At 34.8% G+C, this 144,179-nt stretch overlaps 2 protein-coding genes across 8 annotated transcripts; one reads left to right on the top strand and one right to left on the bottom strand.

Moving 5' to 3' along the window:
* The first annotated feature begins 33,398 nt into the window (after nucleotides 1-33,398).
* Nucleotides 33,399-128,183, top strand: LOC306670286 (multidrug resistance-associated protein 1-like). 7 transcript variants are annotated; one of them, XR_013766374.1, is made up of 28 exons: nucleotides 33,400-36,739; nucleotides 42,070-42,131; nucleotides 48,788-48,935; nucleotides 49,622-49,764; nucleotides 56,252-56,429; nucleotides 64,691-64,945; nucleotides 71,814-71,879; nucleotides 75,275-75,412; nucleotides 76,489-76,635; nucleotides 79,193-79,277; nucleotides 79,377-79,443; nucleotides 79,713-79,839; nucleotides 84,171-84,347; nucleotides 87,192-87,359; nucleotides 89,101-89,263; nucleotides 94,079-94,154; nucleotides 101,937-101,997; nucleotides 102,556-102,775; nucleotides 109,429-109,583; nucleotides 111,847-112,002; nucleotides 114,862-115,061; nucleotides 115,865-115,991; nucleotides 117,365-117,466; nucleotides 119,689-119,832; nucleotides 121,735-121,893; nucleotides 123,682-123,848; nucleotides 124,682-124,956; nucleotides 125,788-125,923. XR_013766374.1 is itself a non-coding variant. In XM_079154950.1 (28 exons), the coding sequence occupies exons 1-28, from the start codon at nucleotides 36,668-36,670 to the stop codon at nucleotides 126,150-126,152; spliced, it is 3,897 nt and encodes a 1,298-aa protein (XP_079011076.1). In that variant the 5' UTR covers nucleotides 33,400-36,667; the 3' UTR covers nucleotides 126,153-128,183. The 7 variants fall into 7 exon arrangements, 6 of the variants coding, with proteins under 6 accessions (XP_079011077.1, XP_079011079.1, XP_079011076.1 ...); XM_079154950.1 differs by lacking the exon at nucleotides 125,788-125,923 and adding an exon at nucleotides 126,014-128,183 and having other exon boundaries at nucleotides 124,682-124,876; XM_079154951.1 differs by lacking the exons at nucleotides 119,689-119,832; nucleotides 125,788-125,923 and adding an exon at nucleotides 126,014-128,183 and having other exon boundaries at nucleotides 33,399-36,739; nucleotides 124,682-124,876.
* A 4,658-nt stretch (nucleotides 128,184-132,841) lies between these two features.
* Nucleotides 132,842-143,953, bottom strand: HSPA13 (heat shock protein family A (Hsp70) member 13). Its single transcript, XM_079101371.1, has 5 exons — nucleotides 143,879-143,953; nucleotides 141,767-142,107; nucleotides 138,859-139,072; nucleotides 136,736-136,903; nucleotides 132,842-135,920 (listed from the first exon to the last, which is right to left on the bottom strand). The coding sequence occupies exons 1-5, from the start codon at nucleotides 143,901-143,903 to the stop codon at nucleotides 135,259-135,261; spliced, it is 1,410 nt and encodes a 469-aa protein (XP_078957497.1). The 5' UTR covers nucleotides 143,904-143,953; the 3' UTR covers nucleotides 132,842-135,258.
* Between the last annotated feature and the right edge of the window lie 226 nt (nucleotides 143,954-144,179).

The raw sequence follows: 144,179 nt of genomic DNA, 5'->3' as shown, positions 1-144,179 counted from the left end.
AACAATATGAGAAAACAAGGAAAGAAAATGCTGCAAACAAATCTAGATGTTACATCAATAAAACCCAATGACAGCATGGCAGAAGAAATGACAGAAAAGGAGTTCAGAATGTACATAATTAAAATGATCAGAGAAGCAAACAATGAGATGAAAGAGCAAATGCAAGCATTGAATGATCGCACCAATCGACAGTTAAAAGAGCAAATACAGGAAGCAAAAGATCATTTCAATAAAGAGTTAGAGATATTGAAAAAAAACCAAACAGAAATCCTTGACATGAAGGAAACAATAAACCAAATTAAGAACTCCATAGAAAGCATATCCAATAGGATAGAACACCTGGAAGACAGAACCTCAGACATTGAAGACAAAATATTTAACCTTGAAAACAAAGTTGAACAAACAGAGAAGATGGTAAGAAATCATGAACAGAATCTACAAGAACTATGGGATATCATGAAAAGGCCAAATTTAAGAATTATTGGGATTGAGGAAGGCCTAGAGAAACAAGCCAAAGGAATGAACAACCTATTCAATGAAATAATATCAGAAAATTTCCCAAATCTGAAGAATGAAATGGAAAATCAAGTTCAAGAGGCTTACAGGACTCCAAATACACAAAACTACAACAGACCCACACCAAGGCACATTATAATGAAAATACCTAACATACAAAATAAAGACAGAATTTTAAAGACTGTGAGAGAAAAGAACCAAATTACATTCAGGGGGAAACCAATACGCATATCAGCAGATTTTTCAATCCAGACCCTAAAAGCTAGAAGGTCCTGGAACAACATTTTTCAAGCCCTGAAAGAAAATGGATGCCAACCAAGAATCTTATACCCAGCAAAACTTACCTTCAAATTTGACGATGAAATAAAATCCTTCCATGACAAACAAAAGCTAAAAGAATTTACAAAAAGAAAGCCAGCATTACAGAACATTCTCAACAAAATATTCCATGAGGAAGAGATGAAAATCAAAGAAGCAAATCAGCAAAGGGAGGAATTATCCTAAAGGAATTGTCAAATAAAGGAGGAAACAAGTTGTGTCAAACAAATAAATAAACAAAATTTTAAAAATGAACCAAATGACCGGGAAACCAAATCATTTCTCTATAATAACCCTGAATGTTAATGGCCTGAATTCATCAATCAAAAGACATAGACTGGCAGATTGGATTAAAAAGAAAGATCCAACAATATGTTGCCTGCAAGAGACTCACCTCATAGAAAAAGATACCCATAGATTAAAGGTGAAAGGATGGGGAAAAACATACCATGCACATGGACTCAGCAAAAAAGCTGGAGTATCCATCCTCATTTCCGATAATGTGGACTTCAAGCCAAAGTTAGTCAGAAGGGATAAAGAAGGTCATTTCATACTGCTTAAGGGAAGCATAAATCAGCAAGATATAACAATCATAAACATCTATGCCCCAAACAGTGGCTCATCTATGTATGTCAAACAAATCCTTCTCAATTTCAGAAACCAAATAGACCACAACACAATAATACTAGGTGATTTTAACACGCCGCTCTCACCACTGGACAGATCTTCCAGACAAAAATTGAACAAAGAAACCATAGATCTCAACAACACAATCAATAATTTAGACTTAACGGACATTTATAGAATATTCCATCCAACCAAGATTGAATACACTTTCTTCTCAGCAGCACATGGATCCTTCTCTAAAATAGACCATATATTATGCCACAAAGCTAATGTTAGCAAATACATGAAGATAGAGACACTAGCATGTATTCTATCAGATCATAATGGATTGAAGTTAGAAATAAATGAAAGAGTAAAACACAGAAACTATTCCAACATCTGGAGATTAAACAATATGCTATTATATGATGAATGGATAACAGAAGATATTAGGAAGGAAATTAAAAAATTCTTAGAGGTAAATGAGAACAAAGAAACATCATATCAAAATCTCTGGGACACTATGAAAGCAGTACTTAGAGGGAAATTTATTTCATGGAGCGCATTTAATAAAAGAAGTAAAACTCAACAAATAAACAACCTAACACTACAGGTCAAAGCCTTAGAAAAAGAAGAACAGAACAGCACCAAAAGTAGTAGAAGACAGGAAATAGTTAAACTCAGAGCTGAAATCAATGAAATTGAAACAAAAGAAACAATACAAAAAATTGACAAAATAAATAGTTGGTTCTTCGAAAAAATAAACAAAATTGATAAACCTTTAGCCACACTAACAAAGAGAAGACGAGAGAAAACCCAAATCACTAAAATTCGGAATGAACAAGGAAATATCACAACAGACAGGATGGAAGTACAAAACATAATTAGAAGCTATTTTGAAAATCTATACTCCAACAAAATAGAAAATTTCGAAGACATCAACAGGTTTCCAGAGACATATGAATTGCCTAAACTGAATGAGGAGGACATAAACAATTTAAATAGACCAATTTCAAGTACTGAAATAGAAGAAGTCATCAAAAGCCTACCAACAAAGAAAAGTCCGGGACCAGATGGGTTCTCAGCCGAGTTCTACAAAACCTTTAAGGAAGAGCTCATTCCAATACTTCTCAAAGTATTCCATGAAATAGAAGAGGAGGGAACCCTCCCAAACTCATTCTATGAAGCCAATATCACACTGATACCTAAACCAGACAGAGACTCATCAAGGAAAGAAAATTTCAGACCAATATCCTTAATGAACATCGACGCAAAAATTCTCAACAAAATTTTAGCAAATCGCATACAAAAACATATTAAAAAGATAGTGCACCATGATCAAGTGGGTTTCATCCCAGGGATGCAAGGTTGGTTCAACATCAGGAAATCAATAAATGTAATTCACCATATTAATAGACTTAAAGTCAAGAATCACATGATTATTTCAATAGATGCAGAAAAAGCATTTGATAAAATACAGCACCCCTTCATGCTCAAAACACTAGAAAAAATAGGGATAGTGGGAACATTCCTTAACATTGTAAAGGCCATTTATGCTAAGCCCATGGCTAATATCATTCTAAATGGTGAGAAACTGAAAGCATTCCCACTAAAAACTGGAACAAGGCAGGGATGCCCTCTTTCACCACTTCTATTCAACATCGTTCTTGAGACTCTGGCCAGAGCAATTAGACAAACCAAAGAAATTAAAGGGATACGAATTGGAAAAGAAGAACTCAAACTATCCCTGTTCGCTGATGACATGATTATATATTTAGAGGAACCTGGAAATTCCACCAGAAAACTCTTAGAACTCATAAGTGATTTCAGTAAAGTAGCAGGTTACAAGATCAATGCCCATAAATCCAACGCATTTTTATACATAAGTGATGAATCTTCAGAAAGAGAAATTAGGAAAACTACCCCATTCACAATAGCCTCGAAAAAAATAAAATACTTGGGAATCAATCTCACAAAAGAGGTGAAAGACCTCTACAATGAGAACTATACAACACTAAAGAAAGAAATTAAAGAACACCTTAGAAGATGGAAAGATCTTCCATGTTCTTGGATAGGAAGAATTAATATTGTCAAAATGGCCATACTACCTAAAGTGCTATACAAATTCAATGCAATTCCAATTAAAATCCCAATTGTGTACCTTACAGAAATAGAGCAAGCAATTATGAAATTCATCTGGAAGAATAAGAAACCCAGAATAGCTAAAGCAATCCTTAGCAGGAAGAGTGAAACAGGGGGTATTGCAATACCAGATCTTCAACTCTACTACAAAGCAATAGTAACAAAAACGGCATGGTATTGGTACCAAAATAGAAAGGTAGATCAATGGTACAGAATAGAGGACACGGACACAAACCCAAATAAATACAATTTTCTCATACTAGACAAAGGTGCCAAAAATATGCAATGGAGAAAAGATAGCCTCTTCAACAAATGGTGCTGGGAGAATTGGAAATCCATATGCAACAGAATGAAACTAAACCCATATCTCTCACCATGCACGAAACTAAACTCAAAATGGATTAAGGACCTCGGAATCAGACCAGAGACCCTGCAGATTATAGAAGAAAAAGTAGGTCCAGATCTTCAACATGTCGGCTTAGGACCAGATTTCCTTAACAGGACTCCCATAGCCCAAGAAATAAAAGCAAGAATCAATAACTGGGATAGATTCAAACTAAAAAGCTTTCTCTCAGCAAAGGAAACTATCAGCAATGGGAAGAAAGAGCCTACAGAGTGGGAGAATATCTTTGCCACTCATACTTCAGATAGAGCACTAATCTCCAGAATCTATAAAGAACTCAAAAAGCTCTACTCCAAGAATTCAAATAATCCAGTCGACAAATGGGCTAAGGAAATGAATAGACACTTCAAGAAGAAAATGTACAAGCAATCAACAAACATATGGAAAAAATAAGAGAAATGCAAATCAAAACCACCCTAAGATTCCATCTCACCCCAATTAGAATGGCGATTATCAAGAATACGAGCAACAACAGGTGTTGGCGAGGATGTGGGGAGAAAGGTACACTCATACATTGCTGGTGGGGCTGCAAATTAGTGCAGCCACTATGGAAAGCAGTGTGGAGATTCCTTAGAAAACTTGGAATGGAACCACCATTTGACCCAGCTATCCCACTCCTTGGCCTATACCCAAAGGACTTAAAATCTGCATACTACAGAAATACAGCCACATCAATGTTCATAGCTGCTCAATTCACAATAGCCAGACTGTGGAACCAACCTAGATGCCCTTCAATTGATGAGTGGATAAAGAAACTGTGGTATATATATACTATGGAATATTACTCAGCCATAAAGAATGATAAAATTATGACATTTGCAGGCAAATGGATGAAATTGGAGAATATCATGCTAAGTGAGATAAGCCAATCTCAAAAAGCCAAAGGATAAATGATATCGCTAATAAGTGGAGGATGACACATAATGGGGGGGAGGGAAGGGTTAGAGTTAGGGTTAGGGAGGGGGGCAAGTATGGAGGAAGGAACTACTGTATAGAGGGTAAAGAGGGGTGGGAGGGGTGGGGGGAAGGGAAAAAATAACAGAATGAATCAAACAACATTGCTCTATGTAAATTTATGATTACACAAATGGTATGCCTTTACGCCATGTACAAACAGAGAAACAACATGTATCCCATTTGTTTACAATAAAAAAAAAAAAAAGAATTGAAAAAAAAAAAAAAAAGACATACACAATAATGCTTCAGAACATTGCTGTCAGGAATTTAAACAGTTTTTTTTTTTTTTTTTTTTTTTTTACTTTTGTAGATAATGCTGTGCTAGATACCTTTGTGCAAATTGCTGATTGCTAATGAATTATATCATGACATGCATTTGGAGAAGTTAATGGATTTAGAAGGAAGAGTTCTTTTGGTGCTCCTATTTGAAACTGGTTATTTTTGTTCAAATGAGTTATGATGAGATTGGAGGATATAAAAAACTGTTATTTTTCTCCTGCACTTTGATATTTTTGCAATTTAAAAAAAAATTAAAAGTTTTGAAAAGAACCAGCATTGATGTATTACTTATGTAACTGAAAACTTTTAGTTTTAAAGTTAATTAACAGTAACCAGTGAAAAACAAATTGCCAGTGGATATATTTGGGAAAATTTTTGCAAAGATGATTTCTGAAACCAGTGAGAGCATTATTTTATTCTGTACAAGCAAACCTCTGCTTTACATTTTTAGAAATTTTCCCTTCATAATTTCAATTTTTAAAAATCTGAAAATATATGTAAACATATATATATGTAATATATGTTTTCTCATTTGTAGAATCTTTAAGTCATGAATTTCTTCTTATTGACTTTACCTGAAATGTGCTCCACTCTTCTTCCAAGTTACTTTTTTTAAACTTATAAAATATATAAAATCACTCTTTTTCTTATCCATCTTCATTTTTAATCACACTTTACACATGTTCATCCCAACTTGTTCCTTCCTTGTGGTCTACTGCTCATATTTAATTAATGTTGAAACATCCTATGTTCTGAAAAGAATAGTAAACATGCTCAGAAATGTTTATTAAATTATAAAATTTCTGCAGTCTATACTTCTCTGATATTCATGATGATTTTTTATTTATAATATATTTTAATATTTTCTCTATTAAGGGTACACTCATTCCTAAATGAGGAGAATTCTACCCAGATTCAGTACTTAGCAAATCACTTAAGGATTTTAATAAGGAATAAGTATATCCATATGTACCACTCTGAGTGCAGGTTCTATTCTTTTCTTGAATGTGAGTACTATGTCAGGAGTGTGCTGATTTCATGTGCTCCTTCATTAACTAGGACTTTCTCAAGTTGGTCCTTTCTACATTTACCCCCTGTATCACCAGAGTTGTAAACATTCTGAGTGAATAGTTCACGTTAATCTGTAAAACTCCCAGTGTGGCCCCATGACTGCTGGTCTGACCCTATCCCTGTTTCTAATGCTCAATTTGTAGGCATTACCTCTTATTTAAAAAAAAAAAAAAAAAAAAAGCAAGGTACCAGTTTTATTCCAGTGGCCTCTGACTCTCTCCCAGTTGTTTGATAGGTATCTGGATGATACCCCCAAATTCTCATCATGCAAATTCCCCAGAGGCCCATGTATGAAAATCTTGATCCTTAGTTGGCACTACTTGGAGGTGATAGAAACTTAACTTTAAGCAGTATGGCTTAGTGAGAGGTGTTTAGGACACCAGAGACTTGCCCTTGAAGGGGAAGTGAGACCCCCCAACCCAGCCCCTGCTCTTTCTCTCTTTTGCTTCTCAGCCATGAGGAAGCAACTTTGCTTTGCCACAATCTTCCGTCATAATGTACAGTTTCACCATAGTCTTAAAAGCAAAGGAAACTGATCATGGACTGCAGCTCTAAAATTGATAGCCAAAATAAACAATTTGTGTTTGTAAGTTGACTATCCCAGCTATTTGTTATAGTATTGGAAAGCTGACAAACACATATTTTTCTAACTAGATACAGAAGATGTTGAGTTGACATGCAGATGCTGATATGATGAAGTTGAATCTAGGAAGTGTAAGAATGACTGTCAAGTTTACTTTTGACTAAGATTTTTAAATCCTGAAACAGGAAGATAATAACAAAGGATCAAGAGGGGATGGTTTACTGCTTTCTACAGCTGAACTGATGGGTTTCTCACTTCCATCATCCTGCAGTTTATGGCGCATTTCCTCAGATTCAAACAAGTTTATTACCATGACTATTGCAAATTCTGTTTTCTTGTTCCTACCATTGATTATCTCAGAAGCTGAGTGAGGCAAATTAATTATAGTCATTTTCTTAAAAGGATGGGAGGCCATTAACTAAACACTTTTTATTCACGAGATATAAAAAAGGAAATCAAAGCAAGCAGGTGGGGAAAGACACCATACAAAATAATTGATTTTGTTTCTAAATGAACCCCCAAAACATTTAGACTACTGATTTTTTCTGTCATTTGTGTTATTCTTTTTTTTTAACCAGTAAAAGCATTTAAATACATGCTAAGGCACAATTAATTTAAATAGAAAGAATAAACTTATTTGAAAAATCACATTTATGCCAATAATTTCTCCGTATGGCAACCTTATATCCTAAAAGGAAGCTCATCTGCTCTGTCACTGTAGCTTCTGAGAGAGATCTAGTACTTTCCAATCAAGTAGACAGTATGAATTCTTCTTACCACTCACCTGAAACAATGTTGTTTGTTAATACTGAATACTTAAATGTGCAATAAGAAATAATTTGATTGCAATAAGATGAATTTAAGTTGAATGTTGTTTTTACTTAGAGAAATTTCAGAAATTACCATATGCTAGATGTTTTGAATTCCATCTGTAACAGAGCCTTTAAGATTTCCTTAAAAAGCAAATGTCTGAAATCTATGTCCAATCCATATTTAATACATAATCATGGACCAATGAAACTTATTCCATTTCATATGCAAAGTGGGAAATGATGACTATTTCACAAGTTGAGGTTAAAGTAACTAAGATTATTCTATATACCTGCAAATGTTTAGTAAATATTATTTTTCCTCTGGGCCATGAAACAATGTTAATATGCCACATTTGTTGCAAGAGTGCTATTTGCAATCATGAGAGGGTGCATGGAAATGGCCAGGCATTCTCTCAGTATAAGCACTTCACATTTCACAATGCAGCACCGTTTAAGAGTTTTCAATATTAACATGAGGATATGATATAAGTACACTCAGTTTTCCAAATCTCTGTGCCTGTGTGTATCCATTGAATCAGATAATTGATATAATTCTTGGATTCAAGTTACCTAGACAAGGGTGAATCTGAATATTTTTTGTCCTATAGAAAAATGTGATTTGGAGAAAAGAAAGATACGTAATTTCCTCAAATTGCTTACCATTGTCTAACTAGCTTATTCAGATTGTAAGGGATTTGTGCTACAATATGACACAGTAGGAATAGTGAGTTAAAATTCCTTTTACAAACCTGAGGCCACTGTCCTTATATACCAAAGCGCAGTGAGGAGCTATGGACAGGTCTGGTTCTTTCAAGTACTCAATAGATCACTTTATTCTACATTCTTCTCCATAAAGTCAAGGTTAATGTTCTGACTTGTCATGCCCTTTTCTACCTTGAATATAACAATGCCTAAAATACCTTACAAAATTTAGTTTGGCAATGAGAAATAGAAAAAAGAAAAACATATTTTTAATGTGTCTGAGAGTTTTAATATTGTAATCCTGAATCTTTTGAGAAGACAAATAGCATTAATGAATATAAAATCATACACAAAATCATCAAAATTTCTTAGCAGATGTCAAAGGAAATCTACAGAAATCATCCTAGTCCTCAGCACTATAAAGGTGTTTTAGTCAGTTTTTTCACCGCTGTGACTAAAAGACCTAAAAAGAACAATTTTAGAGGAAGAAAAGTTTATTTGTGGGTTCATGGTCTCAGAGGTCTTATTCTGTAGACAGTTGGCTCCATTCTTTGAGGCTCAAGGTGAGGTAGAACATCATGGCAGAAGAGTGTAGAGGAGGGAAGCAGCTCAATGATGATCAGGAAGCAGAGAGGGACTAAGCTCAGCTCACCAAATATATATTCCAAAGGCATGCCCCCATTGACCCACCTGTTCTAGTCATACCCTACCCACCTTCAGTTACCACTCAGGTTAATCCCTATCAGGGAATTAATTCACTGTTTGGGTTAAGGCTCTCATAACCCAACCATTTCACCACTTAATGTTCTTGCATTATTTCACACATAAGCTTTTGGGGGACACCTCACATCCAAACCATAGAAAAGGCAAACTAAACTTTACTTCTGGACAATAGGACTCTTGTTGGGTTCCAACTGTAGGTGCTTTTATTTTTGAGTTTGTAAATAACCTTAAAAAAAGGGGTTTGACTATTAATCCAGCTAATTATTGTGTGGAGGATTTTTGTCTGAATTTTCATATCCATAGAAAGCAATTATCAGTTAATTATATATTATATATTAGTTATATGCAAGTGGTTATATAAAGTAATACATAAGTTATGCATAAGCAAAATCAAACTTCTGTCTGATGACCTTAATTCCAGAAGCCATAGACATTTACCTTCTTGTAAAGTTGCAGAATCAAAGCTTTCAGTATTTAGGACTGATCAACAATTCTTCCTGACCATTTGCTCTTCTCTCCCTACTTTCTCTTCAACACTGGAACTCCTCCATTATTTCTGTGAATTACACCTGTGTCCAAATATTCCACTTGCCCTGCATGCCAGTCCCTATAGTGTCTTAGGTGAACATATTTGATACTGTTGATTATTTTGGAGGACAGAGGGGAAGAAGCCAAGTTCATACTGAGCTTCAAAAAATGAGCATTTCCTAGATAACAGGAATAGCATTTAACAGCTTTTTCTAGAGACATTTTTAATCACATAGTTGTGGGTGTATAAGTATTTAGCCGATATCTGATCATTGCGAATAAAAGAGATTATTTCGGCTCACAGAATTTTACAAATAGGTTACAAAAGTCAGCTCTCAATACCGTTAAATCAAATAAAACAAAATGAAACAACAAAAAACTCCATATGGCTCCTTTAAACTTTCTGATTTTAATTACTTCTTCTATTACATAAAAGCAGGGTAAACTGCTATGAAATTTGTTCAAGTTAATCAATCTATTGGAAGATACATTTATTTGATATTGTTCTTTGACCAATAATTTATCTTCAGAAAAGCGATAGTTTTGCAAAATATGTGAAAAAACAATTTAACATCCTCCTCAAGAATTTAGATTAGTCTCTAAATAAAGTTATTTTAAAATTTTACTGAAAACTACTTTGGTCTATTGCTAATAAAGTTTTAAAAAAGAAAGAATCTTAAAAACCTTAAAAGCTAATATCAGAGTTTTTGTTAGGTAGAGATGTTGGTTAAAGAGAATTCCTTGAGGACCACTAGAGGGCAATGATGAGCAAAAAATCAGAGTAAAAATGCATTAGAACTTCATAGAAATGAACCGGACTATGGGGAAAGAACAAATACAGAGAAAAAATGGAAAAGGGAGTAAGAGAGGAGGCAACTGATGGATACGGCTCAGGATTGGACTACTTGAGGCAGAAATCTTAACGGATGGCATTTAACATTCAATTTCAAATTATGTACTTTGCAGCAATATCAACCTAGGTCATTCACACAGAATAAAGGTAAAGTCAGCTATGCCACCGAAGGTCTTCTGAGGGTGCTGTGTTTGTATGTGTGAACTCAAAATCTTTGAGTTCAGCGTTTGAGCTAACAAGGTTTGAAACGGTGCCATATATTATTTGTACTACTTTTTTAGAAGCAGGAGTTTGAAAGTAAGACGACTCTGGCAATGACCATGTTAGGTATTCCTGAAAATCTTGGGGACGCCCCTGAGTTTTTCACAAGAGGTAGATTTAGGGTTTGAACCAAGCTTACAATCTTAAATGGCAGGAAAAGTTAATATATTAAATGTTATATATATGCATGTGTGTGTGTCTGTGTACACAAACACATATATGATATTATTTGCCAAAAATAAGACAATAAGAAACCATAAAGTATCCCAAAGTTAAGAAAAACATAACCCCAAACACATATAAACTACAAATATACTACTCCTAATAGTGGGGCAATAATAAAAGTGCTCTAGACTCGTAGTTTGCAGATACCTGGAGCAAAAGAATGTTGAGGGGCAGCTGCCAATTTGGCCTTTTGGGTAACCAGCAGAAATAAGCTGAGTGACACCCCAGCCTATCCACTGTGAGCTCCTGCTGTTGGCAACTGCCCCAGGCCTTCTGCCTCCAGGAGTATCTGGAAGAGGTCGGTCTTGCCTACCAGTGTCTGTTCAACTTTCTTTGTTTCCATTACCTTTACCTCTATATTTTTATGATAGAAACAAAATTATACAGACAGTACGTGACCTACAATGGTTTCTCTTATGTTTTTTTCAACTTTACAATGGTGTGAAGGTGATAGACGTTCAGTAGAAACTGTACCTGGAATTTTGAATTTTGATCTTTTCACAAGCTCGAAATATGTTGTTCTCTCATTGCTGGTCTGAGGCAGCAAGCCAGGATCTCTCACTCAGCCATTCAATTGTGAGAGAAAACCATCAACACTCTCTGGCATACTGTGCTATGCTATGATGCTGGTTAGGTGCATTAAATGCACTTTCAACTTCAGATGCTTTTCAATTCACAGTGGGTTTCTTGGGACATAACTCCATTGTAATTCAAGGGACATGTTTGCAACTAATGAATCAATGTTGGTCCGAATTCCAGAGCTTTGGATGTGCCAGATGAATTTAACCAAAATTATTTCACTTACAGAATTCCTAGCATACCTAAAGTATTATTTAAATAGTTGCAGGATAGGTAGGTCAGTATATCATTAAGCATTTGAGTGATACTTCGTGCTTCCTTAGAGAAATACCCAAATCCTCAGTTCTGGAACATAGTCCTCTGAGTTGGGGCACTACTCCTTCACCTTGAAATTTGCTTTTTGGTTTCTTTCTGTTATATTTCATGGCTTCCTGAGAGGAAAATATAAACTTCTTACTAATGTTCCTAGGAGGAAATTAAAAAAAAAATAGTGTTTGGGTTTGATTTTGATGGAGTTGGCTACTAAAGGTGCATGCTGTTAGCCCTGATAGAGTGCAGATCCCTTCTAAAGGAATTGTCCTGCCCTTGGTTGATCATTGGTCTAAAGATTAAAACCAATAGATTAAGAAGTCAAAAATCCTACAGATGTTAGAGTAGTGACATAGCTGTTCTCTCTCCTTGTGTTTCCATTACACTGATAGCCCAAAATAATTCTTCATATTCTCTTGTCCTCTTAGTCACTTACAGATGTGAGGTATTGAATTAATAAAACATGATGGTCCACATTTCCTGATTGTATGAAAATATATATAAAAAGCTGGAAGTCCCAGAGTTTCAACATTTGTATTTTTTTCCCAATCTATCTTGAACTTGTATGATGCCCCAGTCCTCAGAGAGTGTGTCTACTCTGCTCAATAGGACACAATACCAATTTTCCTCAATTCTTTTAAAGAGCCACCTTAGAACCTGAACATTATGGTTGGAATGTGAGGTATCTCCCTCAAAAGCTCATGTGTGAGACAATGCAAGAACATTCAGAGGAGAAATGATTGGGTTTTGAGAGCTTTAATCCAATCAGTGAATCTATTCCCTGATGGGAATAACTGAGTGGTAACTGAAAGCAGGTAGGGTGTGGCTAGAGGAGGTGGGTCATTGGGGGCATGTCTTTGAGGTATATATTTTGTATCTAGCAAGTAGAGTCTCTTTGTCTGCCTCCTGATCATCATGTGAGCTGCTTCCCTCCACTACACTCTTCCACCACAATGTTCAGCCTCACCTAGACCCAGAGGAATGGAGCTAGCTGTCTATGGACTAAGATCTCTGAGCCCCCAAACAAACATTTTCTTCTCTAAAATTGTTCTTGTCAGGTCTTTTGGTCACAGTAAAATAAATAAATAAATAAATAAAAGAAAAAAAAAACTGACTAAAACACTTGACTAATAGGGTTTTTTTTTATGCTTCATAATCACAGAGTTTTTGTCTTGTTTTTATTTTTTGTGCCTTTGAATTTGAAGCTCAATTTTTCATCTAGGATCAAGGAATTGGACTTAGAATTGAAAACTGGAATTGTAAGTTTCAGTTTAGCATTCATATTGTGTCTAAACATAATAACTGATATAGACAACAAGAGGTGATAGAATGAAGTCAAATCACATTGAACAGAATTTATAAATGTTTCAATGATAAAATGCCAGTATAAGATTCCTCAACTTTAAAGTAATTCCTTAGGACATTTGCAGTGAGAAAGCATACTAACAAGGATTAACCAACAGAGTTGATCCTTTTACAACTCAAAAGAAATTCAAGGAAATTAAAGCCTAAGGAATTAAAATAAAATAATCTTGTCCTGTGGATTAATCCCCAAACTCAAGTACAAAGAAATTCAAATATATCCTGATTTTTCATTCTGTTCAGTCACCATCCAAGCAGTTCCTCCACACCTGGAACAAGTTGTTGTCTCTGCTGGCTGCATCCTGGGTTCTGCCTCATAGTCTCTGTGAGTTTTCCAGACATAATAAAAGAGATTGAAGAGCACTCCTATTAAAGGGTTTATTACAACAACATGTTTCATCAAATCTGCAAGGCAAAGTTCATCTGTGCATTCCATTGCATTTCCCAGAGAAATATAGATATTGCTGCCAAGTTGCACAATTTAGGACTTCCCCATCCCCAGGTTTCAACAGTTTAGAACATTATCATTTCAGTGTCCCCTTTCACCCTGTTTGTTCATCCTGTAAACATAAAACTGGGCCTCCATCCCATGGGGATCCTCTGAGATCTGAAAATCAGGTTTATTATGGTTTGGATATGAGGTGTCCTCCAAAAGTTCCTATGATAATGTAGTAGATTATGAGAGGAGTAACCTCATCAGGGGATTAATCCATTTGATGGATTAATACTTTAAAAGGACTACAGTAGACAGGTGGGGTATGGCTGGAGAAGGAGGGTCAATGGGAGTATGTCCTTTGGGATTATACCTTGCCCACCTAGCTGACTACTCCTCTCCTCCTCTTCCTCCTCTTCCTCCTCTACCTCCTTCTCCTCCTCCTCCTCCTTCTTCTTTTTCTTCTTCATCTTCTCTCTCTCTCTCTATCTCTCTCCCCCCCTTTTCTGGTCACAATTATCTGAGTAGCTTTCTTCCACTATGCCCCTCTGCCATGATATCTGCCTACCTCAATCCCAGAGCAATGGGGTCAGTCAACCATAGACTGAGACCTCTGATACTATGAGCCAAAATAAATGTTTCCTCCTCTAAATTGTTCTTGTCAGTTATTCTCATCACAGTGATGAAAATATGATGAACCCAAGCCCACTGGAGGCTAAGGAGGCTGCCCATTTATTTTTGGAGTCCCATCAGTCAGGAGTTGCCCTGATGCATTAACTACCCCCTCCAGACTATCCAGGGTTCTAGAGAAGCTTCCAGACAAGAGACACAGATCAACTGGATGTAGACAACTACGTGCATGCAAAGTTTTCTTTAGGTGCTGGTGAATTCAGATGATCAAAAACATATATGGAAGATGTATTCACAGCATCTACCACATACTCTAGAGTACAATTTCCCTGTGCAACTCCTCTACTGCATCAGTAAGACTCAAGAATCTCTGGAAGATTTTAGCAGGTTAACTTTGTATTATGAGCTTTTCCTTCTCTAATGCTGGCTGAACCTCAGTGCACCATTCATTTGAACTTTCTTGCTTTTCAGACCAGACAAGTTTTCTTGTTTTGACAGGCCACCAATGGTGAGATAGATTTTAACAACACACATGATAAATTCTTAATCTTCAAAATCATCAATTGTGTGATTTTTTCCCACTTGCTCAACAATGAATTAGATTGTCTTATCCAGAAGTATTCTCTTATCAGAATATTTAACCCAGGCAAGGAATCTTGCACATCATCTGCTCAGATCCCCCTCAGCATATGTATCTCTTTATTTCCTTCCCTTAGGGAACCAAAGTCTTTGATTCTAAAGTATCTGTCCCAGACTTAGGATAATATTGTGTCACCTTAACTCTTACTTACCAATAATTCATATATATTTATATGTATTATGGTTAATTTTATGTGTCAGTTTGATTATGCTGCTGGGCAGCCAGGATAAACATTACTTCTGAGTGAATGTGTTTCCAGATTAAATTAGCATTCAAACCAGTGGACTCAATAACAATAGACAACCTTTCCCAATAAAAATGGACATTGTGTTAATCAGCTTTCTTTCATTATAAAATTCCTGAAATAATCAATTTATGAAAAAAAATAACTTATTTTGACGTGAAATTTTGAGGTTCCAGTCCATAATATATAAGCCCCATTACTTTGGACTTGGAGCAAGGAAGCATCTTGGTAGGAGCACTGGCTCCCCTTTTAGGCAGGAAACCAGAGAGAATAAGGATGGGGTTAGGGGTCCCACAATTCCCTTCAAGAACATGACGCCAGTGACCTAAGGACTTTCCACTAGGTCTCACCTCTCAAAAGTTCCACCGCCCATCCATAATGCCACACCAGGAATCAGTCCTTTAATGTGTGGACCTTTGGGAGACATTCAGGCAGACATCAGTTAATCTATTGTGAACCTTATGGACCTGAATGGAACAGGGGAAGGAGAAATTCAGTCCTCTTTTTCAGTATCACTGCTTCAGCCGAACATCTCATCTCATCTGTTCCTTCTCTTGGACTGGAATTCACATCATCTACTCTGACTCTTAGGTCTTCAGACTCAGTCTGAATTACACCACTGGATTCTCAGTCCTTACAAACATCATGCAGGTCAAGACCTCAAAATAAGTCTTCATTTACAAAGACACACACACACACACACACACACACACACACACACACACATACACACACACATTCATTCTCTTTTTGGTTCTATTTATCTATAGAGAAACTTGTCTAATACAAAACTGATCTTACCAGCATTTGCTGTCACATTTGCCCCTATTTTATGCAATCTATTGGTATTGCTCCCATAATCTTTAAGAGTTGTGTCAAAGGTTGGGTCCTCCATAAATTAGACTCTGTGATTGTGTAGGTCTGTACTTTGTCACTGTGACCAAAATATCTGACCGAAACAACAAAAAGGAGGAAAAGTTTATTTGGGGCTCACAGATTCAGAGGTTCAGTCTAAGTCAGCTTGGTACATCTCTGGGCCCAAAGGTGAGACTGAACATCATGGTTGATGAGTGTGGTGGAGGAAGGTCACTCAGCTCATGGTGGCCAGGAAGCAGCAGAGAGAGTGCAAGAGGAATCAGGGACAAGATATATAATCCCCAATGTATGCCCCCTGTGGCCCACTTCCTTGAGCTGTGACCCATCTTCCAACAGTTACCACCCAGTAATCCATTTGTTATGATTTAGATATGAGGTATCCCCTACAACCTCATGGAGACAATTCAAGAAAGTTTAAAGGTGAAATGATTGGGTCTCATGTCTGAACATAATCAGTGCTTCAATCTCCTGATGGAGATTGACTGGATGGTAACTAAAGGCAGGTAGGGTGTGTTTGAAGGAGTTGGGTCCTTTGGGGTGTGCTTTTGGGTATATATCTTGTCCATCTTGAGGAGAGCTCTTTATCTGCTTCTTGATAGTTATGTCCTGAGCTGTGTTTCTCCACCACACTCTTCCACCATGATGTTCTGCCACAACTTGAGCCTTGAGAAATGAAGTTGACCATCTATGGACTAAGACCTCTGAAACTATAAGCCCCCAAATAAACTTTTCCTTCTCTAATTTTTCTTTTCAAGTCTTTTGGTCAAAGCAGTGAAAAGGCTTACTAAAACACCAATCAAATTATTAATTCATTAAATGGATTAATTCACCGATTAGGTCATGGCTCTCATAAGCTGTTAATTCCACCTCCTATGCTAACACACAAGCTTTGGGGGAACATCTCACATCCAAACCATAATAGCAATGAACTTTACTGTGCAGGTGGTGCCCTTAGAATCGACATGCATAAACAGGAGATGTGAGCAGTAACAAGACATGAGGAAAAGTCCAGCATGAATGGAGGATGCTCCTCATCATAATCAGAGCCATTCTGTTTAGGACTGAAATGGTCTGTTCTTTATACCTCAGCCTATACCAGTCAATTAATGCAGGCTACCTCAAGAAGAGTATGGGCTTGGACCAGGATACTCTTTGCAGGTGAGGCAATCCTGGGTGGATCTTGACAACTAAAAGTTGGCACTCATCCCACCTACTGGAGTGATAAGTCCTTCCTTGATAACATCCTTCTGGGTGTTACAGATTCATATGCCCACATCCCTGGATGCTCTTATAGATTCTTTCTGCAATTTTGAGAGAGAACATATCAGTAATTGCCAATTTTGAAGGAGGACTTATCAATAGTTTCTATCTGAAGTTTTGAAATCAAATAATAATAATTTTCTGAATCTGACTCCTTGTGAGGACCATATAGGCTCCTTCCTTTTTTCTCTTTTGGTCTCTTTAGGACTTTTCTGTGGCATGTTTCCTCATCTAACATCACATTTACTTTCGTTGTTGAAAGTAAATAGGTCTAGATATGTCTGTCCTTTTAGCTACTATCCCTTTTCCTTTTACAGATCAGTCTAGTTCAGCCTCAGAATACTCAAATACTCTTTGTAGTTTCACTGACTGATACTCCCATAGTTTTTTAGGGCTAAATCTGTTTTCTGAAGCACAGTCCTCTCTTCATCCAAAGCACCTTAAAATTTTCCTGTCTACTGATCCATTCACATGCTCTTTTTTCCTGTGCCACCTGGAGTCCCAAGTCTAAACCATTAGACTTTTTAAAAATATAAAGATTCTTAAAATACCTGTTGACTTTGGATATTCAGTGATGACATCCAGATTTCCTTCTTTTACTATCCAAGTAAAGTGATATCCCATTCTTTCACTTTCTCAATGGAGACTACTACAAATCTATGGGAACAAGTACAACCCAGGTCTCCAGGACTCCAAGCATAAGTATGAGACTCTGGTTATTAAGTCCTCAGGAGAATGCAAAGGCAAAAGAAAGTTGAAATTTGAAGCTCTAATTTCAATTCCTTGGCCCAAAATGAATGACAAAGCGTAAAATTCCAAGATGGAAAACACTCTGGCTATGAAATATAGTGCAAAGCTGCCAGCAGGAGTGGGTCTAAGCCAAGCCTTTAAAAGAACCAATAAAATCTGAAGATCAAAAGCATGTGTGGTTCAAACATAGTAAAGTCTGAGGTCAAAATTCATGGGACCCGGGCCCATGAATAACTAGTTGTTCTTGTGTCTCTCTGACCTACAAATTCTACTTGTAGTCTTTATTTCTCAGATTCCCAGTCTAATGTATCAGATGTTAAGGTTTAGATACCTCGGGGAATGAGTGAAAAGACAGAAAAAAGCCAGGTGTACAACTAGAATAAAAATAAAGAAGAAATAAAATAAGTTCTGATGTAATAGGCATATTTACCCTTAGTGATAGCTAAAGAATATGATATAAAATACAGACAATATTTAGTTCCTACCTGGCATAGATTAATTGCTAATTAAATAAGATTTTTATCAGTCATTTCAAGAGATTATTATATTACACCTATAGTATTCCTTTTAGTATAAGGACTGAGGACTCAGGCAGGGCCACCACCAATAGCAGAGTAAGCAGTATGTTAGAGACCTCAGGGCCCTCAGGAATCTGGGTTTTGTTAGTCTAGTCATGTTAGTACCCTGGGAGGACTACATCATCCACCTGACACAGAGTAATGCGTTTCCATTAATCCCAAAATTGGGTCCACTCTGGCCACTTCTGGCCAGTAAATCAACAGGCAAATAAGGGATTGAATGTTCTGGTTGGCAATTAATTCTGACTACCTCCTAAGAGGTAGGTCTCTAGAGGAGGATTTTCCATCTTATCTTTTTATTTCAAGTCCAGTAAGTTGGCTGTTATACAAAGTTTCCAGCAGATGGTGCTCAAATAACACAAGTTGACTGGGCCTCTTGCAGGCTGAGCCCAAGAGGATTTGCTTCCACTGCTCATCATCCTTTATCTTGGAAAGCTGTTTCCGATTGTTAATGGCAGTTGGACAAACTGCTGTCTGTATATTGAAACTGAATGTTATTGCTTGTTTTATTTTTTTTATGTTGAACGACTAACGGTCAAACAATGATCTTACAACTTTTATGGACATTTGCTGATAGAGTTTTTATGGAATCATAAAATGAATATATATTTGAAATTAAATCAGAAAATGTTATGAACATGAGGAAAATAATTTATATGTCATACTTTTATTGAAAAGTCATATCTGAAAAGTGTTCTCTATTATAATCTATTTTTACTGTGCACACTGTTTTCTTCTAAGGGTGGCTTTTAATCCTAAACGAGAATACTTGTTCAGCCTTGTTTGATCTTTTACAGGGACTTCCCCATCAAGTGAAATGAATAGTCTTGAAGCTATAAAAAGTTTCAATTCAAATTTACAAAGAAAATAGATAATCAAAAGCATTCAGTAAGCAAAATGGACAAAAGGTCAATATAAAAGAATTTAACTATTTTTAGCAAAGTAATTGAAAGCATAGTATCTAAGGACAAATAACCTTGGTTTAGAAACATGCTCTTAAATACTATGCTCTCAATTACTTTGCCAACAATAGTTAAATTCTTTTATATTAATCTTTCATCCATCATGCTCTGTGTGATTTAGAACAAAGCTCTTAAAGTTCGTTAAAGAGTTTCCACAGCTATTAAGTTGGGATAAAAACAGTTTTTTCCTCATAAGTTTGCTCTGAGATAGCTATGAATAAAACCCCTAGAACTTGCCTAAAAATAAGAAGTGCAAAATAAATGATAATAATATTATCATTATTATTATTTAACAAATGTTAAACTTTTTTGAACTCCTGTATACAATATTAAAATTTTACTATATAATTTGGGCCATTCATTTAGGGTACATTTGTTCTTTTTTCTTATTTAAATATTTATGTAAATCATTCTTTTTCATAAAATGCAATATTACCTTCCATTTAAATAGCATAGCACTCCGGGTATGTTTAATTGAATTTAAATGGATTTCAATTAGAAAAGATTTAAGTCATTAGTCAGATTTAATTTACTCATTAATTTTCTATGAATGACATTATGGTTCAATAGACTAATATTTATGTTCTTGATCATTAAAATATAATTGCAAATTTTATATTTAAAAGGAATGAATATTTTAGAACCCCTATCCTATGTATTTTTAAATAAAATGCCAACTTAATATAGTTCATTTAGTTCTGTGGTTACAATACCCACATGTTTTGATTTAGTTATAAAAGTTTATTGAAGCCAAATTTGATGGAACCACTGGGTAGTGAGCCTCTCTTCCCACCATCTCATGAATGGAGACTACTACACACATACTGCATAGAGACCACATCAACAAGCCTTTACAATTTGACTTGGATTATATTGAAAAGCTAATAATATTTCTAAAATATATATATATATATTTTTAACAGAAACTCATATTTTGCAACTCAAAATAATTATAAAATTTTCTGGTAAAAATAAATTTGCTACAGTAAAATAATGCTGCAAAACAAATTGAGAAAACTATGAATTTAGAAAGTATAGTGTAGTAAGAATAAAACATAATCATTAAAATATTATCAAACACATTGATTATATATCAATGAAAAAAGAATAAGAAGTTCAAAAGTAGATCAAATTAATTATGATAATTTAGAATATAAGGACATTCATCATTAAATATTAGTGAACAGGATAATATTTAGTAAGTAATGTGATAAATGAACAATTTAGAAGAATAGATGCACATATTTGAACATATTAAAAAATAAATTCCAGACAGATTAAAGGGATAAATAAAAAAAATTCAGGTGTTAGGAAAAAGAATTCTCTCAAAAATCCTACAGGATTTTTAGTATTATGTGTATAGTACAAATGGAAAAGCTTATGTGAAAGGTTAAGTAACCTGCCTGAGATCACTGTGTTGCTTAGAAAAGAGCAAATCATCAAACCAAAAGTTCATTTGAATATAAAGCTTATAATTGTCCATTGCAATTCTACATAAATTGCTTAGAATAGACCCACCTATGTTGACACTTGTCAGTAATGATATCATCATTTCTATCAGTATTATTCATTATTCATTGCAGAATTAGGTGAAATCAATTGATAAGTATATTCTAGGGACAATGTATGTTAGTAGCATCATTTTGAATAATGTGCCCAAAATTTAGCTAGCATCATTGAAGTATTGAAATTTCCTGAACTGGTAATTTTTGATCATTCATTTCAAAGTAATAAAAAGAAGAGGGTAAAAACACTTTATGCATAAAGTTATATGTGACAGTAAGAATTAAAAAACAACAAAATGTTGAAGAATCTACAATATTTCATTAATTAAACCACACTGCATTAGAACAATGAAATCTTAGGTAGTAATTTTAAAATGATAATTATGGAGATAATGTAGCAAATGAAATGCATTTATGAATGATAAATAGTAAAAATAAATGTAATCTTGGTAAAATTTATTTAAATATAATAATCAAACTTAGAGAAGAAAAATGGAGCATAGAAACTTCATACAATTGCCATCATTGGGGTAGGATGGGATGAAGTTTAAGTGAATTTTTTTCTTTACTTTTTTTAAAAATTGATTTTGTTTTTCAATTCATAAAATTAGGGGTAATGCCTTTAGATGGTTTTCTAAATATATATTCACAAATATTATTTCTAAACATGAACCTAAGTATACCTATTTAAAATCGAAATAATGTGAGCTTTAATTAGACATTGCAGCTATTACAAAGAGAAAAATTAATCATACTACATAATACATTTTCACATTTTACTTACTTTTTGCCCAGGTTTATAAATAAGAATTTTTTTCTCTTTAATTCTTAAATTAATTCTCAATAATCCTTAGGAGGAGATACCACATTTTTATTGAAATCTATTATTAAAGCTAGATAATCATTATGATAGTCTTTGAAGAATCTAAAGCCTTTTCTGACTTCTCTGTTCATTAATATGCCATTTAAAAACTAAATGAATAAAACTCTTCCTTTTTCAGCTCATCCTCATCCCATCAATTCATCTTAGTTAATGTTAATGGGAAGATAATGACTATGCATGAATCATAGCCCACACCCTTTCTTTAACAGATAAAGATTGATGGTGAATTCTAAGTGAGACTGTTGACCTAGGTGGGGCCAGGAAGGGAGGTAGAAATTGTGTACCAACCTATTGTGAACTTTTTTAAAAAGGTTTAAAATACACATGATGTATCTTTTAATGAGAAGGCTTCTTTGAAAACCTTTACCCTTGAATGGATTCCTCTCAGTGGATCTAAGAGATTCATGACTGTAAGTCTTACCATTATTTCATGAACCTCTAAAACGTGTTGCAAACTGAATTATGAAACAATGTTTTCTTATCTATGAGATATATCATTTGATAATTAGGGTGCTTGTGTAGACTGTTATATTATGGTTGTGCCTACACAAAAAGATAAGTATAAGCAAAATCAATTATATATTTCTAAAACTTCTTTGCACTCAGATCTCACTTCGTGAATTTCTTTCTGAAGCAGAGTTGCCGAAGTTGTCTTTGTTCACACAAAATCATCCTTCGCTTGGGGAAGAATCCTGGTGAAGTCTACCAGAAGTGCTCTTTTCACTGCTGTCCTGGAATTCTTCCAAATTGCTAACACCTGTTCTGCAGGTTTAGCTACCAGGGTTTCCTTGAGTAGTATCTGATAGCTACATTTCTTGTTCCTCTTGTTTCAGGTATTAAAGAATTCAAAGGAATTCATAACATCCTACACCACGAAGTGCATTAGTATAATGACTAGTTTTTACTAAAGGATCTTGAAAAACATACAAGTCACAGAGAAGCTTTTTTCCCAACTCCCTTCATCATAGGAATACAGTTGTCACCAGTCCCCTCCCTGGGAGTTTTATCAACCAGCAAAGACTGATTCATCACAGAAGAGGAAACAAGTAGTTACTGTACCCAACAACTTTGCTACAAACTATTCTATCTATCTACTTTTCTCAGCGGTCACTCATCTTTCCTAAAAATCATTTACTCCCCACTAAGTTGCCTACATTCTCCCTTTCTTCCCCCTAATTAATATGATATGTAAGTTCCAAACTGTCAGGACTTTTTTTTTTCATGTAACACCCCTGTGCACTTAATACTAAACGTTAAGAAATTTGTTTACCTTGGGCTGGGGTTGTGGCTCAGGGGTAGAGCGCTTGCCTAGCATGTGTGAGGCCCTGGGTTCGATTCTCAGCACCGCATATAAATAAATTAATTAAATAAAGGTCCATTGACAACAAGAAAAAAAATTAAAAAAAAAAAAAGAAATTTGTTTACCTTTTCTCATGTTTCTCTGGCTGCTGTCAATTTATTTAATAGACTAAGATATAGAAGTCAGGAAGGTCATGGGACTACCTTACCTGTCCTATGATCCTTCTTGGGTGAGTCCTTCCCTGACCACCATATGCAACTGCAACATCACCGTATTCCATTTCCTCTTCCCCTCGTATTTTTCTCTTCTTACCATTTGACATCAAAGCATTTCATTATTTGTATGTATATTTTTTCTGTATCAGACTGTTAAGTCTTACTTGGGCAGAATTTTTCTTCCTCTGTTTTTTTTCCTGTAGCATCTTGCAAAGTGTCTACTCCATAATAGAAATTCATAGGCACCTGATGAATGAATAAATGACTATTCACATAAACTGTGGAAATTTCAGAGAAGTGTTCCTGGTTAACAGTAAGTTTCCTCCCTTTAAAAGGCAGGGTATTCACACTGAGAACCTGTATTTTCCACTGATCCCTTTTCTTTGTTGATCTCCCCCATGCACACCACCACCACCACTTTTGGTTGACACAGCCTTTCCATAGCTGTGTTAGTGTTAATATGTACACTAGCAGTTGCAGCTCTTGAACTTCTGGTGCACCATCTCCTTCCAATCCTGAATAGCTTGATGGTAATACTGCTTCTGAGCAGCTCCCTCATTATCAGCCATAGGAATCTTTTCGAATTATTAAATTTCTCTACACTCAAGGGTTTGGTTCTGTTGTATGAACTCAATTGGATACTGAATGTAAACAGCTTAGTACACCATCTAATGCATAATAAATGTACCATAAATTTTAACTATTATTGTTTTGGTCTTAAAGTCTTCAGGACCCTGTTATAATAACCTACCTTAATTTGATCAAAAATACTCAAACCTATTTGAAATGCATTATGTACAGAAAGGAGCACAAACAGATTTATGAGACATGGCACAATGAATGTTCACTGAAATAGGATAAACATGGACTTTACCCCATTTATGTCTCCTTAAAAGCCAAATAGTGAAAAGTGAAAGAGAAAGATAGTTGGGAAAATAAAGAATATAGTCCTGCTGTAGGTTCAGCATTGTTTAATCATAAGTTCAAATAAGTTACTCATAAAAACAGTGAATAGCAAACATAAAAAAGAAGAATTTAGGCTTCTCCCCATGTTATTCCTGTGCCTGAAATGATTTGGTTTGCTCCTACTATTCTTATCATTGGCCACTTAGTTTGCTCATCATGTTATAACCTGTTCAGTGAAACTTCTCAGTTAATCTGGAAGGTGACACCTATCTTGAGAGATTGTTCTCTAACATTGCATCCTGTTCATTTACTTTAAAGAGTCATATATTGTGTAGTGCTTCATTTTATTTTTTTTTTTCTTATTTTGGCATGTGTACTTGTCTCTTCTTTTCTTTTACTAGTGTATAATCCAATGAGGATGAGAAAGAATCCTGACATTTCTGGCACCTACCAGAATGCTTGGCACATAGATGTTAGTCAATTAGTACTTGCTAAATGCATTAATGAAAGAATAGCATCCAGCATGATGCAGTGAAGATTCCAAGAAATTCTTTGGAAAATAATTGGTAATGTGTTTTAGCTAAATCATGTGCATAGATCTTTGGAGTCACAAGGAAAATGATCACAAATAAATCATGCTACCCTTTGTTAATATAAAAATGAGTCCATTTGCAGTTAGATAGTTATCTGAGGCAAGAAGGAAGGGGTTGGGATTAGTAGAGTAGAAAAACAAACACTAAGAATCCTGGATTCTGAGGAAATATGATGGTTTGCCCTGGCTTCTCTTTGTTTTCTTTTTTTATTATTTATTTTTTATTTTTACAGGCTGCATTTTGATTCATTGTACACAAATAGGGTACATCTTTTCATTTGTGGTTGTGCACGAGGTAGATTCAAACCCTTAGTCACGCCCTGACTTTTCTTATAACCATGATGGTGGAAATGCCAGTGAATTCTCTTGATTTCATTTCCTCCTCTTCAATGAAAGGATTTTAGAATAAATTCTGAGGCCCCTGTGGTATGTTGTACTATTGCTTTGTTTTGTATTTCCCCACTGCTGGTTTTTAACTTACGTAATATAGTCTAAAGTGGTGCCATTTGCCCTTGCTTCTTCAAAAATCCAGCAGACCACATCCGCTAATGATTTCCTAACGCCATTTTCCTATTGGTTCCCATCTTAGAAGGAATTTGGGGATAAGAGTTGGTTTTTCCAGTGCTGCTAGATCCTGAGGTCTGAATTTCACAAAGAAGCCTGTGCATATTTTACAGAAAACAAACCAGGAGATTCTATCTTTAAAAATAGTTGATCCTCCTCTGTGGAAATCAACATTTGACTTTTTGATCAGTGTGCGAGTTCTGCTGAGATTAGAGAGATTAGCCCTGCTCACTACTGGGAAAAAATTAGTAGCCATGTTCAATCGAGAATAATACCCTGGACCCCAAATTACAGACCTGCACGCAGATGTCCCATAAGATCATCTTATGGGAAAAGGGTAAAACAAAGCCAAGTTCACTTTTAACTGACAACACTCTGTTGGCAGAGAAAGCAAATATTGCTTGGTCTGTCATTCTCAGGGCACAGTAGGAATTACAATCTGGTGACTGGGTATTTAAATATAACTCATAAAGATTTGGCCTCTTTGAGTTATTCAGTATTTTGAATTCCTGGTCTCCAGTTTCCAAAACCTTTCTTAGCTTCCATTTTTTTCTCTATCCACACTTATTGTCCTCAGTGATGCCTTCATCAGTGCTCTGAATTCTTGTATCTTTTTGACTATTTTCAGATTCTATGTGTTGAGTAAATCTGATCATTCCCTTTGTTACTCCTATTCTCATGTTTGTAAGCACATATAAGAAGGTTGAATAGCTAAGCTCAGCAGCTGCTTCACATTTGTGGTTTCCAACCTCTGCTGGACCTTAGCCTTTAGACCTTTTTAGATATGGCTCTAAGGATAATGATTACAGTATTTATTGAGTGTATTTACTGGTGCCAAGTTCTACGCCCAGCATTTTACATTCAGTTTTGGTTTAGTACTTCTGATGCCCTGTGAGGTAAGAAGGAGGTCAAGAAAACTAAGGCTAAGAAAGGAGAGGTTAAGTAACTTGTCCTATTTCACAGAGCTAGTAAAGGCCCTCTGAGAGTTCACCTCTGGTCTCTTCTGCATACAAGCCCCTGCTTTCAACTAAGCCCTGGATCTCCTCTATGCTGAGAAAACACTGGCAAAATTTGGGCCATGGAGGTGCTGGTAAAAGGCTTTTAAATCGCATATTAGACAAAAAGTGATTTATTTAAAAACATATCAGACTAATGAAGAAATCTCTCCTCACGTTATTTCTTTCTACTTTTCACTAATGCATGCTCTCTATAGAAATTTTTCAAAAATATGTAAGTAAAACTAAAACAAAAATAACTCATGATTTTACTACTTAGTGGGGACCACTATTAATATCTAATTATTTGTAATGTGAATTAATTTAACATTTTTAAACAAAAAATAACAATTGTTATATATATTTACAAATTGATGTATAAAGGCTCTATCTTTTTTGACATCATTATGCTACCTTTTAGGGTTCTTGGGTTCATTGTCTCTGCTCAGCAAAGAATTGAAGAACAGGACACAGCAAGCAAGCTGCAGGTGTATTACAAAAGCGACAACAGCAGATTTCTCTGAAAGGAAGGGACCCTGGAGCCAGGAATCCAGTGGGAAAGTTTTGATTTGTTCTTTTTATGGTCTCTGGAATCTCCTCTTTTCCTGTCTCCTCCCCTCTCCATGCTGCCCTTACTATTGTCTAAAAGGAAAGCAAAACACACACGGGAAGTGAGACACAGACACAGAAACCAGGCACAGAGATCCACACCTAGAAAGTTTTATTCCTCAGTTAGAGTCTGACAAAGACCATCCGCTCATAAAAGGTGAGAGAGGGCAGGAAAAATCTAACTCTGGGGTATTTTATAGGACTGTTGTGTAAGCTTGCAAGAGCTGTCTATGTAAAGCCTTGTGGGGGGGGGGGCTATTCATAGTATGAACTGCCTGTGTAAAAAGCCTTGTGGTGGGATATTAGTATGAACATGGAGATATTTAATTATGTCGGTTAACAGGTGGTGAGAGGGATGGGGAGCTATCTACTATCTCTGGAAGCACCTATCTAGGACAAGAAAGGGAAATTTATTTTATGAAATAGAGGTAAGGATTTAAAATGTTTGCATAGATGTTAAGCTTTAGAACTAATATTTCCTCCTTTTTTGTTTTATATTGAACCCCTTGGGAATGTGGGTAAAGACTTCTCTTCTAGCTACTTCCAGCTGGAGTGGGGTGTTGCCCCCTAATTCAAATCCCCATCAACATTCCAAGGGGTATGGGAGGACATTAGAATGCCAATGAAGATCTAAACCGAGAGGCAGTGGTGACATTGGGAGGTATCCATCATTTTCAGATAGGCACACATATTCCCCAAGGACCATCTGGTTGACTGACAGGAAACTAAGAAAGCCAAACTTAATATTGCTGTTAATGGACCCAGAAGGGGAAACACCCAAGGCAGGAGAGAGTTCCAAGGGGATAGGAGAAAGGGGAGAGGCTAGGTGTGAAGCTCCTTTGTTGGAATTTTTGTGGCCAGATCTTGCAAGGTTTGTATATTTTGTTCAACTTTTTGGATTGGTTGATATAGTAATAGCATTGTTCCCCAAGAAAGAAATATGTTCCACCTTTTTCAGTTGTGATGAGGTTCAGAGCCTGTCTGTTCTGTAAAATCACCTCTGCAAGGGAGGAGATTTGAGCCTGGAGAATGTGGATGGCTTTGTTAGAAGCTTTGATAGATTTAGCCACCTCATCACTCAGTTTCAATAGATTTAGCCACCACATCACTCAGTTTCAATAGATTTAGCCACTGCATCACTCAGTTTCAGTAGATTTAGCCACCTCATCACTCAGTTGTTCAAACTGTCTAGCAAGGTTTATGTTGTGTCCTGGAGCTTCTCCTGAAAGTTCTATGGAAGTAAGGGAGGTGGCTACAACAGTAATGCCTTCTAAGACTGGGAGGAAGGCTGCACCCTTCTGTCTGGTGATTGGAGTGAAAGTTAACGTAAGTTCTGAGTAACTATAAAAGGTGAGATGGAGGGAGAGCATAGCCACTATGCAGGGTCCTATAAGTGGAGGAGTTGATGCAAGTAGTTAGGGACTGTGAGCATAAGAAGGAGGTGCCTGGGGGTGGAGGGGCTAGAGTAGGAGATAGTGGAGTTAAAGGTGATGTTTATGGAGCAGGGAATTGAAGGGAGGTGCCTCGGAGGTGTGCCAGCATGGTTCAGTTTAGGAAGATCTGTAGGCCTTAAACTGACCAAAAATTTATGACTCTGGCAGTTTCTCTTGATAGTTATTAAGCACTCCTGCCTAAGAATCTCTTTTGTAGCCTCCATTCTTACTTATTCTTGGAGCTAACACAAGTGTACATCTTGAGTTACATTTAACTATTGTTTCTTCTTTTAAATGCCTAGGAATGGCTATGTTTTGGTTTTAACTATTTTACTAGTTGTTTAAGACCAAGCTGGTCAAATTGACATGTTCCTATCTATTGTTAAGAGTCAGCTGAGTTCCCATAGGGGAACTAGTAAGTAGCTTCTTAACTCCTTTAGTGCCATTCGCTAGGTAGGGTCTCCTTTATGTGGTGGCTTCCTTTGGAAGCATCAGGGATGTTTCCCTTTCTTAATGATCCTCCTCTGCTACAGGTACACTGATTGGCTTTTCATTCTCTAGTGGCCTCATCAATCTCTCTGATCAGGAAGTTATGTGGCCCAGAGTTGCAAAGAGAAGTTCTCCCATTCCCTGAGTTTAGGCTGACTCTGAGGGCAAGAGCCAACTATTGGTTTTCTTGGTTGCTTCATTTTAATTTCAATTTTTAAGCCTTGATCTTAAACATCCAGCAAACCAGTCTCACCCATCATAAAGTAAGAGTATTGGGCTTTAAATTCAACATCTGTAACTTTACAGTCATTTACCCCCGTTTATTTAATTGGGGTTTGTATTATCTCATCTGTCCTATAGGACCTATTATCTCAAATTAATTCAGATTGTTCTTGAAGCAATACTTCTGCAAAACATTAATCAGGCAACAGTCATAGAGTTTACAAGGGAAATACAAAATGGGATTAACAGCAGTAAAAACATATTTAGTTTGTGTAATAACTATCTTGAATTTTGGCTGAGCTATACATTCTATCCCCTGTTTGAGATCACAGTAATTTTATAACAAAAACCAATCTTTTGAATATAACCTTAAATAAGCTAAAGTCTGGCTTCTTTTTGAGCCATTATAACATGCAGTAAGGTGGGAGGCAGAGCCTTATCGCAGGTAAGGCGGGGCTCTTCACAAATCTTATATAAAATGTTCTGGTTCTGAAGCTGATCTTTGCCTCATCTTTAAATATCACTTTATAAAGTTTACATGTATTGTTTCCTACATCTGTGTGAATGTTAGTTAACATAATATGACATTGTATCTAAAACATAAATCAAGGAGAGGGTGAGAGAGCTTTTAACTTTCCTTTTGTGTAGCAAAATGCTTTCATGTTTTATGATATTAACCTTTCAACAAATCAGACTCTCATTAACTTTTAGAAATACATTACATTTTTACTCCAGTGTAGAAGGTAACATAAAATTTTACATATACCCTATTGATAACAAGTCCTGTTATAGAAAATTAAATGATATAAATAAGTGCCCAATAAAATTCACTGTTCTTATAAGGTTAAAATTACCATTATAGACAAGTTTAGTTTGGAGAATAGCAGCTTGACAAATTTTCTGCTTTAAAGACTTATATACCTGGAAGGTATAAATAAACATATTGAATATACAAAGAAGAGTAATAGCACAATTATCTTGATGTTTTTATATTAACCAAGTTTAGCTTTTAAAGAAAAATTTAGATTCTGTGATGTAGTATGATACTCTAACAGTTGTTATTTAACCATAATTGTACAAGCCCTAATTTTTAAGATTAATTGTTCTAAAGAATAAAACTTAATAGACACAGTAATAAGAATGAATTAGTGTTTTTAAGAAATTCTTGTCAGTTTAACATATAAATTAAATTTTGGTTTATATCAGCACATTATTATTTGACCTTAGGGAAAAACCTTAAATAGCTTTAACTGACTGTCTCACAAACACATAACCAACTTAAGTACATACACACTTTTTGAAATTTTCCTTTTACTTACAGACTTTCTTAGCACTTATTTAGATCCTCATGTATTTTGTCACACAAAGACTTTCTTACCCAGAAACATTTTCTTTTTCCTTCTACTAAATACATCTCCATACCTGGAACCTTCTATTTGCTTTCCTATCCCTGACACCTTTTGTGTTCACATTCTGAAACAACCCTTATAAAATTTCTGAATTTAGATGAATACTTCATTTTAACAAGATGAAATACTTTATATGTTATGTACAGTACTCTATTTGAAGCATGGTTGAAACTTTTGGTGGAATAGGAGCTGCTTTAGTGGGAGCTAGGAAGACTTGGGAGGGAGAGCAGAAGTCTCATAAGGAAGGTTTAGAAAGCAGGAGAGAGAAAGCCTGATGGGATCTCTTTCCATTTCCCTGAGCACTTGCAGAAGTTAAAAAGATCCCTAAGAATGTTGGGGTCTAAGGTGCCATTAAGTGGCCATTTGGAGCCATTATCTAGAGTATAGGATGGCCAAATTTCATTACATAAGAGGATGAGCTTTTTTGACTTGAGGTCCAGGGTGAGTTGCAGGGACTCTAAGTTAGCCAAGAGGCAGCCAAAAGGGCTCTGGGTGGGGATTGAGAGCAAGCTGCCTGTTGCAAGACAGGATCCAGTGAATATAGAGACAGGTGTCCCTTGACCCCTAGGGAATCACCTGAGAGAAGGACAGGTTACCTAGGGGTTGTCACCACCACTAGGTAAGCATGGAGGCTTATCCAGGCTAAGGTGCCTGGGTGCCTGGCACCTGGGACTTTTGTAGAGAACGAGTCATAGAGACAAGGCCCAGGACCGAGAGTAGATCTTGAAAGGGGCAGTCCTCTCAGGAAAGGGTCCCCCGTCAGCCCAGAGCTCTTGCACCCAGCAATCAGTATAGGGATTCAGCCATGGTTGCAAGAATTGTGGCTGGGGGGTTCCCCCAATCCACGGAGAGCCTCAGGGGTGACAGATGCTCAACAGTCACTTCCCAGGTCTTGCAGATCATTTAACCAAAAGCCAGGTGAGGAGTCACTTACTAAATGAGGCCAGTATTGGGATGTGGAGGAGAGCACTCGGTGAGATGGAAGCCTGGTCTCCAAAGAGGATCGGATCGGATCCCAGAGCAGCTCAGACCCTTAAAACCAAGGGAACAGCAGGCTGCCGCTGGGAAGCCCGGGTTCCAAGGCAGCTCAAACCCTTAGAGTAAGGGAAGCAAACACACTGTGGATCCTGATCTGAGTCACAGCACCAATGAAAGGAAAGTGAAAAGCGGGCATGCAACTCAGAAACCAGACATAGAGATCCACATAGAGTTTTATTTGTCAGTTAGAATCTGACAAAGTCCATGGCTCAGAAAAGGTGAGAGAGGGCAGGGAAAATCTAACTCTGGGGTATTTTATAGGGCTGGTGTGTAAGCTTGTATGAGCTGCCTGGGTAAAGCCTTGCAGTGGGCTATTAGGCTGAACAAGGAGATATGTCAGTTAACAGGTGGGGAGAGGAATGGGGAGCTATCTGCTAACTTTTGTTTCCTATGGAAGCACTGATCTAGGGCAGGAAAGTGAAACTTATTTTATAAAATAGAGGTAAGGATTTAAAATGGCTGCACAAAGTTAAGCTTTGGATCTAATATTGTCTATCTTAGGTTTTCTATGGAATCTCCTGCTTAGGAGCACGAGTCTAGAAGTGTCTGATTGGGTCCCTCTCTTTTGTCCTCAAGGACTTTGGTCAACTGGGAAGTTGGCCTCACTGGAAGACCCTTTCTGGGTTCCTTTGTTTAGACATGCCCCCTGACTTCCTCACTGGTTATTTTGCCCTGGTTGCCTACACCCTTTTTCATCTCTCTCAATTACACTGTCAGAATTTTCAGATGCTAATTCTTATCATAAATGTTTTCATGATAGTATAATATTTCATCATGTAGGTATATGTTACTGAAAGGTAAGGGGCTTATTACTGTTAACTTTAAATTTTTATTTAAATTTTAAATTATAAATTGATAAACATAAGTATGATGTACATAAACTAGATATTGGGATCCTTAATACATTTGAAAACTATAAACACTTCCTGAATGCAAAAGCTTTAAAGATCTCTGATCCAAATAAAACCCTTAAAGAGAGATGTTGCTCATAGCACTGACCGTGGAGTTAGCCTACACATCAATCACAAGGTGAATAGATAAGTAATACTCATCATAATAACGTAGGCAATATTTACCTTATGCCTTTGCCATTTTAAGCACTTCACTCATTACACAATTAAGTCATGTAATCCTTGCAGCAAGCCTATGTGGAACACACTCATTACTTCTATTTCATTGTTGAGAGAGTGAGTGCTGAGGTACTAAAGACTAGCCAGTCAGAGTGGAGTCACCACTTACTCCCACAGTCTTGCCTTGGTGTTTGTGGGCTTAACACTCTCCTAGAGGAGCTCATGTTTGCATAGAACAAAACATCACACAACAGTCAGGCAGAGTGGGTGAGGACTACATAGCTTCCCATGGTAGGTACTTCCCAGATAAAGTTGAGTTTAAAAATTATGGCATTTGCAGGTAAATGGATGGAATTGGAGAATATCATGCTAAGTGAAATAAGCCAATCCCAAAAAACCAAAGACCAAATGTTTTCTCTGATAAGTAGATGATAGCACATAATGGGGGTGGGAGGATGGGGGCTAAGAGAAGTATGAAGGAACTTTGGATTACGTAGAGGGAAATGAGAGGGGATAGGGGGTTGGGACATGAAAGATGGTGGAATGAGACAGACATCATTACCCTATGTACACATATGATTACTCGAATCGTGTGAATCTACGTTGCATGACCGTAGAAACAAAGAGTTGTACCCCATTTGTGTACAATGAATCAAAATGCAGCCTGCAAAAATAAAAAACTAAAAATAAAATAAAGATACAGGAAAGAGGTGTTTGTGTGGTTGGAAGAAAGATGCTTTCAAAGTATGAGTCCATGCATTGTACAGTTTATTGTCATACAGGGAAAGCATCCCTTAGGTTCACAATGCTTAATAAGGACAACAAACCTCACAGAGAATACACTTGATAAATGAGTTTCCTTAAACACCTATGAAGTAATTTACAAAATTCTTAAAGTCTAGTTGCTCCATTAGGATGGAAACAGCCCCCCACTCCCCGAGGAAGGTAAAGTCTCCTTAAAGTTGGAGGTGTACATTTAAATGAGTGGTTCTCAGAGAGACTGGAGGGACCTACAAAGCAGAAATCTTTGATGATGCATGAGGTTCCTAGAGTCTAAAAGTCAATGCCAGGTTGGAGGCCAGGCTTAGAGCTCAGAAGAATGCTCACAGGGTGTGGTGCTGTCACAGCCTATGCTCTCAATCTTGAGAGAAGTGACCAATTGCAGACTTGCCACAGTATACTGGGAAAAGCCACTGGCATATTACAGCCTGCCATGGCCTAAATTCTCAGATATCTGACAAGCTCTTGAGTTGAAGTCAGTAATTCACACAGGGTGATCTGATAAGGTATGGTGTCATAGTCCTGAGGGGAGACGCCACTCTAAGTTCTTGGCACAGCAAAACATATATCATATTCATAGGTAGTGGGTAGCAAATCATTTCAAAGCACATGGCAGGAGTAAATTGCATTGATGCAACATTATACAAAATACCATTTGTATAAATTTTATACACACATAAAATGGCACCAGATAGTTTTCAAGGATAAATGAGTATCTTAATAAATATATAGAAGTTGCTGGAAAGATACTAATGTAGTGGACACAATAGGGGAAAGTGGATTAGAAAATGAGTAGGTGGGGAAATACATAAAACAAAATCAAATTTAAAAGGCCCTTCATGAAATAATAATGACAGTATGCCACAAATTGAATAATATTGTTAACTCACATTTTTATACCAAGGTTAATAAGAAAAATAAAAATAATATTTACTCAATATCCTCTATGAAAATACAACCCACAATCACCTTGAAGAAAGGAATATTCCCCTCTCTGCTGTGGTGACAACCATATGCCATGCTAACTATGCAGTCAGCTCCTGCCTTCTAACAGCTGCAAAGAAACTTATTATATCCCATGTGACTCTACTCAACAGGAAAGGGTGATCTGCATGCCTACAGAACTTGGAAAGCACCTCAGAATTCCTGGAAGGACTAATGAAACTTTCCAACACACTGAACAGTGGAATATTGTGACATGAATATATCCTGTCCATTACTAAGTCCAACTGCACTTTTAATCCACCTTCCCACGATTTTCTTTGTGCTAGCTAATGAATATATTTATTGCACAATCAAGTAGGCGTAAGAAATCAGTGAGTCAGAATGCTAATTTTGTAGTAAGGTTTTGATTTTAAACTTTTGATTCCCTATACAAATCTGAATATTTCATCCTCTTTTCCTTAAATAAGGGTTGAAAACTAAGTTTTCTTCATAGAAACTTTCATGCCATCCCTCTCATTTCCAGATCCCCCAACAACCTACCACTTTTCAATTAATTTAGTCATTTTTTCCTTCTTCAAAGAAGTGGATCTGTTTGAAGAACTGAGCACCTAAAGAAATATTTCTGTCTCCAGTTGCTAGAACCAATCTTTCCTGAGAGAACTGGTTCCTAGAGGAGAAAGACGGATGCTTTGTGACTGGGTTATTTTTAGGCTTTCTCTTCTTCCTGGCTTCCCACTATATGACACATGTTCAAAGTTTCTTCTTTCCTTGTAACTGTAGCTGGAAAAGCAAGGGCTAACTCTTGTCTTTTCCACATGGGTGGTTTGTCAGTTACAAATAGGGAAAGCCCCCCCCCCCCCCCATTTAAGGCAGGTGAGTGAGTACACCATTTCTCCCCATTGGTACGAGGGTTTCTGCAAATTTTGGAAAGAAGTAGAACAAAATTTCTCAGTCCCAAGCTGCACCTTCAATTCTTCACAGACACATTTATTTTCACGCCAAATCTATAATTTCATGTTTGAACAGGGCGAGATAAACATGATCTAAAAAGAGAAAAAAAATTATGTTCCATATACTTCTCAAAACTTCGGTGCCATGAGGTATCATTTGGTCTAATTCTTATGTAAAACTTGTTATTTCTTACAGTTTGGTTCATTCCATGGCGAAGCCTGAACTGTCCAAGATATTCCTCTTTGGACCCCTGTATCAAGGAGGACTTCTCTTGTCCTAAATCATCAACTCTTTCCATCTAGCTATAACATCAATCCCAAGAAGCACACAGAATGTTCCTTGATCCTGAAACATGCTACCCATCCTTGTAAAATACTACACTGCTTTATCTTTATCCCCGTCACTTGGAATTCCTAAGATTTATCCGTTTTCTATTGTTTCAGATGCTAAATGAAGCAAAATGCTTCACCAAACCAGTGGTACATTGCATGTATTTTGTTACTGTCTCAAAGTAACTTATTACTTTATACAAGATCCATGGTTTTTCAGTATTTACCAAAAACCTAAATGTCACCTCTTGATTTTCATCATGTGTCATCTTTATGTCTTTGTTAATTCTAGTTACTATGGAGTTTTTCATTTATTGTTTTACTTTATAATTAAAAGGAAGAATATAATTTAGATGTAAACAGTGTTATGGTTTTCTGGCACCAATTTATATTTATATTTGCTGTTAAGGCCATTGCAATAAACTTGCATTCCCCCAATATTCTACCTTTAAGTGTCCTTTTCTATAGGAGACAGCGGTAACATTGTGTTTGCAAACTTACACATGTAATCGGAGGGAGGAACCAGCTTTGTGCTTTCTAACAGGGCAACCTAGAAAATGGGAAAATTGAGGGTCACTTAGTCAAGTGCAAGACTGGGATCCTCTGAGGTGGACAATCTCTTTCTCCCTCCCTTCCAGCACTACCGGGTTCCACCCTCACCCCGCCCAGACGACAGACCGGGAAAGGCAGTGGGGACAGCCAGCAAGGCGACAGCTGCCTCGCGCGCCGGATCCTCCCACCGCCCCATCGCCGCATCCGTATCCCCCGCCGAGAGAGGTGACAGCCTTAGGACACCTCTCCTCCCGCCAGTCTCAGGTGCCCTGCGGACCATGTTTTCCAGCCTGCCGAGGTGGGGCTCCCGCAGGTCCTACGAGCCGGTCCCCGGGGGTCTGGATGCGCAGGTAAAGCTCACCCGTCCTGGGGCAGAGGCGGAGCCAGTCTCGGCGGCTCTGGGGGGAGGAGGACAGTGGGGAGGGGCTGGCTCCTGGGACCGAGGACTAGGCAGGTGTCTCAGAGCCTTACTTTAGTGGTGTAGACAAAGATACATGCACACGCTCAATCAGGAGAACTGAGGTCAGTCCCCAGGACGGTGGGAAACCCGAGTCTTCGAGGGCTTGAGCGGCGGCTGGAGTGAAGAGACACCTTGGAAGAAATAAGTAACTTCTGCATAAAGAAAAGCAAGCCTGTGAGAAGATGAATGGACTTGTCCTTCTGAAGGGGAGGAAGCCCGCGGTGGAATTCTAGACCAGTGGCTCATCCCACTAAAACCGCGGGAGTCATTAGGGATAAATAACCAAGAGAGCCCTGACTTGGGTATGGGGACACTGGGGTCTGGGACAAATCCAGAAACTGTAGACACTTAATGGTGCTTTGCTGTGCCCCATAATGACTCATTCTTCTCCCACAATGGGAGTCATGTGCTAAGGCAGTGGCCAAGAGAGATGAACCCTTCAGTTGTGAATTAGGAGACATTTCTCTAACAAAACTTACATTTGTTTCATGTATCATCACTATACAAGACATGGTGTTCAAAAATAGCCCTTCATACAAGTTGTTCTGTAGTTCTAACCAAAAAACAAACAAATGAACAAAACTCCTGTTTTAAAACTCCTGGCTTTTGTTATCATTTCAAAAATCAAATAAATAATGACAGCTATTTTTCTAATTACATATAAAATGAAACTATAAAAATTTTTAAAAGTGAAATAAGTTGTATGTAAACTATGTTTTTAAAAATCTATATAAAATAGAGAGATTCAATAAGTCCTTAAAATATGCAAAAGCCTTCTCAAGACAATATGCCTTTTTCATTGTACAGTAGAGACACAGGCTCAATTAGTCAAACTGATTTAATGTCATTACTGTACAGCAAAGGTTGCCAAAGACCCTAAATTACAAATTTACAGAGTGGGAAATCATAAAACTCAAGCAATTTCCTCATCAAAAATTCCACTGGACTCTTCCTCTAGAATTCAAATAATGTTTATTTTCTTGATTGTTATTCAACCTTGATATAGTCATCGAGGAATCCACTTAACAGAATAGAAAGGAATCCACTTAAACAGAATAGAAAGTGTCTATTCTAATTGTATTTTATAATGCAAATTTTTTAAAGTTAATGACTTGAAAGCATATTGAAAACCTTATATAATTACATTCATGGTTGACCCTATATTTTTTGAAATAATGGATCTTAGGTAAAAAATCCCTCCCTAACCTATAAGCTAAGAACAGACTTTGTGATTGGGTTTCTAGGCCTGGCATGGTGATCTGAGACTAGAATGCTTCTAATTATTTTTCATTGGCAGTAATTAACATTCATTTATTTGTTCATTCATTCATTTATTCATTCATTAAAAATATATTTATTATGAAGCAGGCCCTAAGAGAAAACTACAGAGTTAAATCTAATGTAGTTTCTGTTCTCCAGAAATACTGAGTATAATAGGAGAAAATCACATGTTGGAAGGGATGACATCCTGGGAAGGAGGGGTAAATGTTAGTCCTCCCTAAGGGGTATGTTGGGATATCCTTGATGACACAGTAGAAGAAGAAAAGCAAAAGGGAGTGAATATATCCTGAACAAGACTGAGGTGCAAGAGCCAAGGGAGGTGAGTGGAAGAACATGAGCAGGTGCAAAGTCCTAAGTTGCAGAAAACAGTACCTGACAGGTACAGAGTTGAGAGTGCAGAGTTATGACTAGAAGTCAGAATGGACTATGTAAATTAGATCTGGTTTGTTTCACTTCTTAGACGATCTTGAGCAAGTTTCTTAAAGTCTGTGCCTTATTTTCCTTGTCTGAAAAATGGCAATGACAAACATGTTTCCACCTTAAAGAGTATTATATTTAATGAGATAGTAACATTTTGTACAGAATCTGGTACATGGTAAGTGATTAAAAACAGCTCTTTCAGATTTCTAAAGGCTTTTTCTTCTCTATGATTCTACATTTTACTTTCCCACAATTTTCTCTACTCTTTCCAGATCTCTGATACAACACCCTCAAAGAAAGTCAGGGGTTATGAGATATTAAACATAGCAATCAGTCACACAAACCCCATCTTTATAAGACTTCATCTCACAGAGAAATTAGTAGCCACATATTTTACCAACTGCTGAATCCTGACTAGGCTGTGGTACAGTGGTCTAAATACTTTGTGTTAATCAACTTCCCATGAATGTAACCAATGCCTGATCTAAATAAACTTAAAAAGAGGAAAGATATATTTTGGCTCACAGTTTTGGAAGTTTCATTCTATGACTGGGTGCTCTGCTTTGGGTATGTGGCAGCACGGAACATCATGGAGGAGGCTGATGGTGAAGAAAGAGGTCCTTTTACCTCATGACTCCATGCAAAGGAGAGAGAGGAAAAGGCAGGGGCTCCATTGTCTGCTTCAAGGGTATGCTCTTAAATGATCTAGGACCCTTGATTAGATTCTTCCTCTTAAAGGTTTCCACTACCTCCCAATAGACTTTAAAAGGACATTCTGGATTCAAACTATAGCATACTCTTGTTTCTCTGTCGTAATCCAGAAATAACAGTACCCCTAGTCAAGTGAAAATTGCCCTTAAGTCAGCAATGTTATGTTTATGGAATGCCTACTATAAGGCCAGTGATAGATTAAGAACAGTAGATAATAAAATGGTTTAGAAGACAAAGACCTGTGCAAGCTTAGCAAGACAAAAGCAATGACACCAATTTGGAGTCAAGCAGATCTGTAGACTAGGAGTGAATCAGTAAGAAGAGGTAAATTAGAAGGACTGAAAAATGGTTAGTGGAGAAAATTGAAACATACTATCATATGTTTCTCTTTTTCCATGTAGAAACATATGTTCTATATATTCTATTTTTCTATGCAGATGTTGCTGTGCATCAATATTTAAACAATAAACTCAGTGAAATCACAATATGAACTTAGTAACTACCTATTCACTGAAAAATTGTACATCCTTGATACTTGGTATGGATTAAGCACCTTTACCAATTTTTTAAAAAATCTGGCTGCTATTCCTTCTAACACATAAAATATACTTTTCCTATGATAAATTCAGTATCAGATGCCAGCCCCACACTTAAGGAGACTGTTTATCAGAGTAGTCAGTAGGCCTCATGTAAGATAGTACCTGGAAAATTATTCCGAGCGAAATGTTAAGTCAAATACTAAGTTCTAGTCTTCTAAAATAACTATCCAAGTAGCTTTGTAAGACTTGGGTGCTTAAAACACCAGTCATTATACTTAGCTGATGACTTCCTGGATCCACAGGGCTGTGTCCTGACTTGGGTCATCTTGATTGATACCTGCTGAGCTCTTACTCATCTACAGTCAGCTAGCAGTTCAGCTGGTGGCTGGGTAATGCAGCACATGGCAGTTTTCAAGGTCTTGGCCAGTGTGACAGACTGGCATAAGAGAACTTCCATTCTTCTTCACCTGGTCTTTCATCCTCCAGTGAGCTGGCTTGGTCTCAGTTGCATGGTGTAGTTGGGGTTCCAAGGACAGCAAAGCAGAAATGGTAAGGTTTTGAGACTCAGAACTGGAGCTCTTTCAGTACTGTTCCTGATGCATTTTCATGATCAAAGCAACACACAGTACTGTCAAGACTCAACAAATGAGAAACTGCATCTACTTGATGGAAAAAGCTGTAAAGAAGTTTTAACCATTTACAATGTCCCACAGACATACACATGTTGGGGAGGTGGAAAAGGTCCTTTCACTGACAGCAAATAATCAAATTGATAACTCCCTCTGACATTTGGATATATGTCATAAAAGTTGAATTCCAGGTTAACATTATTGTCCCAATAATTCATGTACTTGTTTTGTAAATAATATGTTTAATAAAGTCAGTGATGACCAAAATCATAATCCATGTTTTTGAGTCTTTGGGCCAAAATTGTGATAAATGTTTTGTGATCATCATTGTACTTACTTCTTACAAAAACCCTGAGGATAGATACTGTTTGGATAAGTCATCTATAAATGATTTATATAATTTAGAGAAAACAGATTTAAAATTTAATATCATGCTTTCTCTTCATGCTTAGGACATCTTGCTGTATAGGATGGAATTTCTTTTCACTCATCTCTTCTAGGTTCAGAATTTTTTAAATATGGTAAACTCTTAGAGTATGGAATCAGAACTGGGTTAGAGAGGATCAATGCAAAAGTTGTTAAACATGGGACAAGTTTTAAGAATCAAATTTAAGTCAGCGATTGACTAGATTTCCTTTTTGAAATACAGATTGATGCTGACTCTAAAAATATTTTTTAAAAATCAATTTTGAAAGCTTCCTTTTTAAAATCTCTCTTCTCTTGGTTGAACCCACTAAGTCAATGACAAGAAGCTTATGGAAATGTTATAACTTAAAAATATATGCAATTGTGATAATTACATGATTGTGAATGCAATTATAAAAATATGCAATTAATACATATGGAAGTATACAAAATATCTATTGTAGTCTTTTTTCTGGTCTTCATAAAAATGACAACTATCTTTAATAATCATGATATCTAATATATGTGTATAAGCTACATTATATATGTGTATATGTTCATACATATCTATCATAATCATGTATTATACTGCATGTTATTATACACATGTATATGTATATATACAAAGAGAAGAGTAAGTTTTAAAAATTATCTTCTGTTCCATCATCATTTATTGATATGTAAATGGTCATGTTGATAGAATTCTTAAAATTCCTTTAGTCCAATAATCACTAAAGGCTATTAACCTAATTGTACTCCTTAAATATTATGAAGTCAGGATATCTTGAACTGTTAGTAGAATAACTTTTTAATGTTTATTCTTCCACTGACCAAGATAGAGGTTGAACCTCCATAATTCAATGGTCTAAAATCTGAAATACTACAAAATCTGAAACTTTTTTGAGCACTGATTTGATGTCACAGGTGTGAGATTTCACAGTTGACCTCCTGGAATATGCTCCAGTCAAAATGAAGGTATACTAAAAGCATTGTGTAAAATTACCTTCAAGGATATGTGTATAAGATATATATAAAACATAAATGAATTTCAAGTTTATATTTGGTTCCCATCCTCAAGATATCTCATTCTGTCTATGCAAACATTCCAAAACCTGAAAAAAAAAATCCAAAATACTTCTGATGCCAAATATTTCAGATAAGGCATACACAACCTGAATTCCAAATGTATACTAAAGGCATTAAGTACATACTCTACGTTATGTTTTTCATTTTAGAAATGCAGTCCAGAGAAAAGTGCTTCATTTTTCAGTAAGGTGACATACTCCTGGTTTAGCAGGTAAGAATTATACAAACTTATTTACAGTACATCAAGATAAGAACATTTCCAAGAGAAATGACACTCCAATATGATTCCTTTATTTTAAGTACGAATATTTTTACAATGTGTCATGGTAGGGATTTTTTTTTCTCATGTTACCTATTACACAAAAATCATAGGTAATGACAATATGGTTGTCTCTTTTTAGGATTTGTATCCTGGGAGCCTTAGGGAGAGAAGGAAAAATGAACTTTTTTTAACATCAAGTAAATATGTCTCTCTATATATATTTATATATATTCCATTGGTACCCAGGTAGGATCAAGTATGTGTTATAAGTCAATTTCTTTTGAGTCCTTGTTAAATTATTTTTTCAAGTATCTCTTTCTACTCTTTACTAGGAGTGATCTCATATATGCTTACATATACTGCTATAAAAACTGATACACAAGTAATCATTTCTGCAAAATACTCTGGTTTATCTCATAAAATAATTAATCTATACTGAATAGTGCAGGCTCAGAAGTTCTTTTAGACAAACCAGTATGACTCTGACTTTAACATAGGAATGAAGTCAAATAAGAAGTGTTGACTTTCTTATTTTATAAATTTAGAAACTTTCTTTAGAAATGTATTTTTTTCACTCCTAAAAGAAAGTTTCTGATAATGTGAAATTAATTCTACCTTATTAGCTTCATTAACCTTACTCAGTAAGAAACAAAATTGCCCAATTTTGGTCCACAAATATGTTCTCAAGAGTAGATGAATCCTTAAAATAATCAATTGAACACTAGATAACCTGAATTCTACTTGCCCTTTAAAAAATACAGGAATAAATGGTTTAGTTTCTGCCTTCCTGGAATTCATAGTAGAATTAGAAAGATTTAAAATAAATCATCAATTATTAAAAGGTAACAAAAATTGTGAATGCAATTATGTATCAAAAAAGCAACATAAACAAGGTAGAGGAAAACATTTTCAAGAGTGTCATCTAGACAAGTTTGCACTGTTATGGAATGTTTCACAAGTACATGTGCTTTAACTCAACATTTAAAGATGTGTAGGATTGAGTTCAGGTTGCATCCCAAGTTAAGCAAATGCGACAGTAAGTCCCTTCACACCTTGCAGGACATTAGAGTGGCAGAGGATTAACCTGGAGGGAGAGATCATGAGACTTTCTTTAGAACATTGTGAAGGCAGTGAAAAGCTACTGAAGAATAATAACAGAAGAGTGATGTGATCATATTTGCATTTCAGAGCATCACCTTTGCAATTTTGTAGACAAGTTGTATAGGAGATGGAAATGGAGACAGGGAGAATTATAAAGAGGCTCTTTGGGTGTCCTGGGGGATTTATGGTCACATTGTGAAATAAGATAATGATAAAGGTGATGAAGAGGAAGAAACTATTTAGAAGATTTATTTAGAAAAATGTGGATGGGATGAGGCTATTGAGGGACTGGGAAAAGTGTATGTTAAATGCTAGTTTCAACTTCAGGTAACTGAGATTCAGGTGTAGTTAAAAAAAAAGTTGACTCAGATGGGGGAAGTTTTATTCTGAGTTGCCTGTGAAGCATCATGTGAACAGGTGTTTGGATATGTCTCTGGTATGGATTTGAGTAGAGATTTGAGTGTTACTGATTATAGGTCAGTCACTGAAGCCATCAGTGTGCATATGATTGTCCAGAAAGAAAGTCCACTGAATAGAGATGGACTGATGGGACTCCTCCCCATTTAAATGAAGAGAAGAGGGGTGATCAGTCTACAAAGGAAACTAAGTAAACGTATCAAGGACAGAGCTGTGATTAGCAAACAAGGAAAGAGGAACTATGGAGAAAGGAGAAAGATAAGCAGTTATAGCTCATTAGTAGAACATATGCTTAGCATGCACAAGGTCCTGGGTTCAATCACCAGCACCAAGAAATAAAAAAGGACCAAGAAAAATAAAATGTTCAATATTAAAAAGGGGGGTAAGTTAAAATAAGCACTGGATATTCTTCATTACATTTGGTAACCTTAATACTAATCTTTATTTTATGAAAACAGCTTTAGTAGAAAATGTATATACTTATGGGCAAATTCTTAGGTAGATGAAACTGAATTATGGTAAAAATTCCTAGTTTTAACAACCTAGGAACCAATTAAAGAGTTTGGCAAAAAGTTTATACTAATACATGCTATTAAACTATATACAAGCAAAAAGATTAGGTAGAAATTATAGCAATATGTGCTATTTAAAGTTAATGATTTTTAATTTTTCAAATTCACATCTGTATATAAATGTTTACCAAACCTGGATTCTGTTTCATCTGTGAATTGAGAGAAAGAGTAATGTCTACTGCAGCTTTAAAAGGTTTGTGTCATTTTAAAGTCATAAGTATCAAAGATTTTAAATTATATAGATTAAATTAATTTGGGGCAAACAATTTTAAAACTTTCATTATCAAACAATAGAATTATATGCATTATATTTAATTTTGTGAATACCATTTTAGGATTCCTAAAGTAAAAAACTTAAACTAATTTAAGCATAAAATTTTTTAAATTTTAATTTTTTTGAAATCCTTATCTTGTTAATCAAACATACCAATAAGCTATAGTTGCTATCATATTTATTTTGTTTAAAATTAGCATCACGGAAATAGATACAAAATATTTTATAGCATGCTATTATTTGGAAATGACACTGGTTTAATTTTTATTTGATGGTTAAACAATTTCAGTTGAAAAATAACTATTGTTTAAGAGAATGTCCCTTTTGAAAACATTGATTAATTGTATTCTCACGTCTGTTTTTAAGTTACTAGATAAAGTCAGAAATTATTTCCTAGACCAACTTTGAATGTCCAAAGTTATATTAATAATTCAATAAAGAATGAGCTCAGATAGTACATTAGTTAGAAAATTATATGCTTATGAGTCTTAATTCCTAAGGCAGTCACTGTCTAGATCATTTTGATGATCAAATAATTACCAAGCCTTTATTAGGAAATATAATCTGTCTTTGGTGTATAATGATCATGGCCATGGAATAATTCCCTTGATATATGTGGAAAAATCTAGTTAATGTTTTTATGGGTCACAGTTGGGTCATTATCTTAACTAGGCATACAATATATCCTACCTTCTCCTCACACATTAATAAAATGTATACATTAACTTGGCTTTGTGTCATTTGATGATTTTTGTACGGATTGATTTATTCCTTTTCTTACCTACTCAAAAAGGATAATCACCCTTTCCCAGAAATCTTTAAAAGGTGACTAAGAGTAGTAGAACAAAATGTTATCTGTTCATGTTTTCCAAGTATTCAAATTTATTCATCTACAAAAGTTACATTTCACTTCATCTTTCTAATTAAATGACATATGTTAATGCTACATATGTTCAAAATTCTGTCTATAATGGCAAAATTAAAAATGGAGTGATATTATATTTCAAAGCAACTGTCTACAGTTTGTTAAAGTAACATTAGTTTATTTCACATAGAAAAAAAAAAAAAGAAAACTACAACCAGTCTCTGGAGTTCTTGGTGTTTAGCCGCCTGTAAAAATAAAAAATGAATACTGCTCTTCCTGCTTTAAAGAGTTGTGAGGATCAAGTGAATTGAAGTGAATATCTTTTGAAGAGAAAAATTATTCTAACAAATACTAGATACACATAGGAATCTGATAATTGCTTTGAGAATAAAGTCCACAAGTTGATGGAACCTGGTGCATGCAACATTTCAATCATGGAGAAGGTCAACTATTGATCCTAGTTGCTTCCCAAAAAGCTCCCTCAACATTTACTGTAAAGAAATACCACTTCTGCACTTCCTCTTTTCCCAAACTGAAGTGGGAGTGTAAGACTGGCCCATGTGATCAGAGTTTATCGCAGAGAACAAAAAGATGGGGAGGGAGCACGCACCTGGGAAAAGGGAAGTCAAGGTAGTTAAACCACAGAGCCATGAAAATCACAATCAATTCAGGTGAAGTGTCACTTCTAGATACTGCATTATTTGGAGACTCAGCATGAAAGCCAGGGGTCACTTATCCCTGAACCAAAACCGCTGAGTTTTGCACAGTTCTAACTCAAAATGCTGAGGCAGTAAATGTTATTAAAAATGCTTTTCTGAAAAATCAATGCAATCTTATTTTGAAAATGAATATTTATTTTATGCAATGGAATAGAAGGACTTAATATGACATGAAAGGAGTTTATTGCTTAATATGTTTTTGAAAGTGCACTGCAGGAAAATGTCCAGCATATCTGAGCCAACAGAAACATGATTACTGATGGTACTTTCTTATTACATTTAAGCCTTTTTGTTAAATAAGGATTGTAGTATGCTACTATGTATTACAATAAAAGTAAAATTAAATCCATTGGAGAATCTGGTTACCACAGGGTTTACATTCATCCCAGGGTCAATCAGCTGAAATTTTTCAGGAACAATGAAAATGAAGCAGACCCAGTTGGAGTAGTATGACACTTTGCTATGGTCTCTTGGTCTAATGCATTTTATAATTGGAGGGACTGAGGCTAGAGAGTTGGAAGGATTAGATTTAAATGAGTTTAATTTTTTTACTGCACAAGTCACATCACCAAGCTCACAGGATGTATCTGAATTCTATGGCTCAGGATTGCATTTGGTTTCAAGTAACAGAATAGTTAACAATAATTGCTTAAACAAATAAGTACAGACATGCCTATGTGTTGACATAAAGACATTTTGGTCGCAACATCCTAACAGTGCATTACTCATGTTTGCAGCGGTGTTGCCACTCATGTAAAAGAATATCACATCTGATTATATATAATACCTAAAACTTTATAATGATAATAAACAACTGTTACTGCTTGATGTGTTTACTATTCTATACTTTTATCATTATTTTAAAGTGTGTTCCTTTAGTTGATAAAAAAAAAAATACTGTAAAACCATCTGCTGGGATATGCCAACAACAGTCTATGATATCTCAGGTTTACCATGACTCCTGATTGCATCGAGAAGCCATGCCAAGTGATTGACCTATACCATCTAGTTTCCTTTAGTGATACTCTTTGATGTTTGCACAACAAATTGTCTAATGGCATATCTCTCTAAATATGTCTCATCATTCAACAATGCAAAACTGTTTTTATTTTCTTATGGTAGTGAGAAAAAGACTTGGAATATGCTGGCGAGCTACCTCAGAATTTTTACCTGTGATGGCAAAGATAGTGTCTTGGTCCACTTCCTAGTTCTATAACCAAATACCTCAGACTGCATACATTATTAGGGAAGGAAATTAACTTGTCGGAGCTTTGAAAACTGGGAGATTCAGAGCATGGCCCTTGTACTGTTAGAGCTTCCATGCTGCACCAGGCATGGTGAAAACACATGGGCACACAAAGTGACAGAAAATCAGCAGGCCACACCCTCTTATGGAAACTCACTCCCTTGATCATTCACCTACCCCAACAGGTTGATCCTTGCACAAGGATGACTTAATTCTCATGGCCTCACTACCTCTTAAAGGTCCCCCTCTTACTGCTATTACAATGGCAGTTACATTTCCGGATAAATTTTGGAGGGGACATCCAAACCATAGCAGATTCTATGTCTCAGAGCATCATTTCTTCAGTAAGTGAACAAGAGTAAGCAGAAGGAAAAATGAAATGAAATATTTCTCTGCTTAAAGTATTGTATTTTCTTTCAAAATAGAAATTTCTCCCCAGCATATTTTTGTTTAAGTATCATTAGTCATAACTAGCTATGTTGCTAACCCCAAGCAAAGTGTAATGGAATTTCCAGGATTGCTTTAGACCAACCATAATTCATAACTCAGCTGCAGGAATATGGGTTGTCCCTGAGTTCAAGAAACTTGCAATGGAGTAATGTCAGATTTTCATTATCAGGAAGATGGTAGAGCAGAAGTATTGCTGTGGGAATGTGCAGTTCATCATTTCCTGCAATAACTTTTGTGGTATGACTAGATCATGTGTCTTTGTTTGCCTTTCAATTTAGACGCACTGCTCTTGCAAAATTGTCTTCAGTGCACCCTGGGGCTCTTTGAAGGTAGGAGGATGCAAACTCTAAGAAGTTTGCAGAAACTTGCCATCTTTCGTAAGTCATCAACTCAAACATGGCACTCTCACATTGGCTGGTATTCTATTGGTCAGAGTAGGTCATATAGCCAAGGTCAAAGTTTATGTGCTGAGAACAGATGCTCTACATATTGTTGGACAATATATAAGTTGAACGACAAAGGGCAAATAAAGTCCCAATAGAATAGGGAAAAGTTGCAAATGCAAAGGTCGGATCCATTTGTCCTCTGTACAAGCCTAAAAAGCAAATATGGGTTCTTGTATGACTAGGTGAATAACTTACTATAAAAATTTTCTGCTGAAGTTTCAGTAAAGGAGGTAAGGCACATAAGTACTATGTTCTCCAAATGTAAAATGAGTAATGAAGTTAGTGTTTAACTAAATTATCGAATTTCTAAGCAGCCATTTTAAAAAATATAAATGATTGTTGTACATCATTGAACTCTGGGATAAAGTTGTATGAGTTTTAAAATATACAATCTAGTCATTGTATCCTAATCAATAAAACAGTTTATAACTCAAGGAGTAAAATAAATGCATGTAAAATTATTTAACCTACTTACTGATTATGCTGAATTATTCACCTTACCATTTCATTTTTAGAATAATCATTTTAGGCTATAAGAAACCTTTGGAAAGAGAAGACCTTTTTGAACTAAATGAAAGTGATTCTCCCTACATTGTGTGTCCCATTTTTGAAAAGCAATGGAGGAAGGAAGTTTTAAGAAATCAAGATAGACCAAACATAGAGGTAATTATTATTAAATTCTATTAATTACTAAAGTAGTTAACTACTATGTAAAGTTAGATAAGGTTTTTTCTAAATATGAGATATTATTGTTACTAATATAAAAAACCCTGAATTATTTGAAAAGACAAGCCATTTTCCTCAGCATAATTGGTAGTCATCGTAGCACATTTCTAACCTCAAAATTTTCAACATCTCTTCCCCTTATATATATTTGGTTTGTCAGTTGTGGTGGCAAAGATGGTTCCTGTATCTCAGAGTATACATCTATTGGTCAAAGTAAGTCACATGGTGACCACAGTCAAAGTTTATGGGGTAAAGCCTTTCTATATAGCATCACATATACACATGGATATTAACATCCCCAAAAGAAAATATAACTTGGAGACAAGGCAGTATTTGTATTAATGAAATAATTTCAAAACTTGAAGTGATGAGTAAATGAAGTTATGTTTCACTAAATACAACTATTGCTCTTATTCTTGTCTCCCATGCGGTATAAATAATACCAGTGCATCTGAATACCAGTGATACGGGTCACATTTTCAAACTTAACTGAATTTATTCTTTCCATGTTGCCTTATTATCTTTGGAGTGTATTTTATGGTTATTTTGTATGTATATTTTAGCTTTACTTATATTAGTTCTGTCCAATTTTCTCATTGTTTCCATTCTCTTTAATTATGTAGGCATCTTTTCATAAAGAAACCCATACTAGGAAGCCATCTCTACTCTCTGCATTGTGGAATACATTTAAATCTTCCCTAATTCAAGTTGTTTTATTTAAAATGTTTGCTGATATTTTGTCCTTCACTAGCCCAATCATAATGAAGTAAGTTGAAAGCTTACTGGTTTTTTTTCTTCTCACAGGTAAATGATAAGCCAGTGTTCCATTATGAAAGTTCTCCTAGAAAAGAGTAGGAAAGTTTCTTTAGATGAATTTTATTTACCATGTGAATATTGTATAGAATTTTCTGTGATATGAATATAAATTATGATACTATAGTCAATGTTACTGAAACCAACAATGTACTAAGTGCTGCTCTAAAATTTTTGTATTAATTATATTGTCCGAGGTGTCTGGAAAAACAGAACAAATAGATAGATAGATTTCTAAAAGGGGGATTAATTATTAGAATTGGTTCATGAAATTATGGAAACCAAAAAGTTCCACAATCTGCAATCAATAAACTGAAGACCCAGGAAAACCAGTGTATAATTCAGTCTGAAGATCCAAGAACCTGAAACTATGCACTCAAGTGCAGGAAATGGAAATTACAGAAATTTTTCTTCAGAAAAGACAAGAACTTGTCCTTTTCTCATTTTTTATTTTATCTAGGCCATCAATTGACTGGATGACATGCTAGGCCCTCCAATGTCAGTCTACTAACTAAAATGCTAATCGCTTCTAGAAACTCCCTCAGGGAAATCTTGTATTATCAGCTCGTTGGGTATTTCTTCACCCAGTCAAGTTGAAGCACAAAATAAACCATCACATAAATTAGCTTACTTAATCTTGACAGCAACCAATAAGGAAGTACCATGTATTATTACACCTATGATTGCGATATAGAAACAGAGAGGTTTAACTAATTTACCTAGTCCACACAGTTAAAAACTTCCAGAGTAATGACTGAAGTCTTGGAAAATTGTTAGAATGTATGTTGAGAAAATACAGTGATTGATGCTTTGATATTTTTTTTAGCTGTGGTCTTTTGAGAACTGAATGTTATCAACCAAGATATCAAAATATAATGACTATGTCAGATATTTTACATATGTCACTACTAATTAACATATATATGTTTGTAGATATTTCTTTGTATGTATATATGTTTTTTCTCAAAGAATTTTTGTAATATCTATCTTAAAGCATTTCTATAATATTTACCTTCAAGGGATTAAAGGCAATGAATCTGAAGCAATTACTGCACCACATTTTTGAAGAAGCCAATACCTTACTTCTAAATGTCATTTGAAGAAAACACAAGGAAGCATTTTTTACTAACCTGTGATTTTATTTTAGCATTGAAAATGCTCAGTTTTTCCAAGTTGTTAAAGTTTTTTTAAATAATTTAATCATTTAACTCATGAAAATATAATTAATCATGAGTTACCTGAATTTCAGGTAACAATTTCTAGAAGCATATTTATCCAATATTTATTGAGCACCTAGTATATGACAAATGCTGCAGACTATAGTGATAGAGCAAAAATCAAAACAAAGTCCCTTTTCTGACACTTAGGAGAGTTTAAGGATAAACAAATTAATAAATATAAACAATATTAAGAAATAATCATGGCTGGGGTTGTAGCTCAGTGGTAGAGGGCTTATCTAGCACGTATGAAGCAATGGATTCCAATCTCAACACCACATATAAATTAAAAAATGAATAAATAAATAAATAAAGATCCAAAAACAACTAAAACAAATTATATACACATATACATATATGTGTATTATATACATATAAAAGAAAAGAAATAATCAGTGCTTAAAAAGCAAAGTTAGAGAAGGGACTGTAAATTTCTATTTGATTTATAAGGTAATTGGAGATGACATTGGTGATAAGGTAACATTTGAGCAAAGTCCCGAAAGAAGTTAGAAAGTCAACCAAGACAATATCTGTTGTAATTAGAGGTTATGTGAAGGGAAAAGGTAAGAGCCAAAGACATCATTTTTATCTCTGAGGGCCTCTAAGGTGGCAAGTGACACTGAACAGAAGGGCTAAGAGGGAAAGTGTAAGATTGAGGTTCGAAAGGTTCAGAGGTGAATCGGGAAATCTTGAAGGGCCTTGTGAAAAGATGATTCAGAGAGTTAGAAGAGAGGCCTTTAGAAGACTTCAAGAGGAGAATATGATTAGACTCAAGTTTTTCCATGATTACTCCGGCTGCTGTGTGCAGAATCAAGTAAGGAAGAACAAGAGTATTAAGAGTACCAGTTCAGTGTCTGTTGAGATGATGCAGGCAGAGTGAGCAGCGACTTCAACTAGGTTATGGTGATGAAGGTGCCAAAAGTAGTCAGAGTCTAGCTCTGGTTTAGAGGTGGAGCTGAAAGAGGACATACTGGTGGTTGGAATGTCAGTTGAGGGAGGAGGAAAGGTGTCAAGAATATCTTCAGAGCTGGTTTTTTTTGTTTTTTTTTTTTTTTTTTTCTTTTTTTAAGCTTAAATCAGACTCACTGTATATTATGAAAACTCTGGAATGACTAGAATAGGGACTTGTAAATTTTGGACTTGTAAATTTGTAATATCTATTAACCATTGTGCAATAAAGAATTGACATAGCGGTCTGACTATGGACCCCAGGAAGCCTGCTTATTGGAGTGCTCTATGACTAACATCTGGAGCTGGGAATTCAAGAGGGTTCTTACTACTTTAACTGAGTAGTTGAGAGTGGTTCAATCATATTCAAACTGTTGATATAATCAATTGTGCTGAATGACTGCTGTCCTTTTAGGAGTCTAGAATTTTGATGTTGGTTAGGAAAAAGGAGAATATTGGATCAACTATCAGTTAATAATCCTATATACTAATTTTCCAACAAATATGTCTGGTAAAAAACATTTCGCATCAGTCACTAGTTGTTGGGGGAATTGTCTTTTTTGTGACTTTGTTGGAAGGGAGAAAGGAACTTTGGAAGCTTGTACCTGTTTTCCCCTGGACTTCAACTCATGCACATTTTGCTCATTGTTGATTTTGCTTTGTATTCTCTCACCATAATAAATCAGTTGTGCGTATGACTGCATGCCAAGTCCTGTAAGTTCTTCTAATGAATCATTGAATGATCTTGGGTATTCCTGACACAGAAATTTAGATTAAAAGGTTGAGTAAGCAACTGTCTATATAATCTGGAGTCAAGAAAGGTGTAGGCAGGAGTGATAAACTGGGTTTTTCTGAATTGGACTGGGAGGGTCCAGCCATTGTTCTAGATGAGATCATGCTGGCATAAGTGAAGAGAAGTAAAGATGTCCACAGACAAAGCCATCAGCTATTCCAATGTGTAGAATTGGTGAAGATGGGGAAATCTATCAAAAGATATTGAGAGTGACTAGTGCAAAAAGTGTAGACCCAAGAAAGAATGGTGTCAATATTGTATTCATGCAAGAATATGTAAAAGTGAACCCCATCAATATACACAACTGTAATGCACCAATAAAAAATGAGGAAGTAAAAGATTAAAAGAAAGAATAGCACCAGGAAGACCAAGTCAAGAAAGTGTTCACTGCTGTAAGAAACCTGCTCCTATCATTTCCCCTGCCCCAAATTCTCTGTTTGGCTTCTCTGTCTTTGAAAGCATAAGTCAAGTGTCCCCTGGATTGAACCATTCGCCCCTACATAAGATAACAGATGTCTTCCTTCTACTGTCTCAGTCCCTAACCTCAGTATATCCCAGGAGTTACCCTACAGTTACCTTGCATTTGCAGAGAATGCTGTTTATCCGGCATTGAGCAGCATCTTCTTCTTCTCCTACCCTACTATAGTTTTCTAATGTGGCAAAATTAGCCATGTCAAAACTTAATGGCATAACATAAAGTTTTATTAATCTCACAGTTTGGAGGGTCAGAACTTCAGACAAGTACTGCTTTTCTCCACAATGACTGGGGCCACCCTCAGTGTCTTGAACTGCTGGGAATAGCTGCAGTAACTCTAATGGAGATCCTATGTCTGGTGTCCTGATTCCAGTGTTGGCTGACTGACCTTGGTTCTCCATCTTTGCTGTACTGGAATGTCCCAGATAGCTGCCTACCTTATTTATTTATTTATTTTCCTACCTTCTTAACTTAGATATCTGGGCTAAGATGACTGTGAATGACCAGATATTCATCTCTCTCTTCCTATTTACCAATGACTACTGCTCAAGAAAGTCTTTAGAGAATCTCGCTGTGACCACAGTCTCTCCTAAAATAACAATGTATTATAGCAATTCAGTGTCTCTGTATTCTCCCCAAATGTGTGCTACCTGGGATACCAAAGAAGGCCTGTGAGACAGAAAATATTCTGACTAATTTTGTGACACACTCTTACAACACACTGGCTTCACCAAACTTGCAAAACAGAAATTTTAATATTGCATTGAAATGAGTCAGCCTTTCTCCCTGCCTAGACAACACGTTCCTCCAGGTGTTTTTCACTCCTCAGCTCCTGCCTAAAGGCCTGGCACATAGAACCCCAACACATTTTCAGAATAGCATACTGAATAAATGGGCATCAGCAAAGTTGCACTTTACCCAGAGATCCCTATTCTATAATAACTTAATAACCTTAAAATTTCTAGATTGAGGAACAATTCAGTGATCAGAAAGGATTTTATGAGTTTGCATAAACGTGAGTTAGACTCATTAGAGCTGAATTGATAAGCTAGTTTTGAAATATATATTTTTTCTGTTGATAAGGAAAAGTTGGGGAGAGGACTGTTGTTATGATATATATGTGTGGTCAAGCATATAAAATAATGCTTTTGTTAATTTGCTAGTACAAGTGATTTTTTTCTTGTTGATTATTGGGCTTGTTTTTTTTACCCCTCTTTATGGAATTTATTCTAACATTGACCAAACAAGAAATGAATGTTCGTATCTAATATCACAAATAGTTTTGTGGTCTTTACCATATCTGGAGCACAGATGATGATGTTGATGATGTTGATGATGATGATGATGATGATTTTGGATGCCAGGGATTGAACTCAGGGGTACTTGACCAGGAAACCTTATTCAGAAACCCAAAAGACATTTCATTAAATTGCCTTTGCAAAAATAATTTACTGTCCCAGTAGATGGCAACCAACAGAGATCAATTAAGAAATACAGAAACTCCCATTATTATTATGTCCTTCTGAGAGATAGAATAATTTAATAATGTCACTGAGAATATATAATGCTCCAAATAATTTTCAATAACTGGATGTTTTAATAGTAGTTTTAGAGATGCATATATATATATATATATATATAAAATCCTAAACTCTGATTTTAATAAAGTTAATACTTGGTTTATAAAGTAATTTGAGCAACACATCCATTACCAGTTCCAGTTGTCAACAGAAGCTATCAAAGTTTAGAAATTTATTTTTATTTACCCTTAATCGTTAAGTTACATAAAGAATGAATTTTAAAATTTGGTATTCTCTGAAAAATATTTAGATATGATCTTACCTAATTACATAGGGTTTTCTTCTAGTTATAATAACTTACAGATTTACTCAAAATAGCTATTGACAATGATAGGGACCATTTTTGTATCTCCAGAGTTCACAATGAAAAAAATACACTTATAAAACTTCTAATCTTATGCATTTTACCTACAGATTGGAAGAAACCATTTAAATAAACCAAGAACTGTGGGTGTAATTTGTACTATCTCATAGCATATGCCCAAGTTGCTTTCACAATTATGCAGAGTATATGTAGTCTTAAAATTATTATCTTCAGTCATGTAGATGCAATTTAAAACAGGGTAAGACCACATGTAAAATGCTATTAACAATGGACATAAGGCACTCTGAATCCTAATCAATGTTTATGACTGAAGGACAAAAGCAAACCAAGATAGTTATGAATAGAACCACCCCCACTATTTCACCATCTCCTTGGTCCTAATGATCATGACTAAGTTTTGGTGATAGCCAAACTTGAGAAAGTGAGAAAATGTAGAGAAGAGAGAAACTGGATATGGATAAAAGTAACAAAAAGAGATGAGACATAAATCAACCTTTAATAAATGTGTCTATGACTGGGTATGGTGGTGCATGCTTGTAATTTGGCAAATTAGGGGGCTGAGGCAGGAGGATCACAAGTTTGAGGCCCTGTCTCAAAGTAAAAAGAAATAGGGTTGTTGCTCAGTGGTAAAATGCTTCTTGGTTCAATCCCCCTTACCAAAAATAAATAAACAAATAAAAAAGGAATCTGTGTTTTATCCTAAAAGACCCCTTTTTGAATTCTGATTTTCATGTTTCCCTACATTTGACAAAACGCATCATTTTGAAAAAAATGAAAAAGAAGCTTTTATAAAATGTCCCTGTCTCAACATTTCTGATGAAGTTAGACCAGAAGAGTTAATTATTTGATGACGTTACCATATGAAAACCAGAAAATAACCTCTTATCCACAAACCTGTGATATTAATTGCTGATTTTATTTACTTTGTCATCTAATGCATGAGTTTAAAAACAAAGAAAGAGAACACCAACCAATTGAGCAAGTAGAGAAAAACACAGGGTTGTGTGTGTGTGCGTGATTTTAACAATACCTAACTCGCAAGCATTTAACTACTTCAAGTATTTAACATTTCTTCCCTTTTCTCAATTTTTATGACACTCAGGAAAATGATCATTTTCTGTGAACACAGCTCAGATTCTGGCTGGACTGGCTATGGTTATGCAGTGGCACTTTTTGCTGTAGACTTTTCCCAAACCCTGATCCTTCAGCAGTATCAACGTTTTAGCTTGCTCACCTCAGCAAAAATAAAAACAGCTGTAACTGGACTGATCTACAAAAAGGTAATAAACAACAACAACAACAACAAAAAAAAAAAAAAAAAAAAAAAAAAAAACTCAAGCATTTCCCAATTTCTAAGTGGACTGCTCTCTTGTATGCTTTAAAATAATGGAACTGGGAAAATGGTAAAATATATTAAAAAGTGCTTAAGGTGTCTTTTGCATATATATTTGTTTTACTTCAATATAGCACTAACTCATCAATTTGGTTGCATTAATTTCTCTAGGGGGTTCTCTTCTCTCCCTATTTTCTCTACAACTTCTAGAGAGCCCTCAAAGTGAAATTCTATGGATTCTTTGTCTACTATTATGTCACTTAACTCCTCCAAAAGTAAATGGAATTGAATGTTTTCCTGATTGTGTATCTGTGCATGGATAAAATTTCTTCTTTTCACTATTATTCTCCATCTACACAGTACTTTTTTTCTGACTCCACTGCTCACTTTATATTTTCATACAACAAATCCATCCTTCTTTGTGTAATAATTGTTTTCTTCTCTTGGATCCTAACTTCCATCCCTCAAACTTGAATGATACTTATTCCTAGAATAGTCATAAAGTTTAATTTATCCTTTTTAGAAAATACAGTTTTAAATACCACCTCTTTTCTATACAGAGCCTTTTATTTATATCCTAATTATAAACAATTAAAGAGCATCTTCCCTCCCCTAGTTATCAGCCAGTCATTCAATCAACAGTTGTGTTTTGTGTTGACTTTGTGCTCTCCCTATAAATATGGTCTCTTCAAGATCTGGAACAGAAATGCTTTTGACTGTTACATCCTCATCATCTAAGATATGACTTTTATGTATTTTTATAAATGCTGGATGACTTAGTAAAGAATGAATGAATGAACAAATGAGTCTTCAAGAAATTGGAGGGAAACATTAGCATACATAATATGCGGAACTAAATAGTTCAAAAAGCAGAAAATCTACAAGGGTCATATAGAGTTAAGGAAATTTTCACATAGTCTTAGAAGAGTCTTCTAGTGACCTACAGAACTAGTGTAAGTAATAGAAAGTATTATAATTTGGACTGAGCTGGGCAAAAGGCATTATAGGCTATTTCATCCTGTTGGGTCAAAATGGGAAAATGGAGTAGTTTTAGAGATCCTAGAATAACTCAGGACCCATTGAGTCAATAAATGTTAAATGAACTTGGAGCGGAGCTATATAGCTCAGGCCAAAACTGGGGTCAGAGAGACTATCCCATCTTAATTCCAGAGGCAGTATATGCTGAGGAATCCAAACATGCATGAGACTGATTCTCACCGTCTTCAGCGAGAGGAATGAACAGTTGTGCTCCATTTGTGTACAATGTGTTAAAATGCATTCTCCTGTCATGTATGGCTAATTAGAACAAATTTCTTAAAAAGCAAACATGCAGGAGATATATGAAAGAATCTAGAGATCTCTTTAAATGCTGCCACTTGTTTTGATGTACAGTCTTTATGGAACAGGATTTTATTCAGTGACTAAAGACTTAGTGTTTGGGCATGAGTTGTGGGTAGATTTACAAGCACAAAAGAACCAACAGGCATGAAAGAGCAGAAGCAGAAGAGGGTGGATTTGTAAACATGAAAGGCAGAACTCAGAACAGTTTTAGGGCAACAAAGCTACTCTTTAAGATACTGTCATGATGACTATGTCACATATTTGTCCTAACCCATAGCATGTACAACATAAGAGTGAAACCTAATGTTAACTATGGGCTTTGGGTGATAATGATGTGTCAGTGTGTGTACATCAGTTATACCTAATGCTAATAATGAGGGAGGCTGGGGAGAGGGGATATACCAGAACTACCTTCCTTTCAGTTTTGCTGTGAACCTAAAATTTCTCTAAAAATAGTCTTTAATTAAAGGGGGGGGGGGGTTTGCAGTAGAAATTAAAGCAAGGTGTCCAAAATAAAAAGGGAAATCAAATGTCCCGGATGAGTCCATTTCAAGGACAAAGAATAGGTGGAAGTAAGTGTGAAGTGACTCCAAGGGAAATACCTTATGACTCCTTAGAGATCGTTAAAGAACAAAGAGCGCTGAAGCATGGAAGGAGTACATTATGCCTCTGCAGTAGATTCTGCTGTAGTGACTAAAGTTTGGTAGGAAACACAAATCTATCTCCTCAGGGTTAATTGGAATAACTAATTTCCTTTCTTTACAAGTTTTGGGATTATGATATATATCATATTTAGATATCTTCAAGTGACTATACTAGTAAACCCCAGATGACCCAAATTAACCTGAAACTAGACCTACTTCATCAGGGACTTGTTACTAGAGTTGAGTAAAGCTGGTCTCAGCGCCTTTGTTTGGCAAGAAGAGGACATGGCAGGACTCACTTGTTCTGTACCATTCGCATAACTACTGTTTGTTTGAAATAAAGTTCGGGGGAATATCATTTTTAGTGTTTCTGTGAAAAACATGGGTCTCCTTACATTGGTCACTTTAAGAATCTATGGGTCTCTAAACTCAGGATTTGTTACTGTTTTGTTTATAGGTGTAGAATTCATGAAGACTCAGAAAAAGAAATGACTCAAAAGCAGTAATAGTTCTGGACTTAGCATGAGCAGTTTGGGGTATTCCTCCATTAAGCACCATCCAATTATAAATTTCTGTGTTTTTAAAATTGTTTTACATTTACACTGTACAGTGTGGTAGCCACTAGTCACAAGTGATGTTGAGGCTTTGACAAGTAACTAAGGAACTAAATTTTTATTTTTATTTAATTTTAAATTTACTGACCATACCTGGCTAGTTGTTACCGTTTTGGAAAGTACAATGTCTAGAATGTCTCCATGTGTAGCCTAAAGTTTCTATCTTTATTTATAGAAACTGTAAAATACAAAGACTACTGATAAAATTTAATTGCATTCCATAAAGTAGAGATATTTTACTTAAGGGTGGTCAAGAGTAGGAGAGTCACAATCCATATTCTGTACTTTGAGTCAAGAGAATCCTGGCATGGTTTTTGCAATATAAAGGAACTAAAGAAGAACAAATTCCTGTAAATGTTAAGGTTAAAGCACACCATGTCTCATACTTGCATTTGAGGATCACAGGGACAGGAATTTTTAGCACCTTTCCAGCTTTGCTTCCAGCTAGCAAAGTCAGAAAAACTTTCGTGGTCAATATACAAATGTGGGTCTGCAGAATCAATAGCATGAGGCAAAGTCTCTGATGTAGCAATAACAAGGAGAAAGGGCAGAATCAAATAAAAGACTTGTTCAGAAAATGGCAACTAGATTCATTTGGATAGACACTTTTCCTGTTTAGGATGGTGGGGAGAGATAATGAAATTTTCTTTAAAAATTTTTAAAGAAACTTGAAGACTATATTGTGAAAATGTATTTCCATTACGCAGGAACTTAGGATGCAGCTGAACCACAAGGAGATACTCAAGACAAAAAGATTAAAAACAGATAGGGTAGAAAGAAGAATAGCCATAAAGCTATTGCAATAGTTAAAGATTTGAAGAAGGGACTTGGCAGTGAGTACCAAAGAAATAGTAAAGAGAGAAGGTGAAATTGCAAAAGAAATTTTATCATAAATGGATAAAATGAAATATTAGTGAATTGAACTCTTTGATAATGAGGATATTTCCAGTTAATTAGGAGGGGTTTGGGAAGCTTGCAACTCTATCTGGTTCATCTGGGTCTTCTTCTAGTGTAATAATAGGTGAAATAAATTGAGTTTTGAGAAGAGATAAGCCACACAGTTGTGCTTGTATGTGTTTATGGATTAGAAATCTAAAACTTGGAGAGCTTTTAAATATAAGGAAGTTTCTTAGAAAAAACTAATTATGATACAAATATATGTTGGCTAATTTCAATTTTGACTTTAAGGATATTTATAAATGCCCTGACTTTTCACATAATTTTATATTTTAAAGACAAAGTCCTTTATGTTTATCTCAATCACGCTCTCTCTCTTTCATTAGATTAAATTCTACCAGACAATTCTAGAAATGTTGCACTATCTACTGTAATTGTGGTGCATATTGCAGTTTTCTTTCAAATTGTTTCCTATAACACAAAGGCAGTTTTGATTGTATAATTTAGTAATAAATGGTAACTTAATTGTCCTTCATGGCCTGTGAATTTTGTCCCTTACAGAAATGTGAAGGTTTATTTGTCAGAATAAAAGATCTTGAAAGAAAAATCAGTTCTCCTGATGTTAGAAATGCCATGCAAACAACATTAAATTATATGGTGCCCTTTAGTCTTTTCTTTAATATACTGAAAGCAATTTTTTAATATAATTTTGTCAGAGCATTTAATAAAAATGCTGTCATCTTAACATATGTTAAGTATAAAATGCATCATTTTTGCCTTTACATTAAATTGCTATCTATATAATATTAATATTATATGTTATATAATATTAGAACTTATTCCCCTTACTAAACTGAAAATTTGTTAAATATTCCCCAGTTTTTTCTCCCTTCTGTCCCTGGGAAACACCATGCCAGTCTTTGATTTTATGAATTTAACCCTTTTAGATACAGCTAGCATTTAAGTGGAATCAAAACTTATCTTTCTGTATTTGGCTTATTTTATTTAGCATATTGTCCTCAAGATTCATTTATGTTATCATTTGTTTACTTCTTTATTAAGAAGACACACAGTGCCCAAAAGGTTTTTTAAAATGTTCATCTTCGCTGTCATGAGGAGACACAAATCAAAACCATATCAATACCTTCCTTCATACTTGCCAATAAGACTCCTACCAAAAAAAACAAAACAAAAAAAAAAAACAAAAACAAAAAACCAGACAAGTATTGGCAAAAATGTGAAGAAAACAGAACCCTGGTGCACTGTTGTGGGAATGCAAAATGGTGCATGCAGCCACTATGGAAAATAATATGGTCAAAATGTATAAAAAGGAGCTGCCATGCGACCCAGCAATCTGAGCACTACTTCTGAATATGTACCTAAACAATTGAAATCAGGGTCTCAAAGAGATATCTACATCTCTGTATTAATTGGACCACTATTCACAATAACCAAGAGGTAGAAACAAACTAAATGTCATACAAGACATAAATGATAAAGAAAATGTAAAATATGACATGCAGTGTAACATTATTCAGCAATTAATTTTTAATGATTATTTTGTTCATTGAAGAAAGTGCATAAAATATAAAAGAGAAAACAGCATTTATCTTTAATTCTAACTCCAAAAATAATCACTGATATATTTTATTTCAATATTTATTTTTATAATCTTCTTTACTTAGTAATATCTGTAATATTTCATGAGCAAAAAGTATCGAGAAAATACACCATCAATACAATTTCTTCGTGATTCATTTTTAAATTTAATATTTATTTTATTTAAATATATTTATTCTTACAAACTTATGTAAGAGGTGAAAATATTTCATACGTGCTGTAATTTTTCCCTACCATTGTTTTCCCCCATTCCATTTTCATTCTTTCTCTTGGTTTATAATCTTCACCCAAAGCAAATACAATTTGTTTCTTTTTTTGTTTGTTTGTTTTTTTTTTTTTTTTTTTTTTTAGATTTCTTTGTTTTCTAACATTTGGATGAAGTTGTAAACATTCTTTTAAAATGTCCATTTTGTGTAAAAAAAATGAACGTCTTACCAATATATAAGTCTAACCACACTTTTTAGTGGCTATCCAATATTATTCATATATGCATAAACATAATGTTTTCAACCACTATGAGAAAAAGTACCCCCAAAAAACCCAAAGTTCTTTCCATGCAAGAATATCTGTGCTATTGTATTTGGAGTAGAATTTTTGGATTTAAAGGTAGATGGACATAATTTTAATGAGGGTTCCAACTATTTTTCAAAAGGTCTGGAGCAATTTATATTTCCAATGAAAATATATCAACATACTTTCTCCATACATCCTTGGTAACCACTGTCTTCTGACACTAGGTATGACAGATAACTGCTGCCACTCCCCTACCTCCACACACGCCATTTAAAATGAACTGCTTTGTTTTGATGATTGCTTTTATCCTTAGAATTCATAAGTTCCACCAAGATAAGATGAGGTGAATTTTCTAATTATTTTGGCTAGTTCTTCCTGAATGCTTTTGGTGTGAGTTCTTACTTGACCTTAGAGAATGCATATTCTAATAGTTTCTCCTCTTTCTTTACTTGTAAAATAAATGTCCTTTGCCTTGATTTAAGCATATTTTTGTATATATATATATATATTTATATATTCAGTTGTACATCTAATACCTAAATAAATAATATAAGGAAATTTAAATTCAGAGCAACTGGGTAACTTGCCCATAGTCAAGTTATTAAGATAGAGGAATAGAGGAGTGGGGCTTGGAACCTAGACATTTTGCTGTAGAGAGTGTAGTCTTCATTACTCTAAATTTTAAGGAAATATAAATGTAAACATATACCTCTGTGTTTGTACTTCATATCTGTGTTTTTATCTGAATCTCTTTCCACTTCTTAAATATTTTCTTTCATCATTCCATTTCTTGGAAGTATGTTTTCTCTAATTTCTGGGGAAAGGTTTTAGAATTCTCTACCATTTTACAAATTCCATTTTAATGTATTATCCATCGGGACTTTGGATTTCCATTATGTTTTTTTTTTTTAATTTGATAGTTGTACCTCAGATATGAAAAAAATTCATGTTCTTATTCATTTTCTCTAGGTATCCTATATTTTTCCTACAATGATAATAAGAAGAAAGTCAACTCTTTTCTAATGTTTTTCATAGTACCTCTTCCCAATAAGAGGACATTTACTTGGTTCCTTGGATAATTCACTTATTGTGAACTACACAAATTTTAATATGTTCATAAACACTAAATAAATATTTTAGAAAGGAGAAAAGAGTCTATATTTGTTCATAATTGCAAATTGGGGGAGGATTCTATTTGAGATCAATTTATTGATCTTAATATTATTATTCTCTTATTAGAATGAGTAGTATGCTTGGATTTCTACTGTTCTACTTGTCCACATTAATCAGTAAATTATTAGGGGGAGTTTAAAAAGCAATATTTGGAAGAGATATGACTGGAAGTTTAACTGGTAAATAATGACTTCTCTTTTCTTCTCAAGTGTCAATAATCATTCTGTTTTATCTTTATACAACTATCCTCTATACTTGTCAGTAGCAGAATTGTCTCCAATTTGTGGTGCAGGAATGTGAACAAGGATCTATCACTGCGTTCATTAGTCATAGAGATGCTGGAGACTTGTGAAAATCCCAGGGCTGTGCAGTCCCCCTGGTCCCTACCCAACCCCACCTTGCATTTAGCCCCTCTGCTTGAAAGTAGGCAATATTGGATAAGTTTCACTGTGGATCATGCCTACTCCCAGGTGGGCTTTCCCTTTGTATTATTAACTTACTAAATAAATGTATTTTGTGTGCTTCCTGTACCCAATTTATTCTTGGTAGCCTCAACTCTTGGTCTTGTTTCTCTTTAAATCAATGTAGTGGAAATGACATAAAATGTTTGGTATGTGGATGGGCCTCTGCCTGGTTTCCAGTACAAGTACAAATCTTCTATTACTTTTAGTTATTTATGTATTTCATTGGAAATTTTGAGTGGGAATTAAATAAATGTATTTCTGCTAGAATCCTTAAAAATTACCAATTATGATGCTTGGGAATATTGAATTCGATATACAAATATTAAATAGTGAGAATTGAGCCTTGGAAGAAAAGATGTATATCCATGTGCTGCATGAAATCTTTCTAGTAATTTTATCTCTCATAACTTTCATGGCCCTTTCCAGATGCTTTTACACTTAGAATTGTCCTATGTGGATGCATATGTGTGAATTCAGTTCTGCAATTAGATTGTAATCATCTTAATAATGGGGAATATGCTTTTTTAGTTTTCCACAACTTCAATAATAATACTGCTCACTGGTATTTATTAGATATTCATTGATTCATGTGTGTACTTTTTATCAGTTACACTCAGTTTTATGGAGGTGCCATCAATGGAAGAGAGACTCAATATCTTCAGAACATTTCTTTTTCAATTTCATTTTTTCAATAATGAAAGAAAATAGTTATAGAGGCTCCTTATTTGCTTATGAACCAAGTATTACTCTCTACTATTATGCAGTGGATTCCAAAACTATGTATTTTGATCAATAATCATAATTCCTCACCTTAAAGTCATGTTTTCTAACCTTACATTTTCTTAAATACTTTAACAACTGATAATAAAAGTTACCATTGTTTGATAACAAGATGTCCCATAATTTAAAGAATTCTAAAATGGTTTGTTTCTCTTTTTACAGGCCCTACTTCTATCAAATGTTTCTCACAAAAAGTTTTCCACTGGGGAAATTATTAACTTGATGTCAACAGATGCCCAGCAGCTCATGGACGTGACAGCAAACCTCAGTATCCTGTGGTCAGCCCCTTTTCAAATCCTGATGGCCATCTTTCTTCTTTGGCAAGAACTGGGTCCAGCAGTGTTAGCAGGAGTGGCAGTTCTTTTGTTTGTTATACCAATAAATGTTTTAGTTGCTATTAGAGTAAAAAAGTTGAAGGTAAGAAAATCACTGCTTCATGTTATGTGTGCTGAACAGAAGCTGAGTTTTCTGACTTAAGTTGACAATAGCCATCTAGTTAATTCTATAAACATGAAAAATAGAGATTATAAATGGAAACCGTCCAGATTTATCATTCTCTAATTCATTCAATCCATACCGATAAGGCATCTCTTTTGTGCCAATCACCACTCCAGGCACAGGAAGGACAGCAGTGAGACAAACTGATAAGTCCCAGTCCTCAAGCAACTTCTAAGGGAGACAGACATCAAGTGGGTATTAAATAGATCCACAGCAAGATGTATATGCAGAAAAATTAGTAAAAATAAGGTGGTAAAGGAGCAAAGAGGCCACTGTACATGCAGAAGCAGGAAATTCCTCAGGAAGGAAATGGTATGTCAACAGGGTAAATGAGTGATCCCTATGGATGTCTCAGAAAAAGATAAACCAAGCAAAGGGGACAATAAAAAGCACAAAGGCTGGAGATAGGTTGCTTGGTTGTCTGAAGAGTGGAAAGGGCATGTGTGCTAGAATGAGCAAGGAGTGAATCGACAGTGAGTTATTCACAGAATTAATTTGGACACTCTACCTTCAGTCAATCTTCCATCTTCAATATACGTTTCATCAATATATGTTTTGACCACCCGCTGGGTATCAGACGGTGCGTACTATGCTGTACTATGGAGGAACAGCATAGTTCACTGCTGTGAAGGAAATCACACTGCAATGAGAGAGAAAGATGATTCCATGCATTTGAGTAACATTCACACATTCAGATGTATTGCTATGAAAATGCATTTTATTAACTTAAATGGATCAAACATCCATTTAACCATCTGCATCAAAATTTGTGGATCATATATTAGAGGAATCACACATCAAAATGTGTGGATCATATATTAGAGGAAAAAGCAAATTTGAGAAAGATATTTGTATATGTATGCGTATGTATGGAGTTGCCCCTCATTATTTGGCATGAATATATTCTAAGACCCCAGGGCATGTCTGGAACCTTGGATAGTACAAAACCCTAAGCATTATGTTCTTTCCTATACAGTACATACATAAGATAGAGTTTAATTTTTAAGTTAAACACATTAAGAGATTAACAGCACCGATAAATAAAACAATTATAATGACATACTATATTGCCAACATAACTACTAGGGACCATTATTAAGTAAAATAAGGTTACTTGAACACAAACATGGCTTGTGTTTGACAGTCAATCTGATGATGAGAAGATTATCAAATGACTAACAGTCATGTAGTGTACATAGCATGGATATACTGGACAAAGCAAGGATTCACATTGCAATAAGACAGAATGGAAGAGAATGATTTTTTTTTTTTTTTGTCATGCTGCTCTGAGTTTAAGAATTATGAATTATTTCATTCTGGAATTTTTCATTTAATATCCTCAAATGTCTGTTATCCTTTGGTAATCAAAATCACCTAAAGAGAAACCATAGATACAAAGTGGGGGACTATTGTATACATATACATACATATGTATATATCACACAAATCTAATCATTACAACATGAATGTACTCATGAACGAATGTGATAGAAATAAGTAAATGAACACATATAACTACATACTTATTTGCTTAACTGCAGAAATAATCTAGGGAAAAAGGAGCAGTTTCTTATTACCTATAGAGTATAATTAGATGTATGGGTGAGGGACTATTTTACTTATTTAATAAATTCAAGTGATGTAAATTTGAAATTTTTAGTTTTTCTAAAATTTTCAAATAAAAGATGACTAATTATAAAGATGAAAACTAGAAAATAGAATATAATTATGAAGAAATATTAAACACAATGTTTAGAATAATTTGCTCAAAATAATAACAAATGTATTTTAATTATTTTTAACAAAAATTTCTAATTTAAAAAAAATTTTATTGGTTCTTTTCAGTTACACATGACAGCAGGATTCATTTTAACATAATTATAACATAATTATAATTTGTTCTAATTCAGTCTGCAGTACTTCCCCTGCCCCTCCTCCCCTCTCTCCCCTGTTTTCTTCCTTTTGCTCTACTGATCTTTCTGCTATTTACTTTTAGTTTTGTTTTTTTTTAATTAGTGTCTTGTGCATGTGCATGATGGTGAGATTTTCTGTAGTATATTCATATATGTACATAGGTCAGATTCATTCCACTGGCTTTCCCTATTCCATCCCTCATTCCTCTTCCTTTCCTTTCATTCCCCTTTGTTTACTTCATTGATCTTCTTTGTTTTTTACATCCCCCCTTATTTTGAATTGGCTTCTACATATCATAGGAAACATTCAACTTTTGACTTTTGGTTTATTTCACTTAGCATGATAGTCTTCATTTCCATCCATTCACTGACAAATGTCATAAATTCATTCTTCTTTACAGATGAGTAATACTCCATCGTGCATATATAACATATTTTCTTTATCCTTTCTTCTGTTAAAGGGCATCTAGGTTGGTTCTACAACTTGACTTTTTGGAATTGTGCTGCTATCAACTTTGATGTGGCTGTGTTGCTGTAGTATGCTGATTTTAAAGTGTTGGGGGGATATACTGAGAAGTTGTATTGCTGGGACATATGGTGGTTCCATTCCCAGTTTTTTGAGGAATCTCCATATTGTTTTCTAGAGTGGTTGCGCAAATTTGCAGTCCCACCAACAATGCACAAAATTACATTCTTGTCAACATTTATTGTTACTTGTATTCTTTATTATTGCCATTCTGATGGGAACAAGACAAAATCTCAGTATAGTTTTAATTTGCATTTCTCTAATTGTTAGAGATGTTGAACATTTTTTCATGTTTGTTGACCATTTGTATTTCTTCTTTTGAGAATTGTCTGTGTAATTTCTTTCCCCATTTATTGAAATTTTTAAGTGTTAATTATTTTAAGTCCTTTGTATATCCTGAATAGTAAAGCCCTATCTGAGGGACAGGTAGCAAAGATTTTTCTCCCATTCTGTAGACTCTCTTCACAGTTTTTATTGTTTCTTTGCTGTGAAGAAGCTTTTTAATTTGATGCCATCCCATTTATTGATTTTTTTACTTTACTTCTTGTGCTTTAGGAGTCTTGTTAAGAAAGTCAGTTCCCAAACCAATATGTTGGAGTGTTAGACCTACATTTTCTTCGAAAAGGTGCAGGTCTGGTTTGATTCCTAGGTCTTTGATCCACTTTGAGTTGAGTTTTGTGCAGGGCGAGAGATAGGTATTAAATTTCATTCTATTACATATGGATTTCCAGTTTCCTCAGCATCATTTGCTAAAATGGCTATTGTTTCTCCAATGTATGTTTCTGGCACCTTTGTCTAGGATGAGATAACTGTTTATGTGGGTTTGTCTCTGTGTCTTCTATTCCATTTCATTGGTCTTCATGCCTATTTTGGTGCCAGTACCATGTTGTTTTTGTTACTATCGCTCTGTGGTATAATTTGAGGTCTAGTGTTGTAATGCCACATGCTTCACTTTTCTCAGTAAAGATTGCTTTGGATATTTGGGGTCTGTTATTTTTCCAAATGAATTTTGTGACTACTTTTTCTGTTTCTATGAAGAACATCATTGGAATTTTTATTTTGATTGAATCTGTATAGGCTTTGGTAGTATGGCTTTTTTGACAAAATTAATTTCTGCCTATCCAAGAACATGGGAGGTCTTTCTAAGATATTCTTCAATTTCTTTCTTTACTGTTCTATAGTTTTCACTGTAGAGAGCAGTCACCTCTTTTGTTAGATTGATTCCCAGGGGTTTTGCTTTGTTTTTGAGGCTATTGTGAATGGATTAGTTTTTCTATTTTTTTTTTTTTTTCAGCAGATTCATCATTGGAGTATAGGAATGCAATTGATGTATTGGTATTGATTTTGTATTGCTTCTTTGCTGAATTCTTTTTTGAGCTCTAGAAGTCATCTGGTAGAGTTTTTTGGGGTCTTTTAAATATAGGATCATGTCATCAGCAAAGGGAATAATTTGAGCTCTTCTTTCCATATTTGTATCCCTTTAATTTTCTTCTCTTTCCTAATTTACCTGGCTAGAGTTTCAAGGACTGTGTTGAATGAGTGGTGAGAGTGGGCATCCTTGTCTTAGTCATGATTTTAGAGGAAATGCTTTCAGTTTTTCCACATTCAGAATAATGTTGGACTTGAGTTTGTCTTATGTAGTCTTCATGATGCTGAGGTAAGTTCCTTCTGTCCCTGAATTTTCTAGTCTTTTAGACATGAATGGGTGCTGTACTTTGTTAATGCTTTTTCTGCGTCTATTGAGATAATCAGGTGATTCTTGTCCTTAAGTCTATTTATGTGGTAAATTATATTTATTGATTTCTATATGTTGACCCAAACTTGCATCCCTGGAATAAAAACACTTGATCATGGTACACTTTTTAATGTGTTTTTGTATGCATTTCACCAATATTTTATCAAGAATTTTGCTTCCCCTAATGTAGAAACCAAGTTTGTATATTGAATTATATTAAGGAGTGTTCTTTAATGAGAGAAATAAATGTATAATTACATGCTAAGAAAAAAAAGAATTTTTGCTTCATCAAGGATATTTATCTGAAGTTTTCTTTCCTTGATGTGTCTTTGATTTGGGTATCTGGGTGATACTGGCTTTGTAGAATGAGTTTGTGAGTGGTTCCTCCTTTTCTATTTCAGGGATTAATTTAAGGAAGATTGGGATTAGTTCTTATTTAAAGGGCTGGTAGAACTCAGCTGAGAATCCATCTGATTTGGGGATTTTCTTTGTTGGAAGATTTTTGATAGCTGCTTCAATTTCATTACTTAAAATTGGTCTGTTTAAGTTTTCTATATCCTCTTGGTTGAATCTGGGTAGATCACATATCTGTAGGAATTTGTCCATATTATCAAGATTTTCTAATTTATTGGATTATAAATTTTCAAAATAGTTTCTGATTATCCTCTGGATTTCAGTAGTGTCTGTGATGGTATTTCCTTTTTCATCATAGATTTTGATAGTTTGAGGTTTTTTACCTTTTTCTTTTGGTTAGTGTGACCAAGGCTTGTCAATTTTGTTTATCCTTTCAAAAATCAACTCTTCATTTAATTAACCTTTTGTATTGCTTTTTTATCTCAATTTCATTGATTTCAGCTCTGATTTTAATTATTTCCTCTCTACTATTGATTTGGATGTTGGTTTGTTCTTCTTTTTCTAAGGCCTTGAGATGTAATGTTAGATTATTTATTTAGTATCTTTCTAGCCTTTCAATGTATGAGCTCGATGCTATGAACTTTCCTTTTAGAATGGCCTTTGTACTGTCCCAGAGATTTTGATATATGTTGTATCACTGTTTTTATTTACTTCTATGATTCTTTAAAAATTTCCCCCTGATTTCTTCAACTATCCATTCACTATTCAAAGGTGTATTATTTAATTTCCAGGTTTTAGAGTGCTTTCTGGTTTTTTTTTTTTTTTGGGTGGGGGGGTGGATACTGGGAATTTAACTTAGGACACTCGGCCACTAAGTCATATCCCTAGCTCTATTTTGTATTTTATTTAGAGACAGGGTCTCACTGAGTTGCTTAGTGCCTTGCTGTTGCTGAGGCTGGCTTAGAACTTGCAATCCTCCTGCCTCAGCCTTCTGAGCCACTGAGGTCCCTTTACAGGGGACTTCCCTCTGGTTTAGTTTGCAGCTGTCTGGGTGTGAACGATGCCTGCTGATTTAGCTAAGGGTTCCCCAAGATGGCTGTGGACCCCGGCTCAGTTTTCATTTCACAATTTGGTTTTAGACTGTTCTGTTTTAAGGATCCTTCTGTTACTGTCTTGCTTTAAATTTTGTCTGTCTTTCCAACAGTTTTTAAGTGGGTGAACTTAAGAGAATGACCACTCCCTTCTCTTTCTTTTGCCCCTCCCCACTTCTCATCCACAGGTTGGGGTTTGGGATTAGGGGACTCTGAGTTTATTTTCTACTCTGATAACCTATCTTTCAGTCTCTCCAGGTCTCAGACTATGTTATGTCAAGTCTTAGAGCATTTATTTTGCCACCTATCCCTCAATTCTGTGTTTCCTTTGCTATTTCCTTCTTGTGTTGTGCTGAGATTGAGACTCACTATACAGCTCACTTCAATCATCTTCCAAATCTCCTGTTTTTAAACAAGGTTATTTAAAGTCCAATTACTAAGAACGAAAGTACATTTTTGAAACCTGAATATAGATTCCTAGAGGCTTAAAAAATATTTCCATGTTATGTGTAAATATACTAAATAGAAATATGTCTTCAAATCACAAAAAAAATAAAGCAGGTGTTCTATGTTCTTTATGGGATATACAAATGCTTGTTATTACATATAAAGTGACAATGTTAATGAAAGGAACTCTGAAGAAACAATACCCAAACAATAAAAAGTACAAGATATTGTAATTACTACATATTTGAATAAGTATACAATATTTGAATGTGCACATGGTATTTTTGAAAAATAAACAGGTAATATTTGAAAATATGCATTTATAAGTACTCAAATTCCCAAAAAACTTCTGAAATTTGTAGTTTTGCTTTTATTCCTGGAACTTTTGATTTGATGGAGTTTTTGGCAATTTATTCCATTTTAATAGAATGTAGATGTTGCTTCATTATTAAATTCTGAATAAATCACATTTTTATATATATTTTCTACTATTTTATTCTGCTTTTATTCTACTATGGCTGCATATAGTTCACCTATTTATAACTATCTTCTAACATTATCAATAGAAGAATGTGTGCAAGTATGGGTAAAATGTTTTTCTCAACTAAAATTCATAGAGGTAAAACACTGAATGTAGAATGCATTTTTTTAAATAGCTATGGCCATATCAGCAAAAGTTTAACCAACATTTCTCATGTATGATTTTCTTTCCATTAAATAGAAAAACCAAACAAAGAACAAAGATAAACAAATAAAACTACTCAAGGAAATCTTACATGGAATTAAGGTAATATGAAAAGGATTTACCTTAGATTTAATGATTTATAGCATAGCAACATCCTAACTGAAAAAGTTTGTACTGTTCTCAGTATCTCAAAGTGATATATATGTAATTATTGGGAGTAGATTTCAAATTTGAGGTATAAAGGATATATTTGTGCTAAAATAGCCTTAAAATGAAAAGTCAAATAATATGTGGGTGTTTTCATTTCTCAACAACTAAATGTAAGTATTCTAAGACACAGAATATTATTTATTTTAAGTAATTATGTGAAAAAAATGGAAGGAAGCAAGCTGCCTTACCCATGCCACAAATATTTTCTCCACAGAAAAATTAATGAAACCTTACGAACTTATATATATGTGTATATTTATAAACCTACATATATATAAATACATGTGTGTATCTATATACACAAAATTTCAAATTCTGTTATACCTAGGTTATGTTGTACAGAATTTTCGAAGGGACAAAATTTGCAAAGCCAACATGGATTTTTCTTTCTGGCCTTAATAATCACATATGAGAGTCCCTCAGTAGTACATCTATTTTTTAAATTTTAAATTGTTTATTTTTTAGCTGACACATAAACACATAGCATTATATGTGTTTATTTAATATAGTACCATGTGATGCTTTGATACATGTGTACATCATATACTGTATAAATCAGGGAAAACATATACATCTCATCCTCAAATATTGATAATTTTTTTAGTAATAACATGCAAAATCTTTTCTCCTAGCTTTTTGAAATATAAAGAACACTATTGTTGTCTATCATCACCCTACTGTGGGATAGCACACTAGAAATTCTTGTTCCTATCTAAGTGTAACTTAGTAGCCATGATCAACCTTTCCTGAGCCCCACCTGCCTACTTTCCCTAGGCTCTGGTAACTATCATTCTACTCTCAACTTCCACGAAATGAACTTTTTTAAAGACTCCACATATGAGTGAGGTCATAAGATACCTGTTTTTCTGTGCCTGACTTATTTCATTTAACATAATGATCTTCAATTCCATCCATGTTGTCACAAATGACAGAATTTCATTCGTTTTATGACTGAGTAGTGTCCTATTGTGTATATGTGCCACATTTTAAAATCCATTCATCAGTAGTTGGACACAGGATTTTTTCCATGTCTTGGCAATTTTGACTAATCCTGCAATGAACATGGGAATGCAGATGTCTCCAACATACTGATTTCATTTCCTTTGACTATTTACCCAGTAATGGAATTGCTGGATCAGATGGTAGTTCTATTTTTAATTTTTTAAATTTTTTTCAGGAAACTCCATACTGTTTCCCTTAATAACCATACAAATTTACATTCCCAGCAGAGTGCAAGTGTTCCCTTTCTCTCCATTCTTCCCAGCAGTTACTATCAGATGTTTAGTTTTCAAATATTTTCTCCCATTCTGTAGGTTGTCTCTTTACTCTTTTGATCATTCACTTTGTGGCACAGAAGCTTTTTGGTTTGATGTAATCACATTTGTCTGATGTTGCTTTGTGTTTGCTATGATTTGGATCTTGATGGAGAATCTTGGAATATTTATTATTATGTACACAGTATGTATCATTATATTTACACTTAGATTCACCTTAGAATCAGTAAGTGCTCTGCTGTATTGTTCTGTGGAGAACTTACACAAAACGGTAAATCACCAAGGTGAAAGAAGTTGTTAGATTGGATATACCTTGAAGAGGGGGTGATATTCACTTATTTGTCTGAAATTAAGAGAAGCCTTAAATATCTCTGAAATTTAACTCAGATTTTTAATAAGGTCACATACTGTAAAGTGATATGATCTGAATGCAGCTCCCAGTAGATTTACTGATAGTCTTTGCATCTGAAAATAAAAAGTGTAGCAGTGTTTGTTTATAGGTGTTAAAATTGGTATTCACAAAAGGCTATTTGTATTATCAGTAGAATTAGTATAGTGTGGCTAAAGTAGAAGAACATTTCTTCAAGATCTGAGTAAAATTCAAGACTTAAAGTAGTATCCACAACAGGGAAAAAACTTGAAAATTGGTGGAAGTCCAAATGGCAATCAAATAGTATGACCTAAGTGTGAGCAATTTGCATCTATGTGGTCTGGTAACAGGTACCATAAAGTCTCACTCTGATAATACTAATAAGAGCTGCCATGCTAAACATCTTCCATGTGCCAAGTGCTGTGCTGATCAGTTTATTTTCATTTCTTCATGTAATTCCTATAAACCTTAAGTAAATATTTCTTATTCCTAATTTATGAATTAGCATCAGTAGGAGTCATGTCTAAATTTATAAAACAAATGAGATTGTTTTCAGGATCTCCAGTGAAAGAGAACTAAAAGGAAAATTGAGAACCCAAACCCAAACACACACACACACACACACACACACACACACACACACACACACACACGAGAGAGAGAGACAGAGAAAGGGAAAGAGAGAAAGAGGAAAAGAAAATAGGAAACTGGTTCATGAGGCCCTATGAATGTAGCTTAGTGGTACAGTGCTTCCTTAATATGTGGGAAGTTCCTGACTTCAATTCCTAGAGCCACAAAAAAATTAAGAATTCAACTCATAATTGCAGGGGATGGGGAGTATGAAATCTGTAGAATAGGCTGGGTTGTAGGCCATGTGAATGCAGAATTCCTTCCTCCTTGTGTGACCTCAATCTTTTTCCTTAAGGCCTTTAATTGATTGAATGAGGCTGACCCATAATATGGAAATTAACTTACTCAAAGTTTACTGATTTAGATCTTAATAACATATTAAAATGCCTTCATAAATATTCAGTCTAGTATTGAACCAAACAACTGGGCACAATAGCCCAGTCAAGTAGACACATAAAATTAAGCATCTCAAAGAGAACTATAATTTGAATGTAGGTCTCTCACTTTAAAATGTGTACAGTGAGCCAGTATATGATCTGGCTTCCCCACATTTTCTGTCTTAGGAAATAGTTTACAATGAGAAAACATCAGTCACCAATCACTTTTTAGAGAATGGCTTGAAGTCCCAAGACATCAGTCTTAAAGAAATTGAGAAGCTAGAGAGAAGAGCCTGGCTATGAGGAAGTAAGAGTTGGACCAGAAGTAATCATGACAAAATTGAGTTAGACAGAAGCTACTTGGAGTTCATTCCTACAGCTGGGATTTCATCAGAGTCTGGCTCAGAAATAAGTTGCTGAGGGGTGAAAGAAAGATAAGGCTGAGGGATTGTGGCCCCATCCTCTAAGCCCCTCTTAAAAGGCCCCATAATTCAAGAAAATATTTGCTTTTTTCTTATTTTACTTTTACTCTCAGTTGTGTGTGTGTGGCAGGGGGAGAGTGTGCATTTGCATGCATGCATTTTTTTTCTTCTATGATATTGATTGCCAAATATTCACTGTCTGACTTCTTTACAGATTCTCAAACTTTATGCATGGGAACCTGCCTATAAAAATAAGATTATTAAAATTCGAGATCAGGAATTGGAGTTTCAAAAATCAGCTACGTATCTTGCTGTATGTTCTATGCTGACGTTAACTTGCATTCCATTCTTGGTGAGTGTATATATTTCCTGTTTTGATTTTTTTTAAATGATTATGATTAATGTCATTTAATGCCAGGGACAGTCAAATAAAACTTCCTATGAATTTTGTAATTTTGTAATTTTGAAATTTTTTTTTTAATTTAACTTTGTAGGTTGGCTTCCAGATTGCCTGGAATTAAAGTGCATAAAGTAAAATTCATGTCTAAATTAAAATTTTTAATAAATATAATCATTAATTTTTGTAGATTAGAGAACAAAAGGTTTAAAGAAAATGTGTTCTCATTGGTTGGTAATTTTTACACATTTTGTTCCTTTCTAAATTTCTCTCATTGGATATATGCCTTTCTAATTCTTAAAAAAAAAAAAAAACAAAAAAAAAAAACTACCTTTCAGAGTTCATGTCAGCTTTAAATTTTGATTCTCTGCATGATTAACCCCTTTTAAGCAGCAATCAAAGGCACACTATATGGAGTTGGGAAGGGAAGTAACACTTACTGAGTTCTTTTCCTATGTACCAGCCAAGTTATATATGTTGCCTTTTTTCATTCTCACAATAATATGCATTATTTTTCTCATTTCACAAACAGAAATGAAAGATTAGAAGTTTGGAAATAACCTTAAATTTGTAGAGTTAGTCTTTGAAGGTGAATTGATATGAAGTAAGGTATTCTCTTTCTTTCACATCATGTATTCGTCAGGCATCTCATGCTAGTTAAACTAGAGTAGAAATTTCCTTGGGGGATGAATCAATGGGCAAAAACAAAAAAACAAAACAAAACAAAACAAAACAAAACAAAAACAAACAAAGAACAAACCATATACAACAGAAGCTTCAACTTTAATCAAAATGAGTACTCCAGGTAGTGATGGGGATCACAGAAGTCCTATATGTCTCCCTTGTTGATAATTTAAAATGTTTTTTAACTCAAAAAAATAAATGGGTATTATATTTGATATTCTTCAGTTATAGTAATGAATAGCAAAGAAAAATAGTATTAAAATTTTCTTCCCTACTTTTTAAGACTATAACTCATTATGTTATAAGTAATAATTTTTTTTTTTTTTTAATTACGCATCTATTTTTAGGTGTCTCTGGCCACTTTTGGTGTCTATTTCTCACTGGATGAAGGAAACATTTTAACAGCCACTAAAGCGTTCACATCTATGTCTTTGTTTAATATTTTGAGGATTCCTCTTTTTGAGTTGCCAACAGTGATCTCAGCTGTGGTCCAGGTACATTCTTAAACTAAGAATCACTTCGCTACTGAAATCAAGGATTTTGTACATTTTCTTTGTCATTTTTTTTATCATAGTTTCCCTTTTGTGATTATTTAACACTGCATTCAAAATTTGTTTTCCTGATTCAGTGAGAAGTAAAGAACATTATAGAATTTAAGGCATCATGTCGTCCTTATTTACCCTTTTCTCCCATCAAAGTGACTTCTAAATATTTCAACATATTATGTTATTTTCAATGTTAGGTGTTGATTTCTTTTACTTAGTTCCTATGCCATCACAGAATTCACTTTATTTTTACTGAATATTTATAATTAGGTGCTATGTATGAACCCCAATCTGAATGTTTTTCTTAGGTTCAGCAGCTTGTCACACTTCTGCAGGACAAGCAGGGAGAAAATGCAGTGATAATACCAGTCAGATTAAAAACAAAACAAAACAAAAAAACCCTTAGAGCTGGCTTATCATGCTCTTAGGTGACACTTCGAGTCCCAGAAGCTATTTACCTACTACAATGAGTAAAAACTGCAACAAAAGAAAGGTAGATTCTTTTTTTCATTCAAAAAAGTGAGTTCCTAGATCTTTTTTTCCTGAGATTTACTCAGTTAAACTTTTCGGATCTCATGCTTGGATTCTCCAGGCATCTTCCATTGAAAGTATTTTCTCAAGTTTGGGTCCATGAAGTAGGTCCTTGCTTTTTGCGATCTGTTCTTTGATCCAAGAACTTTGCTTTTATTTTATTTTATTATTTTTTGAATACATAATAAAAAATAAATAGTAAATACCACAATCATTCTTGTTATAGCCTATCTTTTTTCATATTGTCTTCCTTAGAATAACCAACAGAGGGCACAGAAGTACCTTTGATGTGATGCTTTTAACTCTTGTTTCCGCAGCATGCTTCACTTGAAGAAAATGTTAATTCTTAAAGCAATAGTTTGGATTTTCAATTGAAACTGGAATCTAGCTAAAGGTCTAGTATCTCAAAGTGTTCTCCAAAACCTATTGGCTTGCTGCTGCCTTCAGTTAAATAAAGAAAACAATGTCTAAATGAAAGAAAAAGTAGTAGCAGCTGTATTACTGATATGATGCACTTAAAAAAATCACAGCCCAGTTACATCTTATCTGATAACAATAGATGTCTTTTAACACAAAATAAAAATGTACTAGAGATTTCATGTAACTCAGTTTCAGAGGGAAAAAAGTGATTTTATTTATTTAATAGTAGCTAAATATTCTATAATTATTTTCCTATAATTTATTGCTGTTATTGCCCAAACCATGGTTTTGTTTATTTTTGGAAGCAGAGTTCATTCAAAATCTGAAGTTTCTTTTAAAATCTAATCTTTCTAAGTCATAATGAGATATCACCTCATGCCTGTTAGGATGGCCATTATCAAAAAACCAAAAGAAAAAAGTCTTGGTGAAGATATGGGAAAAAGGGATGCTGGCACACTGTTGGTGGAAATGTACATTGGTATAGTCATTACGGAAAGTGGCATGGAAATACCTCAAAAAATTAAAAATAGAACTACCATATGATCTAGCAATATCCCTTTTGGTACATATTTTATTTGTATTCAAAGCACATAAAATCACTGTCCCCAAAAGATGTCTGCATCCCCATATTCATTACAGTATTATTCGCAGTCACTAAGACATAGAAACAACCTAAGTGTCCATTGACAGAAGAATGGATAAAGAAAAATTGGTACACACACACACACACACACACACACACACAGAGGAATATTGTTCAACCATAAGAAAGTAGGATATCCTGCCATATGTGATAACATGGCAGAACATTATGCTAAGTGAAATAAGCCTGACACACAAAGACAAATACTGCATGGTCTCCCTTATATTTGGAATCTAAAAAAGTTGTAGAAGCACAGAGTAGAGGAGTGGTTACAAGAGGCTGGGAGGTGCCAGGGAGGAAATGGGGTGATGTTGAGCAAACTGTACAAACTTTTCATAAGATGAATGAGTTTTGGAGAGTTGAAGGTCAGCATGGCAACTCTAATTAATAATAATATATTTTATATTTTTTAAATTTGCTAAGAGAGTGGATGTTAAGTATTCTCACTACCTAGGAAAATAATAACTGTGTGAGGTGATGGGTATGTTGATTAGTTTGATGTGAGAATCATTTAAAAATGTAAGTATATTAAAGCATCCTGTGTTACCTTTTAAATATATGTAATTTTGTCAATTTCACCTCAATAAGTGTGGGATCATTAACATTTCTATAATTGTTGATTAATCAATTATGTTTTTTACAGAATAACAGGGAGGAACTTTTGCTGCTGCATCTCTTGCCTTCCTTCAAAGATGATATTTGTTTGGATCTTTGACCCTTGAAACTGCTCTTTCTCTTTAAGGATGAACTTGTTTATATCATTAAAACAATTCAAACCATGCTTGCTCTATTTGTATCAATATTTTGAATTTTCATCTAAAATATTTACTCAAGTTGTATGTCACAGTAAGAGCTTTTAAGTATAAGTTCTGCTTCAACCCCAGATAAATCCTGTGATGTTTGTTTTGATAGACAAGGATATCATTGTGTCGTTTGGAAGACTTCCTCAACTCTGAGGAGCTTTCTCCCCAAAATATTGAAAGAAACTACATAGGAGGTCAGTATTTACTCTTACCTTCAATATTTATTAGACTTCTGGATTCAAAGTAATAGGTTCTAATCCAAAATGCACTGTTGCATTTATTTTTCTTCCTAGATCATGCCATTGGGTTTACTAATGCCTCTTTCTCCTGGGATAAAACAGGGATTCCAGTACTAAAAGAGTAAGTCTTGTTGAGGCACATTTTTAAAAGAGTTTTAGTTTTGGATTCTATCATTGTGTCAACTTTCATTTCTTAGAGTTTAATAAATTAATATATTAAATAGACTTTTTTAGACCCCTCATTGTACCTTTTATTTTCTTAGTGATTTTTTTGTTTGTTTCCTCTGTGAGGACTTTATTGTTCGCCTGTTGTTTGCATTTTGGAAGCCTAGGTGTTTGCAAAAAATGTGAAAATTCCTCCATCTTCTCTCTCCTTTTGTTGTCATGCAGCTTGAACATGAAGATTCCAGAAGGAGCTTTGGTGGCTATTGTAGGGCAGGTTGGGTCTGGGAAGTCCTCTGTACTGTCCGCCATCCTGGGGGAAATGCAGAAACTTACAGGAGTCGTCCAGAGAAAGGTAGCACTATGTGTTCTCTCAAAATCTAGTAGAAGTGACCATAACCAATTTGTCATTAGTTTCAATAAGAATATATCAAATTAAATTCAAGAATCAAGAATTTAATGGGTATTTCTAGTTTATAACAAACATTTCAATATCCATAGAAATCGATTAGCTATGGATGGATTAGTAACAGAATTCTGTCCAAGTTCTTCAGCACGTCGTTTATGAATGCCTATAGTAATTGTTTGATGATATTAACTGAATTGCAACCAATTATAAAGAAATGAATGTGATTTATACTGTAATTTGATTAGTTTTCTAATTACCATTCATTACAAGGTTCCCTAAGTAATTATGACCATTCCATTTCTAAGAAATCTTCTAGCTAACTGCTCATGGGTGGTATCTCCAGCCTAAGAAAACTCAGAAAAACAATAATATTAATAGCTTACATTTAAGATCCAGTCACTGAATTATGAAGAATGTACTCTTAGTCATTTGTTGTACTCTTAAAGGTAGATAAAAATCCAACAAATTTTTGTTTGTTTTGTTTTTGTACTGGGGATTGAACCCAGGGGTGCTTTTACCACTGAGCTATATTCCTGGCCCTTTTAAAACTTTTTATCTCAAGAGAAAGTCTCCCTAAGTCTTTTAGGACCTAGCTAAGTTGCTGAGGCCGACCTTAAACCCGGGATCCTACTGTGTCAGCCTGCTGAGTCACTGGGATCACAGACATACACCATTGCACTATCCCAACAAGTTGTTAATCAACTGTGTTTTTGTTTTGAAACACTAGACTACCCAATGAGTTTTTCCTTGAACCTAATTAACTCTCAGGTAAAATAAGAGCCCAGTCCCTCCTTCTCATCTCTAACAAGGGAGAAACTTCATACATCTGAGACCAGTTTTTCTTCATTCTTACTTTTTTTTCCTTCCTGGAAAAAAGTCAATTCTATCAATTCCTTTTTCTTTCCTCACAACATCTTTCCTAATATCCTTATAACTTTATTGATTCTAGTCCTTGTGACTAAATTTTTATTATTCTGTTTTCTCGAAGTCTTATTGTTACCTAGTGTAGGTTCAAATATAATTCCTATGACTTTTTTGAAGAAGATTTTACTTAATGAGCACTACTACTTTTTAAACTTAAGTATAGTATCTTTTAACCCTGGGTTCTTCATGATGATTGCAATCAGTCCTTGCTATATACTTCAAGATACCTGTAACTTTTCTTAGACAAATGAGTGTCCTTTACAAGCATAATGAGGATCATATTAATTTTATTTTCTGTTAGTGTTTTTAGCTATTTTCAATAAGCACATATGGAGCACATATTATCCATCTACAGTATAGTACCAGACAAACAAACATGAATAAGATATGTTCCTTTTTTTTAGAGCTCCTAGTCAACTGAGGTAAATACCAAAGTCAATTATGACAAGTAAGTTATTAAAAATGAATGAAAGCACACACATCCAAAAACAAGAAAACACAACAATTCTGCTTTGAAGGGAAAGAAAAAGAATCGGAGAAGAGGTAGTCTTTATTTGATCTTGAAAAAGAATTAGGGATTGATAAACATAAAAATGATATCAATTCTAGGTTTTACCTAATCCATTAATGATGGCAATGAGCAGAAAGACCTGGGGTGAAGAGTGAATGAGAGGATGTATGAAGACCTAGTTAGTTCATGGCACAGAGTCAGCTGGCTCCCTGTGAATATCAATGGCTATCATTACTTTCATTTTAATTGTTGAGGTTTTTATGGTAAGATACAGGGATTGTTTCTGACATTTTTGAGTGCTTTGAGTTTTTTTTTTTTTTTTTTTAAGTGCTCCTTGTAATAAAAGAGACTGTAACAATGCCATTGTGAATGGTAAAGCAGAGGGAACCTCACCTTTGTTTTTAAACTGTAGGTGTCCGGGATAGAAGATATTATCTGTCTCTATAAGTGGTTGCTTAATCTTTGGAAATATTTGTTGTGAATCTGTGGCAGGATCTGACTTATTATTGCACTCTGAATTATTTCCCCAATATTTTATCTCAAATGTGTAAGTATCATTCTGATGAGCACTAGTTAATTAAAGTGATCATTATTATGGCATGACCAATTTAACATTTAGAGTTTAAAAAGTGCTTTTGTGAGCTGGTCATGGTGGTGCATGCCTGTAATTCCAGCAGCTCAGGAGGCTGAGGCCAGAGAATCCTAAATTCAAGGCCAGCCTCAGCACCTTAGCAAGGTCTTAAGCCCCAAACAACTTAGCAAGGCCCTGTTTCAAAATAAAAAATAAAAAGGGCTGGGGATATGGCTGAGTGGTTAAGGGCCCCTGGTTCAATTCCCAGTACCAAAAAATATAAATAAATAAAAAATTAAAAAGTGCTTTTGAGTGTGCAACTTTCTGTTGTTTGGAGTATCAGATGATTACTTTTTAAGGCCTATTTTATATTATAATGTTCAAACTCTAATACTCTCTAAGATCCCCTATTCTACATCAAAGGCTCACACCAGACATCTTTCATATAGAATATTCAGTATTCAGTGTTTTTTGATAGAATATTAGAGATTTGGAGACCATTTTTGCATTACCAAAACTTCAATTGTGGTTTCATTGTTATGTATGAAGTAAAATGCATTTTCCTTTGTGGGAGGCAAATAATAATTACAATAACAATAAAAGAAACGTTTAAATCTTTGTAAAACTGATAGCAATTTTCAATTCCTTGTAATAGCAATGTGAAGATCATGTAGTTTGTTTTAAATTATGTTATTTTTTTCATATTCTTCAATTTTTCCCCCGTGTTCTTTAATTTATTCTCTTTTCTGCATTCAAACTTTTCACTTGCATTCGAAATATTTTTCACCTGTGGGCTGATTTCGTAGGCTATTCTCATCAAAGTTTAGATTATTCATTTCACAGTGCAATTCAAGAGCAATTACTTTTGTGTTCAAGATCAGGTCAGATCAGAACTATACTGTTTTTGATCAAAAGCCATTCTGTGTCTTACATGCTCAACAAAGAAGAATTGAATGTTAATCTTTGATCTTTAAAGTGGCTGGTTGAAATCAAAAGGCTAATAGTTGCATATATGCCTATCTCAGAAAGTACTTTAAATGTCTGCTATTGTTATAGAGTGGGCATTATTTAAGATACTCCAAAATCAATGTTTGGATAGAATCCATGGGTCAGAATGGAAGGTAGATCTCTAGTTCAGATACTACAGATTCTTTTCCAAAAAAGAAGGGTTAGGGAAAAGGCTGTTAGATGGAATATATTGCCACATGTTTAGGAATCATTTCAAGTCATAAATAATTAAAATATGAATTCAAGAATAATAATCAATGTACAAGACATGGATGTGTGCTGCAGGGACACCCTTTTAAGAAAGAATTGCAGCCTGCTATGGAAATCCACCATCAGCGTGTCAGCTCCATCAGGATTGGCCTGGACTACAGCGAGTAGCCCTGCTAGAATCCCACTCTTGTTCAGTCTAACATGGGACAACTAATGGATGACACTCCTCCATAGCTCTGCAGGGTTGGCCAAAGCTTTGTCAGGCCTGAATCACAGTGTGACTTTTTCTTATACCTACTGTTCCTTCCTCCTTTCCTTCCATTGTGTTTATCCCAGTATACAATATGCACCTTAAACTCTGTCTCTGTTGTAGACTGAATTGTGTTCCTGCCAAATTCATATGTCAATATTTGAATCCTCAGTAACTTAAAATGTGATAACATTTGGACACAAGGTTTTTAAAGCTGATCAAGTTAAAATAATCTCATTAGGTTTGAACCTAACCAAATATGACTGGAGTTATTTTAGGAAGAGGAGATTAGAATATAGACACATACACAAAATGAATACCATGTGATATAGGGAGAAGGCTGTCATCCACAACTCAAGTGAGAGGCCTCAGAAGGGACCAACCCTGTTGACACTTTGATGTTAGATTTCTAGCCTCCAGAATGGTGAGAAGATAAATTTCTATTATTTAAGCCACTCAGTCAGTGGTATCTTGTGATTGGCAGCCCTAGAAAATAACACATTCAGCATCTGCTTCCAGAAAATCCTAATAGAGACAGATGAGTTTGATAGAAATTAAAGTGAAAGTAAGTAAAAAGCACAAGGTAACTCATTTGAAGGACTGATGATAAGCATATATAATAAAATAGGAGGCCATGATCTATATATTTACATGTAAAGAAATAACCTAGATTTAAAATTGTTTGTGTGTGTGTGCATTTGTTTGTGCATGCACAGAACCATGGACTGTATTCTTCAATGGGGTACATGCAAATTCTCCTCTTCCCATGTTAAGAATATTCCTTTACTTCTTTATTTCTTTAGGGCTCTGTGGCGTATGTTTCTCAGCAGGCCTGGATTCAGAACTGCATTTTGCAAGAAAACATTCTCTTTGGCTCCATTATGCAGAAGCAGTTTTATGAGCGAATATTGGAAGCCTGTGCTCTCCTTCCTGACTTGGAGCAGTTACCAAACGGAGATCAAACTGAGATTGGAGAAAGAGTGAGGAAAATATAATTTATCGTATGCAGGAATAAAATAACTTTCAGCTATACTAATAAAATGTTAATAGACTTTTTATTGAGGTCTTGAAGAGTTATCCAACTATAATTTTTAAAATCTCATTACAGAATTCCTGTGAAGAAGATGGCAGTATTAAGGGCAAAAATTATTTATAATTGGCTACATAGAAAACAAATTAAAAAACAATTCTGTTGTTAGTATCCATGGGGGGGAATTAAAGTCTGCCAATTAGATTGTCAACATTTTTGTTTTCGTTTCTGGCACAATGCTGTTCTTCTAAAGAGTGAAACATGTGTTTATTTTTTCTTTATCTCTGCATAAGGCCAAGGCCAGGATAGGAGCATCAGGGCATCAAGCTCAGGTTCTATGGAGGCTCTGAGATGACACTTATTAATGTGCCTGCTCTGCATTGGCTCATTCCTGCTTATAAGGGACTTGTTTCCCAATCACCTCACTGTTTGTTCTATTTTATTTACATTGTGTTAATGAATGGTCATTACTCTGCTCAGTGTTTCAGATTTAAAAATTTTTAAAAAGATATCATTAAGCATGAATCCCTAAAGATTACCCCTGACCAGTAACTAAAATCTCCATTTAAGCATAAATGCAGAAGTATCCTTGAGGTCTACAATCCATTTGTGGTATAAAGATGAATAAATAATCCTTACCGAGTACTTCAAATTTCTGAAAAGGGATCGGGCATAGGTCATTTTGTACACTGATAAATAAAATATGGTATGCCACAAAATTATAGAAAGTAGAAATATATAAATCCAGAATGAGCCAAAATTGACCTTCTAAATAGACTGACTTCATTCGTAGTCTGCCACTTTGTAGATTTAATTTTTCAATAATATTAAATAGTTTTTTTTCAAACCCCTGGATTTTTCATGAGGTCTTCATTATCCTCTGTCAAAATGATGCCATAGCTAAAATCATGCAGAAATGTGATTTCTTCAAACTTGTTAATGCATACTGAAAAACATGATGAGAAAACTGTCTCTAAAAATGTGGAATATCTGATTGTATGTAACTATAAAGAATTTTAAAAGGAAAAAATTCAAAATTGGATATACTGATTTAGTATAGGAACTCAATGCTATTACTATTTATAATTTCTGCTTCATATAATTAGTGTTTTCTTAATGTGATATGATGCATTTTAAAATAAGCATGGAATTGAATATTTCATAAGGAAATCTGTTTACAACAGTTTATGAGATAACCAAGACAGTGAATATAGAGTTTTCCTTTACTTTGTTTGATCTTTTCCTTTGACATTCTTTAATTAACCACAAGCATTTCTGAATTTATTATATACCCTTATTCTGCTTTGGGGTATAAAATGGTAAGTAAGTGAGCTGTCACCCTGCCTTCAAGTAATTTGCAATCTAGCAGAACCATGCCAACAGTTTTAATCAATTTTCTTTACCAATATATATTTATCATCTAGTGTCATACACTAAGTATTTGGAATAAAAGATGAATTAGGTGGGAGTTAATAAGCTTATGAGAGACTGTGAGACTTGGATGAATAAACAATGTCCTGCAAAATAGGAAGGGAGGGAAGACATGACTTCACTCAGTCACTGGGGAAAGAGGTTGCTGTCAGAGAGAACTTTTTAGGGTATCCTTTAAATTGAAAAGAGAAGATATGGGCTCCCAGGCAGAATGGACAGCATTGGGTCTACTATGAAAGGGCAGGTTAGTCTGGTTGGTCAATCACAGTCACTTGAGGGAGCATTGGAAGAGTGGTGGAAAGGAGTCGTTAAGACTGAGGAAGATGCTGTTGCTTTTGGATGATGGAAGAGTGAGATGTGGCAATCCAAGGTATTTAAGCAAGATGGCGATATAATTACAGGATAGGTGGTGACAAGTCAGAGGATGAATTAGAGAGAGGAGTAATTCGATAATTCTATCGAATTCCAACATTATCCACACTCAGTGTTGGATTTGTCCTAAATATTTTTACACTCACTTTTTTGAATTCTCCAAAAAAAAACCTATGAATCGGGGGTTACCATAATTACATGCAAACAAATGCACACATAACACACACTTGTGAACCACATTCCCTGATATATACATTTTCATGTTCATCTCCCTTACTATCTTTGAATCTGAAAGCTAGCATGGCCCCCAGAATATAAACATATTGAGGAGATGTTTGTTGAGTAAGAGGACCATCATTAATGCAAAGAAGCCATGTCATTTTACAATTGTAGATCGTTGGCTAAGTTCTGAGCTGCATCAAGAGCTTTAAAATAAGATCAGTACACACTAAATATAAAATGAATCAAGTAAATTGGGCCTGACCCCATAATTCTCCATACATAGTTGTACGTGTCAACTTTAATTTTCACATAGTGATGTATATTCCTTACTTCTGCTTCTTAGAGTTGTCCTTTTGCCAACAAGACTTGCACTAATCTTTCTACAGGAGAAAATAGGACATGTTGATTACAGCTTTGGTAATTTAGCTATTATTCTCAATTTCCTATGTGTCAATTTAAAAATGATCACTTAGTGTCAGTATATGGTTGGCAGCCAAAAATCTTGCTTAATATTCCACAGGCATAACTTTTCAGAGATAGAGCTTTGAAAATTCTTCTCTCCTTAATTGGTGGCCTCTTCTTTTGAGAGCAGGTAATTAAAAGGAGGTAGACATAGCTATTAATTTGCACAAGTTAGTAGAACTAGGAAATGGGATGGAGTTAGGACTAGGAAATAATTGATAAAATATTGAGTGTTCATATCGGGTTGTTATCTGTTCTTGCTATGAAAGAGTACTTAGATCTAACTTTTCTCTTATTCCATATTCAGGGTGTGAATATAAGTGGAGGTCAGAAGCAACGAGTAAGTCTGGCCAGAGCTGTCTACAGTGGGGCTGACATCTACCTCCTGGATGATCCCTTGTCTGCTGTGGATGTTCACGTTGGAAAGCAGCTCTTTGAAAAAGTGATAGGGTCCTCAGGCCTTTTGAAAAACAAGGTATTCATAATATCATTTGTACTTAAGAGACAGAGGGAGGATAATCTGTTTAGCACTATTTGCCTACTATTCCAATTATGTTGCCTATTTGTTTAAGCAAAGTAGTCAAATTTCACATGAAAAGTTGAGATAATTGTATTGTCCTTTAAGAGACAAATTTCAATGATCACTTTTGAGTTTTTTTTTAAATAACTTTATATCAGTGACAAGTATGTATATATGGTAATTACCTCATCGAGTAATACCATACTCTAAAGGAATATGTGTATCATAATGAGTTATTAGTATAGTTGACTTTATTTGAAAAATAGTATTTTGGTATGTACTACTTTTCTAAGAAACAGAATCATTTTACTTAAAATTTGGTATTATGAACATAGCAATAATAATGATTCAATCATTTTGTGAAGAGGCCAAGAAGAAATGAATGCTTACCAAGTGCATTACATGTTTAACTCTTTAAATTATATATTCAGTTCTTACAATAATTCTGTAAGATAGATATTATCATTACTTTTATTTTACATATGAAGGAATTCAAATTCTAAATTGACCTGATATAGGTTTCTCAACTTAAGAATAGCAAAGAATTTTCAAATTCTGACTACAAACTCACAATCATTCCATGATAATGTGTTTATAGATTTGTTAATATGGAGTACTCTGGAAAAAAATACGTAAAATTATACGATATTTATTTCAGTAAATAATATAAAAATTACTTGATTTACTGAGAGCAACCCGAGATGAAAACTTCTCATTCACTTGTATTTATATATATATAATATGAAATATTTAAAAACAAAACTTATTAATATAATTTAAAAATGTGTTAAAAAACATTTTTTTAAACAGTAGCATATTTTTGAAAAAGATAAATGTTTTAGTCAGCTTTTTTACTGCTGCAACTAAAAGACCTGATAAGAATAATTTTAAGGAGGAAAAATTTTGAGGGGACTAACAGTTTCAGAGGTCTCAGTTCACAGCCAGCTCCATTCCTTGGGGCTCAAAGTGAGGCAAAACATCATGGTAGAAGAGTGTTGGGGAGGGAAGTAGCTCACATGATGATCTGGAAGCAGAGAGAGGTTTCACTCGCCAAATACAAATACCCCAAAGGCACATACTCACTGACTCACTTCTTCCAGCCACAGACTACATTCCTTCAGTTACCACTCAGTTAATCTCCACCAGGGGATTGATTCATTGATTGGGTAAGGCTCTCATAACTCAATCATTTAACTTCTGAATGTTCTTGCATTGTCTCACACATGAACTTTTGGGGGACACCTATTTTAAACCATAACAGTAGGCAGAAGTGACAGATATGAAACTATTTTAAATTTTCTATGAAATTGATTCATTTCTAAAGAATAAAAAATACCCTAACCAAAGGGTTAAAATTACATTTTCAAGATATTTTCTGATCTAGCAATATATTATTATTCATTGTGAGATATGTGGATGCTATTTTAAACTGTCACCTACAAAAATTACACTCTCAAATAATAAAGACAAAAAAAAGTGACTTCAGTTATTAAAAAAAAATTCATCCGTGCCCTTTTTCTTTTTGTTTCTGTTTGTTTGGGGTTTGTTGTTGTGGTGGTTTTCAGTGTTTTTAATACTGGGATTCTAACCCAGTGCCTCACACATGCCAGGTGAGTGCTCCACCACTGGGCTATGTCCCCAGATCTATTTTTGCCATGTTTTGTAAACCTACAGAATAAAACACTTTGTGTTTCAGACTCGTATTTTAGTGACACACAACCTCACACTTCTGCCACACATGGATCTTATTGTTGTGATGGAAAGTGGCAGGGTAGCACAAATGGGAACGTATCAGGAGCTGCTGTCTAAAACCAAAAACCTCAATAATTTTCTTCAGGTTTTCAGTGAACAAGAAGAAGGTAAGGATACAATAAAAAATGAACCTAAGATATAATATGCCTACACATTTTGAAAGTCTATTAGTTACCTAATCTCTTGCTATACATTTTTCTTCATTGATCCTGCTAAAGTCAAGGGCTGGTCACCTTCATTTCCACAGGAAAGAAACAAAAACAGTGAGATGTATAAGTTTTAAACATCAACTCCTTTATGGTTTTTAAGAACAAATGAAAATGCACCAGGATATGTTTCTTCATCTACAAAGAGATTAGAACAACTTATAAATTCTATTCTAGCCTAGAATATAATGGGTCCAAACATTATGGCCTTTTTTAAAGTTTAGAACACAAAGTTTAAAGCATAAACCCATGTGAAACAAATAGTAATTATATGAAACATCACAGGTATAGTATTAGATGCTGGGGGAAACATACACCCCCCTCAAAGAAAAAAAAAAAAAAAGAATCCAGGGAAACACAAAGGGGAAAAATATCTGCTTAACTTTTAAGAGTTAGAAATTGGTTTTATTCACTAATTTTTATAATAATAATCAAAGAATTTGAAAATCAGATTCATAGACTTATTAAAATAAATGAAGTGGTTCTATCCCCATATAAAGCTTAGATCATAGGGATGTTTGAAATCTAGCTTTATTTTAATATTCCATAAGTCCTTGCCTACTCTGAAAGTTGGATGTCACATCATCTCTTTTTAAAGCTTTAGTTGGTTTCTCATGTAGATCATCAGAGCCTGATTCTTTTTCTGTGCCTTTTCTGGGTCTGGGTTATTTCATAATTTCATGGCATATAGTGATATGTCTCAGTATTTTCTAAATGAGTTGGTATCTAGTCTCAACTCACTTTAAACTTTACCTGGATCTAAATGCTATAGAATATGAAACTGGTTTAAAACAAGATCAATTATTATTTTAACACCATGAAATCAAAAAACAAAGTCATTTTTCAATTTTTTTTTTTTGACCTAAGCTAAGACACGTGAACTGAGTTCGATTGTTTTTACTTCTCATACTATAAATTTCTACTTGTGGATATATTAAAAAAATATTTGGTGAATCCCCAGGAAGAAGGAGTCTTATCATTTTCTCTATCCTCACCACTGAAGGAGCCACATGCAAACAAATGACAGGTGCTAGGTAGATGTTTGTTAAATTACTGCATCTGAAGGTGTCTCTTCAGAAGTAAACAGGATGATTTAGAACGCTATGAGTCAGTGTCTTTTATTCTTGCCATTTATTAAAAGTCGCATGAAATATAGATTATATTATCTTGGAAAATACATCTCCAGAATCAAACAGAATATGTTTTTAATTCCATATTTAATTTATTGCAAAGTATGAAGAGTGCATCATGTAAAAGTTGTGGGATTTGCTATTTTTTAAATCTCTTCCAGCATACAAGTGCCATACCTTCTCTGCATTTGTATATTTTTAATGTATTTATCTTTCCTTCACTGTAATAGATTAAAAGCAATGTTATTCTTGAAGCAAGCCTAACAATATTACCAATTCTTCAGAAATATGCAGTTAAAAAAGTATAATTTGAGCTTTTTTTCCTAATTGCCTCAATATTTTTGTCTTTTGTGTTAGAATTTAGGAAGATAGAGTGAATTTTTATACTAGGAATAGAATATATTTTGAAATTGAATATTTCTGGGATTCTAATTTTTTATTTTAAATTTTTAGTATTTTTATCTAGTTTCTAGTATTTTTATCTAGTAAAAACTCATAAAAATACTCACAATGAATAGAAAGATACCTGCAAAAGGTTAGCCATATAGAGTGTGATTTCTTTAGCTACTATTGAATGCAGGGCAACAATAGATTTCAATGATATGAAATGCCTCATAAAAGACAGTTTCAAACTCAGTTACATTCAGTGTGATATTCCTGCAGTACTTACTGCCTTCGCACCTCTTCCTGCACTCCACGCGTTAGGGAGTTCCTGCTCTGGTCTTCTATGCCTGACTTTCTGGTCAAGAGACCAAGAGATTGTATCTACCACCTGTCCTCTCTCTACTTGCCATTTCTTGACCACTCTACATCTGTCTTCATGTCCCAAAATTCTTTGCCCAAATGATGTAAGTTTGTTCCTGGGACAGGGCGACTGTTCCTGCCTTGGGTCTGCCCCCTGTTGTGCTGGCATGCACCACTGAGAATTTTTCCCCCTTGGGATGGTATTGATAGGCAGAGCCTGAACATGTGGACTGAAGTGTGCAGCTCCTCTGTTTCAGGATGGATCTGGGGCAGGAGAGAAAGGGAACAAAGGGGCCACCTCACCAAAGACTGCTTTGTACACAGAGAAGGTGTCAGGAAAACCAACCATCGCCCCTGATCTTGCCTTCCAGGTGTTTGGGGGGGTATATTTGTTATGGTAAGCAATAGAACTTTAACTTAAGAGGCTGCTAGTTCTAATCTATAACTTTAAAATGATTACAGGATATGTGGGTCTTCATTTGTACCCTTGCCCTGGTTCACACAGGTATTAGATATAGGCCTGTCTGTGAAGGTGTATTTGCATAAGTGGTAAGAGAAAGTAAAATTCTATCTGAGGGCTTTTTTTTCTCAAGATTTAGGGGAAGAGAACTATTTGGCAGGGAGTACAATTTCAGAAATGTGATCCCCAGTTTTAAAATCACCCTATGATCCACCATTTGTTTATTGTAGTTCATCATTTTTGGTTTTGAGTCTATTCAGAAGTTTCTTTGAATGATACACAGTTGTTCATTTTAAATTTCTTACATGATATTACAGGGGGGTATACATCAGCACAACACTGTAGGGAAAATCAGTGGACTGATTTTCAGGAGCTCTGCGGATATACTCTTTTCACTGAAAAACTATGTTGGTCTTCACAGAAATGACTTAACTCTTTTGGTTCTTCCTATTTGTGAAATATAGGGCTTGTACTAACTGTTTTTCCTGGTGGCTGACACTGAACAATGTGTTTCTCTCTCTCTCTCTCTCTCTCTCTCTCTCTCTCTCTCTCTCTCTCTCTCTCTCTCTCTCTCTCTCTCTCCCTCTTTCCCCTGCCGTCAAGACTGCTTGTTACTCAGTCACACTTTCTTTTTTCTAGAACATTCTCATTTTCAGTGCTGAAGTTGGTAAAAGATAGCATAGCAAGTAAACAGTAAAAAGTACTGTTTACAGTGTAAATTGGGTTTGGAGATATATTAGCTCTTTAAGATTCCATCTAGCTCTGAAAAATCTGAGTCTTACTTTACAGGGATTATATAAAATATTCAGGGATGAGAAGTGGGTGTATGCTGAAAGATGTAAGAGGATACATTTTACATATTTGGGAGTCTAGTCTTGGCTAATTCTCATGCATACTAATAATACTGGTGAAAGTTGCTACATCTTGGGTATTAATTATGTTAGTATACTTATGTGTTTTGCATTTATTTAATCCTTCCCCAAACCTCCTGAGGCTAAATGATCTTGATTATACAAAGAGATTAAGTATCTTGCTTAAATTAAGACAGAGTGTAAGAAATAGTTAGAATCCAATGTTGCTTCTGTTTCATGCCAGAGATCTTAGAAATTCTCAAACATATATCAACATGTGGAAAGAAGCACAGTAACAACAAGGCATTGACTTAGTTTGAAAAGACAGGGCAGGAGGCCTGGCTCACTCTTCACGCTTAGCTTGCACCCCTCTCTGTGTCTTTCTGACAAATCTGGTTTTCATGCAAGTTGCTTGTCCTCTCCGTTTTATTTTCCCTCTTTCAAATGATAGGGAACTTTCCCAGTTCTTTTTACCTTATGAGCTTGTTTTGGCACTTAGTTTCTATAATGCATGTGAAATCACACTATAAATTGTAAATATATAAATTTAAATATTTTTATGAGAAGATATAAGCATGAGAATGCACATTGGGAGGAAAGGCTGAAACATCTCCAAACTGAATTGTCATTCTCTGAGCCTGTGGACCCTGTGTCTATAAAAGATTTAGTTGACATAAGTCAGATTCTTCCCTGCAGGGCTAGATGCTTACTTCTATAAATAACAAAGCATAAAATTCACACACTGACCTTAAAGACCTCCAAGTCTAATTTTTCCCCTTTGAAGATAAGAAATAGGGAAATTTAAGGAGTTTAAGTATCATGTTGTGCTGTGCATGTGGCAGGCTTGGGGGAGGGGGATCCCAAAAATCTGCTGTGCTACCTCTGAGGTGTTTACCAGCAAATTCACTAACAGTTACTTGAACCTCAGTCTCTGTTAGTTCCACGTGTGCAACCTGCATAACCTCACCAGACCTTGGTCTTTTTTAGATGTAAATCAAGGGCAGCTGTAGAAACTTCCCTTTAGGGCAGTTTTGAGGTTGAAAAGTGTTTGTGGATACATATTCCTTAGAATAGTGTCCACCACACGGGAAGCGACTATTGATATTGGTAACCTATAAGCAAATGACAGATTTGGAGGATTTACCATCTTGTTTTCTTTCTGATCTTCACAATAATCACACTCATATGTAAGGCTAGGTGAAGTTGTATTGTTCTTTAAAAGGCTAGAGTTGGGTTTCTCTAACAAATACTTGGTTCTTCTATGGAAGAGCCAAAATAAGCTAGCACCCTCTCTAACATCTACAAAAGACTTTCTCTGTAGGTTTTTGATTATAGAGTCTTAGATTTACTAAAAAATTACAAAGCATATTAAGTTAAATGGAAATAATGAGGAAAATGAAAAGGTTCTCTGTAGACCTTTGGCGCCAGAATGATAAAAACCTGTCCAATCTGTGTTGTCTTTCATTATAGTTCTACTTAGTGAATTGTTTGCTTACATAGATATAAGAGGACTCATTGTCTTCCTCTCTAGGTCCTGCTTTAAAGCAAGTGAGTGTAATCAACTCCAGAAATATCCTGAAAGACCGAATACTGGAGCAAGAAGATAGGTAAGTATCAGGAGAACTCCAGGTTCTTTGGGAATATGGACAAATTAATTACTTTTCAGCATATGAGATTCAACTCTTATAAAAAGAATCTTCACATTAAAATAAATATAAAATGTACATAGTTGTTTCCAACTTAAAGCTCTAAGTTAGAGGAATGAGTTTGATTTTTTAAGTGAGATGGATGTGACTTGATTTTGGAAATAAATGCTCATTTGACTTTCAGCTATTTCTAGCCAAAGTCTGGTAATAGAAAACTAATTTAGTTGGACTTATGTCAAAACTGTCCCCATCTCATGACATTTATACACTATACTGATGTGAATGTGACAGTAAGCTTTGGACACGAAAACTCCACAATTCTGGGATGATTATTGATCCAGGGTATGCGACCTACAAATAATGACTAGTTGTAGGATCCAAATAACCTGTTTGAAAACAAGAGCAAAGAACAAAGGAAAGAAGAGAGGGAAGGGATGTGAGGGATAAATAAAAATAGCATAACTTTGGCAATGATTAGATTTTGTTTTATTTTTAGGTTTTTTTTTTTGTATTTATTTTTGTTTTTGCTTTTTGTAGATAACTAAAATGATCAATGGCTGAAGCAAATTAACCTAATAAATTCTGTCCCTTAAAATTTCCCCCATGCAGTCTGTAAAAAATTAAAAGTTAAATAAAAATAATAAAAGAAAAAAAATTTCCTCCAGAAGTTGCCCAAATAGGAAGCTGAATGATAAAAAGGAAATAATAGGAATAAGGGGATTAAAAAATAAGTGACTATAGTCAGAGGGAGTGTGGAAATAGATTCTAGGGAAGCAAGCATTGCAGCATCCAGTAGTTCAGAATTTCATGGATTAGACCTGATAAATAACTTACTGTTTTTTTAAAAGAACTGGTTATGACTAAGGCAGTGTGGATGATGCAGATGTGGCAGGTTGGAGTTTTGCATGCATACCAGATTTAGTTGACTCGATAGGCCAACAGAATCATTCCTCCTCAAACATGAAGACCTTGGTCTGCTACTCTTTATTGGCTGTCTTAGTGCTGGCAATCTGAAGTTGTCATTTAGTCCCATGACCTTAAATATCTTCTATACACTAGTGCCTGCAATTTTTAAAGGATCTCTAGCCTAGTTCTCATCTCTGAACTCTAGCGTTCAATGACTAGTTGATACTCTCAACCTCCCTTTAATGTCTAAGTGACACCTCCAACTTATATATCCAAATCAGAACTTCTGATTTTCCCATACCATACACAAACTTGCCCCATGTGCAACTTTCTTGATCTCAGTTAATGGCAATGCCATTCTTCCAGTTGCTCAGGTAAAACAATATATATAGTGCAGTTATCCTTGACCTCTCTTATGCTATACCGAATCCATCATCAAATCCCTTCAGCCCTATCTTCAATATCTATCCAGTAGTCCGGAATTCAGCCACTATTCTTCACTTTTACAGCTGCCACCTTTGTCTAATCACTATCATTTCTCACCTGGATTATTACAATTGTCAACTTATAAGGGCTTTCTGCTGCCATCCCTGACCCAATAGACAGGCTGTTAGCAATGTACCGTCCAGATTGTTTCCTCTACCAATATAAATCAGATCATATCATTCCACTTTAATCTTCCAAAGGATTAACATTTCTGAAAATCCCAGATGTTTACAGTGAACTGTGCAACCCTACAGGACCTGGACTGACTGCTTTTCTGATCTCAGAACCTCCTAGGACTTACTTCTCACTGTTCTGCTCCAGCCATACAGAACCTCTGCTATTCCTGGAACAACAGCCCCACATTCCCCAACCTTCAGGCCGCTGCCCTTCCTGCTGTATTGTGGCATAGTTTTCCATATAACCATATGGCTTCCTCATCCTTGTTGGTTTGGTGTTTGCTCAACATCAATGAAAACTTGGTTAGACACACTGTTTCATATAATAGCACTTCCTACCTCCTTCCCAGCTTAGTTTTTTTCATAAGTCTTATTAATTTCCACTATGATGGAAAGTGTACCTATTTACTTTTATTTTTTTCTTGCTCTACCTATAGATTGTAAGGCTTACCCGGGCAGGAATTTTTGTGTATTTGTTCACTGTTGTATTGTCATCAACTGGAACACTGAACGGCATATAAATCAGTGCTCAAGGAATACATGTCAAATGAATGAATAAATCACTAGAGACTGAAAGAACACCCAAAGTCATTGTTTATTTCATTTTTTGGCCATCATAACTTAGTATCTTTCATTTAAGTATCATTTTTAGAGGAAGTCTTAGAAAAACCAATATAGAAGTGTTGAAAGAGACTTTGGAAGTTATGTGCTAGGACTTATACATATCTCTAAATTATAAAGTTTTCATCTATGTATAGTCTCATCATGTACTCAATTAATAGCGTGACAAAGCTTGAAACTTAAAAACCAACAAATATTGTTGTACATTTAATTAAATCCTTCCCTCTAGAATCAATTTTTCTTATTTACAAAACTCATTGTTGACCATTATATACAAATCAAACCACTTGAAGTTCTGAAGTTTATTGAGAAACCATTCCCCCTTTTCTTTATTGAACAAAGAACACAATCCCTACAAAGCTCTGTTTACAGGTTGGTTTCTATGTACTTCTAAGTTACAGAAGCTCAAATTGAAGTTAGACTTCTGAAACTGACTTCTAACTTCTTTTCAATGAAAACTATATTGGGAAAATCACATCATCTGTTAAGAATGCATTGTATTCCTAACATTACCCAGAGTCAAGCTTAATTTAAGGACTATGATAAAAACTAATTGGTTCTAAACTTTATTGCGAGTCCATGAATTCCTCCCCTGCCAAGTGCTGACTTTTCTTATTTTTTCAACCAAGAAATTTCAAAAAAAATTTTTACTATCTTTCATTTTAATTTTATTTTTTATCTTTAAGATACCTATTTTGATTTTTCTAATTATTTGGTTCCTGGCCTAATTCTTTCCATGTTATTTTCTACTCTTCCTTTCATTATTTATCTACTTTACTCTTTGATAAGATAAAATTACATGGAGAGAATTTTCCTGACTTTTCAACCTAGTTTTTGATTGCCCAGAATTACTCAGTTATTCCTATTATGAAATAATGCTGGAACTAAGATGGAAGAGGGATCAGAAGATATAGCAGAAGGGAACTTGTCAATAATTAAAGCCTTTCCACAATGGTATGTATTAGACAAAATACAAAGAGTTTTCCTCATGGAGAGATTCATGGTAAATATCTAACTATATTTTTAGGAATGAGAAAAAGAAAGAGGGTTGGATAGAATAATGTCTGAAAAGTCCTTCCTTTGAAATTTAAGAATGAATTAATTGAATAATTATAGTTTCATTTTTCTAATCAAGGATAAAATATATTTAACTGTTTCCATATTTTTTCTCTTTCTAAATTTATATAGTGTATTTTAATTATTTCCTTAACTCTGTAGTACTATTTAATCTGAATAAAATAAACTGGAATGTTAGTATCCAGTAACTAGATTGTTAGTAACTTATTATCTACACTGCCCCCTCCTGGCTTTCCTGCTAGTCTTTCTTAATCACCAATCTTCTCATACATACTTTATCTATTCTTTGCAAATTGTGTGTTCGGATCAGGGATAATGTTTTCAATATGTGAATTTTATATCTTTTACACAAAAATACATAGATGGGTATTTTTCTGAGATTTTTTGAAGGACAGAAAAAGACTCATTTTTTAAAACTTCTCTACCAAAATAAAGCAATTTGTTCTTGTAAAGGACTCAAACAAGACCTGTTACTACTGACAACAGAGTGGCCAGAACCAAATACAATATTTTTGTGGAAAAATAATGAGTAACATTTTAGTTTAGAAAAGCAATACCCTTCTGTACGGTGTCCAATAAATTATTGGTCTTTGTTAGTTATGTCTAATTAGAAAGCTTTAATTCCCTTTTAACAGTTGGATTTCATAGCATTTTATGTCCAGCTACATTAAGAATTAATTTTTTGGCTTGACACCAATGCTAAATTTGCTTATTCAAACAGAAGCCATGCCAAGGGTTTGAAGGATGATGACAGTAATTAACCCAAATCATATACCAGGAGCTATTCCAAAGCAAGTGTCTCTAAAATAGTGTATCTTTCTTTGATGTTGAGACTGATCTACAAAGGCCATGTACCGCAGCCTCCCACAGAATGCTTCTGGATGTTAGGGCCAAAGGCAGAAGGGAAAGAACTAACAGGCTGATCAAACAGGATATTTCTTATTCTGATAAGTGAAATGAAAATTAGGGAGAAATGGGAGCTTCTCTTGATCTGCTTAGGGGTACATGCATCAGGTCCATATTTCTAGAGGTCAGATTAATATAAACTATATCAAAGGACTTAGAACTTAGCATACCTATGCTTCTGAATATGGAATTTATTACAAGGGACAATCTCTTTTTAAAAAAGATCATTTTAGCAATAATTACATCAGGAAAAATAGCAACCAGTATAAGTATTACCCATTATACCACATGATGCTAAAATGATAAAATACTATCATATCATATTATAAAATATGATGCTATTGTAAGATATAATTCTGTTATAGAAGGTTATTGACTATTCATTATATATTGAGTTACAAAGACCATATAAAAATTCAAAAATATTAAAGACCAGTTATAGAACATACATATTATCATACCACACATGCATAGAGAAACTACTACAATATTCACAAACATCTTAGGACTGATTGTTATATAAGATTGAAATATAAGATCATGAATCTTTTTTCTTCCTCCTCCTCCTGTCTTTCTTTCTATTCCCCCTTCCCTTCCTCCTCCTCTACTGCCTCCTCTTCTCCTTCCTTCTCTTTCTCTTCCTGTTTCTCTTCTTTCTCCAACTCCTTTCTCTTTACCTCTCTTCATGTTTTTTGACATTTACCAAATACTTCTCCAATAATATAATTCCAGAGATAATTAGAAGATGCAATTGACTAGCATTTGGGAATTGGTTGGAAATGTCCCATGATTGAGACAGAAGTTCGTCCTGCTACCCTTTGTAAAGTCAAAAAAGTTTGAAGAGTACAGAAAAATAACCTGTTCATTTTAGGGTTTGTATGAGACAAGGAAAGAAATAAATTAGATTACAAGTAAGAGCTTGACATGGAACTGGAACTCAAGAAAGTGATATAAACTAAATACACCAATGTAAGAGTTATCCACAAGGAAGAGGATCATTGAGATTATAAAAATGGATGAGGTCATTTAGGAGGTATGGATTATACAAAGAAAATAACTCCAGAATATAAACATTAAAGAGAAGAAAACAGAGAAAGGAGTTTGAAGAGAAACTAATGGTGCTCCAGAGAGGTAGGAGGCAGATAAAGCAGAAAGGGAACATTTTTTCATATATCTGTTGATTGCTTGGAGATCTTCTTGTGTGAAGTGTCTGTTCATTTCCTTAGCCCATTTATTGATTGGGTTATTTGTATTCTTGGTATAAAACTTTTTGAGTTCTTTGTAGATTCTGGAGATTCGTGCTCTATCTGAAGTGAGTGTGGAAAGCTATCCCATTCCTTGGCCTATACCCAAAGGACTTAAAATCAGCATACTACAGTGATGGAGCCACATCAGTGTTCATAGCTACTCAATTCACAATAGCTAGATTGTGGAACCAACCTAGATGCCCTTCAATTGATGAACGGATAAAGAAACTGTGGTATATATACACAATGGAATATTACTCAGCCACAAGAAAGAATACAATTATGGCAATTGCAGTCAAATGGATGAAGTTGGAGAATATCATGCTAAGTGACATAAGCCAATCCCAAAAAAACCAAAGGCCAAATGATGTCTCTGATGAGCGGGTGATGATACATAATGGTGGGTGGGAAGGAAGCAAGAATGGAGGAAGGGTGAATTGTATAGAGGAAAGGGGATGTGGGTGGGGGAAAGGAAAAATAACAGGTGGAGACAAACATTATCACCCTATGTACATGTATGATTACACAAATGGTGCGACTCTACTTCATGTACAAACCAGAGAAACAACATTTGCGCCCCATTTGTGTACAATAAATCAAAATAAATATTTTTTTTAAAAAAAGGAGAAGGAAGAGTCCCTTAAACAAGGAAGTGGTCAGTGAACTCCTCAAAGTAATTTTTAAAAGTGTCCAGTACATACAGTCATAGGTAATTGACTGGTACCCATGATGAAAATTGTTTTAGGCAAATATGAGGAAGTTTAAAGAGAAAAAGGTAGTTGGGCAAGAAAGTGTTTGGCAACACAAGGAAGGCAAGAAGTGGGATGTAAGATGGTAAAGAAGGAACATAATTTGAAGTGGGATTGTGTGTGTGTGTGTGTGTGTGTGTGCGGTGTTGGGACTGGTTTCAAAATGAGAAGCACACATTCTCTGTAGGCTGATGGGAAGGCATCAGTAGGAAGAAAGAAGGTAAAGATTAGATAAGAGAGTACAATGGTTTTTCAGACTTGCCTTAAGATGGGAATCCTTGAATCGTTTGTTTAAATGACAGATTTCTACAGGAGAAATGTTATTCTCCTTTTTAACAAATACTGTCAGGGAATTCATTAACAGAAAAGTGCAGAAACACTGTAATTAATAAATGCATTTTGAGAAAGTGGGACAGAGCAGGATCAGGCCACTGAGCTAGCCTTGGATCTAAGGAGGGGACTCTCTGTGTTTGTTATGGGAGAAAATGAGAAAAGACTGGGTCGAAATGCAGATGCATATGAAGGTTTGGTGTTTCTCTCCTGCTTCCATTTTCTCCATAAAGCAGGATGGAAGAAGGCCTCCTTCTGAAAGTGATGCAAACCCTTCTGACATAGTAAGAGCCCAGGTGCAAGAAAGACATCCATTTATGGGGAACTGATTTACAGGGTTACATGATGTTTTGAAGCATGTGTAAGAAGGACTGATAAGTGAGCTCTGATGAGGTTTAAGGGAAGGAAAGCAGGCCTGGGACTCAGCATATTACCACAGTTTGGATAAAATGAAATCATGGAGGATAAGCAGGGCAATGCAGGAACTAGAGAGAGGGCATAGTTTTCTTTTGACTGAAGAGTTTTTCAGAATGTGGAATAATCAATGCTAAAACCAGGTAAACTGGGATCATTGATCATTGAAGAGGAAAAACATGATAGAAAGGTGGATTTGGGAATTGGGAATCTTGGTGTGGTGAAAGTAACTGAATTTACAACTGAAATAGAAAAGGTTATGACCAGAGAGTGAAATATTTAGACTTGGGTTTTTAGAAATAGGTTGATTCTGGATAATACCATTTATGATTTAAGGTCATGAAATATAGTGATCAAAGTAGACTGAAGATGAAAGACCTGAAACTAGAGAGGTCGTGAGGTCAGGAAAGGGTTGAGTTTGACATGGTTGTCCCTAGACACCATGACTTTACCCGGGATGGTGGAAGAACAAAATGGGAAGAATAGATTTTCAGGTGATGTACCTGAAAGTGAGTGAAGGAGTGGTAGTGTACAGTGCAGCCAGGTGGCATTAGCTTAAATGACCCAGGGACTTGACTTAGTTTTGAAAGATAATTATTTAGAAACCACAAAAATGAGAAAACGTGCCCTGACCCTAAGCTATATGAAGTATGAGAGAGAAACATTTTCCCCTGGGTGATTGAAGGAACAATGTCATTGTCAGGGCAACTCAGATTGCTATAAAGGTAAGCAAGTAGAAGAACATGTAAAAAAATGGTTGAGAGTGCATAATTATTTTGTAATGTTTAGTTATCTAAAACCTAAAAACTCAACATTGTCTTGATTTACCAGGCCTTCATTGGACCATGGAAAACAGTTCTCAATGAAAAAAGAAAAGATTCCTGTTGGTGGGGTAAGAGCCAGAAGAATAAATGTTATTTGGTATTAACCACTCAAATGTAAAATGTTATATTTCATCATTAATAAATGCTATAAATTTCCCATTCAATTTGAGGAGGCTTATATATAATTGCTTTTAAAAATTCAATTAAATGGAATTGTTGGATATGTTGAGTGGTGTTTAGTAACGATTACCTATTATTTAGTTATGTATATTACCTTTTACTAATGATAGTAACAAAGATTAATTGACCACTTTTAAGCATTCAGGACTATTCTTCCTGCTTTGCATGTACCTTAAGATGGCTACTGATTCTTATTCTAATTGCAGATGAGTAATCTGAGGGTTAGAATAGGTAGTAATTTAATCACCATTCCAAAGCTTAGGAAATGTCAGAATGGGATTTAAATATATCTTGTCTGACTCTAAAGTACATTTTTGAGACTTTTTAGCACAATATTTATTTAATACTAATCATTTTCAGAAATGATTAGTAACAGGACATTCAAAGTTGGCATGTCACATTTTAGTATTTCTCAGCAATCTAATTTTAGACCAATTTTGCCTTAGGTGAAGTTCTCAATCATTCTGAAGTATCTCCAAGCCTTTGGTTGGCCCTGGGTGTGGCTGATAGTAGCCACTTACCTCGGACGGAATTTGGTGAGCATTGGACAAAATCTATGGCTTAGTGCCTGGGCAAAAGAAGCAAAACACTTGAATGATTTCACAGAATGGAAGCAAATAAGAAGCAATAAACTTAATATCTATGGATTATTGGGATTAATTCAAGGTAAAAAAATGGTTACTTTTTTCTCTTTTTATCCTGATTCAGTTGATACAAACACAAGCATATGGCATCATGATATCTCAGAATTAATGCCATAATTTTCAAATATTTGGAGATACCTAAAATACATATATTTCTAATTTACCACATTTGAGAGCGTATACCAAAGCTTGTTGGTGTCAGCTACATGGTCCACAATAATAACTTGCATATTTATCTCATTTAGTGTTGGCAGTAATTATCTAGAATGATGCCATTGTACAGCTGAGGAACACTAAGATTTATCTATTAAGCCATGCAGCTTTCAAAAGTCTTGACTAGGTATCACTCTACATGTGTAAGTGTTGGGGGTGATGTAAGATCAATAGGAAAGTCTGTTAAGAAATTAAAGCCTAATGAATATAGGTTAGGTTCACAGTCTAACTGCATGTGAGTAATCAGTGCTATATAGGTATAAGAGAAAGCTCTATGAGAATTCAAAGCAGAAAGGCCAGGTATGATTGAAATATTAATGTAACTTCTCATGAGAATTGGAGAGAAAAAGGTACATAGTTAAAGTTATATTTCAGAAAAAGAAAAAAGCAGCAGCAATGATTAAAAATATACATTTTTCTTATTGTAAGGATAAGAGTCAGACAGACCAGGAAGAAGTTGAGGTTGGTAGAAGAGAAATAATCAAGGGTGTTTAGGAGTCTAAGGGGAAGGCAATCTAATGTGGAAAGTTTTCTTAGCTGATGCATCTCTATCACTCAGAGCCTCTAGTTCAGTGCTGACTCATGGGTGCAAGACAGAAGAGTGTTGAATAAATACATGATGAATGAATGAAAGGACCAGTGAGAGAGTTGATACAGAGCTGCAATTGGATTGGGTAGAAAGGATAGATAGGAAAGATGTTGAAGTGAAAACACACATAAGAATTGAGGGCGAGTGAAGAAAGGACGTCCATTGATCATGATTTTGAGGTTTACATTGGGCAAAAATAAAGAAATAGGGAGGTATCCTTAGTTGGTAGGGCAGACAAATGGTGAATTCAATTTTGGACACACTTAGTGTATTGATACCTATTTCCACCACTTTTCTTCCAGTAGACAGATTAAAATCCATGTCTGGAAGTTAAGAAACACAGTTTTCTTTGTAAAATGAGAGACTTAGACTAGAAAATTTCTCTATTTTCTCTAAATTCTAACATCTTATACTTCTGTGGTTCTGCTTAGACTTGGAATCATTCTACACAGAGAATAAACAAAGTCATGAGAGCATATGTGACTGTTATGAATGGAAACTGAGGGCCACAGGGTGAATGAGGACTAGGTACATAGAGCTAACTGGTGGACCAGCTTCATAGAAACTGAGCAGAAATTACTCCCCAGTCAGTGGAAGAGAGATAAAACAACCACAATAATGTGAAACCTTGCTGCTTCTGGAAGGACAAAGTATTTTAGTTATAGTGGTTGATCCAAATGAAATTTGACCCTCTCTAACCCACATAAATGGCAATTTCATACTATTTAAACTAATAGATTAATTAACTTAGTATATATCCTACAGAGAGACTTCTTAAAACTTGGGCAAGTTACTTAAACTTTCAATTTTATTGCTCATAAATGTAAATATTCTCACTATTTTTATGCAAACATTTCCCCCTATGATCAAATTAGACAATCTGTGTACTGTAGATAGAAAAGTGCTGAGCATACACAGGAATACAGGAAATGTTATGTATTTTTAGCAAGGGAGAATTTAAGTGGTGTGATGAACATTCTGTGATAGAATATTTTGGAGATAAGATATGAATCCATGTCTGCCTGACTCCCAAGTGCTTGTTCTTAAACATTAAATTAAAAAGTCCAAAAGGATTTTACATGAAACTCTAAGTATGCTCCATAAATTAAGTTCTATATTTCAACAGGTTAGGAAAAATGGGAACTATATTCTTCTGAGTCTCAAATCTTCTTTCTCTATTTCATTGAAGGTTTCAGGGTATCATTCAATAAACTGACCTGTTCAATTCTATTTGACTTAATGTTTCTTAAATCCATCGACTATGGATATTTTAACAATGTTTTTCCCATTTACATCTTAAAAAACATTTCTTTGATGGAATATACTTTGGGAAAGTTCATGCTATGATACACTGCCTTCAAAGTGGGACATAAAATCAGGACATAGCAATACTAAAACTTAAAAATAAGAAACTGGTGTTTCAAAGAAGTTCTCAATGGTTGTGAACTGTTAAATATATGAAAGAGAAAGAAAACTGAGAAAAGAACCCTGGTTATAATCAAGAAATATCATGGAGAAAGAAATGGGAAAAGAATAAACATTATAGGAAATCATGCAATTGAGAATTAAGGAATATATTATATATACATGTATATACAGTATATTTATATATATGTACACCTACACATACATACATATATGTATATATAATATAATTATGATATATAATCCTTCAAATATGTTAGGTGATTTGGAAGAACAAGGATACTCAAAAGCATAGTAGAAATATAAGGAAATTTTAAAAATAAATGCAGTTAGTTACCTTTATAAGAACACAGAGGGAAATGAGAGAGGGGGGTATAAAATATGGTGAAATGGGACAGACATCATTACCCTATGTACATGTATGATTACACGAATGGTATGAATCTACGTCATATACAACCATAGAAATGAAATCCCATTTGTGTACAATGAATCAAAATGCAGTCTGTAAAAATAAAAATATAAAAAGTAAATAAGTAAAAAAAGAAAGGAAGACAACTTGAGGGACAGTGGCATCAAATCAGAAAGAAAATAACAGCCTTCTACATGGATATTGTGATACTTAAGAATATGAAGGGAAAACAGATGCATGTGTAAGAGAGAGAGGCAGGATTTTTTTTCTTCTCATTTTAGTATTTTTTTGCAAATAGTCCTGAGAGTTAAATTGACATAACATGGATCAATAAGGGGAAAAAAGCATATTAATTTACTTAATAGAAGTTTTGGGGGAATGGGAACCTTCATAAAGAAATGAAAACCCAGAGAAGTAGAGTGAATCACTTATATGCTAAATTGTACAAAGAATTAGTAAGTTGTGAAAAAGCAACTAAATTACTTGAGAAGAGTTAGTAGATCAGAGCTGTTTGAATGGGTGTGCCCAGAACACTCTAGGTCCTGACTCCCAATCTTAATGATCAGAATTGTGCTTTCCTTCAAGTACAGGAAGGGCATCTTTCATAGGGGACTTCATCTGTTGATTTTAACAAACAGAAGGGCAGTCAGGGTGATCTTCTTGCACTTGATGTTTTCATGCCTTTAACTCGAAATAGTCAATATGTCAGAATGGCATATATATTTTTTAACTCCTTCACATGCTTTTGAAGATAATGAAATGAAGATAAAATAAAAAGTACAAAACTTAGTTGAGACTTTGTTTCTCTTTTCTCTCATTTTATTCTTATCTTGTGGCCATAGTACCTCTAATAAATGTCTCGAAATGCAGGTAGGTATATATTGTGAGATGAATTCATGTTTGTTCTGTCATTCTGTTAATAATATTCATGGTAGAAAGAGATACTAATGATTGACATACAATATTAGGATTAGCTATAGTATGAAGAAATGGGCTACTATCTGGTTTGAATCAATGAGTCAATTTTATTGGCTTTAAGTTTGTAAATCAATGACAAAAAAGTAGACAGGTCTAGAATTCTTAACAGACAAAAAAAATCCATATATACATAAATTTCTGTATTTGTAACTGTCACATACTTTTGAGGCAATTTATACCATTCCAGTGAATTGCTTAACAGATCATAGTAGAGTATTTTAGGTGAGCAGATATCTTTTTTTATAAGACACAAACTATGCAAGTTTTTTCATACTGTCCCTTGTAAAAAGTATCACTTTTTCATGATATCACAATCATCAATAAAGAAAGTATTTTGTGACAAATGTAAGAGTGGCCCTTTAATGAGTTTAATTATAAAAATATTTTCCTGATTGTTTATATTTTTGTTTGGAGTAGTCTGCAGTCATTAGAGTATAAATTTTTCTAAGGTTTTTCTTTTTCATTTTTGTTTTTTCTCCATTTAAAATCTTGAATTTTTCTCAAGGCTTATTATTAATTATAATTCTAAGGTATATTTCCATAAGTCAAGTAAGCACATAAATTTCTAAAATTTCTGATCTTTTTAGAACACCATAGGTAAATATTATGTAACTTGGTGCAATTAAGAGTTGGCTGTACTAATGTTATTTTCTCTTAAAAAAATCTTAAAACAATTTTTGTTTAACATCAAGGCAAAAATAGCACTCTCACATGTTAATACTAGGGACCTGTTATAAATAATATAGAAGGATAACATTTGAACAAAACTGGAGTACTGAACCAGAAAACTTTATATCTATATTTTATAACAACAATAAAGACCTTCCTTCATTTTCTAAAAAATAAATAGCCCTTAATATTTTTTTTCCTTGGATCTCAGCTATTTGCTTTAAAATTTCTAGGACACTCTGCACATACCTATCTATTGTGTTTTATGCATCACTATTAGGGACCTTTTTCTCTAATCTAAGGTATAAAACATAGATGCCTTATTTTCCGAATATAATGTTTAAAGAGTGTACTGCTGCTTCCAGTGTAAAATGACTGAGTGGACCATTTACTTTACTTACCACACAAAATTTCACTGAAATGACAGTGAATAAATATAAAAGGAAAGGCTTCAGGGAATTTCAGAGTGATACATTTCTACATAAACCATTATACATGTAGAAAATCAAAGATAGAAGAACTTGTAGCCAGGAATAAATACGGGAGAAACTCTAAAGAAGAGGGAGATGCTTGGTAGAACAATGGAAAAACATTAGTTTGTATGTGTGTATGGTTGCAAAGAATAGAATTGAGTTGCATAGAAGTCATGAAAATATTTCAGTAGGGCATTATTCTACTAGCCCATCAGCACCTCCTGCAACACCCACCACCACTACCACCAACAACAAAGTATGCACTGGTATAGGAAAATGCAATAAAAACCAGAAAGATGATGTTCATAGAGGAAAGCAGAAATACTAGAGTGTGTGACAAATGTAGAGGAAAACTTTCTTATTGTGGTCTTTGAAGCCTCAGCCTGATGGATCTTATTTCAAATTGAAGACTTCTGGTGTCATATCCTCCCATTTAAGTGGACCTTGAAGTAAGCCCTTGCATTCAAGGGAGAGAACTGTTCAGGGAAATAAATGTGAGCAATGGCCAAAAAAAGCCCCATCAAATATGTTTTTTCTTAGTTGTTTAAACTGATTCTGTATTTCAGTCACACCAAAAGTAAAATAGTCAGCAAACACAACAGCTAAACCCAGAAAACAATCATATTTAGATTAAAAAAAGAAGCTTAAAAAGGTCTAATTAGTATCTCCACAGATTTAAAACATTGCTTTCATAAACTGAACGCAGAATGTGTTGAAATAAATACAGTCTGAGAATAAGACAGCTCTTAGACAATTTAAAGAATTTTAAAAGACTGTACAGGCATGAAAGGATAAATTATAAGAAATTGTCCCAAATGCACAAACCAGCTGAAAAGCCTAGATCTTTAAATACGCTTTAACCAAAGGATTAAAGGAAGTGTCGGAAACCCTTTTAACTTATCAGCTCTACTATTTTCTTCATTTGGTTTCCCTCTCAGGTTTCACATGGTAATGGAAATGTGTTTTCAAAGAACTTTCTCCTACAGAAGTACATGAAATTACTCTGTATGAAACAATTTGGTTCACAAAGTAATTCCTGAACATTGTAACAGAACAATTTGGGATTCTTTCATTTCTTCTCATACATTAGTTAGCTCTTTTCTGAGCTTGTCTTTTGTTACATGTTGTCAAAATCAACATTGTATGTTTAGTTTACTAATAACTGTTTTCTAACCTCTTCCACTAAAGCTATATGTCTATTCCATGTATTTTTTTCTGACATTTTATTTATTGTAAAAATAACCCTCCCACTAGATAAATCTCAGTAGCTTATGGCATAAAAGAATGTTTATTTTTAAACTTCTACTCTGTATCCACTGGAGTTGGGAAAAGGACTCTCTTGTCCTAGGGACTCAAGAAACTGAAGGAGCAATTCAGTCACCATTTCAATGTTAGCAGGCACTGTACAAAGGAAATTGGAAATGTAACAGGGGTGACACCAGTAATTAAATACTCTAACCTGGAAGTGCCATGTGTTACTGTCACAATTCATTGTTCAGAACTATGTGCCTGGTATTATCAGTCACAAAGGGGTCAGAGGGTGCACCATGTGCCTAGAAGCTGAGAGAACTTGGAACAATTTGGCTGACAACACTAGTGTCAACCATTTTCCCACAGGACATTATAAACTTAATAGGATGCTAACATTCTGTGAACCACATTGATCTCTTAGCTTTTGTGCATTTTTGGATAGAAACTTTGACCATGAACCTGATGGCGGTAAGCAAAGCATCAGACTGTTTCTAGTGCATCAAGTATATTTACACTTACATTTGCTTTGGTCCCCAATTGTACATTTTTAAGTATGATATTTGGATTTTCTATTTTTAAAAATGCTATTATAAGCAGACCTTTGAGAATTAAAATACAAAAGTCCTTTAAAATGTGAACCTGATCTCAACAATATTTGTGATTAGGTCTCTTTGTCTGCTCTGGAGCCTATGTACTCACCAGAGGATCCCTGACAGCTTCTAGAACCTTATATGCTCAGCTCTTGAGTAATGTGCTGCACCTCCCACTCCAGTATTTTGAAACCAATCCCATTGGTCAAATCATCAATCGGTTCACCAAGGTAAGGAAGGACTTTCCTTGTTAAATATCACACCCAAAGTGATGATCCACGTGTAGTTCTTCGTAATCTCATTTTTTAAAAAAATGTTATTATAAAATGCTGGGATTGTGTGGAGTAGAGATTTTATTGTCACATTTATTAAGAAATTTATAATTGCTATTTAAGAGTGTTACATCTTAAACATTTAATTAAAATTACATTGAAGATTGCCTAAATAGTTAAAAAACAACATATACTTTTGTATCTATAACTCTTTTTCTCACATGCATAAAGTTGACAGTCACTGGTTTAGGCCAAGAAAGGAAAGAAAATGTAAGTGTATGTGGAAATATCTGGACTTTGTGTTTTAGTCCGCTTTTTCACTGTTGCGACTAAAGGATCTGACCAGCACAATTGTAGAGGAGGAAAAATTTGAGCACTCACAGTTTCAGAAGTCTTAGTCCATGGAAGGCCAGCTCCATTACTTAGGGCTCAAGGTGAGGCAGAACATCATTGTGGAAGAATGTGGCATCATCAGAAGCAGAGAGAATTCACTTACCAGATACAAGTATATAACCAAAGCCAGGCCCCCAATGAATCATTCCCTCCAGCCACACCCCACCTGCCTCTAGTTACCACTCAATTAATCCCATCAGGGATTAATTCACTGATTAGGTTAAGACTCTCCCAATTCAATCATTTATCCTCTGAACCTTCTTGCATTGTCTCACACAATGCTTTTGTGGGACACTCTCATCCAAGCCATAACACTTTGCCTTTAATATATTCTGCCTTTAATAAAACAGGGTATCACATATAGTGAGTGGGGGATGGACAAAGACGTTCAGAGTCCCTGCCTACCTGTAGGATTTTCAGTATATTAAACTCTATTGAGCACTTAAAATTGCATGTCCAATAGATAGAATGCAAATCGCTTAAATTTTTAAGTAGACACAATGAAAAAGTGAAAAGAAGCAGTCAAAATAATTATAATAATATATTTCAATCAACACAGTATATTTCAACACATTATTCCAAACTATAATCAATATATAATTAATGATTAAAAATGAATTAAAAATCTTCAGATATGGTTTACATTATATTCTTACAGCATATCTCAGTTGACAGTTGCCACATTCCAAACACTTAATCACTAAATATTGCTAGTAGTTTCTGTATTAGTACAAGTCTATGACCTTACAATATGTTATATAGTTATGTAAAAATAATGCATATCTATGAAGGGGAATGAGTAAAACATGTGAAAATACCTGTGATAAGTTTTTGATGGAATATTTGATGTTGTTTATTTATTCCAATGTGAGTACTGTTCTTCAAAAACTTTGTGGTAGAACTTGATCATTACCTGTCTATCATTCCCCATGGACATTTCCTATTATGACTTACTGAATAATTATCATTTTTATGCCAGAAAATTCCATATGATTATTTCTTGGGTAGATGGAGGTAATGGAAGATAAATTCTCAAGGCAAGCAGGAAGTTACTTACAAATAGGATGCTGTTGCACTGTTTGGTATATGAGATAATTGGGCTATTATAAAACAAAACAATACAATTCCATCGATACTCTTCTATCAGTTTTCTCCTGAACTAAGTAGTTCATTCCATTAAGGTTCATTGTCTTCCTATTCTCTGGATTTCGTAGGTCATACCTTACACCACAACCATAAGTTTGATTGCTATATAATAATGATATGAATTAATATATGACTTTACCATTGTCCTTCTTTTATCCTACTTATTGTTTACCTCAATCATTTAGTTTAGTTTAGATTTCATGAAAGGAAGTTTCTTTTTGTTTTCCTGTATCTTCTGATCTGAGTAGGATCCAGCTACTCAACAAGGCCACTAGAGAGAATAACAATGCCCAAGAATGAGTTGAAGATAGCGGTAGCCCAATGTCCAATGACTCAAATTCTGGATTTTGAAAATTAACTATTAGGATCCTAGATTTTGGACTCTTTTTTTTTTTTTTTTCAAGTCAGGGCCAGACTTTGCTATACCATTGTCCTTGATAAATAGGCATTGATCATAGGTATCTTATCACTAGAAGAGCCTTTTAATTATTACAGCTGACTATAAGAGAAAAATGTATGGAGGTGGGAAAAGAGCACGTAGTTAGACTTTCTTAGTCATCAGATTGTCACATTTGGGTAAATTATTTATCATTTTTCCACTAAAGGATATATTTCTTCTTTCTCTCATTCTGAACCATGAATAGTTAAAAGTAAAGTGACCTGGCATCAAATCTTTTTTCAGGATATGTTTATAATTGATGTACGTTTCCATTACTATTTACGGATCTGGTTGAATTATACATTGGATATTGTCGGAACAGTTTTGGTCATTATGGGAGCTTTCCCACTTTTCATTGTTGGGATTATTCCCTTGGTTCTCTTGTATTTCACCATACAGGTAAGTACTTGGGTTTTTATTTATATTAATAACATGCATGTACAGTTCAATATAATTTTATGCCCACTTAAATGTACTGTTAGTCCAGTCTCCAAGAAGTGATGAAATGTACTATAGATATACTTTGGGAAATACATGTCAAAGATAAAGAAGAGGAAACAGGAAAAGGCTTAGCTGGGAGAACTCTCAGGCAGTAATGTATGTGTGGTCCCCTGTGAGGGAAGAGAAGCTCCAAAAATTGGGGAGGAAAAGTCTGGCACTGCAGAGCATTTTTGTAAAAGGTGCATTCAGTTAAAAGGAAAGATCTCAACCAAGGCCACTCACTGGAGGTTTCCATGTGACTCCTGAATGGTCAGCTTTCACACTGTCTACCTTATCCAGTCATTGGCTGGGAGCCATCCGTGGGAAAAGTAGTCTCCATGCTTATAGTGCAGTGGATCCAGATGAGCAGCAGCTGGTACTGCCACTAAGCTATGGTTATTTGCCTGCATACTCAAGACAGAAACAAGTACTTACTACCTTTCGCCCTATCATCCTAGATATCAGCAAACTTTTGTTAGAAGAACTAAATATGGCTCTCGTGTTTTTCAATGTTATTTTTATATTAAAATATAATCAACCAATTTGAATTCCAAAATTATGTCACTCTGAGACTATAGTAAGTAGATAAAATATCCTAATATATATCTTAAATTGAATATCAAAATATTCTGAAGTTCTTTTCACAAAAGAATAGTTTTCATAGTTTGAATCCTTTTCAAAAACCTAACTCTTTAAATTCATATTAGAATTTAGTTTGCTTAAGATAGAATGTTAATCATTTTCTCATTTCTGAACATGCGCTATTATGATTCTTCCTACTTCACATGTTTTCTCTAGTCTCTCTACCTAGACCTTACCCTGCATGGCCTGTTATATTCCATTTTCTGTATGAATCATTTTCTAACAAAATAGTGAAAACTCATCCATGTGCCATGAATTTATTATACTACTGGTATTATAAGTTACTTTATAGGAGACCATATGCTGTTTATTGATCATATTGTATGTTTCCAGAAGCCTGAGACTATGTCTCATATTTTAAAAAATAAATCTGAAAGCAGAAGAATGGTATTGAGGGTCAATTTCTTCCACTTAAATAGATGTGTCACAAATGAAATTTTGTATGATTTCATGGTTGGTAAACTGTAATAGGGTGGCCCAGAAAGAATCTAGAAACCCCTAGGAAGCTGAATAGGGTGATCCTTGAATTTGGATTTAGGAGCCTTGAGTTCTTATCACCTTCCTACCCTTGTACCAGGACTATAACTTCCTTTCTGGGCTTCACTTCCCTTCCCTGTGAAATGTCCAAGTTTAGCTTGGACATGTGTTATTCATAGTGTGGTATACCCAGGTCGGCTGAATATCTCAGTATAGGGCCCAGAAGTCTGCATTTTAACAGACCTTCCAGGTGATTCCTACTAGAGTATGAGAAACTGATCTAGATCAATGGTTCTTAAACTAGATGCCCTGGAGAGTTTCATGGAAGGACTGCATGGCTCCTATAGGTCAATGAAACTTTTTCAAAACCTCTGAGGATGTATAGTATTCACATATACATTTACCTAGGGATAAGTGTCTCACCCTTAATCAGCTGCTCTCAAGGTCTATCTCCAAAAACAGCATCCATGAACTAGACAGTCTGATTAGTCTCTTTGTAGCCTCTAGAATGTGATAATCATTTGTATTTTCAAGAGCACTTTGTATAGAGCAGAGCTTGTGAACTATGAACTGATAGTTTTACACATGCTTGAGATATGTGTTTGGCTTGCTCAGTGTTTTTACCAAATAAAGATGTTCATATCAGGGATTTTTCATAAAATTCCAGATATGGAGATTTTTCTGAAAAATGTGTAAGATCTGATAATCCATGATTTTCATTTCCAATTTGTAGCAATTTTCTGTGGCTGATTAATGATATTTCAGTTAATTTAGGACATAGACCTTCCAAGCTCTCCACAATCCCTAAGGCTAAGGGGGAGTAGCCAAATCATAATTGTGGCTACACTAATATCTTTTTCATTGAGGAAACAATAAGTTTTTTTGTTTTTGTTTTGGGTAATTATGTTCAGGTTAAAAACAAATTGTATGTACCCTTGGTCAGTTTCCCTCACTTAAAGGGTTAACCGCCTGGTCGTGTTTTCAGCATGTGATACAAGAGTTTTTTCTATTGTAGGTAATCAATAATGGCCACTTGAGAGCGTGATCCACGTGAAATTTTTCCTAATTATGTCCTAGTTCTACTGTTCAGAATTTGAAATTTTCACTGCTACTAAGGGGAATTAGTTTTCTAAGTCTCCTGTAACAAATAAAAGCCAGGTGATTTAAAATGATGGAAATTTATCCTCTGATGATTCTGGGGGTCAGAAGTCCAAAATGAAGATATGGGTAGGGTTGGTTCCCCTGAGAACTCCAAGGAGAAGTTGTTTCATGAATCACCCTTGCTTTTCTGGGCTGCTGACAAACCTGGCATTTTTCTTGTCTTGTAGACAAATCACTCTAAGTTCCAACATCCCCCACCCGTGGCAGTCTCCCTGTGTTGTGTGTTCCTCACTGAGACTTGTAAAGACACTCAGCATTGGATGAAGGGCTCCCACAAATCCAGAATTATCTTATCTTGTGATCCTTAAATTAAGTACATCTGTAAAGATTCTATTTCCAAATAAGGTGATGCTCACAGACACGGGGAAAGGTGTTAGTATTTGGACACAAGCTTTTGGGGGATCACTTTAACTCACCACACAATAGACTTAAGTTTTTAAATCATTGAAGCAATTTCTGCTCCAACTTTCCAACTACCTCTTTCTGTCTTCTGATTAGAGATACTACATAGCCAGCTCTCGACAGATTCGGCGGTTGTCAGGAGCATCCCGTTCTCCTGTCATTTCTCACTTCAGTGAGACTTTATTGGGTGTGTCCACTATTAGAGCATTTGGACACGAACAGAGGTTCATCCAACAGAACAGGGAGGTAGTGAATGAGAACTTGGTCTGTTTCTACAATAATGTAATTTCAAATAGGTAAGTCACATCAATAAACCTAGTTCAGGACTTGTCTCTTCTTAGATAGCTTGTTCACTGACTTTTAAATGAAAGAGTGTTTTCTAATGCCATTTTATCAAATTAATATATATTAAATTAAATTAGTTATATATATACACACACATATAAATTCTGAATATTTTCTAGTGTTTGATATACATTTAAGTTAAATCATGTCTACATATATATTCACATGAAATGCACATACTACTTTATATGAAAACAAAGTCCCAAGTTTTTTGAAGGAATTATAGGATGCTATTAGAATGATTAAGATACAACCCTTCAATGTTTGTAGAATGTATTTTGTTTGCATGAACTATTCTATGATAGTTTTTAATTTAAAGTTATAATCTTATTAAAGGAGGAAGTAATGAAATCATAAGTAATAGTTGGGCATATTTTAATTATTAGATAATAATTTAATCAGCATGCAATGCATCTGATTTTACAGTATATCTAATTCTAGAAGTAACTGATTTGCCAATAGGATTTCTTCAATGCATTATATCATCTTACCTAGAGTTTTTCCTTTTGCTTTTTAATTCTGATTAAGTTTTAAAGCAAAATTCTGCAGAATTAAAGCGAACTTTTATGTAGAGGAATCCTTTAAGTTATCATCATTGTGATAATCCTGTATTTAACTGAGTTCCAAGTAAGGGGTGGGGGGCAAAGAAAGTAGTCATTGATGTTTACTTCACAGTTTCCCAGAATAGATTTAGTACTAAGTAAACCAAAACTTTTGCATCTCTGTCCTCAGGAATATGTTCCATTTATTACAGGTGGCTGTCTGTTAGGCTTGAATTTCTTGGCAACTTAATGCTATTCTTTACTGCATTACTTGCTGTGCTGGCTGGCAATTCCATAGATTCAGCAATAGTTGGTTTGTCTATATCCTATGCCCTAAATGTAAGTAATAATGATTTTGTGGAACATGGTATGTTTATAATCCAATTAATTAAACACTCTTCTCCTTTGTCTGTCTGAATTATAGATTGTATTAACTAAGTAATGAGAGACAAATCTGGATCACTCTGGAGGTGCATTTCTTCCTCTTTTGGTAGTAGCAGGAGCTGGCTCAGCAAATTTAAGTTAGTTCCCAGAAAGAATGGTCTGATGCCCAAGGCTGAGCCCTGGAGGACCAGGAACCTTCTGTTGTTTCATAGTGACCCATGAGTTTCTTGCTCTCCATTTTTATACTTACAGAGGGTTACAGGGTAGGGCCTCTCCCCAACATAGCCGGTGTGTTCATTTTGCCCTGCTGAAGCAAGCAGATAAAAGCAGGCTCTGGGAGCAGTATATGCTCTGCTTCTCCTCTGCTTATGAATTTTCCCCTAAGTCCTATTTTATATTACCCTGCAAAGCACTAGTAGGAGTGTGTTCATATCTCCTTTGTAAAAGAATAAATGCCTTAAACTGGTTAACATAATCACACATTATTTAGGAGGTAAGTCTAGATGATTTGGGTACATACCTTAGTCTTATATTCAAAACCCTTGAGGTATTTCAGTATTCTGGATTTAGACTACTAGAAAGGGACTATAGAATATATATACAGGGCTTAGGGCAAAATCCCATAAACAAATACTACTATTTCATCAGTGAAATGTGCAAATATAAACCTCAAGTGGGTTTAAGAAACACTTTAAAGAACTCCACGTCTGTTTAAGTCAGGTAGTCCATCAAATGAGTTGGTACCAAACTGAAGATAAAATTGTCAAAGCTTTTGACTTTCAGAAGTGGGCTTGAAATCACAACCTGGAGAACCTACAGTTGAAGGCAGGGTGAAAAGAAAAACTACTATTTAAAAAATAAAAAATAAAAAGAGGAAATGAAATAGTTAGAGGCTCAGGAGAGTCTTCCTTCCAGTGGAAGGTAGTGAAGAATGCACCAGTGTTTATGCATTGTCTTTTATTTGCATTTAGAATGTAGATTTTGTGAGGCATATCCTATCCATCTTGCTATTTGTTATTCCTTACTTTAAGTATGGACTTTTTTACTGTGTATTGAACTCTGGTCATTCTATCATCTTCCACATTATTCTGTTATTTATTATATTGGTAGTTCTAACATACTGGAAGTAACATAGGTGTATACACACACACACACACACACACACACACACACACATATGCTTTCTTCTAGAGTTGTTAAGTAATCAAAAGAGATGAGGTATTTAAAAACTCTGAGAATGAAATCTTACAAAAATATAGTATTACTTTTCTACATATAAGATGAAACAATATAATTCATATCCTTTCTTCCTCTCTTATCCCCCCAAGATTACTCAATCTCTGAATTTTTGGGTAAGGAAGGCATGTGAAATTGAAACCAATGCAGTGTCCATTGAAAGAGTGTGCGAATATGAAGATATGGATAAAGAGGTAGGCACTCATTAACCAGTAAATGTTGTAGGATTAAGATACCATGATGCATGTTCATTTGACATCTTAAAAATGAAATTCTAAACAAAGGCTGCATTTCTAAATTCATGTTGTGATATTCAACATTTCAATGACATTAAAACCAAAATTACTGTAAAATGCACTATTATTGCATATTTCCCTACACTAGAAATAAAAACCCTTTGATTAAATTAGGACTCTCCATAAATTGTAAGGTGGTTCAGCAAGTTGTAAGAATGAAATAGAATAACCTGTTTTTTAAAAGATACAATGATTTGTTCTCTACTGATGTAGGGTAAAATACACAATTTACAATTAAAACTTTGTGGGGTATTTTACATTGTGAAATAAAGTCTTAATATAGTCATCTTATAATTACAGGCCTCACAGTTTTTAAGTTAATTACATTCATAGTGATTATACCTTCTGTTTCATTTAATCATCATTAACACCGCAGTGAATGAGAAGGAGGAGGAAAATATATCAGTCTGTTTTCTTCCTTTTAATCAGCTATAATTTGGGAGGGCAAAGAATTAAACTATTGATAGAGTATGAAATTTCAGTTATCTTTGTTTTTTGCTCATCAGGTTACCTCCTTCTCTCCATAAATTAACAGGGTAGATGATAAAGGTGACTTGAATTTCTCTTTCCTCTTTTGCTCATAATTCTTTCTCTTTTTCTCAGGACACTGAGAAAGAAATATCTCTTCTCTACATAAAAATATAACATTTCCAATTATATTTTTTGTTCTTATTTCTTCCTTTCTTCTCAGACCTTGCTCCATTAATTGCTTCTCCTACTTCCTACCCTTTCTTTTCTTTATTTTTAATTCCTACCATTTCTATTTTCCTACTCCCCTGTTTCTCACAACCTATAAATATGCTAAAGTATTCTCCATGTCCTTCAACTCCTACCTGAACTTTGAATTTTCCTCTGGATTCTCTCCTAGTTGTTGCCTTTTCTTTTCATACAAAGTTCATGGAAGATTATCCTATCTTCATAATCTTGAGGATTCAATATTCAGTTTGCTGAGTTCATTTACCACCTGATGACTTACATAAAAAATATTATTTTCTGAAAATTTTCAATGAATATATATTTCTTTCATACTTGAAAAGCACAATAAATTGCATGTGTAGTTATACACACATATTTAAAAAACAAAAACTCCTCCATGTAATTTGATGCAAGTTGTGGCAAATATTGCTGCAAAAACTCTTGATGTAGAAGAGACATATCTGTTCAGATAACTGTATTCACCCCCTCTACAGCTCCATTTCTCTGCTCCGTTTGGTAGAAGAATTCTCTGGAAAATTTTCTGGTTCTTGCTGTCTCTAGTTTCTTTCCTCTATAAACAGGCCTCTGGTCCTGCCACTCCGTGGAACCTGTTTTACCTAGATCAAAAATGTTCCATATTCAGTTCTCATGTTACCTGAGGTATCACTTGATATTGGCCCTGTCTCCCTTCCATGAAGCACTTCACCTGGCTGCCCAGGCACATACAGTCCTGTGCATTCTCCTACCTCTGGATGTTCCAGTATTTCAGGCAGGCTTCCGACTCATTGGTCCTTGGCACACACAGTTAGTTTCCTTTGTCCGGAATCCTGTTCTGCTGACACTCCCATGGCTTATTCTCTCTCCATGTTCAGTGCAACCTTTGATAATGACCCTGCTCACAATCATGCACTCCTCCCACCACCTCTGCTTATTCTCCAACACTTTGTTCATCCACCATTCGTTCTTCCTGTGTTATGTAGTTCTGTATCTCTCCCTGTGAACGCATATACTCCACAGTGGAAGATAAGTGTATCTGTTATCCTCTTTGCTGGATCTCTAGCAACTAAAATTGACTGGCATTATAAACACTTAGTACTTAGGGAATGAATGAGAGATAAATTGTACTCATCTCAGCTAAAATTTCTAGTTACCCTCAATCCCTTTACAGAATTTTAGGAAGTTTCTCTTGATAATGTGATAGGCAATAGGAAGCTTTGTTCTCTCTCAAAATTTATTTCTAAGATTTTCTTATAACCTAATGAGAGGTTTTATGTTGGTCTTAAAAACTATTTTCAGAAATCATATCAATAAATGTCTTTTATGATTTTTCCTCACTTTTGTTTACTTACATGAGAATTATTTGAGTAGAAGAAAAGGTATTATTTATTGTAAGTGTAACTTAAAGAATATTTCTTTGTTTTAAGGCACCTTGGATTATGTCTAGAAGGCCTCCATTACAATGGCCCAATAAAGGGGTAGTAGAATTTATTAATTTTCAAGCTAGATATCGAGATGATCTTGGTTTGGCATTACAAGATATCACTTTCCAGACTCATGGGGAAGAGAAGGTACCATATCTAATGCACTTATTGTTAAATATAATATAATATTTAATATAAGATGGTCTTTTAAAAATATTTCATATGTAAGAGTAAAGACTTGTGGTTGATGGTACAGAATAAGTTTGCCCTCTATGAAGAAAAAGTATATTTTTAAGTTGTACAGTAGTGTGAAACACAATGTTAGTATATTTTATTTTTATTTCCTCTATAAAGCAATTGTCAAAACTAAATAGTTACCAAAAATATTATAAGTCCATATGATGGGATAATTAGTCCATGATATCATGTTTTCTAACTATTGAGATAACATTTGGTTTAGAAAAAGGCATATGAAAAACATTTGGAAGTATATCAGTTCTGTGTTTTACAATGTAAACAGACACATTAGTAAAAATAGAAGAATAGTTACAAAACATAGATGTTCAGCCCGGGTGATTTAATTTCAGGTGATCTTTTTACTTTCTTCTGTATTTTTCCTTCATTTTTCACAATGATATATGAAACATTATTTTCATAAAATAAGATATTTTAAACATAAGTAGAAGTAAAATAAAAAATAACAGCAATGTCCTAGGGTAGGCTTTTTCAGAGATTCATCTTTTATAAACTCAAACTTCTTGTTTCAACACTCTGAACACATTTACTGCTGTGGGATCAAAGATTAAAATATTATTGAAACAAGTAAAATCAGTCTAGAATTTGGGTCACACCAGCAAGAGATTCCCATTTTGTTTTGTTTTGTTTTCTAAAGTATTTTGATATTTTACCAGGGCAAAGCAACCTCATTCTTTCCCTAATGTTCTTATATTAATGCCAAAACGCAAGTCAGCAACCAGAAAATATTGCATTTGTTTTCATGACTAAGGAACATGTTTGGTCATTGGGGTGTTTATGACAAGCTGATTATTTTGACCAGGAATCCAAGACCCTTAAAATTACCTGTGACTCCCTGATACTTATAATGTGAAGTTTTCATAACACAACAAGGACAACTACAGATATCCCTTTTCCCGTCTATCTGAAGTTTGTTAGTTTGTTTGTTGTGGGAAAGAAGGGTAGAGAAAATTCTCATTTTTAAAGTTCTGGTAAAACCACCTCATCTCAGTGTTGCCCACATATTCGATGATCAGGAATGGTTTGGAAATGATCTGTTCATGCTGGGTTTACTGGGATTCTCTAGGTGACAACTAATTTACTCAAAACTAGAAGGAAAACTGCCTTGACCTGCATGGCTGAATCCTAGAAACTGGCAAGGGGCAAAGGGGTTTTAAGAAAGATATACAAATATTTACAAAAAGAAAGCTGTGATCAGGTGGAACACTGACCTCTGATGGAAGAACAATGACCCAGAGCTAGCACAGCATGGTTATTATATAGGTTTTATCATCCAAAGGTTTTCTGTGGGAAAGTTTCTGCAAAGGAGGCAGGCTTGAAGGTTGAAGCACTTGCAAGCTCTTAAGGTTATCTTGTTATGCTCAGAATTCTCTATCCCCAGAAGCTGGTGTCTGAGCTCAAGGTCAATACTGATATAATTCTGTGCCTTTGCCCAGAACTTCCTCAGGCAGGGTGTCACTATTGCTTCTGGGCAATCTTGTCCTGCAGCTTGCACGGAAAATTCCCAGAGCAAAGCGCAGTCATAGCTCCAATGCGTTCAAAGACCATGGTCCAAGTCACTTCTCTCCACAAAAACTTTGTATCCAGTCTTTCCAGTGATTAAAGAAGGTCTGCATGGGACTAATAATCTTGGGAAGACACATTATATCTTCCACACCAGTCAGGGTTAGTTAGTCTGGTTGGCAAAATTAGATCCCACTGACCTGACACCTAACACATTTGGGTCAGCGCAAGGACTTTGTTTCTTTACAAAATGTACAGTGTGACCTGTTTATTATGATCATTTCATTACAGATTGGAATTGTGGGAAGAACTGGGGCAGGTAAATCAACACTGTCAAATAGCTTATTTAGAATTGTGGAAAGATCAGGAGGCAAAATTATTATTGATGGAATAGACATAACAACTATTGGACTTCATGACCTTCGTGGTAGACTCAATATAATTCCACAGGTAAGACCTGTTTTGCCAACAGTCCTTCTTTACTTGCTTCAAGTGAGCTATCTTGCTTACACTCCCTTTCTCCCTTCTTCCTTCCTTCCTCTCTTCCCCTCTTCCTCCTCCTCTTCTTTTTCTTCTTCTTCCCCCTCTCCCTCTTTATTCTTCTTCTTCCTCCCCTTCCTCTCCTCTTCCTCCTCCTCCTGCTCCTTCTTCTTCTTTCTCTTTCTTTCTTTCCTCACCTCCACCCCATTTTTCTCATGTTCCTTCCTATCCATACAGTCCTTTGATAAAGCATAACTTAGGCACTGTAAAACATAAATAATAATAACTAATAATAGAATAGTTATAGCCATAGTCTATAAAAATGTTTTGAGACTGTCCCCCGATCTCTCTCTTTAATGTATGAGTTTTATGACTTTTATGAGCTTTATGCATTTTTTATTATGCATTTTTTTTCCTTTTGCAGTTGAAAACACAACAGGAAAACTAATACAAATTTCTTTTTCCTTTGTGAGAATTTCACTGAAGATTTATTCTTACATAGTCTTAGCAACCTCAGCAAACAATTATTTTTTCCTCACTGAGCACCATCACATTTTCACTTTTTGTTACTGGAGATTGAACCCAGGGCCTTGCAGGAGTTAGGCAAGCACTGTATCTTTGAGCTGTATCCTCAGTCCTCTTTTTGGGACAAGGTCTTGTTAAGTTGCCCCAGTTGACCTCCCAAGTAGCTGAGATTACAGATGTGCACCCCCTTGCCCAACTAACTGCATTTTTGCTCTAAGGAAACACTTGAATGTTTTTCTTTGGCATATCAAATTGCCAGTATCCTTTGGCACTTCGAAACAATTATTAAGTAAAATAAATATTACCTGAACACAAACACTGCAACACTGAGACAACTAGTCTGATAACCAAGATGTCTTCCACGTGACTAACTGGTATGTAGGTTATACAGCGTGGATACACTGGGCAAAGGGATGATTCACATCCTGTGCAGGACAAAGTGGGAAGGTGGGAGAGATGCTCTCACTACTCAGAATGGCATGCAACTTAAAACTTTTGAATTGTGTTTTTCTAGATTTTTCTATTTAATATTTTTTTCATTTTTAAAAAAAATTGCTCATATTAAAAGTACAATACAAAGGTAAACTTTTTTCTCCACTCCCCAAATTACTCTGTTATCCATTGTGTGTGTGTAAAAGTTTCCAGAGGTAATCAGTCTGCAACAAAGCATACTGCCCCATACCCATTCACTCTCCCCCACAGACCTTTATCTTTTTTATTTTAAATAGCAGCAGATTTTGTGCACATCAGTCTTTTTTTGTGTGTGTTGTACACACCTTAAAAAGTGCCAGTATCATTGCAAACACATACAAGTTATTCTTTTTTAAAATGTGTATATTATTTCATTTCATGGATTTACTGAAACTTACTTAATTTGACCTTTATCAGAGATTTCTCATCTTTTATTACAATAAATAATACTACAAAGACTGATCTTGTACAGTAGTCACTTGAACATATAAATAGGCTAAAAAAAAAAAAAAGAAGAAAGAAAGAAATAGACCTATTTAGTATTTTTGAACCGTGGTTGGCCATGGGTAACTGAAACCATGAGAAACAGAACTGCAGAAAAGGGGGGACTACAGTGTAGTTTATTTATTTATATAAAATGGATTTCATAAATGTAATAGGTTTGATCATTTTGCTTTTAACCTGTTAATTTTCTGATATGTTTAAAAATGTGTTTGTGTCTCATATGACAGTAAGATTGCAGGGGGCTACTTTATTCTCTAGGACCCTGTTTTGTTTTCTGGAACTCTTCAAATGAACCTGGATCCCTTAGACAAGTATTCTGATGGTGAGCTGTGGGAGGTGCTGGAATTGTGTCACTTAAAAGAATTCGTGCAGTCCCTTCCCAAGAAGCTACTGCATGAGATCTCAGAAGGTGGCGAAAACCTCAGGTAAGCTGCAAGAACAGAGTTTGTCCAGGTTATTCCTTCCAAGGGTTTTAGAAATTTGAATTGTTTAAAGTATACCATTACTGGTTTCCTTCTAGGAAGAGGGACAGGGAATAAAATGGGCAGCTTCAGTAAATGTTGGAAGTATTCTTCTCACCTCTGTTTGTTGTCTTAAGACAGTCCCCTTCAGGTGATCAAAGATCCAGGGAAAGTGAGCTACCCCCTTTTCAAGCCTGCACAGAAGGATTTTCACTTCTTTGATTACTCTCCCTCCTGATCCTTTTTCTACACATTGATCTCTTGCTGTTTCCTGAGTTTGCCAGGCCACATATACTTGCCTCAAGTGTTTTGCATATGCTGTTCCCTCTGCCTGGAATAAGTTTGAACCAGAAATCTGCTGGGTTTACTTTTGGTCTTGACCTGAAAGACAACTCCTCAGTGAGTTCCTTACCCTTCCATGTTCACTCCACACCTCTTCATGCATGTTTGAATTCTTCTTAGCACATTTTATATACATATTTTTAATGAAAATTCTATATATGCACTTCTATACTCATACCCTTACTATTATGCCCTTACTCAGTTATCTTCTTTGTTATTCTCTGTGTCCTGCATAACATTGCAAATTCTACACAGATTTTTGTCTGTGTTGTTCATTGCTCCAGTTCCAGAACCTAAACGAGCATCTGGTTCATAGAAGACACTTAATAAATATTTTTTGAATGAATGAATGAATTAGAAAAAATTCATGACAATATCAGGATTTGGGAACAGGAGTCACTACCATAAAGTCTATTGCTGAAGTTATTTTACATTTTTTGTGTTTGTGTTTACAGTGTTGGACAGAGGCAGCTCATCTGTCTGGCGCGTGCTTTGCTTCGTAAGACAAAAATTCTTGTCTTGGATGAGGCAACTGCCTCTATTGATTTTGAGACTGATAACTTGGTGCAGAACACAATCAGAAAGGAGTTTTCTGATTGCACCATCCTGACAATTGCTCATAGACTACATTCTATCATCGATTCAGACAGGTATGCTTTGTGTTAAAAAAAATAATCAATATCCATATGAAACACATTAATTTGTTTGTCTCTAATAAGAAAGTTTACCTGTGTTAGAAACACTATATTTTCCTTGCTTTTATTTCTTGTGCTATGGGAGTCCTGTTAAGATTCCATCTCACCCCAATTAGAATGGCGATTATCAAGAACACAAGCAACAATAGGTGTTGGACAGGGTGTGGGGAAAAAGGTACACTCATACATTGCTGGTGGGGCTGCAAATTAGTGCAGCCACTCTGGAAAGCAGTATGGAGATTCCTCAGAAAGCTTGGAATGGAACCACCATTTGACCCAGCTATCCCACTCCTTGGCCTATACCCAAAGGTCTTAAAATCAGCATACTACAGAGATACAGCCACATCAATGTTCATAGCTGCTCAATTCACCATAGCCAGATTGTGGAACCAACCTAGATGCCCTTTAGTTGATGAATGGATAAAGAAACTGTGGCATATATGTACAATGGAATGTTACTCAGCCATGAAGAATGATAAAATTATGGTATTTGCAGGCAAATGGATGAAATTGGAGAATATCATGCTAAGTGAGATAAGCCAATCTCAAAAAACCAAAGGAAGAATGATCTCACTGATAAGTGGATGAGGACATATAATGGGGGGGGGGGGGGGAGGGGTTAGTGTTAGGGTTAGGTTTAGGGTTAGGGATAAGGAGGGTGGTAAGAATGGAGGAAGGAAGGACCGTATAGAGGGAAAAGAGAAGTGGGAGGGGTGGGGGGAAAGGGAAAAAAATAAAAAAAAAAATAACAGAATGAATCAAACAACATTACCCTATGTAAATTTATGATTACACAAATGGTATGCCTTGACTCCATGTACAAATAGAGAAACAACATGTATCCCATTTGTTTACAATAAAAAAAGAAATACTATATACTATATTTTCCTGAATGATATAGAAGATGTTTTCAGGAAAAAAAAAAAAAATAGAACTCTAGTGCTCAAAGAATGTTAGAAAACCTGATTTATTTCCTGAGTTAATTAGTTACCTACATCTTGGACTGAAATAGCTCATATGGTAATCTTAATCTTATCTAAGATCAGAAAAGCTGATTGTAGGTAACTTAACTAGGTTTTCTTCATATTTCAGGGTGCTTGTTCTAGACTCTGGAAGGATTATAGAATTTGGGGCACCACAGCATCTGATACATCAGAAAGGACTCTTTTTTCGAATGATAACAGAAGCTGGAATGACAAAGGACTTGGGGACAAAAGATCAATTACTTTAGCTGCATATTGATGATATTGAATAGAACAGCTGCTCAGCATTAGTATTTAACAAATAAGGATGGGGAGGAATGCTCAAAGGCAAGTTCCTGACTGTGAGTTGGCACATGTACCAACAAACACCCTTGTTTTTCCCCAGCTGGCACTGTACTCTGGCTTCTCCCTTCCTTTCATACCTGCTTTCTTGGCGTTACCCAACATGCTAAGTATCTCAAGAGTTCCTTCCTGGGTGCAGGACCACTCATCTCCTCCATTTGCCTTCCAGTCTGATCTGAGTGCACCTCATGTGTGCCCTGACTCACCCCATGTGCATACCTTTGCCATGGTAATAATCAGGCTCGACTTTAATCCTTTGTTTGTCTTTGCCCTTTACAAAAAGCTACTTGAAGGCAGATGCTCAGTTTTACTCTTCTTTGTATGATAGCCCTAACATGAGTCTTTCACTCATACCCAACAAATGTTTATAAGATAATGAACTTGCATCTTTGAGTACATATATATGTGTGTTGAATTATTATAGTTTATGAAATGATGAAGGAATCAAAGAAGAAGTTATTGGCTGCTTTTTGGCTAAAAAAGACAATATTTTTGATAATTCTATCTTAACTGAATTTTATGATCTGCTTTATTTAAAAATGTTTTGTAGAATTTCTACTATTTGCCTTGAGTTAAAAAAAAAAAAAAAAACTATTTTCTATGGAATCTCTGGATCAACCTTAGTTAGATATGTATCAGCTGGTATACATTTGTGATAATATTGTTGATTTGTAGTACTAATCACATTTTGAAGGAAAATTTTAATTCATATTTTTGGAATAAAATCAACATTGTGCCTGAATTGCTCTTCAGACTTGAAGTGATCAGAATTCAGTGGTATTTTGAAGATGATTTTAAACAGATACTTTAACATGTTTTTCAAGGCCATAAACTATTTCTTTGACCTCTTCTGCTTCCTATGCAACACTATATGTACAAATTTGCTTCATTTCCTAAGAGTATTTATGAAAAAATTGCCTTAATCTGTAAAACTGAATATTAACTAAGTCTCCTTCTAATAGGATGTAAGATATTTGAAATGTTGTTCTGCCTTTATAATCCTCGAAGTGCTTTATAAATGCTGAATATTTATTGAACCATTATAAAAGGGATTTAGGTATTTCATAAATATCAGTTAAAAGTTGTTTCAGCTTTTGTCTTTGTCTATTATGTATTGCTATAACAGAATATCACACACTGGGTAAGCTATCATGAATATAAATTTATTTAGGTTTTAGTTCTGGAGGTTGGAGACTCCAAGATTGAGGATTCATATCTGGCAAGGGTCTCCTTGCCATGTAATTTCAGTGTGGAAGACTTTGAGAAAGAGAAGACAGAGACAGAAATGGGAAGGAGGCTGAAATCATCCTTTCAGCAGGATTCACTCCTGAGATAATGAATGGTACTGATCTATTCATGAGGGCAGACCTAATCAGGATGACCTACTCACCTTTTAAAGTCCCAACCTCTCAACACTTGATTGGGATTAAGCATCCATCCCATGAAATTTAGGGGGCACATTCATACCACAGTGCCTCTCTTTTCCTATAGCTTTAATAAATCAGAAAAGCTGCGAAATTTAAATTCTAATGTGACATCAACAGTAGCCTGTATAACTGGCAGAACTTTACGCAGCCATGGGAATGAATGTGTAGCAGTGGCAGACGACATCATGTATCTCACAAACATAATGTTGAGTCAAAGAGACTAGGTACAAAGGAATATTATTGTATGGGTTTATGATTCTATTTGTATTAAAGTTAAAATCAAAACCAAAAAATTAATCTATACTATTAAAAGTTGGAGTATTGGTTATCGTTGGTGTGTGTGGGGGGAGTAATGATGGAACCTGTTAAGAAAGTTTCTGGGATAATGGCTGTGTTCTATTTCTTCATCTGAGTCTGAGTATTGGTTCAGTTTGAGAAAAATTCATCAATGTGCATATTTAGGATATGTGCAGTTTTCTGCATGTATGTGTATTATTATTATTTATTGTCATTTATTGTCATTATTATTATTTATTGTCTTAATAATAATTAAGAGTTAAAGTAAATAAAAATAAAATTATTAAAAATGGCTAATAGTAAAAAATACTCAAAGATGAACTCATTGTGTTTTGAGAAATTAATATTTTATTTTCATTTCAATTGTTCACATCAAGGTTGCTAATCACTTAAGTATACCAGTAACAAAGTACGGGGTACACTAAATGACTAGATTACAAAGAAGTCACACATTTGTATTTAAGAAGAAAGTTTAGTCCATGATTGTCTGATTTGCTCAAAGATTGAACTTCAAAATAGATTAAGAATATAATATGATCTCAATATATAAAATCTTTACCTTAGCAAATAGAAAGAAAATCCTAAACAGCATTGACTACTTTGAAGACAAGATAAATATTTGTTATTGAAAGTCCACAAATGCCAGGTAATGTGCAAGACATTTGGAGCATTTGTCAATTTCAATCCTCACTAAGAAGTACATCATCTATTAATTTCACCAAAAATGATACTAAATTTCCAAAAGAGTCTTAGGCAATAAGATTTAAAATCCAGGTCCACATGACTTCGTTTTTCTACTAAGTTGTCTCATTCCTACAAGAAACACTTAGAAAAAGTCTGTAGTTCAAGAATGAGGGAGAAAATAGAATAACATTGTAGGTATAGTAAGATTGGGGTGGGATTGCCATGCTTCTTTAAATATAGTATTGGCTTGAACCAGTTGAAATAATCATTTCTATAGGAAATGGAATAGTGGCAATTATATCTTATATAATTATATTATTATATAATATCTTATTATATTATATTTTAAAACAGTTAGCTATCAAATTTTATGGTAAGAGGATTTAATGTTGTGTTTTAATATGCATACAAATTATAAATAGTTCTACCTGATGCAGAGGGCCTTCTTTTAGGAAAAAGTAGTCAAGACAATTAGAATATGAAAACATGGCAGTGGCTCCAGATGGGAATGCCCTTGTTAAACCTCTACTCAATCACTTTAGACTTGTGCAAACTTGGGCAAGTTACCTTCTCTGTGCTTATTTGGGAGTAATAATTTCATCTAATTCTGAAGTTGTTTGGAAAACTAAATATTATATAATATGGTATGTACATATATAATCATTAGAACAGTGTCTGGCAGATAGAAAACATTAAATAACATGCTATTATTCAAATACCAATTGTCATGTTTCCTTATAGTTGTAGTCTCATGTTTTCAAAGTCATATCATAAGACACACTATTAAGTAAATGAAATTAAAACCAAGCCCATATTTATGAAGGTCTGTTGTATGGACAACAACTTTGGGATAACTGGAGATTAAAAATAAGACATGATCCTCAATGATGTCCAGTGAGACCCAAGCAAAGATGGGGAGGAAGGAGTGAGGGCAGTTCTCCTCCCTCCTTCCAGCTGTCCCTCTTGTCCCACTTTTCTAGATGTCATTCTCAGGCAAGTGGACCCCTTGTTGGATATAAACAGTCATGACTTCAGGTTGTACAGTGAACCATTTCTCTTAAGTTGTCCTGTGGAAAGGAAAATGTTTGGTAGTTCATGTGGCTGTTATGCCAAGATCAATAGGATCAAGGTAATGGATATCAACCATATAAAGCCTGACTGGCACCTTTTGTTGATGATTACACCAGGGTTGCTCATTTGTTATTTACAGAATGACCAGTTGGAACTTAGATAGTGACCTTTCATTTATCTCATGGGTGCAAAGTAAAATGAATAGGCATCCATATAACATGTCAACTAGATGATGATTGTAGTGCATAACAACGGAGTTAGGCATACATATTGATATGACTTCAGTCATCATTATTCCCTCTGAACATCACTCTGGCTTCCTACTCTGAGCATTTGTACAATTCCCAGGTACTACAGGACATTCTACTGTGACCTATATTGCCATATCTGTCTCCGGTTGTACAGAGGTAACAGGAAAGAATTGTTGACTATGATGCATAAAGTCTCCAGAACAGTTTCATTTATTTTGTCTGCTTTTTGATATGGGCAAGAGGGAAAAATCAATTCTTTTTTATTTCATTTTGGTCAGAAGCTGAAGTCCAAAAAAGAATAATTTAACCAAATACTTTAATCAGGGCTATAAGGCAAAAAAGCACAAGGAAGAAAAGAAGGAAAACAGAGAAATACAAACAATAAAGGGACTTATTGTTGTCAGGTAGGAAGAAGTCCCAGAGTACAGAGGATGAAGTTGGTTAGGTGACTCCCTAATACCAGGGGGTTGCTCCTACCTGTCCCAACCATCCACAGCAGGTCTGTGGTTTGGTAGTTGCAAACCCATTGCTCTCTGAAGCACAATTCAGCAAAGTATTTTTCAACCCTGTCGAAATTGTTTTGATGTAACAAACTAGGTAGACAGAGGAAAGGTAGTGATTACAATTAATAATTAAAATCCAATTTCTAGTTTTCAATAGACCACATTAATAATGTAAGGTGAATGAACTCTTGACAGGACTGTTTGTGTATATATAGTAAGTTGCCCTATGTAAATTTATGATTTTTAATAAAAAAAAAGCCACCAAAAAAAAATATGCCATTTGAAATATTTGGAGGTTTTCTAGATAAGTCAAATAATAGTTAATTTAACTGCCCAATGTGTTGGTGCACACCTGTAAACCCAGTAACCAGGAGGCTGAGGCAGGAGGACCACAAGTTAAAAGCCAGCCTCAGCAACTTAGACCCTAAGCAACTTAGCAAGATCCTGTCTCAAAATAAAAAATTAAAAGGTCTGGGGACGTGGTTCAATGTTAGAGCACCCCTGGGTTCTAACCCAGGTACATAAAACGAAAACAAAAAAAATCCATACAAAAGTTAATAAGTTGTCAAACTAACTGAATTTTTTCGTGCCTTAACATCCCAAGAGCTTAACATGAAGGAAACTTTTTATCCTTTTCAAAACTAAGTAAATACTTTATTAAGGCAAACTTTCTTATTCTTGACGTTTTATCACAACTCTCAATAACTTGTAGAATTGAAGACCCATAGAATTAGACACTTGAGGATATTAGGGAATACAATGTAATTTGTTATGTTATTTTTGAATATTTGAGATAAAATTGACAAGTCACTGTATATTTTTCATCTTCCTATCTTCCTAACACTTATATTCATAATACTTGTCTCTATGTTCCAGGTACTTCCAAAAATCCAGTGAAATAAGTATTACTATTTTCGTTTTATATTTAAGAAATCTTTAACTACTAAACCTGTTTGTCAAAAATGGAAGGAACTAAGTAGCACCAAATCACAAATTTTAACATCATCTGGAGAGGCCTTACACGGACACTACCTAGCAGTTTAGTTAACTCAACAAATAGTTTTGTGAGATTTATGTCATCACATAAAGCAGCACAAAATTGGGGTTGAGCATGGACAGAATTGGGATCCTGACACTGATCATTTATTACCTGTATAATCCTGGGAAGTTTACCTGCCCCATCTGTGATTTAATTGTCCTATTTGAAATCAGGGTGCAGTACCTACTCATGTTTGCATGGAGAATTAAATTCTTTAATACTAGTACAACATTTAGAGCAGTGTCCTGGTACCTATCCAGCTTTCTTCTTTATTGCTGTGTAAAATTGAATTCAAAATTTGCTACTTTAAAACGAAAATGTTTTTGTGGGTCAGGAATCAGGAAGTCATTTAACTGATGGATGTTTCTGGCTTAATATTTCTCATGAAGTTACACTCACTTTTTCAACTGTAGCTGCAATACCTAAGTCTTGACTAGGGTTGGAATGTTAGTAGCTGGGAATTGGTGTTGGCTGTCAGAAGGGATGCCTCTTTTTTTTTTTTTTTCCATCAACAGAACAGACTGGACATTGCATGGCAGCTGGACTTCCACAAGAGAGGTAACCAGCAGCAAAAGGGAACACCCAAGAAGTCTTTTTTTTTTTTAAATCCCACTTTGGATGAGATATCCCAGCACTTCTGCCATATTGTTCATTAGCAGAGTCATTAAATCTCACCCAAATTCAAGGGAAGAGGATAGATGGTATCCGTTCTTGCAGAGATGGATAACAGAAGGTGGGGGATTACGGGAGCCATCCACATTAGAGGCTGCCTACCTCAAGGAGGCACTGTATTTTTGTTTGTTAAATAAAATAAATATGGAAGTGTCACTGTGTTTCCACATATATTTGAGTTCCTCAGTAAGGTAATTTAAATAGGTATGAAGAAATCACAGGAAATAGTCCTGGAGGGGACTGGAACTGTCATCTTTGAAGGATAATTTTAAAAGCATCTATCACCCAATTAATAACACAAACTTTGTTAGAAAATTACTTTTTAAAAGGATTACATCCTATTTTGCAAAATTATTACCTATCTGGATTAGCTCAGTTTTTGGTTGCATTATATTAAGCCATGAACTGGTATTCAAATTCCAGAGACACTGTTCATCTGATAAAGGAACTCTTCCAAATTAGGGAAATAAGAAAAAAGTCTATTAGAAATCCCAGAGACAGGATGCAGGAAAATGTACATTTCTGGAATGAGACACAGCTACTGAGGTTGAGGGTCACCATGAGCATCAGATCATCTCTATCCAACTTTTGAATTGATAGACATAAAACATGTGTTTCAGTCTAGTTCTGAATGGAAAATAAAGTACACAGTTTAAAAAACAAACTGCAAAATGGCATTTATTTACATTAAACATGAATTACCTGTATACACACATATTTAAGAGGCACAATCTGTTTTGCACAATAACTGTAATATTCAGCACATACTACACAGTTGTATCTGTTGATAAGTTAGTGGTTTGAGTGAAAACACAGTACCAAAACATTCCTGATACAAAATAAATTACTCACATACTCTAATTATACAAGACACTTAGAATTTTGTTATGTACTTGAAAAAACAGTAGCCAAATGTACAACTAAAAAGTTTTATGAAAAAACCCTTTAGACTGTTATTCATAAATGATCCCTTTTAGAATGCATTCTTACCTTTTAAATAAACTACATTGATGTCAAGATTATGTAAATATAGAGAGAGCCCTAAAATATGATTGAAGACAGAAATTCCTTCATTTTTTTTAAAGGTGTAACTATACTAGAGAATATGCTAAACTATTGCCCCAAAATTCCAACACTGCTATTCTATTTCTCAAACACAGTCAAATTATTTAAACTCCAATTTTAGTATGTGATTAGCTGCCCTGTTTTGCACATTGTTTCCTTTAATGAAAAATAAAAGTATAATAGGTTTAACAGATTGTCATGAACCATATCAAGTATCCGAGAAATTCAAGTTTTTTAATCTTAAAATATTTTAGGTTAAAACTGATACTCTGGAGATCGAACACTTTTCCCAAAGACCTTCCAAAAGACATTTCAATTCTAAAAATCTATTAAGATTTATATAAAGTCCAAGAGAACACTTGAATATTTTCATAATGTAGTGGTGGATTCATCTTTGGCATTTCTCCATTAGTTCTAATAAGCATTTTACATTTTATTTACCTACTACAGATATTTTCTGCACACAAAGGTATTTGAAATCAACGTTTTAAAATCAATTTCACTGCTAAGAAAAATTTTTCTTTTTAGATCGGAAAAAATATTAACACTATTCAATGTTTTGATATTATTGAAATACTTTTGCTTGGTTCTCATCTTTAGTGACTGGAAACAACAATCTTTCAAATTCAACACTGGATAAAGAAGATACAATTTACCTTAACAAAAATGGTGACCAGGATATAAAATTTTTGAATACTAACATGAAGTAGATCTTTACTAAGGAAAGAAATACAAATATCTTCAAATAACATGGGAATCACAGAAATTAAACTGCTATTATTTTCTTAACTTGGTTTCTGTGGCTCTTCTTAAAGGAAACAAAACACAATTTCTACCAATGCTGATTTGTGGAAAATTTTCCCATATTTCCTCCTATGTTAGATTTATTTCCAGTATTCACAAATTTTATGCTCTCATCACACTCCAATTTATGGCTAAAATAATCCAAGTGTAACTATTTAAGAATAATATAGAATAATAACAGGACATTTACAGTTTGATATATTTTCCTCCTTTGAAACAAAATATAGGGAAAAATCTCAAAGAAACTGAATGAGATAAACTTTATAGCTCAAATTCATGCTATATTTGTCAGAGCTCACTGACAATATAAATGAATAAAACAGAAACACAATAAGTAATTAATGCTATTTACTAGTATCTGCAAATGTCTTGGATTACAAAAATGATATAGCAATGACTTTATTGTGACATTAACACATTTTAAAAATGCAACTAATAATTCCCTATTGTAGTCTAGCCAAGCAGAATCATGGAAATCCAAGCAGAGAATGATGCACAGTAGATGAAAGAACTACAAATTGGGTATTTCTACTAGCTGGTATAGAAAAACTTGAATAAATTTGTACCTATTTTAGAAAGAAAAACTGATTCATGACATACATTAAAATAATCTGGAGAATGTAGAATATGTGCATATGACGCATAACTGGACACTGAATTTGTAAAAGTAAATTTGTATATGGCCGTTACTGAATATATATGCAGCTTAATACTGGTACCTTCCAGTCAATGTAAATACCTGACATCAACACTGTTATTCAAGTATAGTTCAAATTTATAGTTACATGTGATGACCAAGTTAAGAAATTATCAGCTCCTACTAACACAATTTAGTAAGAACTGGGAAATCTTTTAATCGGCACTATTTAACGTTTACAGAATATAATATTAAGTGCATATGGTTATCTATTTCCAGACCCCAGAAAATATAGCCACCTATGCTCCCCTAGTAAGAGTTTTACCTCAACTCTTAATCATTTTAGAAGTATGTACTGGAATGAGATCGCTCAAAAAAAAAAAAAAAAAAAAAAAAAAGGCTATGTAAAATTTTCTTGTATCGAAATATTGCCTTCTAGGTAAATCTGTGAGATACTTTAGATAGCGATCTTCTTTTTTGGAGGAGGTGCTCTGATAAAGGGGAAGAGATCACCAGATAAGATCACATATTTGTATTTGATCACGCATCATTCCTCCAGAATTCAATTGAAATTGGTTTTCTGTAAATGCTTATTGGGAATTTCTAAAGCACTGACTTGGAGAGGCCATGAGCCTCCATCAATCCCTGCTTGGATGGCCACACCTGTTACCACTGCCAGGTCAGGGTCTACAGATGTGTTGGGATCCTTTCCAAAGAACTCTTGAATGACTTGGCGGATTCGAGGAATACGAGTAGAGCCCCCAACTAAAACAACCTCATCAATCTCAGTTTTGTCTAGGTGGCCTTCTTTTAATACTTGCTGAATGGGCACGAGTATTTTCTGGAAGAGATCTTCATTAAGGCTATCAAAGAGCTTCCTGGATATTTCTGTTTCAAATAAAACCTGATTTTTTCCACTTTTCTTTACAGAAAGGCCAGGTCCAAACTCCCTGTTTGCGTGGTGATCTATTGGGCTAAGTTTGTCCTTCGGCAGTTCACTGTCATGCTGAGCTTCCTTTCCATCCTTTTCCTCCATTGTTAGCAACACTGATATCTGGGCAGACTGATGCAGAGTCAGATTTAATTTGACCATTTCCACAGCTTGCCTTAATCTGTGGATTTCCTCTTTCCTAGAGGGGAGGAAGCCATACATTTGATACACCAGTTTATACAAGTACTGAAGCAACCGCTGATTGAAGTCCTGTCCTCCAAGTTTATTGTTTCCTAAGTGAAAAATTGAAAAGTTTGTATTATATTTATGCATATATGTATGTGTATAAAATCGGAGTCTAAGATAACAAATTTCTCTTTCCACTAAAATTTTATTCAAAGACTGATTATTAAAAACTGGGTTAAAATGATTTTGACCCTAACCCATACTATTTAAAAACTATGCACATGAGGGTTAAAATACTTAAATGGTGTGAAAGAAACTATTTCAATATTATCAGATATTTTTTCAAAAATAGAGATGAAAAAACAGATTGGCTTGCCATAACAACATATATTACCAAATAAAATAAAATGATGCCTTTTTATTTTTAAGGAATTTTTTCTTCCCACTGTTTCTTTCACAATCACCATGAATTCCTTATTGGCTCAATATGATAAAATTGGCAGTTTATTTGATTTATAGGGTATCCTATCACTTAAACTTAATTTTTTGTATATATAAATTGTGGCATAAATAACATCTATATAAAATTACAAGCTTGGATGGTACATGCCTATAATCCCAACTACTCAGCAGGCTAAGACAAGAGGATCACAAGTTCAAGGCCAGTGTGGACAACTTAGCAAGAGCCTGTCTCAAAAAAAATTTAAAAATGGGTTGAGGATGTAGCTCTGAGGTAGAGTTTTCCTGGGTTCAATCCCCAGTACAAACAACAACAACAAAAAATTCAAAAACAAACAAAATACAAAAGAAAAAAAAAATGAGTTAAAGATTTCTTAAAAAAATAAAACTAAACACAAGCTACATATTAGGTAAGTTAAGGTAAGTGTTGCTTGAACCTCTTCAATCCTCTATTGTTTCTCACCAGACATTGCTCGAGTTAGAAACATTCCTCCTTGTTTATTCAGTAATGACACATCTAGAGTTCCTCCACCCAAGTCGATAACCAGGACATGGAAGACATCAGCCTTGTGGAGACCATAGGCCATTGCTGCTGCTGTAGGCTCATTTATTACTCTCAGGATCTTCAGTCCTGTAAGATTGATTGGAGAGAATGACAACTAATGAGAGGAAGTTATTAAGAAATTCCTTCTCACTCAACCCAATAGGATGTTTGTTTTAAATTCAACGAAAATAGCAAAATGGGAATGATATATACATAGGCTCTTCTAAATGGTATATTTAAATTGTTCTTAAAAAAAAAATCATTACATAAAGAAATAAAAGTCCAAGTTTGGTGAAATAAGTACCTGTATTCTTTATTAATACTTTCTAATATTCACATTACACTTGGGAAAATATGAGCAATAAAACTTTGATCATTATATACTATAACAAACTACTGTGAAAATGAGTAAAGCTTATCTTGCGCAGGCAAACGACCAGATTTCCTTGAACAAAATTCTTACTTTAAGCCAACTTTCAAACTTAAAGAGTAGTCTGGAAAGTAATATGTTTCAGGAACTATAACAACATTTAAACTGAAGAATTCTTTCAAATATCCTAACACCCATTCCTTTAGCTCTCTGACTTTCATTTTGCTCTGGTCACACTAACCAATGTCCTATCCTCATATATCACCAGAGTCCCACTTTATGAGGACTATATTATTTCCTCCCCTTATAATGAACTTCCTGCATGAGTCTGTATAGCTAACCACCTCTCACTTCCTTCAAATCTGCTTAAATATCTCCAGGAGGCCAACTGATCACCCTACTTAAACCTGTAAGTCCCCTATTATTCATGGTTAGGGTCTAAAATGTCTCCCAAACTCTCATGTGTTCAGAGGTAAGGCTTTTGGGAATTAATCAGATAATAAGGGCTCTGACCTCATCAGTCCATTAATCCACTGATGGTCTGAAGGGACTACTGGAAGGTGGGACTTAGCAGGAGGAAGGTCACTGGAAGCATGTCCTAGAAGGATTTTTCTTCTCTGGCTTTTCTCTCTCTCTTTCTCTCTCTGATTCCTGCCTGCCATGATCTGAAAGCTTTCCTTCACCTACCCTTCTGCCATGAGGTTTTTGCCTAGAAGCCAGGTGACCATGGACTGATTTTTGTGAAAACATGAGCCAAAATAAATTTTTCCTCCTCTTAAGTTGCTCTCATCAGGTACTTTGATCACACTGACTCAAAGCTAACACCCCACTTCCAAACACCTGATCACCACAAGCAATCCTGTCCCTTTATCCTGCTTGTATTTTTCATAGCATGTTACTTTATGATTCTCAGTCAGGGGTGATTTTATGTCCAAGAGCTCTATGGCAATGAATGAAAGCACTGATTGTTGTAACATGCTGCTAAGTATTCTTAAATGCACAGGACTGCCCCCACCACACCAAAGAATTATTGAGCCCAACATGTCAATAATGCAAAGGGTAAGAAGCCATATATTAAACTTAGATGTTATGCTTATTCTGTTTCCCTCCAGTCAAATATAAGCTCACAAAAACAGGGATTTACCTGTTTATTTGCTGAGACACTCAATATTTGCTTTTAAAAAATTTTTTACTCCATCTGCTATTATTTTTATTTATTTGTTTTTACGTGGTGCTGAGGATCAAACCCAGTGCTTCACACATGCTAGGTGAATGCTTTACCACGGAGACACAACTCCAGCTCCAATATTTGTTGAATAGTGTTAAAACTTTTTCACATCAGATTTTTTGAAAACATTATATTCAACTTAACATTAATTTAAAAATTTTTAGGAAAAAAAAAAATCCCTCCTTGCTAATACATCCATGTTTTCTGCCTTTGTCATGTGCCTATATAACTGGTTCTTATTTCAATACACACATTCTGCATCATACTACAGAGCTTTCATAATTATCACTTATAAACCTACATAAAAATATACTAATTTATCTACCATATAGGTTGTTTTTGTGCCTATAGTTAAGTGATTTACAAAGTGATAAATATTGCTACAACGACTTTCAACCAAACAACATTTTCAGAAAAATTCACCTCAGGCAAGGTTGCAATTACCTGCAAGGTTGGCTGCTTCGATTGTTGAATTTCTTTGTTTTAGGTCAAATTCTGCTGGTACAGAAATGACAGCATTAGCAACTGGCATTCCAAGATATTCTTCTGCCATTTCCTTTAATTTTAACAATAGTCGAGAGCCAACATATTCTGGAGAAACGGTGATGGTCTCATTACTTGTCACAGAAAACTCAACCAATCCATTTTTGTTTAAAACCTGTGAAAAGGATTTGCATAAAAAATTTTTAAAAGGAATATAAAAGGCTGTTATGTATATACATAGCTATGTGCTTAGACACGTATATACTAGATTTATTCAATAAAAACTCACCTTTACAAACTGATAAAATACACTATAATGTATCCGTCTGCCAAGATTAGAGCTTATTAAGTGTTATACTTTAAGATCTATAAATTATACTAGTTTTTAATAAGAGCAGAATAAAATTCATAACCAAGCAAATAATACATATTTGTTTAATAAGTCCATAATAAAATACAGGAATTTCCCTTTATCCACGTGGGAATATGTTCTGAGTCCCCCAGTGCAATGCCCTTCAACTTAAAGAAAAGCATTTGTTTTGGCTTCTCTTTGGCATATTCAAATTGCCTGTATCACTACTCTTGCATCTGGGTGCCATTCAGTAAAATAAGGTTACCTCAACACAAGCATTATGATACTTCAAGAGTTAAGCTGATAATCAGAATAAGTACCAAGGGACTAAAGGGCAGAAATATATATAGCGGATATGGGGTGATACCAGTTCTGGGTGGGACTGAGTAGTTGCCAAGACTTCATTATGTTACTTGGAATGTTGTACAATTTAAAATCTGTGAATTATTTCTAGAATTTTTCATTTAATATTTTGAGATAGTGGTTGATCAAAGGTAACTAAAACCATGGAAAGTAACCATAGGAAGCAAAATCACAGATAAAGGAGGGACTAATATATAAGAATAATAGTTGTTGAATCATATATGTAACTTAGGGTCTTCTCTCTTTTTTTCCCCAGATTGTTTCCTAGAGTAAAAGATATATGAAAGAAGTTTCTAGTACATATTTAAGATAATAATTTTAGTACTTTAATATGTTCTTATCCAAGAATCAAATATCATTTACATTCTTATTTCCATGAAAATGTTTACTGTATATTAGCTAATTTTCTCTAATGTGAGCATATATTTAAAAAACTAGATTAACTCTAAAACATACTACCCTAGTAGTAACAACAGACTGTTTTAACAGCAATAGTGAAGACAATTAATTTCATTCAGAAATTAGAAGACTCTTCCCTGTTCATTCTAGACCTAATAATTAGGTTTCAATTGAGAAAATCTGACCTTCTAAAAATAAAAACAAGCCATACATCTACTATTTATATAAGCTACAAAGATACCAGTATCATAAGACCTACCCCAAACAATAAATCATTTAGAATAATTTGAAATTTAAAAACTTAAAATAACTCTTCAACCAGTAAATAATGCATCCAAAGGTGTAATTTGGAGAAAATATATAGCTTTAGACTGTTTTATCACTAAAGATTGTAAAGTTATAAAAGAATCCCAAGAAAGAATCTAAAACCAAAGTAATAAAGTTAGAAGTACAGGGAGTAATTTTTTTTCTCTCTGAAAATAGACTAAAAAGATGAAAATTTTTATGGATAAGTTTATTCAAAAAGCAGCAGTGACTGAACTACCCAATGATTCTAAAATGAACTTAGAATCCTAGTTCATAACTTAGAAGAAAAACACTACATGAAAAACATAAAGATTTAAATGTTTAAAAGACAGAAAAAACACTCAGCAACAAAATACAGACCAACCCTCATATAAAAGCATTAGGATGAAAAATGAAAAAAAGAAACCAAAACAAGTGTTTAGGATAAGAGAGACCATAGTAAGCATGGTAACAATCAAGGTCAATTTTATAAAATTGAGGTAACTTTGCCAAATAAAAATTTAAAATTTTGACAACTCAAAAACAAATCATCAGTTAAAATAAAAATTATAAAGAAAAAATGACAAAAACAAAGGTATTTGGCTGTCATCGTGTCAAAGAAATAGAAGAAAAAAATAATTCACTAAAGAAAATAAAAATACAAATAAACAAATTTCTAAAACATATCTCACTAGAAAGCAAAGAAATAAAATTTAACAAAGATTCCATTTTTCTTTCATCTGATTGGCAAATATTGTAAAACAATAACTAGGGAATATACAGGTGCTCTAAAAAATAACAGTTGAGAGCATATAACCTTTTTGGTGTACAATCTGTTAATATACATCAAAAGCCTTAAAAACATGTACTTTTGACCTATCAATTCTACTTTTAGAATTCAAGTCAGAAAATTTTCAGAGAAGTAAAAAAAAAAAAAAATGTATATACAAAAATATTCCCTGAACCTCCACCATCAGTGGATTATCAGAAAAATAAGAAAATATACACTGAAGAGACTGATCAATTTAGTCATTTCACACAACCATTAAAGATAACATCTATGACACATCGCTGAGTTTCAAGTAAGTCAGAAAACACCATGCCTTGTACGATCTATTTAGACTTAAACAGATATGTATACACACACATGCAGAATATCTATCTACAGTATATGGGGCTTCATCAAACTCTCTGCTACCTTGAATGAAGTACGGACACATTCTGAAAATGGCAAAGCAGGTATATGGGGTATATGGTAAGGTCCTAAGTCCTAGATAGCACTGAAGAGTCTTTGAAATAACTCAGCTGGAGCTGCTGTGGAATTTCTTTTTAAGTGAGATACATAACATCCATGTAGATTAAGTCAATTAAAATATAATGTTTTATAATGTGAAAATGAAGAATTGAAACAAAACAATAAATAAATAATAAACAGTACAATAAGCAACATATTTTGGATTAATCCCTTACCTTAAATGGGTATCTGCCAATTTCAGCTTCAAGCTCTTCTGGAGTGAAAATCTTGCCTATGAATCTTTTGGCATCATAGATTGTGTTTTGAGGATTTGAGTCTGCCAACTCTAAGCTTTCATATCCCACAAACACATCACTGTCAGTGAAAGACACCATGCTAGGTATGCTGATATGCCCATTTTCATCTGGAATCACCTTTACTTTTCCTGTGCCAGGAAAAAATACCCCAACAGAACAATAGGTGGTGCCCAGGTCAATGCCAATCACTTTAGGAGTAGGCAATGGTAAATACTGTTGTGCCAAATAGCCAGCCAACAGGAGAGTCAAAACAGCTGATCCTGAAAATAGGCAAATTAAAAGATACATCTTATCAAATTACTATAATATGCTAAATTACTATAGCAAAGTCTAATATGCTCAATTACTAAAGCAGTCCCTTTAATATCAATCTTTGAAACAAGACTAAAAATATGTCTCATTTAATTTTATACAACCGTTAACACTTCTCTAAGACATCTAGTTTTTCAAGATGTAAATTAGCTATAATTAAAAATGAGGTAATGATAAAAACAAAACAAAACAAAAAACCCTGCAATTATATGTGTAGTTTACTTGTAGAATACATGAGTAAAATGTAAAAATATTTAAGTAATAATTGTGCCGATGATGTCAGGAAACACCCTTCATCTGAAACAAAAGTCAAATATAATCCAATTCTCTTTAACAATTGATATTTAGACTTTATAGCTTTATATGTAAAATTTAAATTATCATTTTTTAAAATTTATTTTTACTGTATGCAAGTGGGATACATGTTGTTTCTGCTTTTACATGAAGTAAAGGCATACCATTTGTGTAGTCATACATTTACATAGGATAATAGTGTTTGATTCATTCTGTCATTTTTTCCTTCCCCCCACCCCTCCCACCCCTCTTTTCCCTCTATACAGTCCCTCCTTCCTCCATTCTTACCTCCCTCCCACCCCCCACTATGTGTCATCATCCACTTATATTGTCATTTTTGAAAAGAAGCTCCATTACTGAAATTCTCACACCAAAAGCTTTATTAATGTAAAGCTAAAACTCTTTACCCTTGTATCTCTTTTTCCCTTTCAAAAGGATAAAATGGATAAATCGGACACAATGACTTTGAAATCTGTTCAGGTATTAAACCATCACTTCATAACAGAACATAGTTAATTTTTAAATATTTAAGTATGAATTAAAGACATCTTGTAGAGATAATATTTAGAGAAGTATAAAGTGAGTAACACTGATGGCACATATATGCAAGCTCCTTGAGGGCAAGTTTTGTTCACTGCTGCATCTCTCATGCCAAGGAATAACAGATGCTCAGCAAAGATAAATTAAGGAAAAATAAACAAATATGAACAAATGCCATACATAATTATAAACATGAGCAAAAGAAGACACCACTCTGAATTTAGAACTAAGCTCTTACTTGGTTTCAGGAGGCTGTGTTATATACCTGTATACACTCATGTTACAACCAAAAACGTCAGTTAGTAGGCCCGTGTTACTAATTGTTAGCTCATCCTCTTCAACACTAACTCAAAGAAATGAAGTGCCAATCCCACTTTCCTTCCACCTACTGGCAAATCGCAGAAAGAGTCTGTCTCCTCCAGGCAGGGGAAGGCTAATTCCCATCCCGATCTGGAGGAGAGAGCCTCAAAGGGCCCCAAATCCCTCTAAACTCAGCATCCCAGGCATCTACAGCTCAGGATGCTCCTGCTGCTGCTCCTCCCCCTTCCTCCACAAAGGGTCCAGGAGGTGTCATTCCTGCAGCCTCCCAAAGGCCCCACTTCGGCTAGCAATTCAAAACCGAGATTCTGTTGGAAGAAACCCAACGTTAAGCCACATGTCCCTGAGAGGGACGAACTGTACGTAGCTGGCCAGAGCCAATCCTCTTCTGGAGGCGCCTCCACCCCCACCAGGTCCGAAAAGCCAAAAATCGCCACTAAGTCACCTTTTCCAGGCTCCCTTCTATGCCAACTGGAACCAAGAGCTCGGACAATCATCCCGCCCACCCTGGCCTCCGCGGACCTCCTTGATGCCCACCAAGGCAACAGGGACCCCTTAGACACTGACCTAAGATCGTCATCTCTCCGGCCATTACAGTCCCGCCGAAGAGGCTTGGGATGACTGTACCAGACGTGAGGCACCGCCCCCACACCGCCCCGCGGGCCCGGCGCCCCCTGGGAAATGTAGTCGGTCTGCGCTCACACCGTGGAAGAAGCTATTGCCCCGTCCACAGCTAGGACTTCAACTACCATGAGGCTGCGGGGCTGAGAGCCTCCATTCAACCGCTGCCAATGACGACCCAGCTGCCCTCCCACCCGCGGACTGCGGAACCAGTGAGACTGAGGTGGAGGGCAGGCACAGGGAAGGA

Source organism: Sciurus vulgaris, assembly GCF_902686455.1.
Source record: "Sciurus vulgaris genome assembly, chromosome: 10".
NCBI classification, from domain to species: domain Eukaryota; kingdom Metazoa; phylum Chordata; class Mammalia; order Rodentia; family Sciuridae; genus Sciurus; species Sciurus vulgaris.
The sequence above is the reverse complement of the archived record's forward strand: the minus strand, read 5'-3'. Positions and strand labels throughout refer to the sequence as shown.

Coding starts and splice junctions, on each gene's coding strand:
- LOC306670286 (XM_079154950.1), top strand. CDS start 36,668: ATGTTTTCCAGCCTGCCGAGGTGGGGCTCCCGCAGGTCCTACGAGCCG. Junction 42,132..48,787: donor ACATACTCCTGGTTTAGCAG/GTAAGAATTATA, acceptor TTTCATTTTTAG/AATAATCATTTTAGGCTATA. Junction 79,444..79,712: donor GGGATTCCAGTACTAAAAGA/GTAAGTCTTGTT, acceptor GTTGTCATGCAG/CTTGAACATGAAGATTCCAG.
- HSPA13 (XM_079101371.1), bottom strand. CDS start 143,903: ATGGCCGGAGAGATGACGATCTTAG. Junction 142,108..143,878: donor CGGAGAGATGACGATCTTAG/GTCAGTGTCTAA, acceptor GCCTATTTTCAG/GATCAGCTGTTTTGACTCTC. Junction 135,921..136,735: donor TCTAACTCGAGCAATGTCTG/GTGAGAAACAAT, acceptor TTTTTCACTTAG/GAAACAATAAACTTGGAGGA.